The sequence below is a fragment of the Oncorhynchus nerka genome, linkage group LG18 (genome assembly GCF_034236695.1).
Source record: "Oncorhynchus nerka isolate Pitt River linkage group LG18, Oner_Uvic_2.0, whole genome shotgun sequence".
Lineage (NCBI taxonomy): Eukaryota > Metazoa > Chordata > Actinopteri > Salmoniformes > Salmonidae > Oncorhynchus > Oncorhynchus nerka.
In genome coordinates, this window is record NC_088413.1 from 68,936,326 (window position 1) to 69,080,504 (window position 144,179).

Here is a 144,179-nt window from a genome sequence, read left to right on the forward strand (position 1 = left end):
AGAGAGCGGAGGAGCGGGGTGACGTGAGAGAACTTGGGAAGGTTGAACACCAGACGGGCTGCGGCGTTCTGGATGAGTTGTAGGGTTTAATGGCACAGGCAGGGAGCCCAGCCAACAGCGAGTTGCAGTAATCCAGACGGGAGATGACAAGTGCCTGGATTAGGACCTGCGCTGCTTCCTGTGTGAGGCAGGGTCGTACTCTGCGGATGTTGTAGAGCATGAACCTACAAGAACGGGCCACCGCCTTTGATGTTAGTTGAGAACGACAGGGTGTTGTCCAGGATCACGCCAAGGTTCTTAGCGCTCTGGGAGGAGGACACAATGGAGTTGTCAACCGTGATGGCGAGATCATGGAATGGGCAGTCCTTCCCCGGGAGGAAGAGCAGCTCCGTCTTGCCGAGGTTCAGCTTGAGGTGGTGATCCGTCATCCACACTGATATGTCTGCCAGACATGCAGAGATGCGATTCGCCACCTGGTCATCAGAAGGGGGAAAGGAGAAGTTTAATTGTGTGTCGTCTGCATAGCAATGATAGGAAAGACCATGTGAGGTTATGACAGAGCCAAGTGACTTGGTGTATAGCGAGAATAGGAGAGGGCCTAGAACAGAGCCCTGGGGGACGCCAGTGGTGAGAGCGCGTGGTGAGGAGACAGATTCTCGCCACGCCACCTGGTAGGAGCGACCTGTCAGGTAGGACGCAATCCAAGCGTGAGCCGCGCCGGAGATGCCCAACTCGGAGAGGGTGGAGAGGAGGATCTGATGGTTCACAGTATCGAAGGCAGCCGATAGGTCTAGAAGGATGAGAGCAGAGTAATAATGTCATGTCAATTTGCAGGCAGCCCATGTTGTCAGCGCCCTCTGTGACACGCCCCGTGAGAGAAGGGTACCCCCTGCAGAAATGGGAGGCCTTTGACCTGTGAGGGGCGTGACGGTACTCACATACAGAGAGGTGAAGGATGGAGCCAAGGACGAGGTAACAGCTCAACACGTGTCCACTATTAAAGTGTACAGAAGACTACCACACCCACCACTCCAACTCCACATGTCCTCTGCTACGATGTCCCACACCGCCCATCACACTGCCCACTGGGCACACAGGTTGAATCAATGTTGTTTCCACCGTTAAACCAACGTGGAATAGACGTTGAATTGACGTCTGTGCCCATTGGGTGACCTCACACCCAGGTCCACCATTGAAAAGTCCAGGTTTTCCAAGGTTTTAAAAAGCATATCATATCAAGACAATAGTATTTGTCATACGGCAGATCGACATTGCTCGAGTGGACTAGTCTACTGACGTACAACAGTAATTTGGACCAATGATCAGTAGAGTTCACAGAGATCAGTAACCATTACAATCTAAATGTGCTGGACTTTGTTGTACTAGAGAGGACCTGTGAGTCTACTGCTGTTCAGTACGGTCCACTATCAGTTTGTCACAGAACACACCGGCTCAATTTGTCTGGACAACTAAGTGGCTAGAGTAGTACAGTCATTAGGTATTGAGTGCAACATACAGATTGTGTTTGCGTTGTCTGTGAGGGAAGTTAAAAGGTCAAGATTGTGTGTTTGTGACGGTGGTGGTGGTGGTGCTGAGAAGTGTGTGTGTGTATGTGTGTGTGTGTGTGTGGGTGGATGGGGTCTGGGGGTTCTGTGTGTGTGTGTGTGGTGGGTGGGGTCTGGGGTTCTGTGTGTGTGTGTGTGTGTGTGGGGGGGGTCTGGGGATTCTGTGTGTGTAGGGTGGGTGGGGTCTGGGGGTTCTGTGTGTGTGTGAGTGGGAGGGTGGGGTCTGGGGGAGGGGGTTCTGTGTGTGTGTGAGGGAGGGCGGGGGTCTGGGGGAGGGTGTTCTGTGTGTGTGTGTAAGGGGCGGGGTCTGGCGGACAGGGTTCTGTGTGCGTGTGTGTGTGTGAGGGGCGGGGAGTCTGGGGGGGTTCTGTGTGTGTGTGTGTGTGTGTGTGTGTGTGTGTGTGTGTGTGTGTGTGTGTGTGTGTGTGTGTGTGAGGGGGCGGGGGTCTGGGGGCTCTGTGTGCGTGTGTGTGTGAGAGGGAGGGCGGTCTCAGGGGGGGTTCTGTGTGTGTGTTAGAGGGGGTTGTTCTCATCCATACAAATATTTCTTAACGATGCAAAGTTAACCAACTGGGTTCAGACGTCAGTTCCATGTCTAGTTTTCATTTACATTTGTTTGCACCTTCAACTAACGTGAATTCAACGTGAAATCAACTAAACATTTCACCGTGTCATTGGATTTGGATTCAAAGTTGGGTGAAAAAAGACTAAATGCGTTTACAGTGATTACTTTTTATAAATCCAAGTAGTTTTCCACGTTGATTCAATGTCATCACATAGATTTTGGGGGTTGAAATCACATGGAAAAACATTGATTGAACTATTGTTTTCCCAGTGGGAAGTGACGTGACCAAACACGAACACATACAAACAGGAAAGCACAACCACTTTGATTGAATGGTCTTAATTAAAGCCTTAGGACTGTGAGACATACAGACATCTTTATCTGTGGCTCTGTTGACTGCAATGCTCTCTAAGGAACAACTCCTCTGAGTGTACAGAACATTAGGAACACCTTCCTAATATTGAGTTGCACATCCCTTAGCCCTCAGAACACCCTCAATTCATCTGGGCATGGACACTTCAAGATGTCGAAAGCATTCCACAGGGATGCTGGCCCATGTTGACTCCAATGCTTCCCACAGTTGTATCAAGTTGGCTGGTTGTCTTTTGGGTGGTGGACCATTCTTTATAGACATGGGAAACTGTTGAGGTGAAAAACCCAGCAACGGTGCAGTTCTTGACACAAACTGGTAGCCTGGCACCTACTACAATACCCCGTTCAAAGGTACTTAAATATTTGTTATTTCCATTCACTCTCTGAATGGCACACATACACATTCCATGTCTCAGGGCTTAAAAATCTTTCTTTCTCTTCCCCTTCATCTACACTGATTGTAGTGGATTTAACAGGTGACATCATTAAGGGATCATAGCTTTCACCTGGATTCACCTGGTCAGTCTGTGTCATGGAAACACTCAGTGTATATCCCAGTGAGAGGATCTGTTTGCGTCTAACGTACTTAAAGGGAAATTAGCACCACCCCCAACATCAATATATGTGAAAACGTCCCATTTCAAATCAAACCAAATCAAATGCATTTATATAGCCCTTCATACATCAGCTTATATCTCAAAGTGCTGTACAGAAACCCAGCCTAAAACCCCAAACAGCAAGCAATGCAGGCGTAGAAGCACAATGGCTAGGAAGAACTCCCTAGAAAGGCCAAAACCTAGGAAGAAACCTAGAGAGGAACCAGGCTATGAGGGGTGGCCAGTCCTCTTCTGGCTGTGCTGGGTGGAGATTATAACAGAACATGACCAAGATGTTCAAATGTTCATAAATGACCGGCATGGTCGAATAATAATAATCACAGTGAACATTTCTATGTTTTGTAGTAAAAAAAGATAGAGGAAGACAAGTGTTTCCAATGACATCTTCAACCAATTAGTGGACAATTAGGAGGCAATTAGTAGGCAATGCCTCGTCATAATTGGTTAAAATCACGTGTAGCACACCGATGATGTCAGTGGAAACCCTTATCTTCCTCTTTGTTTTTTACTACAAAACATAGAAATGCTCCCTTTTCACATACGTTGATGTTGGGGTAATGCTGGAGATGATGAAAATGAAGTTGACATTTAAAAAAAAAAATCCCTTTAAAGGTTGTGAATCATTTGGGTTGTATTTTTGTTCTTTGGCTAGTATGATGAACCAACGCTACATGTACGTCAGTAGCTGCACAGATAAAGATGAGCGATTCATGGACTGGATCACTGACTCGGACCAGGGTTTAGAGATAACACAATGAGAGGAAGAGAGAAGAAATTATTATGGCTTTGTCATCTCGAGAATAGACTCAATTAATATAATTATTAAAAGGTCAATTTTACCAAGATGATTTTATCTGGAAGTAGGAAAGCACAGAGGCTCGTAGGGGTCACAGGGTCGCCGGGTCACGTTCCCCCTCAGAGTTGTCCTTTTTAAAATATATATATGTATGTATTTATTTTAAAAATGTTTGTTGTTGTTGTTTCTCTATAATACTACTTGTGACCTAGCAGTTTTCAGAAGTTGTCTTTAGCCCAGATCGGTTCCCAACCTCATGACTAGCTACCAAGAGTCCATTTCAGTAGCTAGATTATTTAACTATTTTAGTTGCATGCCTGCTGGTAAGGTTGGTAGTCTTCAGAAAAGTAAGCAATAACTAAATGTACTGAATAACACACATTCCTTTCCATCGTTTACCCAGAGATGCAGAGAAGCTTATTTCATTGCTTTAAAAAGGAACCACCAGTCAGGAGGATAGAGACAGCTCAAGATCTATGCTTAGATAAGGAGAAAAATATACATATATGTTTTCTATAGAATGAGCATAATGATTATAGCTCTATAATGCAGGAAAAGACTGTTTCAGCTGTTTGAAAATGGCTAAATGTGTTGGGAGCTGAAGTAGGAGACCGCAGGTTATACATTGACAAACTAATGGAAGTCTGCCTGTCCATCATATGTAATAAGCCTTCCTTCCTTCCTTCCTTCCTTCCTTCCTTCCTTCCTTCCTTCCTTCCTTCCTTCCTTCCTTCCTTCCTTCCTTCCTTCCTTCCTTCCTTCCTTCCTTCCTTCCTTCCTTCCTTCCTTCCTTCCTTCCTTCCTTCCTTCCTTCCTTCCCCCCTCTCTCTCTCTCGCTCTCTCTCTCTCTCTCTCTCTGTCCCCCTTTCTCTCCCTCTCTCCATCTCTCCAAACCCCTCTCTTTCACTAGGTTTCTGTCTCTAAGTCTCCAACCCCTCTTTCTCTCACTAGCTCTCTGTTTCTAAGTCTCCAACCCCTCCCTCTCTCGTTCCACTCTCTCCATCCCCCTCCTCTCTGTGATGAAAGTGAAAGGGGGATGCAGGGGGCAGCACCAGAGGGAGGGGTGTGCCCCTCTATAAGAGGTCTGAGCAACAGCCTGTCTGTATAGATGAAATACACTGAGAAAGAAGACAGGACACTAACTAGAGCTGCTGCACTGTAGACCAAAATCACTTAAAGGACCTGCGCCCAAACTCCTCCATAGTACTCAGGTAAGACTGACCTTCGACCTTCAGGCTTGGTTTAAGGTGGGGGTGGAGGGGAGAAATCACCTGGCTTGATTTTTTGCTGGGATACTTCCCTGGCTGATACTGAATGAGTTTGGGTTCAGTTTTAAACCTGAGAAGTTGCCAAACAGCTTAGTGCAGTTTGGCTAATCTTCTGGTGGCTGGTTTATTTATAGGGTGGCAAGTGTTTTTAGGGTTAGTTAGTTATCAGTTTGAGCAATGTATAATTTCTCTCTGGGTTCTTGCTGAAGTATGGAGGAGTTCTTCCCACTGTCATTTACAGGTAAAGCATGTAGAATGCCACTGAAACAAATTAGTTAAAAAGGAAAATAAAAACCACACAGTAAGTGAGCAACAATTTGGTAGATTAGACTGATTTATTTGATGCAATATCAAGACATAAGGAGAGGACAATAAATTGCTAAGGAGAAGAAAATACTATTTCTTTGGATTTTATTAATCAAGTTAGAATGTAAAATAACATGGCAATATTTTAACTTGATAACGATTTATTTGTGTTGTATGGTATATTCTTCATGGAGTTTCATGATGTGTACAAGAATAACTGCTGGTACACAGTCACTGCTTAAACCGAGCACTCTCTCTTTTATTTGCTCTCTTTCTCTTTGTGTTCTCTCTCTCTCTTTCCGTGTTCTCTCTCTCTCTCTCTTTCTGTGCTCTCTCTCTCTCTCTCTCTCTCTCTCTCTTCTGTGTTCTCTCTCTCTCTTTCCGTGTTCTCTCTCTCTCTTTCTGTGCTCTCTCTCTCTCTCTCTTTCTGTGCTCTCTCTCTCTCTCTCTCTCTCTCTTCTGTGTTCTTTCTGTGCTCTCTTTCTGTGCTCTCTCGTTCTGTGCTCTCGTTCTGTGCTCTCTCTCTGTGCTCTCTCTTTTTCTGTGTTCTCTCTTTCTGTGCTCTCTCTCTTTCTGTGCTCTTTCTTTCTGTGCTCTCTCTTTCTGTGCTCTTTCTTTCTGTGCTCTCTCTTTCTGTGCTCTCTCTCTGTGCTCTCTTTCTCTTTCTGTCTTCTCTCTCTGTGCTCTCTCTTTCTGTGCTCTCTCTTTCTGTGCTCTCTCTCTGTGCTCTCTCTCTCTGTGCTCTTTCTCTCTCTTCTGTGCTCTCTCTCTTTCTGTGCTCTCTCTCTCTCTCTCTGTGTTCTCCCTCTTTCTGTGCTCTCTCTCGCTCTTTCTGTGCTCTCTTTCACTTTCTATGCTCTCTCTCTCTCTCTGTGCTCTCTCTCTTTCTGTGCTCTCTCTCTTTCTGTGCTCTCTCTCTTTCTGTGCTCTCTCTCTTTTCTGTGCTTACTCTCTCTTTCTGTGCTCACTCTCTCTGTCTGTGCTCTCTCTTTCTGTGCTCTCTCTCTTTCTGTGCTCTCTCTCTCTTTCTGTGCTTACTCTCTCTTTCTGTGCTCTCTCTCTCTTTCTGTGATCTCTCTTTCTGTGCTCTCTCTTTCTGAGCTCTCTCTTTCTGTGCTCTTTCTAGCTCTTCTGTGCTCTCTTTCTGTGCTCTCTCTCTCTTTCTGTACTCTTTCTCTTTCTGTGCTCTTTCTCTCTGTTCTCAGTGCTCGTGGCACAGTTAAAGTCCTGACCCTTGACAGGAGCATATTTCTCCCATCACTCTCATTATCCTCCCATTGATCCCCTGGTCTTTAAATCGATGCATCTCCACCGAGACGATGCAGGACTATTATTTTCCACAGTTAACACCCCAGGGAGAAGGTTAAATCTTTATGCTTTCGGTGCAAAATACTGTCTGCAAAGAAATGTCCTGTTGATGATCTGATGACGGCAGAGCACATAGCTGCCCAAGACTTAGGCTAAAGCCCGGGGGCAGTTTCTGTTGCTTTCCAGGACTCATTTAGTGTGTTCTGTCAATGGACCACCACCACCACTTAATGAGGGGCTATCTACAGCTGTAGTCCATAAATCCTTTGTTCACAGTTACTTACTACTTTTTTTCCATGGGGTTTCTTCCTTCACAGACTCAATGCAATTATGACCTATTTCAAAAAAGATTTGGTCAAATTATTAATTTTGTGTATGGTTTCCTAGAAACAAGGGTGACTCAACTTACCTCTTTGGCTCAATTTATCCCACTCTCCCATACTAGATTTATATTTACTGCCTAGAGCTATTCTGGTGCTGTGAATAAGAGGAAAGCCCCAGACAGTTAGCAGTGCAGTGGGTTACCATACAAGCCTTACTGCACCAACCCTAAATGAACAAATTCAATATCAAATCAAAATCAAATGTATTTATATAGCCCTTCGTACATCAGCTGATATCTCAAAGTGCTGTACAGAAACCCAACCTAAAACCCTAAACAGCAAGCAATGCAGGTGTTGAAGCACGTTGGCTAGGAAAAACTCCCTAGAAAGGCCGAAACCTAGGAAGAAACCTAGAGAGGAACCAGGCTATGAGGGGTGGCCAGTCCTCTTCTGGCTGTGCCAGGTGGAGATTATAACAGAACATGGCCAAGATGTTCAAATGTTCATAAATGACCAGCATGGTCAATTAATAGGTCTGGGACAGGTAGCACGTCCGGTGAACAGGTCAGGATTCCATAGCCGCAGGCAGAACAGTTGAAACTGAAGCAGCAGCACGGCCAGGTGGACTGAGGACAGCAAGGAGGGGGGGCAACCCACTAGAGTGCTAGTGAGGTGCTCAGGGTCCTATACAAATGTAGGATCTTAATGTGATCACCCTGTTGCAGGATATCATTCCTGCAATGCAGGAAATGTAAAACCTGTAGTGTATTTGAGGTTTAAAAACGGGTTCAAATTAAGATCCCACATCTGTAGTTTTTGTTTCTCTGTCATTCACTTGACATAGAATCAGAATTGTCTGCATTTTGATGTACATGGTTTCTTTTAGAAATTATACAATGTTCCTTACTAAAGCCAATATTGGGTTAATCGGGATCAGTTTAATTCCTGTCTTTTAATTTGCTTTGATTATAAACGTAATCTACACCTGGTTACCTAGATTATTTTAAAGGCTTATTCCATACCTGGTTGAACAGTGGTTTGACGGAGGTGTTTTTCTTTGAATATCAGTCAATATCAATTTGGGGTTGTTCAAAGGAGTCAATCAGGATTAGCTTTCAACTGATTATAGGTTTAAGCTGTACATGGCTAGCTGCCCAATGGGAGATAAAGGCTAATCTGGGGGTGAATATTGCGGATTCCAGAGAGAGGTGAAGGCACAGAGGGACCCAGGAGGTCAGGTTCAAAGCTACACATTGACTGGAGCTGCTATCGGTCAAACTTCATTATAGATAAAGGTTTCAGAGCACAATGGAAATCTACTCAATCAAATTAGCCTTTTAGTTTTCTCAGAAAATAATCCATATATACGCTGTGTTTCAAATTAGGCTTGCGTTAGCTCCCTAAGCAAATGCTTAGCCTTTAGCTCAGTGGGCTTTTACAGTTTTACGGTGCACAGACGACCCAGGGTGAAACCCAGTAGACAGATAATATCGTCTCAGGGAAAGGGTTTTCTCCACTTAGTCTGTGTCTTCTGATTAGACACAGAGAAAGAGTGTGTGTGTGTGTGTGTGTGTGTGTGTGTGTGTGTGTGCTTGCGTGCGTGCGTGCGTGCGTGCGTGCGTGCGTGTGTGTGCGTGTGCGTGTGTGAAAGAGAGAGAAAGAGAGAGGAGTGTGTAAATGGGATTTTAAAGGGATTTCAAGACAATTAGATGCGGCCTCCTCAGACCTGGGGGCAAAATAATTCAAAGCTCTCCCCATCCGGCACGACACAGATTCGAGGAAACTGTGAAATTAGCTCTTGATCAGCTCTCTGTTGTTCTTCTGTGCAATCGTTTGAACAGCTTCAGCATCAGATAAAGGACCAGGATACGTTCTACTCTGGAGTTATGTCAGTGACATGGTGCATGTTACACTAGTTTGTAACAGTTGTACAGTTGTTGGAAACCCTCCCGTATAGTTGTGGATCAGTTGTATAGTACTACTACCAGCAGCACAAGACAGCCACTCTGCTTGAGAAAAAAGAACCCATTAAGACTAAAGCGATCCCTGTTAGAAAGTCATCAAACTGCATTCCTAATATGGATGCCATACTGGATACGTTTTACAAATCTCGGATGAATTGAGGGAGAAATCAAATAAAAAATCATAATGTTTTGCATATGCCTATAGTACGCAGAGCTCCAATTGAGAAGCCATTCCAACAAGTTGTGTCCTGGGTCATGTGTTCAATAGGCACGAAATGGAAAAAAACGTTTTAAAACACTGAAATAGGCACATGCAACATTAACTCATCCAATAAGAACGCTCATTTTCATTACGTGGTGCCTAATGGAACATAACCCCGTTTACACAACCTACTGAGAAGAGTCCTGAATCTCCCTTGAAAAGCAGATAATCACAGACAGTTTTCTGAAGAAGAAAAACGTTGTTCTTCTTTTCTCCTAAGTGGCTCTTCCTTGTTGGATAAAACAGGAGCTGAACACACAACAAAATGTGTTTGGAGGGGAAACGGCGGTGGGTGAGGACTTTGTGTCGATTCCCACTCAATTCCTGACAGGGGTGTTCTTTATCTGCCACATCACGGGTGTCACATCACATCAACTCTGCAGCTGCCTTTCACAGCATCACTGCAGGTCTGAGTCAGGTGTGTTATGCTATTATTATTAAATACAGATGTAGGATCTTAATTTGAGCCAGTTTGCTACAGCAGGAAAATAATCCCACAACAACAGGAAATGTGAATTATTATGTGGATTATAATTAATGGACATTTTTGTAGGGGTTGAAGGGAAATTCAAGTCAGAAACCTCAAATACACTAGAAGTCTAATGCAGGAAAGTTTGCCTGCAACAGAGTGATCAAATTAAGATCCTACATCTGTATAAGACAGTGCATAATTATATAGCCTCTGACTAAGTCCAATCAAATCAAATTTATTTTCAAACCAAATCAAATCAAATTTATTTATATAGCCCTTCGTACATCAGCTGATATCTGAAAGTGCTGTACAGAAACCTAGCCTAAAACCCCAAACAGCAAGCAATGCAGGTGTAGAAGCACGGTGGCTAGGAAAAACTCCCTAGAAAGGCCAAAACCTAGGAAGAAACCTAGAGAGGAACCAGGCTATGTGGGATGGCCAGTCTCTCTCTTCTGGCTGTGCCGGGTGGAGATTATAACAGAACATGGCCAAGATGTTCAAATGTTCATAAATGACCAGCATGGTCGAATAATAATAAGGCAGAAGGTCGAATAATAGTAAGGCAGAACAGTTGAAACTGGAGCAGCAGCACGGTCAGGTGGACTGGGGACAGCAAGGAGTCATCATGTCAGGTAGTCCTGGGGCATGGTCCTAGGGCTCAGGTACTCCGAGAGAGAGAAAGAAAGAGAGAAGGAGAGAATTAGAGAACGCACACTTAGATTCACACAGGACACCGAATAGAACAGGAGAAGTACTCCAGATATAACAAACTGACCCTAGCCCCCCGACACATAAACTACTGCAGCATAAATACTGGAGGTTGAGACAGGAGGGGTCAGGAGACACTGTGGCCCCATCCGAGGACACCCCCGGACAGGGCCAAACAGGAAGGATATAACCCCACCCACTTTGCCAAAGCACAGCTCCCACACCACTAGAGGGATATCTTCAACCACCAACTTACCATCCTGAGACAAGGCTGAGTATAGCCCAGGCTGAGTATGGCACAACCCAAGAGGGGGCGCCAACCCAGACAGGATGACCACATCAGTGAATCAACCCACTCAGGTGACGCACCCCTTCCAGGGACGGCATGAGAGAGCCCCAGTAAGCCAGTGACTCAGCCCCTGTAATAGGGTTAGAGGCAGAGAATCCCAGTGGAAAGAGGGGAACCGGCCAGGCAGAGACAGCAAGGGCGGTTCGTTGCTCCAGAGCCTTTCCGTTCACCTTCCCACTCCTGGGCCAGACTACACTCAATCATATGACCCACTGAAGAGATAAGTCTTCAGTAAAGACTTAAAGGTTGAGACCGAGTTTGCGTCTCTGACATGGGTAGGCAGACCGTTCCATAAAAATGGAGCTCTATAGGAGAAAGCCCTGCCTCCAGCTGTTTGCTTAGAAATTCTAGGGACAATTAGGAGGCCTGCGTCTTGTGACCGTAGCGTACGTGTAGGTATGTACGGCAGGACCAAATCAGAGAGATAGGTAGGAGCAAGCCCATGTAATGGGATGTTCCAGATTTCAGGGGAGATCGAAAAAGAGCCTGCATCTACTCCTTCTCCACATTTACTGGATTGGTTAAACAGAGCAGAAGAGAACCTCCCCTGACAGTTTTTTTCCTTCTCCTAAAGACCAGTATGTAGGGGATCTAGTTTCAGGTGTTTCTTTTACACCTACTATGTTAGGTTAATACTTATATTATGGTTTATTGATAGATTTTACATCAGGTTCCCAATGTTCTCACCTTGGCAGGGTCATTTGGAGTCAGTGTGACTCAAATATAAAGGAGAATTTTCCATATTTGTCGGTCGGTTCAGATTGTGGGTTCATCTTCGTCGACTTTTAGTGATGGATGAAATGCGCCTGATGGCGTTAATGATAGTGGAATAATAACAGCTACTGTAAATTGGACAGTGCAGTGAGATTTACAAGAATTTAAGCTTTCTGCACATACAAGACATGTCTATGTAGAGCAGGTATTCCCAGGGGTACGCGCAATGCCATTGGGGGTACGCCAAATAAAAATGGGATTCACATTCTTTTCTTCACATTTTCAAACAGTCCATTTATATTTTCCAACGCGTTTTTCTTCTCGCCTGAGTAGCCTCATTTCACTGACAAAAATACATTTAAACCAACTTGTGTTCAGCGAAAAATACAACACAATATCAAATACAGGTAGCCTAGTCAAATAATTAACATCCAATCACATTAACTGTTACTCTCTTGCAGGAATTCCACTAACGGTCCATATGTAGCCAAACATAGCTGCTGCTCATGTTGGTATCTGTACTGATGGCACAAAAGCCATGACAGGGAGACATAGTGGAGAGGTAACGCGAGTGCAAGCAGTTGCTCCCGACGCCACTGGGGTACACTGCAGCATCCACCGAGAGGCTCTTGCTGACAAGGGAATGCCTGACAGCTTGAAAGACGTTTTGGACACTACAGTGAAAATGGTTAACTTTGTTAAAACAAGGCCCCTGAACTCTTGTGTATTTTCTGCACCATGCAATGATATGGGCAGCGACCACTTAACACTTTTGCAACATACAGAAGTTCGCTGGCTATCAAGGGGCAAAGTATTGACACATTTGTCTGACCACTTGCATGATGATGAATTTCTCATACGACTGGCCTATCTGGGTGATGTTTTTTCTCACCTGAATGATCTGAATCTAGGATGATAGGGAATGTCAGCAACTATATTCAATGTGTGGGACCAAATTGAGGCTGACTAAGAAGTTGGAGCTCTTCTCTGTCTTCATTAACAAGGGAAACACACAGGTCTTTCCATCATTGTAGGATTTTTTTTGTGCAAATGAACTCAAGCTTACGGACAATGTCAAATGTGATATAGCGAAGCACCTGAGTGAGTTGGGTGCGCAATCACGCAGGTGCTTTCCCAAAATGGATGACACAAACAACTGGATTCGTTATCCCTTTCATGCCCTGCTTCCAGTCCACTTATCGATATCTGAACAAGAGAGCCTCATCAAAATTGCAACAAGTTGTTCTGTGAAAATGTGATTTAATCAGAAGCCACTGCCAGATTTCTGGATTGGGCTGCTCTCAGATGATCATGCCTTGGCAAATTGCTCTGTTAAGATACCGATGCCCTTTGCAAACACGTATCTATGTGAGAGTGGATTCTCAGCCCTCACTAGCATGAAAACTAAATACAGGCACAGACTCTGTGTGGAAAATGATTTAAGACTGAGACTCTCTCCAATACAACCCAACATTGTAGAGTTATGTGCATCCTTTCAAGCACAACCTTCTCATTAACCGGTGGTGAGTTATTCACAAATTTCGATGAGTAAATAAGGTTTTATGTGTAATGGTTAAATAAAAAGCAAAATTATTGATTATTATTATATTATTATTTATGTCTTGGTCCTATAAGAGCTCTTGAGACAAAACGACACTCATTCTTATGTTTAAAAGACAGCTTTTCATCTATCCAGATATTTGTAAGCAGGAACACGATCTAAAGTACATATGCTTAAATCATCATTGTTATTTTTATGCGCTCTAAAGAACAACATATACTTAATTTTACCTGCATTCAACACTAATTTCAGGTCAATAAAGTTTTTCTGTAATACAATGAAGGCAGGCTGTAGTTCAGATAGAGCCTGGTAAACTTTGGGGGCAATAGCTTACACAACAGTATCATCGGCATACAAGTGCAGGTAAACAAAACTGTACAGACAAGTTGTTAATATAAACTGTAAAAAATACAGGACCCAGTATTGACCCCTGCGGGACACCTTTCGTAATATCCAGGAAACCTGATTTAACACCATCAGTACATACACATTGACTTATATCTATCAAGTAATTTTTAAACCAGTTACATGCAGCCAGGTCTAGGCTAATTGAGGAAAGCCTCTGAATTAGCAGTGAGTGATCAACAGTATCAAAAGCCTTTGACAGGTCAATGAAGAGTCAGCACAATGTTGCCTTTTGTCCATACAGTTAACCACATTATTTATAATTAAGGATGCAGCTGTCACGTTCTGACCATAGTTCTTTTGTGTTTTCCTTGTTTTAGTGTTGGTCAGGACGTGAGCTGAGTGGGCATTCTATGTTGTGTGTCTAGTTTGTCTATTTCTATGTTTGGCCTGATATGGTTCTCAATCAGAGGCAGGTGTTAGTCATTGTCTCTGATTGGGAACCATATTTAGGTAACCTGTTTTGTGTTGGGTTTTGTGGGTGGTTGTTTCCTGTCTCTGTGTTCTCTGCACCAGTTAGGACTGTTTTCGGGTTTTGCCACGTTTATTGTTTTGTAGTGTGTTCATGTTTGAGTTTCTCTTATTAAAAAACCATGGACACTTACCACGCTGTGCATTGGTCCTCCGATCCTTCTTGCCTCTCCTCTTCAGACGAAGAGGAGGAGAAAAACCTTTACAGAACCACCCACCACAACAGGACCAAGCAGCGTGGTAACAGGCAGCGGCAGCAGGAGCAGCACATGAAGGAGGAATGGACATGGGAGGACGAGTTGGACAGAAAAGGTCCCTGGGCAGAGCCAGGGGAATATCGCCGCCCCAAAGCAGAGCTGGAGGCAGCGAAAGCAGAGAGGCGGCATTATGAGGAGCTAGCACGGCAGAGCGGCTGGAAGCCCGGGAGGCAGCCACAAAAATGTGTTGCGGGTGGCACAGGGAGAGTGTGGCAGAGTCAGACCTGAGCCAACTCCCCCTGTTTACCGTGAGGAGCCAAGGATGGAACCAGAGCCGGTGTTGGATGTGAGCGAAGCAGACAGTGAAGGAGTTAATGGGGAAATTGGAGGAGAGAGTGATGAGGGAGGTGCTGTGTTTGTGCATGAGGCACGGCATTCGCCCGACGGAGCGTGTCGGGGATTTGATGGCACCTGGGTCAGCTCTCCATACTCGTCCTGAGGTGCGTGCTAGTCGCCTGGTGAAGACTGTGCCAGCCTCACGCACCAGGCCTCCTGTGCACCTTCCTAGCCCTGCACGCCCTGTGCCAGCTCAGAACTACAGTGCGTCAAGCCGTGCTAACCGTGGCGGGCGTTGTACTGGTCAGGCACCGTGTTATGCGGTGGAACGCACTGTGTCCCCAGTACGCGTGCTTAGCCCGGTGCACTACATCCCAGCTCCCCACATCTGCCGGGATAGGGTGAAGATCCAGCCAGGGCTGATGGTGCCAGCCCTGCTCTCAAGATCTCCAGTACGTCTTCACGGTCCGGTCCATCCAGTGCCACCTCCACGCACCAGCCCTCCGGTGGCAGCCCCCCGCACCAGGCTGTCTCTCCGTCCTTTGGCTACAGGTGCTCCCGCCTGTTCAGCGCTGCTAGCGCCTCCCGTCTCTCCAGAGCTGCTAGAGTCTCCCATCTGTCCAGAGCTGCTAGAGTCTCTTGTCTGTCCAGAGCTGCTAGAGTCTCCCGTCTGTCCAGAGCTGCTAGAGTCTCCCGTCTGTCCAGAGCTGCTAGAGTCTCCCGTCTGTCATGAGCCGCCAGAGCCGCCAGTCTGTCATGAGCCGCCAGAGCCGCCAGTCAGTATGTAGCCGCCAGAGCCGCCAGTCAGCATGGAGCCGCCAGAGCCGCCAGTCAGCATGGAGCCGCCAGAGCCGCCAGTCAGCCAGGATCTGCCAGAGCCGCCATTCAGCCAGGATCTGCCAGAGCCGCCATTCAGCCAGGATTTGCCAGAGTTGCCATTCAGCCAGGATCTGCCGGAGCCGCCATTCAGCCGGAGCCGCCAGTCAACCAGGCTGAGCTATCTCTCAGTCCTGAGCTACCCCTCAGTCCTGAGCTACCCCTCAGTCCTGAGCTACCTCTCAGTCATGAGCTAACTCTCAGTCCTGAGCTACCTCTCAGCCCTGAGCTACCCCTCAGTCCTGAGCTACCCCTCAGTCCTGAGCTACCCCTCAGTCCTGAGCTACCTCTCAGTCATGAGCTGCCCTCTCAGTCATGAGCTGCCCTCTCAGTCATGAGCTGCCCTTCAGTCCAGAGCTGTCCCTCAGTCCGGAGGCACCCCTCAGTCCAGAGGCGCTCCTCAGTCCAGTGGGGCCTTTTGTTAGGGTTCCTAGGCCAAGGTCGCCGGCGAGGGTCGCCACTCAAAGGACGCTAAGGAGGTGGACAAAGACAATGGTGGAGTGGGGTCCAAGTCCAGCACCAGAGCCGCCACCGCGGACAGATGCCCACCCAGACCCTCCCCTATAGGTTTAGGTTGTGCGGTCGGAGTCCGCACAAAGTTCTGACCATAGTTCTGACCATAGTTCTTTTGTGTTTTCCTTGTTTTAGTGTTGGTCAGGACGTGAGTTGAGTGGGCATTCTATGTTGTGTGTCTAGTTTGTCTATTTCTATGTTTGGCCTGATATGGTTCTCAATCAGAGGCAGGTGTTAGTCATTGTCTCTGATTGAGAACCATATTTAGGAAGCCTGTTTTGTGTTGGGTTTTGTGGGTGGTTGTTTCCTGTCTCTGTGTTCTCTGCACCAGATAGGGCTGTTTCGGGTTTTGCCACGTTTATTGTTTTGTAGTGTGTTCATGTTTGAGTTTCTCCATGGACACTTACACGCTGCGCATTGGTCCTCAGACGAAGAGGAGGAGGAAAACCTTTACAGCAGCAAAGATAGAGCTATGACTTGGTCTAAAACCTGACTGATGCACATTTAGAATACATTCAAAGATAAGAAAGATCTTAGCTGAAAATTAATCAAGGATTCTAATATTTTAGCTAGGCAAGAAGGTTTAGAAATAGGGCGGTAATTAATTAGATCACAGAGGTCACCACCTTTGTGAAGGGGGAGTACATGGCCCTTTTCCAAACCTTGGGGATAGTACCAGATATAATCGTCAGGTAAAACATGTGTTAAAGATTCAACAAACAGGGGGCCAGAGAGCTGCAGCAACAATGGTTCAAGCATATCAGCCCCAGTGGATTATTTTTATTTCAATCTTTAACAATGCATCTAGCACATCACAGATAATATTTTTTGTATTAATAATGGTGAAATTATGGCGTCAAGGATGGTGGCACGACGGTGTCAATGATGGTGGAATGATGGCGTCAACAATGGTGTCAATTATGGTGGAATGATGGTGACTGATGCTATCAATGATGTTGGAATGATGGTGTCAATGATGGTGAAATGATGGTGGAATGCTGTGTCAATGATGGTGAAATGATGGTGGAATGCTGTGTCAATGGTGGTGTCAATGAGGGTGGAATGGTGGTGTCAATGATGGTGAATGATGGTGAATGACGGTGTCAATGATGGTGGAATGGTGTGCCAATGATTGTGGCATGATGGTGTCAATGATGGTGTTAATGATGGTGGAATGATGTGCCAATGACGGTGGAATGATGGTGTCAAGGATGTTGGAATGACGGTAGAATGATGGTAGAATGATGGGTAGCCTAGTGGTTAGAGCGTTGGACTAGTAACCGAAAGGTTGCGAGTTCGAATCCCCGAGCTGACAAGGTACAAATCTGTCGTTCTGCCCCTGAACAGGCAGTTAACCCACTGTTCCTAGGCCGTCATTGAAAATAAGAATTTGTTCTTAACTGACTTGCCTAGTAAAATAAAGGTAAAATAAATAAAAAAAATAAAAGAATGATGAGTGGTTTGGTGATAGTGTGAACAGGGTGTGAGTTTATGATGTGGTGAGGTTTGTGATAGATCTGTGTTTCCCAAACCTGACCTCGAGCCCTTCCATTCCACCTACTGTAACTGTATCTGTGCTTGTGGATTAGTGAAACATTTGAATCAGGTGGGCTGCTAGTACTGAAAAGTATTGAAAATGTATTTGGTCTTCATATTGTGAAAAAGCTCAACGTAAAAAATGTCAAATGTACTTGCCAGTTGTAATGAATACATGGGAATTATTTGCCACAAGCTTTGACGACTGTGTGCTGTCTCTGACGACTGTGTTGGCCTGTGGCTTGGTGACAAAGTTATAATCACATGTCACATTTGATCCATCAACAATGGTAGGTGAATATACACCCTAATAAATACTATAATACACTCTGCCCACAGCCAGCTGGGTGACTGGGATGTGTACTGTATCAACATGGCTGTCAATCTGATCAAATGGCCTAGTCACTGTCTCATGACTGATGTGTGTGCGTGTGTGTGTGTGTGTGTGTGTGTGTGTGTGTGTGTGTGTGCTTGCATTCGTGTGTGTGTGAGCGGGCCTTGTGACCCTTAGTTTCCTCATCTGACACATGTAATAGAGTTACTCCTGATGGGTTGAAACACCCATTAATCGAGATGTATTCCTTGCTAGCCTTAACCAGCCATTGATTACGTGGATGGTGAAAGCATTGGAGGAGATCTCTAAATTTATATTAATCCATCTCTATATTGATCTGTGGTGCTGTGGGACCAATATTGACGTGGGTTTGCAGGGTGGAAGACATTAAGGGATAGACTGTTGATGGTGATAGAAGAGGAGTAAGATAGTGATGTATTTTATTGATAGAGTTAGAGGTGTATAGTATTGATGAGGAGGCTGATGTGTGGTATATCGCCTTGACTGACAGTCTCGGTTAAGGTTGAGGTTATTCATTTCCTCTCAGTACCATTCTATCCTACTATCTTTTCTTTATTTGACCATTGAAGTCATGAGGTTGAAATGTTTTAGACACAGACCACAGTCACCACCCTGGATATAAAGTTGATGCAATGTGTTTACAATCTACTATTATTTGAAATGGTCAACATTATTAGTGATTATAACTGATCGGTCTACTCCATCAAGGAATATACTGGTCCTATTACTATTCCAATGAGCACAAGATGTTAAAATACCAAAAAGACGTCTTTTCAACATCTTTTGCTCATAGGGATGAGTGTAGTGTAGGGGTGGGCAACTCCAGTCCTCAGGGGCCTGATTCGTGTCACACTTTTGACCCAGTCCCAGCTAACATACCTGACTCCAAGAATCATGATCTTCAGTTTAGAATGCAATTAATTTAATCAGATGTGTTTGTTAGGGATGCGGAAAAGGTGTGACCACTCTGGCCTCCGAGGACTGGTGTTGCACATCCCTGCTGTAATGGGTACAGACAGTCAGGAGAGACACAGACCCTGTGGAGGATTCCTAGGTTATTATTAGCAGGTCTAGCAGTCAGATTCACCAGAGGACTTTGATGAATCAAATCAAATTAAGAAAAAGTTGCTTACATGCGCCGAATACAACTGGTGTAAATTTGACCGTGAAATGCTTGCTTACGAGCCCTTGCCAACAATGCAGAGTTTGAACAATACAGAGTTCTAAAATAATAATAAAATAGTAGCATGAGCAATAAAATAAAATACACAAGAATATATATACAGTACCAGTCAAAAGTTTGGACACACCTACTCATTCCAGGGTTTTTCTTTATTTGTATTATTTTCTACATTGCAGAATAATAGTGAAGACATCAAAACTATCAAATAACACATATGGAATCATGTAGTAACCAAAAAAAGTATTAAACAAATCAAAATATATGTTATATTTGAAGTTGCCCCCTTTGCCTTGATGACAGCTTTTCACACTCTAGAAATTCTCTCAACCAGCTTCATGAGTTAGTCACCTGGAATGCAGACAGGTGTGTCTGTTAATTTCTTTCCTTCTTAATGCATTCGAGCCAATCAGTTGTGTTGTGACAAGGTAGGGGTGGTATAGAGAAGATATCCCTATTTGGTAAAATACCAAGTCCATATTAGTCCTGGGGCTCCTGGGTGGTGCAGCGGTCTGAGGCATTGCATCTCAGTGCTAGAGGCGTCACTACACACAACCGGCCGTGATTGGAAGTCCCATAGGGCGGCGCACAATTGGCCCAGCATCGTCGGGGTTTGGCCGGTGTAGGCCACCATTGTAAGTAATAATTTGTTCTTATTTGACTTGCCTAGTTAAATAAGGTTAAATATTTAAAAAATATTCACTACAATTCAAAAGTTTGGAGTCACTTACAACATACATGAAATGAATAGGAAATATAGTCAAGACGTTATAAATAATGATTTTCAATTTAAATAATAATTGTGTCCTACAAACTGCTTTCATCAAAGAATCCTCCATTTGCAGCAATTACAGCCTTGCAGACCTTTGGCCTTGTAGTTGTCAATTTGTTGAGGTAATCTGAAGAGATTTCACCCCATGCTTCCTGAAGCACCTCCCACAAGTTGGATTGGCTTGTTGGGCACTTTTTATGTAGCATACAGTCAAGCTGCTCCCACAACAGCTCAATATGGTTTGAGATCCGGTGACTGTGCTGGCCACTCCATTATAGACAGAATACCAGCTGACTGCTTCTTCCCTAAATAGTTATTGCATAGTTTGGAGCTGTTCTTTGGGTCATTGTCCTGTTAATAGAGGAAATTGATTCCAATTAAGTGCCATCCTCAGGGTATGGCATTGCGCTGCAAAACGGAGTGATAGCCTTCCTTCTTCAAGATCCCTTTTACCCTGTACAAATCTCCCACTTTACCACCACCAAAACACACTCAGACCATCACATTGCTTCCACCATGCTTGACAGATGGCTTCAACCACTCCTCCAGCATCTTTTCATTTTTTTCATTACATTGTACTGTACTTGTCCTCTTGCTCAGTTGTGCACCAGGGCCTCCCAATCCTCTTTCTATTCTGGTTAGAGACAGTTTGCGCTGTTCTGTGAAGGGAGTAGTACACAGCATTGTACAAGATCTTCAGTTTCTTGGCAATTTCTCACATGGAATAGCCTTCATTTCTCAGAACAAGAATAGACTGATGAGTTTCAGAAGAACGTTCTTTGTTTCTGGCCATTTTGAGCCTGTAATTGAACCCACAAATGCTGATGCTCCAGAAACTCAACTAGTCTAAAGAAGGCCAATGCTCTTTAATCAGGACAATAGTTTTCAGCTGTGCTAACATAATTGCAAAAGGGTTTTCTAATTATCAGTTAGCCTTTGAAAATTATAAACTTGGATTAGCTAACACAACGTGCCATTGGAACATAGGAGTGATGGTTGCTGATAATGGGCCTATGTAGATATTCCATAACAAATCAGCCGTTTCCAGCTACAATAGTCATACAATAATCCATGTCTACGCTGTATTTCTGATCAATTTGCCACAGGAAAAGAAGACCCAGAGGTACCTTTGCTGCAGAGGATAAGCTCATTGTAGTTAACTGCACCTCAGATTGCAGCCTAAAGAAATTCTTCAAAGAGTTCAAATAACAGACATCTCAACATCAAATGTTCAGAGGAGAATCAGGCCTTCATGGTCGAACTGCTGCAAAGAAACCACATCTAAAGGACACCAATCGGAAGAAGAGACTTGCTCGGGGCAAGAAACACGAGCAATGGACATTAGACCGGTGGAAATCGGTCCTTTGGTCTGATGAGTCCAAATTTGAGATTTTTGGTTCTAACCACCGTGTCTTTGTGAGACGCAGAGTAGGTGAACGGATGATCTCCACATGTGTCATTCCCACCGTGAAGCATTTAAAAAATATATATATTTCACCTTTATTTAATCAGGTAGGCCAGATGGAGGAGATGTGATGGTGCTTTGCTGGTGACACTGTCAGTGATTTATTTAGAATTCAAGGCACACTTAACCAGCATGGCCACCACAGTATTCTGCAGTGAAATGCCATCCCATCTGGGACTATCATTTGTTTTTCAACAGGACAATAACCCAGAACACACCTCCAGGCTGAGTAAGGGCAATTTGACCAAGAAGGAGAGTGATGGAGTGCTGCATCAGATGACCCGGCCTCCACAATCACCCGACCTCAACCAACTGATATGGTTTGGGATGAGTTGGACCGCAGAGTGAAGGAAAACCAGCCAACAAGTGCTAAGCATATGTGGGAACTCCTTCAAGACTGTTGGAAAAGCATTCCTTGTGAAGCATGTTGAGAGAATGCCAAGAGAGTGCAAAGCTGTCATCAAGGCAATGGGTGGCAACTAAGAATCTAAAATATAACATATATTTTGATTTGTTTAACACTTTTTTGGTTACTACATGATTCAATATGTATTATTTCATAGTTTTGATGTCTTCACTAGTTAAATTAAAGAAAAATCCTTGAATGAGTAGGTGTGTCCAAACTTTTGACTGGTACTGTATATGGTGTGTGTATATATCGTCTAGTGAGTGTGTATATGGTGTGTATATATAGTCTAGTGAGTGTGCATAGGGTCAGTGCAAGATAGAGTCAGTGCAGATTGTTTGGGTACCATAAATTGACTATTTAGCAGCCTGGCTATTTGGCAGTCTTATGGATTGACCCAATTACTGTGTTTAATTAAGTGACTTCCTCAGTAATAAGCCAGTTAATTAAACGATTACAGCTGGGTTATCGGGAGAGGGGGACCTGGAGAGGGGGATGTGGAGAGGAGGACCTGGAGAGGGGGTGTGGAGAGGAGGAGGACCTGGAGAGGGGGATGTGGAGAGGGGGATATGGAGAGGGGTTGTGGGGAGGGGGACCTGGAGAGGGGGATGTGGAGAGGAGGACCTGGAGATTGGGGTGTGGAGAGGAGGACCTGGAGAGGGGGATGTGGAGAGGGGGATATGGAGAGGGGGATGTGGAGAGGAGGACCTGGAGAGGGGGATGTGGAGAGGGGGATATGGAGAGGGGGATGTGGAGAGGGGGACCTAGAGAGGGGGACCTGAAGAGGGGCTGGAGGTGTGGAGGATAGAATGAGAGCTCCAGGACAAACTCTCCAGACACTGGGGAAAGAATAGACAATACAGTATTGTGCCTGGCAATATGCTGTCTGACTTTGGATGTCTAAGTAAAAAAATATCAAAAATAATGTCTCTATCTCAAAGATGTTGAATGGTATGCTGTTATGCACCAACATTGGCAAAACGCAAATCCCTCCTTCACTCTCTCTCTCTCTGGCTCTAGTATACCAACTTTAATTCTATTTCAGTTCTAGCTATGTGATTATGCTGTATGTTCTGGTCTTGAACGTTCACCATGTTAGACACACAATGCTTTTCCACAGAAGAATGTTCCGGACAAAGAATTTGAATTAGAATCCATTCTGATTCTGTGGTTCCGGTGACGTCATCAGTCTTCTATTTCTCTGTTGTTCTCTTAACACTTTTCTCATTACCGCAGTGTCCTCATCAAGGCTAGGAAATGTAAAACAAATTACTAATCTCGAGGAAAGTGTTAAATCCGGATGATTTACGCATGGCCATTTTTTTTGTCTGTCTAGGCCTCTCCCTCTACTTTAAAGGCTAATAAGTGCAATGATAACACAAAATGCTGGACTAATGTGCCAGTAATTCCTGTTGGTCTTTTATCATAGTTTTCCTATGCTTGTACAGGGCTTTTCTGACAGTTAGCCACAATAGCTGCAATTCCTCTAAATATTTGTCCTTATTCGTATATATAGTCTAGTGAGTGTGTATATGGTGTGTGTATATATAGTCTAGTGAGTGTGTATATGGTGTGTGTATATAGTCTAGTGAGTGTGTATATGGTGTGTATATATAGTTTAGTGAGTGTGTATATGGTGTGTGTGTATAGTCTAGTGAGTGTGTTTATAGAGTCTAGTGAGTGTGTATATGGTGTGTATATATAGTCTAGTGAGTGTGTATATGGTGTGTATATACAGTGCCTTGCGAAAGTATTCGGCCCCCTTGAACTTTGCAACCTTTTGCCACATTTCAGGCTTCAAACATAAAGATATAAAACTGTATTTTTTTGTGAAGAATCAACAACAAGTGGGACACAATCATGAAGCGGAACGACATTTATTGGATATTTCAAAAAAAAATTACAAATCAAAAACTGAAAAATTGGGCGTGCAAAATTATTCAGCCCCTTTACTTTCAGTGCAGCAAACTCTCTCCAGAAGTTCAGTGAGGATCTCTGAATGATCCAATGTTGACCTAAATGACTAATGATGATAAATACAATCCACCTGTGTGTAATCAAGTCTCCGTATAAATGCACCTGCACTGTGATAGTCTCAGATTTGTGGTATGTGGCCAATATACCAAGGCCAAGGGCTGTATTTAGGCACTCTGTGCTGAGTTATGCATAAGAACAGCCTTTAGCCGTGGTATATTGGCCATATACCACACCACCCCACACCTTATTGCTTAATTATTATCTTTCTACTCCATTTTCCTCCCCGATGATGCCTTCCTATCGATAGTGACATCGTCAGTCATTCTAAATGTCTGTTTCTCGGGGGAAAACCCCTTGTCCCACCATACCATCACACACACACACACACACACACACACACACACACACACACACACACACACACACACACACACACACACACACACACACACACACACACACACACACACACACACACACACACACACACACACAGGTGCTCAATGGAGTTTGAGAACCCAATGGTGCTTTCAGCACACGGCTCATTTGTCAATCCTATAAGTGGCTCAGATCCAATGGTATTTAACACTGGTACTGGTACTGGCATGGCTGCTTTTGTCTAGTAATGAACTCTCATCGAGGGAGTCTCGCTATTTCTTATCAGTAATGTATTTGGATGAGCTACCCTTGCAACGAGCATACAATAAACCGTTTTACTGACTAGGTAAGAGCACTTGTTGCCGAGTGAAGAGTGAAAATCTCCAAACCCCTAAAATTGGATGATTTTGTGCCTCTAAGGCATTTCAGACTGCAGATTGAGGACACGTTTCATGTAAAATGGGTTTGTTTTCTATGACTGTGTTTTGTATCTCTGTTGTGCTTTTCGTATTGTATTGATGTGTATATTTTATAGTTACAGGGCTCACCTGGAAAAGAGGCCTTGGTAAGACATGACTCCCTGTCAAAATAAAGGTTGAATAAATCAAGAGTACAGTATTAACTCCTTGGGCATCTCATATCTCATTTCAATCCCATGTCCCCTTTTCTCACATCCAGACCTTGGGTCTAGAAGTACTAGTGATTTTCAGCCTTTCTTTCCTTTTTCCAGTGCCTTCACTAGCGCCTTCGAGCCAGATAATCACGGACTGATTCAGACCGGAGACACCAGTTTAGTGGACTTTCTGGCCAACCAGTGACAACAATCAATAATTTATTACCTACCAGGTAGAAAAGATAACCAGCAGGGCACTCCAGACCTCCAGGCTGGGTTTTGATTACCCCTGCCATATACAGTCCATATACTGTATGGTCCTTGGTCTATCACACAGTCCATATACTGTATGGTCCTTGGTCTATCAAACAGTCCATATACTGTATGGTCCTTGGTCTATCAAACAGTCCATATACTGTATGGTCCTTGGTCTATCAAACAGTCCATATACTGTATGGTCCTTGGTCTATCAAACAGTCCATATACTGTATGGTCCTTGGTCTATCAAACAGTCCATATACTGTATGGTCCTTGGTCTATCAAACAGTCCATATCCTGTACGGTCCTTGGTCTATCAAACAATCCATATACTGTATGGTCTTTGGTCTATCAAACAGTCCATATACTGTATGGTCCTTGGTCTATCAAACAGTCCATATACTGTATGGTCCTTGGTCTTTCAAACAGTCCATATACTGTATGGTCTTTGGTCTATCAAACAGTCCATATACTGTATGGTCCTTGGTCTATCAAACAGTCCATATACTGTATGGTCCTTGGTCTATCAAACAGTCCATATACTGTATGGTCCTTGGTCTATCACGCAGTCCATATACTGTATGGTCCTTGGTCTATCAAACAGTCCATATACTGTATGGTCCTTGGTCTATCAAACAGTCCATATACTGTATGGTCCTTGGTCTATCAAACAGTCCATATACTGTATGGTCCTTGGTCTATCAAACAGTCCATATACTGTATGGTCCTTGGTCTATCAAACAGTCCATATACTGTATGGTCCTTGGTCTATCAAACAGTCCATATACTGTATGGTCCTTGGTCTATCAAACAGTCCATATACTGTAGTTACTCTATAAAACATCCACAGAGAACATTATGCTTCAGCCACAATCTTATTACCTTCCCTTCAACTTGTCTTCCTAAGTCTAGCCACGAGCCACAGGCCAAGCTAAAAATCAATAAGGTGGTTTTAAGAGCACCCCTCCTTTGTCCACCCTGCCAGATCCCTGCGTATAGTATTCTTAATTCACTCCCGTACTTTATAATCACTTGCCACTGCCAGACTTTCTTTAGCTGTTCTAGGGTTGGAGAGAACTGCTGTAGATTGTTAATGAAATACAGGCACTGTCTTGTACTGCACTCAATGGAATGACATAGAGTGACAACAATGGACAACACACTATACTTTTTCTTTGCAGCACTATTTCCCCTTGACGTCGCAGGTGAATGGTCTGTGCTTCCTGGATAGGTTATGTTCTTTTCTGTGTATATATCATGTCTCATACAGAAGAGACTATTGATTTGTTGTACACTTTTAGGTTGTATGAAACATGCCTGGGAACGTTTGTGATGCTGCATTGGGGCCTGCATTTCCCATTGGCACACAAACCCAATAAAGTTCTTGATAAGCTGAAAACACAGGGGAGAGATGTGTCAAGATAACTACTTTTCCCTTTCGTTAATCTGGGTTCATTCACACATGATATTCGACAATCACACTCATCCTTTAAGCTCCCCAGGAAAGGGCTGAAAATAGCCCATATTAATATATGTATCCTTATAAATAAGGTTCATGAAATCAATAACTTACTAACATCAGATAACATTCATATATTAGCCATTTCTGAGACTCACTTAAATAATTAATTTGATGATACAGCAGTAATAATACGAGGATATAATATCTATAGAAGAGACAGAAATGCTTATGGGGGAGGTGTTGCTGTATATATTCAGAGACATATCCCTGTAATGTTTAGAGAAGCTCTTATGTCAAGTGTTATTGAAGTGTTGTGGTTGCAGGTTCACTTGGCACATCTAAAGCCTTTTCTTTTGGGGTGTTACTATAGACCACCAAGTGCTAACAGTCAGTATCTAAATAATATGTGTGAAATGCTTGATAGTGTATGTGATGTGAACAGAGAGGTCTACTTTCTTGGGGAACTGAGTATTGACTGGTTTTCATCAAGCTGTCTGCTCAAGAGGAAGCTTCTCACTGTAACCAGTGCCTGTAATCTGGTTCAGGTTTTTAATCAACCTACCAGGGTGTTTACAAACACTACAGGAACAAGATCATCCACATGTATTGACCACATTTTTACTAACACTGTAGAACTTTGTTCTAAAGCTGTATCCGTACCCATTGGGTGCAGTGATCACAATATAGTGGCTATATCCAGGAAAGCTAAAGTTTCAACAGTTGGGCCTAAAATAGTGTATAAGAGATAATACAAAATATGTTAAATATGTTTGTTGGTCTGATGTGATTAATGAGGAGCATCCAGACACCATGTCATGAGTTACTAGGAGTAGAAGGTAGGAGTCAGACGCAGAGAGCAGAGGGTTCAATAACAGATGATTTATTTCTCCAGCACAAAAACGGTCACGCCAAACACAGGGCGCAGAAACACCGACCAGCCCAAACACACAGGGCAAAACCATCCGGAGAACAAAAATCCATCCACAACCGACAGCGAACACAAAATAATCCCGCACAACCCTAAGCGGGCCTAACAGGCTGACATAGACCAGAAATCAAGAAACACAAAAGAAACAGGAACAACTAATAAGACTAAACCAACGGAAAGGGGAAAAGGGCGCCGCCCGAACAGGCAGGGAAGCCACCCTCGGCGGGAGTCGTGACACACTGCACTTGATTCATTTATGAAATTGCTTCTTCCAATTATTGATGAACATGCACCTGTTAAGAAACTGACTGTTAGAACTGTTAAGGCTCCATGGATTGATGAGGAATTGAAAAACTGTATGGTTGAAAGAGATGGGGCAAAAGGAATGGCTAATAAGTCTGGCTGCACATCTGCCTGGCGGACTTACTGCAAATTGAGAAATTATGTAACTAAAGTCAGTAAAAAGAAGAAGAAACTGTATTATGAAGCCAAGATCAATGATATAAAGAACGATGGAAAAAAACTTTGGAGTGCTTTAAATGAAATTATGGGCAGAAAGTCCAATTCAACTCCATCTTTCATCGAATCAGATGGCTTATTCATCACAAAACCATTTGATGTTGCCAATTATTTTAATGATTATTTCATTGGCAAAGTGGGCTAAAACTTAGGCAGGAAATGCCAACAACGAACAGTGAGCAATTGTATTCATGCATAAAAAAACAAATAATGAAAGCAAAACATTGCAAGTTTGAATTTTGTAAAGTTAGTGTGGGAGAGATGGGAAAATTATTGTTATCGATCAATAATGACAAACCTCCTGGCATTGACAACTGTCATTGACTGGTAGTTGACTCTATAGCCACTCCTTTCTGTCATATTTTTAATCTGAGCCTAGAGGAAAGTCTTTGTCCTCAGGCATGGAGGGAAGGCAAAGTAATTTTGCTACGAAAGAGCGGTAAAGCAGCCTCTACTGGTTCTAACAGCAGACCTATAAGCTTGCTGCCAGCTCTTAGCAAACTATTGGAAAAAATGGTGTTTGACCAAATACAATGCTTTTCTCTGTATACAAATGAACAACAGACTTCCAGCATGCTTATAGAGAAGGGCACTCAACATGTACTGCACTGACACAAATTACTGATGATTGGTTGAAAGAAATTGATAATAAGAAGATTGTGGGAGCTGTACTGTACTTTCATTGCAGACTTTGATATTATTGACCATAACCTGTTGTTGAAAAAACGCATGTGTTATGGCTTTTCAACCTCTGCCATATTGTGGATTCAGAACTATCTATCGAATAGAAGAAGTTTTTCTTTAATGGAAGCTTCTCTAATGTCAAACATGTAAAGTGTGGTGTACCGCAGGGCAGCTCTCTAGGCCCTCTACTTTTTTATATTTTCACCAATGACCTGCCACTGGCATTAAACATAGCATGTGTGTCCATGTATGCTGATGATTCAACCATATACACATAAGCAACCACAGCTAATGAAGTCATTGAAATCCTTAACAAAGAGTTGCAGTCTTGTTTTAGAATGGGTGGCCAGTAATAAACTGGTTCTGAACATCTCTAAAACTAAGAGCATTGTATTTGGTACAAATCATTCCTTAAATTCTAGATAATGAATGGTGTGGCTGTTGAACAAGTTGAGGAGACTAAATTACTTGGCGTTGTTTTAGATTGTAAACTGTAATGGTCAAAACATATAGATTTAGTGGTTGTAAAGATGGGAAGAGGTCTGTCTGTAATAAAGAGACGCTCTGCTTTTTTGACACCACATTCCAAAAAGTAAGTTCTGCAGGCTCTAGTTTTGTCTAACCTTGATTATTGTCCATCCGTGTGGCCCAGTGCTACAAGGAAAGACCTAGTTAAGCTGCAACTGACCCAGAACAGAGCGGAACATTTTGCTCTTAATTGTAATCAGAGGGCTGATAAATACTATGCCTGACAGTCTCTCTTGGATAAGAGTTGAGGAAAGACTGACTGCACCACCTCTTGTTTTTATAAGAAACAATGTGTTGGAAATCTCAAATAGTTTGCATAGTCAATTTACACACAGCTCTGACGCACACACTTATCCCACCAGACATGCCACCAGGGGTCTTTTCACAGTCTCCAAATACAGAACAAATTCAAGAAAGTGTGTAGTATTATATAGAGCCCTAATTGCATGGAACTTCCGTCCATCTCATATTGCTGAAATAAACAATAAACCTGGTTTCAAAAAATAGATAAAGCAACACCTAGCGACACATAGCCTCTCCCCTATTTGACCTAGATAGTTTGTGTGTATGCATTGATATTGAGGCTATGTGTGCCTTTTTAAAATGTATGTAGTGATGTCTTTGAGCTGTTCTTGTCTAATGATGTTCTGTATTATGTCATTCTGTATTATGTCATGTTTTGTGTTGGACCCCAGGAAGTGTAGCTGCTGCTTTTGCAATGGCTAATTGGGACCCTAATAAAATACCAAAAATCCTTATCCAACTGCCGTTTTTCTATGATAAACTAGTTTAAATGAGTTTAGGTATGCTACTCTCAGGAAATGAGTGATAAAAGTGAATCATTGTTACCCCATCATTACGGTAAATTAATTACAACTTTCAGTATGATTCAAATGTTAATGCCAGGGCCTCCCGGGTGGTGCAGTGGTCTAAGGCACTGCATCGCAGTGCTAGTTGTGCCATCTGGGTTCGAGCCCAGGATCTGTTGCAGCCAGCCGTGACCGGGAGGCCCAGGGGGTGGCGCAGTGGTCTAAGGCACTGCATCGCAGTGCTAGTTGTGCCATCTGGGTTCAAGCCCAGGATCTGTCACAGCCAGCCACGACCGGGAGGCCCAGGGGGTGGCGCAGTGGTCTAAGGCACTGCATCGCAGTGCTAGTTGTGCCATCTGGGTTTGAGCCCAGGATCTGTCGCAGCCAGCCGCGACCGGGAGGCCCAGGGGGTGGCGCACAATTGCCCCAGCGTTGTCTGGGTTAGGGAGGGTTTGGCCAGCAGGGATATCCTTGTCTCATTGTGCACTAGTGACTCCTGTGGCGGGCTGGGCACAGTGCACGCTGACCAGGTTGCTAGGTGTACGGTGTTTCCTCTGACACATTGGTGCAGCTGGCTTCCGAGTTGGATGTGCATTGTGTCAAGAAGCAGCGCGGCTTGTTGGGTTGTGTTTCGGAGGACGCATGGCTCTTGATCTTTGCCTCTCCTGAGTCTGTACGGGAGTTGCAGTGATGAGACAATTACTTTGCAGTAACTACTACCAATTGGATACCACAAAACTGTGGTAAAAAGAATGTTCATGCCAAACATGTTTATGCTCTAATTATTTATATTCCATAATAGATACACACCTATTAATTGCAGTTTGGGGCATAATGCATATCTGTTTGAATCACTGAGATAAAGATGGTGTGCCCGCAAGATTTCATGCTTGTGTGTGTCTGTGTGCATGTACATTATTTCTTGTTCTCTATCTGTTACAAGTGCAACACAGCTTCAGATTCCTCTCTCTCTATGTCTCCACATCTCCCATCTCTTCCTGATGACTAATCCAGTAAAACAAAGAGTCCCTTGTAAATCACTGTGTTTCTTGTGGCTGTTGTGCTCCCTGCAAGAAGGACTAATTCAGACTTCAATTAAGGCGATGATGAGTCTGTTTAATGAGGTACAAACAGCTGTTGTTTTTCTTTCATCGCTGTTGTCAATACGGGGGAGTTCAGGGGGGGTTTAACGATACCACACCCAGACAAACAAAGGCATTAGTGTTTTTCACTTATCTTATCGGGCGGTCCTGTATGTATGTCTCTCTCTCTCTCGCTCCCTTTCTCTCCTCTTCTCTCTCTCCCTTTCTCTCTCTCTCTCTGTCTTTCCCTCCCCCTCCTCTATTTCAGTCTGGTTGTTCACAGTAAATTATGACTGAACAGAAGACAGTGAATTGACCTCTGATCTCTCTCCCCTATCCTGTCCCAGGCTGTCCCTATTGTCTCCATAGTTAGAATACTGAGGACCATGAAGACCCCTCTCTGGTCCCTGCTGCTGCTGTGTCTGTGTGTCCCGGGACACTGTAGTGAATGCCATGGGGACTGCCTGGCCTGTGGCCGCATCCTGCCGCAGGAGATCAACTTCAACACACTGGTGAGGGTCCATATTAAAGCCCTACTATCACTCCATCCCATTATCTCTATCCTTCTGTCTGTCCCTGCCTACCCCTGCCTCAGCCACATCCTGCCCTACCGAGATCAACTTCAACACACTGGTGAGGGTCCATATTAAAGCCCTACTATCACTCCATCCCATTATCTCTATCCTTCTGTCTGTCCCTGCCTACCCCTGCCTCAGCCACATCCTGCCCTACTGAGATCAACTTCAACACACTGCCTCCTGTCAACTCTCTCTCTCTCTCTCTCTCTCTCTCTGCCTCTGTCTCTGCCCCAGCCAACAGCCAGTTCTGGCCTATGCACCCCCTATCCCACAGTTTTTATCCCTCAATGTATTTATTCTCCATTCCCTTTCCTATCTCTGCCACAATCAGTTCCTGCCCACAGATATCAATGGCAGAACAATAAGATACTTTGACTCTATTGTGTCAACAGGGCCCTGACTCAATCACACAGTCCTTAAAAGCTTGATTATCTGTGGGGCAATAGAGCCATTTCACTCAGGAGATATTGTTTTGGCAGAGATCGAGTAAGTCGCAAAGAGGGTGCACTTCGTCGCCGGAGAGAGGGGGAGCAGAACCCCCCATACAGAAACAGGCATGCATGCACAGACGCATCTACCACAGCCCTTACTCTACGCACCCCTCCACCTCTCCTTCCTCCTCCACCTCTCCCACCCCATCCTTCTCCCCAACTACCCTTCCTTCCACAAACTACCCTTCCTTCCACAAACTGCCCTTCCTTCCACAAACTACCCTTCCTTCCAGAAACTACCCTTCCTTCCACAAACTGCCCTTCCTTCCACAAACTACCCTTCCTTCCACAAACTACCCTTCCTTCTACAAACTACCCTTCCTTCCACAAACTACCCTTCCTTCTCCCCAACTACCCTTCCTTCCACAAACTACCCTTCCTTCCACAAACTACCCTTCCTTCCACAAACTACCCTTCCTCCCACAAACTACCCTTCCTTCCACAAACTGCCCTTCCTTCCACAAACTACCCTTCCTTCCACAAACTACCCTTCCTTCCACAAACTACTCTTCCTTCCACAAACTACCCTTCCTTCCACAAACTGCCCTTTCTTCCACAAACTACCCTTCCTTTTCCACAAACTGCCCTTCCTTCCACAAACTACCCTTCCTTCCACAAACTACCCTTCCTTCTACAAACTACCCTTCCTTCCACAAACTACCCTTCCTTCTCCCCAACTACCCTTCCTTCCACAAACTACCCTTCCTTCCACAAACTACCCTTCCTTCCACAAACTGCCCTTCCTTCCACAAACTACCCTTCCTTCCACAAACTACCCTTCCTTCTCCCCAACTACCCTTCCTTCCACAAACTACCCTTCCTTCCACAAACTACCCTTCCTTCCACAAACTGCCCTTCCTTCCACAAACTACCCTTCCTTCCACAAACTACCCTTCCTTCTCCCCAACTACCCTTCCTTCCACAAACTACCCTTCCATCTCCCCAACTACCCTTCCTTCCACAAACTACCCTTCCTTCTCCCCAACTACCCTTCCTTCTACAAACTACCCTTCCTTCCACAAACTACCCTTCCTTCCACAAACGACCCTTCCTTCCACAAACTACCCTTCCTTCTCCCCAACTACCCTTCCTTCCACAAACTACCCTTCCTTCTCCCCAACTACCCTTCCTTCCACAAACTACCCTTCCTTCCACAAACTACCCTTCCTTCTCCCCAACTACCCTTCCTTCCACAAACTACCCTTCCTTCCACAAACTACCCTTCCTTCTCCCCAAATACCCTTCCTTCTACAAACTACCCTTCCTTCCACAAACTACCCTTCCTTCTCCCCAACTACCCTTCCTTCCACAAACTACCCTTCCTTCTCCCCAACTACCCTTCCTTCTACAAACTACCCTTCCTTCCACAAACTACCCTTCCTTCCACAAACTACCCTTCCTTCTCCCCAACTACCCTTCCTTCCACAAACTACCCTTCCTTCTCCCCAACTACCCTTCCTTCCACAAACTACCCTTCCTTCCACAAACTGCCCTTCCTTCCACAAACTACCCTTCCTTCCAGAAACTACCCTTCCTTCCACAAACTGCCCTTCCTTCCACAAACTACCCTTCCTTCCACAAACTACCCTTCCTTTTCCACAAACTGCCCTTCCTTCCACAAACTACCCTTCCTTCCACAAACTACCCTTCCTTCTACAAACTACCCTTCCTTCCACAAACTACCCTTCCTTCTCCCCAACTACCCTTCCTTCCACAAACTACCCTTCCTTCCACAAACTACCCTTCCTTCCACAAACTGCCCTTCCTTCCACAAACTACCCTTCCTTCCACAAACTACCCTTCCTTCCACAAACTACTCTTCCTTCCACAAACTACCCTTCCTTCCACAAACTGCCCTTTCTTCCACAAACTACCCTTCCTTTTCCACAAACTGCCCTTCCTTCCACAAACTACCCTTCCTTCCACAAACTACCCTTCCTTCTACAAACTACCCTTCCTTCCACAAACTACCCTTCCTTCTCCCCAACTACCCTTCCTTCCACAAACTACCCTTCCTTCCACAAACTACCCTTCCTTCCACAAACTGCCCTTCCTTCCACAAACTACCCTTCCTTCCACAAACTACCCTTCCTTCTACAAACTACCCTTCCTTCCACAAACTACCCTTCCTTCCACAAACTACCCTTCCTTCTCCCCAACTACCCTTCCTTCCACAAACTACCCTTCCTTCTCCCCAACTACCCTTCCTTCCACAAACTACCCTTCCTTCCACAAACTGCCCTTCCTTCCACAAACTACCCTTCCTTCCAGAAACTACCCTTCCTTCCACAAACTGCCCTTCCTTCCACAAACTACCCTTCCTTCCACAAACTACCCTTCCTTTTCCACAAACTGCCCTTCCTTCCACAAACTACCCTTCCTTCCACAAACTACCCTTCCTTCTACAAACTACCCTTCCTTCCACAAACTACCCTTCCTTCTCCCCAACTACCCTTCCTTCCACAAACTACCCTTCCTTCCACAAACTACCCTTCCTTCCACAAACTACCCTTCCTTCCACAAACTGCCCTTCCTTCCACAAACTACCCTTCCTTCCACAAACTACCCTTCCTTCCACAAACTACTCTTCCTTCCACAAACTACCCTTCCTTCCACAAACTGCCCTTTCTTCCACAAACTACCCTTCCTTTTCCACAAACTGCCCTTCCTTCCACAAACTACCCTTCCTTCCACAAACTACCCTTCCTTCTACAAACTACCCTTCCTTCCACAAACTACCCTTCCTTCCACAAACTGCCCTTCCTTCCACAAACTACCCTTCCTTCCACAAACTACCCTTCCTTCCACAAACTACTCTTCCTTCCACAAACTACCCTTCCTTCCACAAACTGCCCTTTCTTCCACAAACTACCCTTCCTTTTCCACAAACTGCCCTTCCTTCCACAAACTACCCTTCCTTCCACAAACTACCCTTCCTTCTACAAACTACCCTTCCTTCCACAAACTACCCTTCCTTCTCCCCAACTACCCTTCCTTCCACAAACTACCCTTCCTTCCACAAACTACCCTTCCTTCCACAAACTGCCCTTCCTTCCACAAACTACCCTTCCTTCCACAAACTACCCTTCCTTCTCCCCAACTACCCTTCCTTCCACAAACTACCCTTCCTTCCACAAACTACCCTTCCTTCCACAAACTGCCCTTCCTTCCACAAACTACCCTTCCTTCCACAAACTACCCTTCCTTCTCCCCAACTACCCTTCCTTCCACAAACTACCCTTCCATCTCCCCAACTACCCTTCCTTCCACAAACTACCCTTCCTTCTCCCCAACTACCCTTCCTTCTACAAACTACCCTTCCTTCCACAAACTACCCTTCCTTCCACAAACTACCCTTCCTTCCACAAACTACCCTTCCTTCTCCCCAACTACCCTTCCTTCCACAAACTACCCTTCCTTCTCCCCAACTACCCTTCCTTCCTCAAACTACCCTTCCTTCCACAAACTACCCTTCCTTCTCCCCAACTACCCTTCCTTCCACAAACTACCCTTCCTTCCACAAACTACCCTTCCTTCTCCCCAACTACCCTTCCTTCTACAAACTACCCTTCCTTCCACAAACTACCCTTCCTTCTCCCCAACTACCCTTCCTTCCACAAACTACCCTTCCTTCTCCCCAACTACCCTTCCTTCCACAAACTACCCTTCCTTCTCCCCAACTACCCTTCCTTCTACAAACTACCCTTCCTTCCACAAACTACCCTTCCTTCCACAAACTACCCTTCCTTCTCCCCAACTACCCTTCCTTCCACAAACTACCCTTCCTTCTCCCCAACTACCCTTCCTTCTACAAACTGCCCTTCCTTCCACAAACTACCCTTCCTTCCACAAACTACCCTTCCTTCTACAAACTGCCCTTCCTTCCACAAACTACCCTTCCTTCCACAAAATACCCTTCCTTCCACAAACTACCCTTCCTTCCACAAACTACCCTTCCTTCCACAAACTACCCTTCCTTCTCCCCAACTACCCTTCCTTCCACAAACTACCCTTCCTTCCACAAACTACCCTTCCTTCTCCCCAACTACCCTTCCTTCTACAAACTACCCTTCCTTCCACAAACTACCCTTCCTTCCACAAACTACCCTTCCTTCCACAAACTACCCTTCCTTCTCCCCAACTACCCTTCCTTCCACAAACTACCCTTCCTTCTCCCCAACTACCCTTCCTTCCACAAACTACCCTTCATTCTCCCCAACTACCCTTCCTTCTACAAACTACCCTTCCTTCCACAAACTACCCTTCCTTCCACAAACTACCCTTCCTTCTCCCCAACTACCCTTCCTTCCACAAACTACCCTTCCTTCTCCCCAACTACCCTTCCTTCTACAAACTGCCCTTCCTTCCACAAACTACCCTTCCTTCCACAAACTACCCTTCCTTCTACAAACTGCCCTTCCTTCCACAAACTACCCTTCCTTCCACAAAATACCCTTCCTTCCACAAACTACCCTTCCTTCCACAAACTACCCTTCCTTCCACAAACTACCCTTCCTTCTCCCCAACTACCCTTCCTTCCACAAACTACCCTTCCTTCCACAAACTACCCTTCCTTCTCCCCAACTACCCTTCCTTCTACAAACTACCCTTCCTTCCACAAACTACCCTTCCTTCCACAAACTACCCTTCCTTCTACAAACTACCCTTCCTTCCACAAACTACCCTTCCTTCCACAAACTGCCCCCACCCTCTTTCTATCTCCCTACATCGTCTCCTATACTGTCGATGATCTCTGACTCATAGTATTATGCCCTCCCAGCCTCCCGGCATCTGGCTTTTAATTTGCGTTGGCTAATTGATTCCTGAGGATAGACGTGAATGTTCTGCCCTCTCTCCAGTTTCTTCATCTCACTGCTTGTGGTTTAGAACTCCATCGACCCCCCTCTCTTTCTCTAGTGGCTTCAGTGTATTTTCCTATGTGCTGTGGGGTAAATATGTTCCCTCACTATGATCCAGTAAGTCAACTCTCCTGTTAAAGTCAAGAATTTCTGATTTTGTCCTTGAAGTAAAACAATAGCTTTCTTTGATAAGAAAAACTATGAATGTAATATCAAAACAATTAATATGATATCCAATTCTATAATTCCAGGATCCATCAATCCCTCTCTGTTTCCAATCATACCGGGCAGGGTATATTTGTCTCTTTCTCTCTAGAGAAGTCGTCTCTCTGCAGGGTATATCTGTCCCTTTCTTTCTAGAGAAGTCGTCTCTCTGCAGGGTATATTTGTCTCTTTCTCTCTAGAGAAGTCGTCTCTCTGCAAGGTATATTTGTCTCTTTCTCTCTAGAGAAGTCGTCTCTCTGCAGGGTATATTTGTCTCTTTCTCTCTAGAGAAGTCGTCTCTCTGCAGGGTATATTTGTCTCTTTCTCTCTAGAGAAGTCGTCTCTCTGCAGGGTATATTTGTCTCTTTCTCTCTAGAGAATTCATCTCTCTGCAGGGTATATTTCTATCTTTCTCTCTAGAGAAGTCGTCTCTCTGCAGGGTATATTTGTCCCTTTCTTTCTAGAGAAGTCGTCTCTCTGCAGGGTATATTTGTCCCTTTCTTTCTAGAGAAGTCGTCTCTCTGCAGGGTATATGTGTCTCTTTCTCTCTAGAGAAGTCGTCTCTCTGCAAGGTATATTTGTCTCTTTCTCTCTAGAGAAGTCGTCTCTCTGCAGGGTATATTTGTCTCTTTCTCTCTAGAGAAGTCGTCTCTCTGCAGGGTAAAGGGAAAGGGAGATACCTAGTAAGTTGTACATCTTGAATGCATTCAACTGAAATGTGTCTTCTGCATTTAACCCAACCCCTCTGAATCAGAGAGGTGCGGGGGACTGCCATAATCGACATTTGGTATACTGTACGCCTCTCGAACGGAAGGAATTCTGAGATGAGGATAATCTGTGTGTGTGTGTGAGTGTTGATATCAGGTTCAGCTCCGACTTGGGGCATCTCCACTGAGAGACTCCAAGACGAGACTGTGATGCATTTGGAGACGGATTGTAGATATACAAATTACATAGTAATGTCTTGCTCTGTTGGGACTGTGAGCCATATAGAAATGTCTATCTGTGCTGCTCTCTAAGGAATAACTACACGGAGAATACCAAACACTTGTAACACCTTCCTAATATTGAGTTGGAACCCCTTTTGTCCTCAGAACAGCCTGAATTTGTCGGGGCATGGACACTAAAAGGTGTCGAAAGCATTCCATAGGGAGGCTGGCCCATGTTGACTTCAACGCTTCCCACAGTTGTGCCAAGTTGGCTGGATGTCCTTGGGGTGGTGGACCCTTCTTGATACACACGGGAAACTGTTGAGCGTGAAAAACCCAGCAGCATTGCAGTTCTTGACACAAACTGGTGCACCTGGCACCTACTACCATTCCCCGTTCAAAGGCACTTAAATATTTTTGCCCATTTACCCTCTGAATGGCACACAGACACAATCCATGCTTCAATTGTCTCAAGGCTTAAAAATCCTGCTTTAAACTGTCTCCTCCCCTTCAAGGGATCATAGCTTTCACCTGGATTGACCTGGTCATTCTATGTCATGGAATGAACAGGTGTTCCTAATGTTTTATACACACACTAAGTGTATATTCACACAAAGACCATACAGACAGCATGGACGCCATGTTAATTCAGGGTGAAGCATTCTGTAAGACAAAAAAGGAGGACTCTATGTTCTGTCGAGAGAAGTACAGTATGGTCTCTTCATGCGTCATATGGCCATCATCATGCTTCACAATGGGACTCCCAGTGTTTGATGGTGTATCATCGTGTATCATCGTCTATCTCAATTCAATTCATAAAGCCGTTTTAACGTCAGCATTTGACTTACACAGGATACAAAAGGTATGAATCAGTTCTTACCATGAGAGCTCGTTCCCAACAATGCAGTGAGAATAATAATATATATAATAAAAATTCATAAAACATTAAAATAATAATTAAAAACACACTAGAAGTACAATACAGGTTGAAGACACACGAGTCTGTGAGTATATACAGACCAGTTCCAGTACCTTCTTCAATGTGCAGGGGTACTGGAGTGGTTTAGGTAGGTTTTACATAAAATGTTTGTATTTATTAGGATCCCCAAAAGCATCAGCTACTCTTACTGGGGTCCACATGAAACATAACATAATACATACTGTAGTACCGAACATTATTGGTCAAGGACTGAAACACATACATTTAAAATGTCACACAGCCTACATATCAGTACATACACACAATATCTTGGTCTAATGCATAGTAGAGTGCACATTACAATAAGATATATATAAAATGGCTGTCTCTTCACAGTCCCCTTTGTGCAGTAAGGTGTTATTTGATCTGGTTTTTTAAACTGGTTTTATTGCTGGCTTGAGTTACCTGGGGTGGAAAAGACCTCCATGTAGTCATGGCGATATTTAATACTGTGTGTTTCCCAGCCTCTGTTCTGGACCTGGGGATTGTGAAGGGACCTCTAGTTGCATGTCTTGTGTTGTACCGATGAGTGTCTGAACTGTGAAGAGACCTCTAGTTGCATGTCTTGTGTTGTACCGATGAGTGTCTGAACTGTGAAGAGACCTCTAGTTGCATGTCTTGTGTTGTAGCGATGAGTGTCTGAACTGTGAAGAGACCTCTAGTTGCATGTCTTGTGTTGTACCGATGAGTGTCTGAACTGTGAAGAGACCTCTAGTTGCATGTCTTGTGTTGTACCGATGAGTGTCTGAACTGTGAAGAGACCTCTAGTTGCATGTCTTGTGTTGTACCGATGAGTGTCTGAACTGTGAAGGGACCTCTAGTTGCATGTCTTGTGTTGTACCGATGAGTGTCTGAACTGTGAAGGGACCTCTAGTTGCATGTCTTGTGTTGTACCGATGAGTGTCTGAACTGTGAAGGGACCTCTAGTTGCATGTCTTGTGTTGTACCGATGAGTGTCTGAACTGTGAAGGGACCTCTAGTTGCATGTCTTGTGTTGTAGCGATGAGTGTCTGAACTGTGAAGAGACCTCTAGTTGCATGTCTTGTGTTGTAGCGATGAGTGTCTGAACTGTGAAGAGACCTCCAGTTGCATGTCTTGTGTTGTAGCGATGAGTGTCTGAACTGTGAAGAGACCTCTAGTTGCATGTCTTGTGTTGTAGCGATGAGTGTCTGAACTGTGAAGGGACCTCTAGTTGCATGTCTTGTGTTGTAGCGATGAGTGTCTGAACTGTGAAGAGACCTCTAGTTGCATGTCTTGTGTTGTAGCGATGAGTGTCTGAACTGTGAAGGGACCTCTAGTTGCATGTCTTGTGTTGTAGCGATGAGTGTCTGAACTGTGAAGAGACCTCCAGTTGCATGTCTTGTGTTGTAGCGATGAGTGTCTGAACTGTGAAGAGACCTCCAGTTGCATGTCTTGTGTTGTAGCGATGAGTGTCTGAACTGTGAAGAGACCTCTAGTTGCATGTCTTGTGTTGTAGCGATGAGTGTCTGAACTGTGAAGAGACCTCTAGTTGCATGTCTTGTGTTGTAGCGATGAGTGTCTGAACTGTGAAGAGACCTCCAGTTGCATGTCTTGTGTTGTAGCGATGAGTGTCTGAACTGTGAAGAGACCTCTAGTTGCATGTCTTGTGTTGTAGCGATGAGTGTCTGAACTGTGAAGGGACCTCTAGTTGCATGTCTTGTGTTGTAGCGATGAGTGTCTGAACTGTGAAGAGACCTCTAGTTGCATGTCTTGTGTTGTAGCGATGAGTGTCTGAACTGTGAAGAGACCTCTAGTTGCATGTCTTGTGTGATACCGATGACTGTCCAAACTGTGTGCCAACTGCTTGAACAGACAGTTCGGTACCTTCAACACATCAACACCTCGCACAAAGACCAATAGTGACGCAGTCAATCTCTCCTAAACTTTGAGCCAGGAGAGACTGGCATGCATGTTACTGACACTTGTCCTCTGTGTACATCTAAGTGCGATACGTGCCACTTTTTTTCTGGAACAACTGCAATTTACCTACAGTACCAGTCAAAAGTTTGGACACACCTACTCATTCAAGGGTTTTTCTTAATTTGTACTATATTCTACATTGTATAATAATAGTGAAGACATAAAAACAATGAAATAACACATGGAATCATGTAGCAACCAAAAAAGTGTTAAACAAATCAAAATACTCTACCGTTCAAACGTTTGGGGTCACTTAGAAATATCCTTGTTGTTGAAAGACAATTTAAAAAATTGTCCATTAAAATAACATGAAATTGATCTGAAATACAGTGTAGACATTGTTAATGTTGTAAATGACTATTGTAGCTAGAAATGGCAGATTTTTTATGGAATATCTACATAGGCGTAGAGAGGCCCCTTATCAGCAACCATCACTCCTGTGTTCCAATGGCACGTTGTGTTAGCTAATACAAGTTTATCATTTTAAAAGGCTAATTGATCATTAGAAAACCCTTTTGCAATTATGTTAGCACAGCTGAAAACTGTTGTTCTGATTAAAGAAGCAAATAAACTGTCCTTCTTTAGACACTGTATTTCTGATCAATGCACATCTAATTGATATGCATTCCAAACCTCATGAAGCTGGTTGAGAGAATGCCAAGATTGTGCAAAGCTGTCATCAAGGCAAACGATGGCTAGTTTGAAGAATCTCAAATATAACATTTATTTTGATTTGTTAAACACTTTTTTGGTTACTACATGATTCCATATGTGTTATTTCCTAGTTTTGATGTCTTCACTACTCTACAATGTAGAAAACAGTCCAAATAAATAAAAACCCTTGAGTAGGTGTGTCTAAACGTTTGACTGGTACTGTATGTTTTCCAGTCTGCTGTGTTGTCAGACTTATTTGCTCTTTGCCTCAACCCTCTCAGCCATAAAATGTTTCATCATCTGTCCTTGGGGATTTAGCAGTTCCAAAAGTCAGTTTCCTGATGGGTGCATGTCTATAAGTACTGGAAGAAGTAGTTTCATGAATGCTTCAAGCACAGCATTGGGATGTTCCTCATTACACACATCAGACCAACAAATATTTTCTTTACATTTTTACTTCAACATATAAATCATTGCAAAACCTATAGTATGATCATTTATACACAATTGTAGGTCCAGTCTTCGGAATGTTGTTTTTTCTAGACATGGCTATTATATTATGATCACTACATCTGGGTGTGGATACGGCTCTAGATCAGATTTCTGCAATGTTAGTAAAGATATGATCATTACACGTGGATGATTTAGTTCCTGTTCTGTTTGTAAATACCCTGGTAGGTTGACTGATGACTTGATCCAGATTGCAGGCACTGGTCACTGCTTGGAGCTTGTTTTTGATTGGGCAGCTTGACGACAACCAGTCAATATTTAAGTCACCCAGAAAATATACCTCTCTGTTGATATCGCATACATTATCCAACATTTCACACATATAGTCCAAATACAGACTTTTAGCACTTGGTGGTCTATAGCAACTTCCTACAAGAAAAGGCTTTATGTGAGGCAGAGGAACCTGTAGCCATTTTACTTCCACATCATCTGACATTCAATTCTATGCCCATATGATTATTGCAGACAATACCCTCGGAGCTAACAGTTAAAGGAACATATATTTGGTTATTTACATTTACTGCACTTCTATTTCTCTGGGATAGAATACGATTTCCTTGTCCTCTGTTACTTATTAGGACATGGAGGACTGGAGCACTAACAAAACCAGACCGCCAGTCTCTTAAGCAGTTCGCTATGTTGGAGATAATCCTGGAACCCCTGCGGTCAGGGTGGATTCCATCTCTTTAAAAGAGTGTTGGTTGCTCCCACAACAAGTCAAAATTGTCACAAAGGAGCCATTCCTGTCTTTGCAGAGTTTCTTCAGGAACTTCTTTAGGGCAGCAAGGCGGCTGTAACATTCCGAACCCCTTCTATAGCACGGCAGGGGGCCAGAGATGACTGTTCTCTTCCCTGGGAAAACAAGGGTTTTCAAGAGTATGTTGTAGCCCTTCTTCAGTTCCTCAGATTTCCGAAAGCGAATGTTGTTAAATCCAACGTGAGTGACAACAGTGTCAATATTAGAGTATTTAGCTAGAACTCTGGGCAGGAGGGAGTTGATGTCTTGGACACGGGCGCCTGTATGACAGTGGACCTTGGTCGGCCTACAGGATGAAATCTCTCACCATCGAGCTGCCCCCGACAAAGGTGGTCGTGATGGAATCCGATGGGTAAGGAAGAGGGGGAACAGAACAGCCTGCCTCGTGCAGGAGGAGGTGTGCTTTGACTCATGCCAGCCTGCCTCGTGCAGGAGGAGGTGTGCTTGGACTCATGCCAGCCTGCCTCGTGCAGGGGGAGGTGTGCTTTGACTCATGCCAGTCTGCCTCGTGCAGAGGGAGGTGTGCTTTGACTCATGCCAGCCTGCCTCGTGCAGAGGGAGGTGTGCTTTGACTCATGCCAGCCTGCCTCGTGCAGGGGGAGGTGTGCTTTGACTCATGCCAGTCTGCCTTGTGCAGGGGGAGGTGTGCTTTGACCCATGCCAGTCTGCCTCGTGCAGGAGGAGGTGTGCTTTGACTCATGCCAGTCTGCCTCGTGCAGGGGGAGGTGTGCTTTGACTCATGCCAGCCTGACTCGTGCAGGGGGAGGTGTGCTTTGACTCATGCCAGTCTGCCTCGTGCAGGGGGAGGTGTGCTTTGACTCATGCCAGTCTGCCTCGTGCAGGGGGAGGTGTGCTTTGACTCATGCCAGCCTGACTCGTGCAGGGGGAGGTGTGCTTTGACTCATGCCAGTCTGCCTCGTGCAGGTGGAGGTGTGCTTTGACTCATGCCATCCTGACTTGTGCAGGGGTAGGTGTGCTTTGACTCATGCCAGCCTGACTCGTGCAGGGGGAGGTGTGCTTTGACTCATGCCAGCCTGACTCGTGCAGGGGGAGGTGTGCTTTGACTCATGCCAGCCTGACTCGTGCAGGGGGAGGTGTGCTTTGACTCATGCCAGTCTGACTCGTGCAGGGGGAGGTGTGCTTTGACTCATGCCAGTCTGACTCGTGCAGGGGGAGGTGTGCTTTGACTCATGCCAGTCTGACTCGTGCAGGGGGAGGTGTGCTTTGATTCATGCCAGCCTGACTCACCGTACATACACCAGTAGCAGCGGATGGCGTCGGAATCCTCTGGAGCTGGAGGAGGGCCCAAGACCTTTTTTCCTTTGGTCAGCGACCGGCTGATCGCCATGGTGCCCCTGATGGCTGCTGGCTGTTGGTGTACTCCCAGAATCAGAGTTGACTCCCAGAGCTGGTATGTCTGCCTCCAGTGGGGCAAAGCTGTTTAATAGCTGGAACTGATCTTCTAGGATATATGGATGCCGGCTAGACTGCCTTCCACCCTACCTGCTTCGTCTTGCCAGTGTCCAGTCTCCCATTGGCCGCGGTGTTGAGCTTACCATCTGCCCATTGGATTGGATCAGGTCAGTACCGCCCAACTCATCGACCCCTTGGCTCTAGAAGGCATTCAGAACTGACATTCTGTGTAACTGGGCTGCATCCAAGTACTTAGAAAGCACATCTTGTTTTTCCCGCAGCTGAGCTAGCAGCCGGAGAATCTCCTGCCTAAGCTGCTTGATGATAATACATTTGAAACAGACAAATATTTTATGTTAATTTATCAGTTCCACCTTATTTTCCTCCTCTTGCGTAAATATCATCTCGCACCCAGCATATGTGAGCCCAGACGTAGACACAAATACCACTGGTGTTTTGAATCTAGCACCGTTATCTTGCTCTGTTAGCATGATGGCTAACCGCTAAGTATTGTTTTTTTTGTTTTTTGTGGGAATCCGGGACACAATCTTGCAGTCCCAGACAAAAAAGCTAAGCACGTCTCGGAATCATTAGCTATCAGAACTTCCAATGGTTAAAGATGTTGTTGTTGTTGACATTTTATTTTATTTATTTATTTCACCTTTATTTAACCAGGTAGGCAAGTTGAGAACAAGTTCTCATTTACAATTGCGACCTGGCCAAGATAAAGCAAAGCAGTTCGACAGATACAACGACACAGAGTTACACATGGAGTAAAACAAACATACAGTCAATAATACAGTATAAACAAGTCTATATACAATGTGAGCAAATGAGGTGAGAAGGGAGGTAAAGGCAAAAAAGGCCATGGTGGCAAAGTAAATACAATATAGCAAGTAAAACACTGGAATGGTAGTTTTGCAATGGAAGAATGTGCAAAGTAGAAATAAAAATAATGGGGTGCAAAGGAGCAAAATAAATAAATTAATTAAATACAGTTGGGAAAGAGGTAGTTGTTTGGGCTAAATTATAGGTGGGCTATGTACAGGTGCAGTAATCTGTAAGATGCTCTGACAGTTGGTGCTTTGTAGTTCGTTCCAGTCATTGGCAGCAGAGAACTGGAAGGAGAGGCGGCCAAAGAAAGAATTGGTTTTGGGGGTGACTAGAGAGATATACCTGCTGGAGCGTGTGCTACAGGTGGGAGATGCTATGGTGACCAGCGAGCTGAGATAAGGGGGGACTTTACCTAGCAGGGTCTTGTAGATGACATGGAGCCAGTGGGTTTGGCGACGAGTATGAAGCGAGGGCCAGCCAACGAGAGCGTACAGGTCGCAATGGTGGGTAGTATATGGGGCTTTGGTGACAAAACGGATTGCACTGTGATAGACGGCATCCAATTTGTTGAGTAGGGTATTGGAGGCTATTTTGTAAATGACATCGCCAAAGTCGAGGATTGGTAGGATGGTCAGTTTTACAAGGGTATGTTTGGCAGCATGAGTGAAGGATGCTTTGTTGCGAAATAGGAAGCCAATTCTAGATTTAACTTTGGATTGGAGATGTTTGATATGGGTCTGGAAAGAGAGTTTACAGTCTAACCAGACACCTAAGTATTTGTAGTTGTCCACGTATTCTAAGTCAGAGCCGTCCAGAGTAGTGATGTTGGACAGGCGGGTAGGTGCAGGTAGCGATCGGTTGAAGAGCATGCATTTAGTTTTACTTGTATTTAAGAGCAATTGGAGGCCACGGAAGGAGAGTTGTATGGCATTGAAGCTTGCCTGGAGGGTTGTTAACACAGTGTCCAAAGAAGGGCCAGAAGTATACAGAATGGTGTCGTCTGCGTAGAGGTGGATCAGAGACTCACCACATGATTTAAAAACTATTTAATGAAAAAGATTTCATAAAAACAACAGACCGAGTGTAGACAGTACACCGATCTGTTCCGCGCTCTAATGACCTCTGTTGAGATAAGAGAAAAAAGTGACTGGTAGTAGGATTAACACTCACGGACAGTTTGTTAGGTACACCTGTCTAGTACTGGGTTGGCCCTTTGCCTCAGAATTCTTTGGGGCATTCTACAAGGTGTCAGAAACGTTCCACAGGTGTCACGCACTGACCTTAGAGTGCCTTTTTATGTCTCTATTTGGTTTGGTCAGGGTGTGATTTGGGTGGGCATTCTATGTTTTGTTTTCTATGTTTCTTTATTTCTATGTTTTGGTCAGGTATGGTTCTCAATCAGTGACAGCTGTCTATCGTTGTCTCTGACTGGGAATCATACTTAGGTAGCCCTTTTTTCCCTCCTTTCAGTGTGGGTAGTTAACTTTGTTTGTGGCACTTAGCCCTGTAAAGGTCACGGTTGTTTCTTTCATTTGTTGGCGACATTTTAAAATAAAATAAAACGTACGCTCACCACCCTGCATCCTGGTCTCATTCCGATGACGGCCATGACAGCAGGGGTGTTATTCCATGTTGCTGCAGATTGGAAGGCGGTACATTCATGCTGCGAACAGCCCGTTCTATCTCATCCCAAAGATGCTCTATTGGGTTGAGGTCTGGGGAGTAAACTGAACTTGCTGTTATTTTCCAGGCAATGCTTTCCCACTGCTCAATTATCCAGTGTTGGTGATCACATGTCCACTAGATTAGTTTCTTCTTGTTTTTAACTGATAGGAGTGGAACCCAGGGTGGTCGTCTACTACAATAGCCCATCCCTGACAAGGATTTGAGGAGTTGTGCGTTTCTGAGATGCCGTTCTGCACACCACTATTGTACTGCACCGTTATTTGTCTGTTTGTGGCCTACCTGTTAGCTTGCACGGTTCTTACCATTCTCCTTCCACCTCTCTCATCAACGAGCTGTTTTCTCCCACAGGACAGCCGCTGACTGGATGTTATTTGTTTTTCGCGTCATTCTCTGTAAACCCTAGACACTGTCGTGTATGAAAAGCCCAGGAGGCTGTTTCTGAGATGCTGGATCCGGAGTGCCTAGCATCAATGATCATACCACGCTCAGTCACTTAGGTCACTGGTTTTGCCCATTCTAACATTCAATAGAACAGTAACTGAATGCCTCGATACCTGTCTGCCTGCTTTATATAACAAGCCACGGCCACGTGACTCACTGTCTGTAGGAGCGATCCATTTTCGTGAACGGGGTGGTGTACCTAAAAAACTGTCCGGTGAGTGTACACGTAAACAGGGCTAAAAACTGTCCGGTGAGTGTACACGTAAACAGGGCTAAAAACTGTCCGGTGAGTGTACACGTAAACAGGGCTAAAAACTGTCCGGTGAGTGTACATGTAAACAGGGCTAAAAACTGTCCGGTGAGTGTACACGTAAACAGGGCTAAAAACTGTCCGGTGAGTGTACATGTAAACAGGGCTAAAAACTGTCCGGTGAGTGTACATGTAAACAGGGCTAAAAACTGTCCGGTGAGTGTACATGTAAACAGGGCTAAAAACTGTCCGGTGAGTGTACATGTAAACAGGGCTAAAAACTGTCCGGTGAGTGTACATGTAAACAGGGCTAAAAACTGTCCGGTGAGTGTACATGTAAACAGGGCTAAAAACTGTCCGGTGAGTGTACACGTAAACAGGGCTAAAAACTGTCCGGTGAGTGTACACGTAAACAGGGCTAAAAACTGTCCGGTGAGTGTACATGTAAACAGGGCTAAAAACTGTCCGGTGAGTGTACACGTAAACAGGGCTAAAAAGTGACTGGTAGCAGGCATAAATAAATACTTATGGTAATATACTAATAATATGTAAACAGGAATAATAGTGACCAGTAGCAGGATAAAAAGATAGATACTAATGGAAATGGCAATCAATGAACAGTAGCATAACGATAGTAATAAATCAAACCAATAATCATTATAGCAGCAGCGTAGGTGTGAGGGTTGTCTGCGTGTGGGTATAAGTGTGTGGTGTGAGGAATGAGTGTGTGAGTGAGGTTTTTGCGTGTGAGTGAGTGACAGTGAAGGTGTTTGAGTGTCAGTGTGGATGGGCATAGAGTCAGTGTGGATGGGGATAGAGTCAGTGTGGATGGGCATAGAGTCAGTGTGGATGGGGATAGAGTCAGTGTGGATGGGCATAGAGTCAGTGTGGATGGGCATAGAGTCAGTGTGGATGGGCATAGAGTCAGTGTGGATGGGGATAGAGTCAGTGTGGATGGGCATAGAGTCAGTGTGGATGGGGATAGAGTCAGTGTGGATGGGCATAGAGTCAGTGTGGATGGGCATAGAGTCAGTGTGGATGGGCATAGAGTCAGTGTGGATGGGGATAGAGTCAGTGTGGATGGGCATAGAGTCAGTGTGGATGGGCATAGAGTCAGTGTGGATGGGCATAGAGTCAGTGTGGATGGGGATAGAGTCAGTGTGGATGGGCATAGAGTCAGTGTGGATGGGCATAGAGTCAGTGTGGATGGGCATAGAGTCAGTGTGGATGGGGATAGAGTCAGTGTGGATGGGCATAGAGTCAGTGTGGATGGGCATAGAGTCAGTGTGGATGGGCATAGAGTCAGTGTGGATGGGCATAGAGTCAGTGTGGATGGGCATAGAGTCAGTGTGGATGGGGATAGAGTCAGTGTGGATGGGCATAGAGTTAGTGTGGATGGGGATAGAGTCAGTGTGGATGGGCATAGAGTCAGTGTGGATGGGCATAGAGTCAGTGTGGATGGGGATAGAGTCAGTGTGGATGAGGATAGAGTCCGTGTGGATGGGGATAGAGTCAGTGTGGATGAGGATAGAGTCAGTGTGGATGGGCATAGAGTCAGTGTGGATGGGCATAGAGTCAGTGTGGATGGGCATAGAGTCAGTGTGGATGGGGATAGAGTCCGTGTGGATGGGCATAGAGTCAGTGTGGATGGGCATAGAGTCAGTGTGGATGAGGATAGAGTCAGTGTGGATGGGCATAAAGTCAGTGTGGATGGGGATAGAGTCAGTGTGGATGAGGATAGAGTCAGTGTGGATGGGGATAGAGTCAGTGTGGATGGGCATAGAGTCAGTGTGGATGGGCATAGAGTCAGTGTGGATGGGCATAGAGTCAGTGTGGATGGGCATAGAGTCAGTGTGGATGGGGATAGAGTCAGTGTGGATGGGCATAGAGTCAGTGTGGATAGTCTGTGGGAGAGCTGCTCTCTAATGGCCATGTGCTCTGTTTCCCTCCCCGTCTCAGGTGTGTCTGGTGGAGTGTGAGGGTAACGTGTCCCCTGCCTTCACTTGGGACATGTGCCGCAAGGCCTCAGCCTCCCCACAGTTACCCTCCCTGCCCATAGGGGGCGCTGCCATGCTGACCCGGGCCCAGAAGGAGGTGGAAGCCATGCTGCCAGAGGAAGAAGAGGAACAGGGGGAAGGGGGGCTGATGTACCCAGTAGCCCTGCAGAGGTTTGACCACGTGGTCCGTGCTCTGGGCATAGACGAGTTGGGCAGTGAGAGCCGGCTAACCGCTGATGTCTACAACTCCCAGCTGCCCCAGGAAATGCAGGAAAGGGACGAGGAAGAGGGGGACGAGGACGAGGGGGATAACGCGATGGAGAGAGAGCAGGACGGAGCGGCGGGGATAAGTCTGTCGAAGCGCTTCGGGGGTTTCCTGAAGGGAAGGCATGGCTACAGGAAGTTGATGGGCCCCGGGAGGCCCTTGCAGAAGCGCTACGGCGGGTTCATAGGCGTCCGGAAATCTGCCCGCAAGTGGAACAACCAGAAACGGTTCAGTGAGTTCCTGAAGCAATACCTGGGCATGAGCACCCGAGCTAGCAAGTCCTACAACAGCGTCTCCGCTGACATCACCCAACAGAACAAGGTGTAGCAACGCACACGGCAACTGTATCCCTGGCAATGACGCACATGTCGTAACCTAGCAACCCCCAACCCCGCCCTACATATTCAAATCCGTCACCAAGGTGATGATTAAACTTCTGTTCTGAACACAACCCCTCATGAAAATCCACACTGGAGCATTATAGATTCAGTCTTGTATGCTGCATTTCCTCATTGATAACAATAACATATTATGAATAAAAGCTAAGAAAATAGTATTAAAAAGACCATGTATATAGCTAAATGGTTTATCAGAGAATCACATTGGATTAATATTATAGACACACGAACACACTGTATTTGTTTTGCTGTCTATACTGCATCTGTAATGTAACTTTTCAAACCATGTTTGCCTTCATCAATTATGGCTATTATTATTACATAGGCTAATTCAGTGTAAACTTCATGAATTTAAATGACTTACTAGTGAATTTTCCATGGATTTCCTGAAGCAGTACAGTACGTGAGAGGGAGCTTGTTTGGTGACCGGGCAAGGCACTCTCTTTGTTAGGTTACCCTCTAGTGGCTAACACAAAAATGACTTTCAGATTTCCAATTGAAAATGCGCTAAAATATGTTCATGATTATCTTATATAATATAATATATATTATAACACAATCTCAGTATTAGGTTTGTGGATGGCTTGTAACCTATTCACATCTTCAGAACTATTCTCCAAACTTCAATTTCAACCCTGGCTACTATAATTTGGAGCAAAACATCACAATGAACTGTTACTACTGCGTAAAACTTAAATGATATATCCATGCTCATGTACCAATGATCTGTTGGCAAAACTAATGTTCTGACTTGAGAATGAACCTTGGCATGTGTTTTTTGAAGCGGACGCAGATGTAGCCAATCAGTTCACGTGTTAACCAGCGATAGCAGACATCTGCATAGTGCATGTTTTGACCGTGTTGGAGGTGGAACTGCGTCGGAGCTGTCAAATCTGTGAGCAACTGCTCTTGCCATCATTGTCACCAAGCCACACCCGCCCCACTAGTGTTAAAAGGTAAGAGAAAGTGTAGGCTATGCTTCCCCAACTGGCGGCCCAACAATTCAAATAAAATAATTTAACATAAAAGACAAAAAACAGCTGCAAATCAGCTCCAAGTGATTTAAATTGAGGAAATCTGTTCCAAACTACTCCCACACATAGATATGTGATCATATTTTTTTTTTTTTTTTTTTTCACCTTTATTTAACCAGGTAAGCTAGTTGAGAACAGGTTCTCATTTGCAACTGCGACCTGGCCAAGATAAAGCATAGCAGTGTGAACAGACAACACAGAGTTACACATGGAGTAAACAATTAACAAGTCAATAACACAGTAGAGAAAAAAGGGGAGTCTATATACAATGTGTGCAAAAGGCATGAGGAGGTAGGCGGATAATTACAATATTACAGATTAACACTGGAGTGATAAATGATCAGATGATCATGTACAGGTAGAGATATTGGTGTGCAAAGAGCAGAAAAGTAAATAAAAACTGTGGGGATGAGGTAGGTGAAAATGGGTGGGCTATTTACCAATAGATTATGTACAAATGTAAGAAACGTTATGTTTTAGTCAAACGTTATATCTGTTTGGGCTTCTTGCAGTCTTCAAATTATTTGTAATTATGTTCAGGCCCCCACACCACCTGCTCAAGAAAAAAAAGAAAGAAAAAAAATCAGCCCGCAACTGAATGTAGTTGATGGTCCCTGGTGTAGGCTATAAAGAAATAGTTACTCTTACATTCCAGTGTTCCAACTTGTAACCAAGGCTGCGTGGGATTTCTCTTAATGTACCTCCGTACAGCCAATGACAATGTCCGCTTTAGGATGAATGCCAGGAGCCGCTTGTGGAGTTGGCATCTCTGACGCAGTTCCACCTCCAACACCACCAAAACATTGAATAGAGACCCTACTGTATGTATGAACAGTGGTCTGAGTTATTACGTGAAACCATTTTGTTGTGCAGTATAAAACCTGTAAATAGCAGAAATTTTACATATCAATAAAGATAGTTTACGATTTGTTTTGTGGCTTGTTATGCAGCAAATGATTCAGTGTCTTGAGGTGTTTTGTTCCAGCGTTCTAGAATGTTCACGAGACAATGACATCTTGTATGAATCCCACAATGCTCCATTTATTAAACAAAAAATGTCCACACCAAATGTCTTGTATAATAACAATAAATGTCCTCTTGATCAAATAAAATATCTGTATAGATGCAGGCTCACAACTCAACATGGAAAGGTGTATAACTTTACATCTAACTTGAGGCCAAGATTTGAAAAAGGAGAATAAAAACAAGACTACTAGAGACAGGGTTAATCTTTATCAAGCATATTTCAACATCAAAAGGACCAAAACATTCCAGATTCCATATAAAAATAGTGCATCATAATAAAAAAATTACTTTATTCAGAGATAATTTCTTTCTCCAGGTACAGTACATACAGGTAACTGCCAGAATAAAGGAATGTCTGGAACTCGGAGGGTTGCGGCACCATTCCATCATTTGGTGTTTTGTTGACGGTAGTGGAAAACGCTGTCTCAGGCGATGCTCCATTATCTCCCATAATTATTCAATTGGGTTCAAATCTGGTGACTGACACGCTCTTTAAACCCTCTATGTGCCTTTAAGACCCCTCTTTCAAAGTCACGGAGAGCTCTTCTTCTAGCCATGGTAGCCAAAACAATGGGCAACTGGGCATTTTATACATGACCCTAAGCATGATGGGATGTTCATTGTTTAACTCAGGAACGACACCTTTGTGGAAGCATCTGATTTCAATATACCTTGTATCCCTCATTTACTCAAGTGTTTCCATTATTTTGGCAGTTAACTATACATAACACAATATATACTTTTTTTTTGCTTCTGTGGATACATTGGCTTACTGCAAGGAAACATGAGTTTCAATAAACAAGCATTCAAGCATTTTGGGTTTTAACATATGAAACATCGGTTTATGCAAGTTAATTTACAATAAGTGGCAGAGTGACAAGGGTTTAGGGCCACAATGCAGCATATCATTCTAGATAAACCCTTAGCCATGTAAATGTTTTCAGACTCAATCTTGGCACCATATTTTAGTTCTTATTATTGGCACCACGTGGCACATTCCACATCAAACCTGGAACCTCGATAACACAATTCAGTTAGTGTTTCAGCAGTACTGAGGCTGGTACTGGAGTGTTGGATATCCAAGCATATGGCTAATGTATGGAGATTGATTCCTGACAAAATATATTTATACAAATGGCTCATTTTATTACAACGATGTGAGTAAGAGACCAAAGCTGCCAATGACCTCCATGTTTTAAAGGGAACCAATACTTTCATGTCCTATTCTGTCATAGTGTCTCTTTAATTATAGACTAGTGCTCTGAAATGATATCCGTTAGCATGACCAAAGCCTGTTACGAGGCTATATTATAGACTATTTCTGGTGTAACTAAGAAGACTTTAAGGCATACCAGAAAGGATAGCTACCGTAGCTGCTAACAAGAAGGATGAGATACTGGGTCCTTCACTTTAACAGTTGGTTACATCATGCTCAGAGAAGTAAAAATCAATGTGTATGACATCTGATTGGTCTAAAGTATGTGAATTCATTCCTATATCCCACAACATGGTAATTCTTGGCGGAACATTGTATTTAACACACCTTAGAAAAACGACAAGTTGCAAAATATAGACAACATTGCTGGATAACATAACGAAACACAATACAAATTAACATATTCAACATCACCAAAAAACATGTTTTTGTTCCCTTAAAAAAGCCAAATACACTACAAAAAAGCTACATACACGTTTGCAGGAATAAATGGCTTATGACATCAGACAGGTTGGGCTAATGACTCCCAAATCTGCATTTTACTCCTCCAATCCATTCTCTATGTTTAGGACACAACTTCCTGGTTACCGACGCTTGGTAGATCATGAGCAGATGGAATCCTATAGGTCAAGGGGGATTCTCTCAACCAATCCGTGCACTATATGCAATTGACAAGAGCTGGTGTAAATGAAACTCAATACTTTTTAACAAATAAATGAGCAAGTTGACTGAAACTCTCTTCTCTGACATGGTAACAAGCATGCTATTTACAGGACCTAAGTATTTAGTGAGGCTTTATTTAGTATCACTTTACGTTCTTCTCCTCGTCATCATTCTCCACTGCATGCACAGACAGGAAGCCAAAGCCTGATGGATCGGTTAACCTTTGTATCATACGGATCTGTTCTTGCCCAGGCGTTTGGAAGTTAGGTTAATTTACAGATCAGATGTTCTGCTCAGCTCCTGTCTGGCTCAGGCCCACAATTAGCAACAGGCAGCAAAAGCCTTGTTTCCAAGCCAAGTTATGGACGGCATGATGTCATAGATCTATAGACATCCCCTATATAGCTGCTGGGTATAGAAGAGCTGCTGTTTATAAGTTATAGCCAAAGATTTGGAAGAGAGGATCACACGTTCCACTTCCTTTATAGCCCCTCCCTGGGCAGGAAGACAGGGGAACTGAGATGCAAAACTACGCTTCTGGTAAAGGTCATAGCTTACCAGTCATAGGTCATTTAGCTGCCTGCCCCACGCAGAGTTCACCATGAGCACCAACACACAAGAACCCGAAGTTGTCAAAGACATGAACAAAATACATAAAACTTTTAGTAAAGTGGTAAAAAGTACAAAAAAACGTTTTTTTGTAAAGAAAGAAATAAACATCAACGTACATGGTGCTCCACTGGTTGACCCCCCAGATCTTTCCTCAGTCTTCACTCGAAGAGGTGACAGCTCCGTCTTTCTTTCTCTTGCTCTTCATCCCCCTCTTCTGTGAGGGGTTCAGTCGAGGAAGCGCTGGCAGGCTTTCTTCCAGCGACAGGCGGTGCACCACTGGTCCCGGTGCTCGATGCCGTACACCTTACGGCACTTCTTCGCCTCGCCACGGATTCTCCTATAGAGAGAAAAGAGGGAGGGAAAGAGAGGGGGAGGGGAAGTCAATTTACAGTAAATGTAATGAACGGAAATGGAGAGAGAGTCATAAGTAACGAGATGCATAGATAAGAGTGAGGAAAAGACAGAAAATTCAGATCGGCGAGAAGGGAAATGACTGTAGACTCAGATCGACTGAGGCAGATATGAGGCATTAAAATGTTATCAATAGTGATACATTAGTAATAGTATAAATATCTCACCTTGCGGACCAGTGGCTGCGTTGGGGAGAAGTGCTGACAGGGTGTGGTCTGATGGGGGAACTCTGCTGCTGCAGCCACTGTTCTCCCACACTGACTGACCTCACACGGAACGACGCACCCTGGTGGACAGAGGGGGAAACAGGTGAGAAGCAGTGCATAGAAAAACAACAGAACATACATATTATGACTGCCTTTGTTATGGGTGATGAAGAGCATAATGTCCTTTCAAAAGGCTACTTTTCCACATCTCCTCTCCTTTACCTCCACTGAAGGGAAAGGAACTGCAGATGAGAAGAGACAAGGACAGCCACTATAAATAAGTGTAAACTCAGTTTTTGGTAATTGGTTAGAGACTACTAACTAATCTGTCTAATTGTATACAAATAACCCACAACTGAATTGAACATGTGTTGTGCTGAGAAATCTACAACCCTAAAGGAAAATATAACTAAAATCTGTAAATATCAACAATACTACAGATGGGAACTGAGCGGTGTAGATCAATCTGGTTCAATGCATTTGTTATGTACACTAATAAAATAAATGACAACATATTGCATTTGATGTTGCCATCTCTCACAATACTGCAAGGTCCAGCAAAACAACACTGGTGAAAGTAAGGAAAGTCTTCATCCACTATTTTAGCATTCATGCAATGCGTATTTAGATTACAGTAAACTGAACGATGCATGTTAACTGCTGAAACGGCATCAGCGTTGATTTCTCTTTGTGTGTACCGCTGCAGACTACTGCAGTGGCTTGATCACGCCAGTGTCCACGTGTTGTTACAAATAAATTACCAGCAGTTTCTACTACATATCGATAGGTGGCAGTGTTGTAGCACCATCTAACGAGAAACTATGGCCCAGTGGAGGCAAAGGCAGCCAGTTCAGCGATGGAAAGAAAATATGATCAAATCAACACAGGATTAGCTGGTAAATATCCATGACACTATTGGCAGTATAGAGCAGCTCTGGAGACAGGGCACTAAATCTATCCTAGAAAACAAATGCTATTTTTCCCTGATGGACTGAATTCAATTCTCCAAACACATACTGGCAAAGGCTCTGTATGGGAGATGTTTCTGCAAATATTCCACTTTTAAAAGCAAATATGTGATGAATTCAAAACGCTTGGATATATGGACAATTCTGTGTTTAAAGGGCAAAAATATGTTGAATTCTACCAGCGAAAATAGCATATACCTGGACATAGAGCATGAACAGCAGTTGTACAGTAGATTCTTAACTGAGTGTTTATAAATCAATTATCTACAGGGAATTTCCCTTGAGATTCTCCTATTGGATTCTGCAGTGACAGTTGAGTCCAAGAGCCCCAGGAGTCAGGGTTGTGTTGATTGTCATAGTCTGTTGTCCAGCTCCTTTACCAACACTTTTCTTTGATTTAGCTCAGCCGGGGTTTGCACATTTGAGACCATTCCTTCAGTCCTAAAGTGCAAACTCTACCCACCCAGTGCTTCAGGCAAGTTTACCTGTCTTGGGTGGAGGGTTGAGGTAGGTGTGGTACAATGGCAGGAGGAGACCGAGACAGGTGGAGCCACCACCTGGACTGGAACCTACAGAGATAAATAAAGTGATCAATGATTGCGATCAGGTAGGATCATTGATTGCGAAATATGAAACAATAGGCTATATAACCACATACAAAAACAGAGTTTACAATAGGTGCTCATAGCATGCTTGTTATATATTTAACTCAAGAAACACATTTGTTTTCCACTTTTCATTCCCGGTGTGCAGAACAGAGATAACTTAGACATGAATAGCAGGGAGGGCAGTTGTCCTAGTGCTTACCTGGTAGGAGTGCTCAGAGTGGACCTGCCAGAAGAAGTCTGGGGTGGAGGGGGCAGACTGGCTGAGCTGGGGGCTCACTTCTGTGGGGGAGTCTCCTCCAGCTCCTGGTCCTACGCCAGCGGGAGAGGGGCTGGAGGTGGAGGTGCAGGCCGGCCATGGGGTGCTGGGGGTGGAGACCCCTAGAGGTCGGGTGAGAGGCCGCGCCTCCCGCTGATGGATCTCTGTGTAGTAGAAGTCCTCCTCGCTGCAGGAGCAACGCTCATGCTCACTGACTTGGCTGAAAACACGTGGATATACAGTACATAGATTAATGCAACAGTTGTTTTCTTGTGCCACTATTACTGCTAGTAGAAGCGCTGTCACATCATCTGATAATAAAAGTTAAGACTTTATAATGTCAACGGCCGCCATTTTTGCACCAAAGATCAGTCTCATCCCTAGACACTTACCCCAAATGCAGGGTACGGATGTGACGTTTAATCCCAACGACAGACTTCAGAATCTTCCCACAGTTTGGCCACAGACACCTGTAGGCCAACTTCACTGAGTTCTGAGAGGAAACAAGTTCATAGGTAAGCAAGGCTGATGGAACATTAAATCAAGAACAAGTAGCTGATATGTGACAGAATTTACTGGCAAGCACATTGGTCAATTTTAGCAAGTCTGTCCCCGTGACTACCCAACTCACCCTGCGTTTCCGTGGTGCTGGCTCTTCAAACAGCACCTGCTCCATGTCCAATCCCTCATCAGGGGGCATGGACAGGCTGTGACCCTCTGTTTCTGTGATTGGTGGAGAGGGAGCCGGGCTTCCGTAGCCATGGTCACAGCTCCAGTAGCCACTACTTCCACTGTCTGAGAGTTCCCCGCCTCCACACTCCATACCAGCAGAACCTGCTGTACACACACACATTAGTAACTTATCCAGAAGTAACTTACAGTGCATATATTTTCGTACTGGACCCCTATGGGAATTGGACCTACAATCGTGGCGTTGCAAACAATATGCTCTACCAACTGAGACACACACACACACACACACACACCTTACTAGTGCTGCAATGGTTGACAAAAACTGGGAGAGAAAAAAATATAACCAAGAGCTTATCACTCAATCAATTATTCTGTCAATGAATTACCTGTGACTGTGTCTCTCTGAGGAGGGCTCGGGACCAGAGGGCTGCAGGACAGGCTGGTCAGAACCAGGGCTGCCATCATCTCATCCATAGTCTCCGCACTCCTGTAGCAGGGAGAACGATAAGGTATAGAGAGAGAGACACACACAATGACAGGGGAATGCATACCCTGCTCCAGTTAACACACAAATGACATCCACACTACACTAACCTCCTGGGCACGTCGATGCAGGAGGACATTTGGTGTGGTCTGCCTGTGCCTTGTGTCGTAGTAGAAGGTGGAGGCGGTACGGTGGGGCAGGTCCATACGTCCTCTAGTTTCCTCAGGACATGCTGTCCCAGGACAGGCAGTAGGACGGCCACCTCATTATCCACATGGTTGTGTTGCTCCACTATCCCTGTGCACTCATGCCCTCCACACAACACATACACCTAAAGAGAGAGGGAGAGGTTAGCGACAGAAGTGTAATTGAGGGAGGAAATAGGAGGGAGTGATATGGATGGAGAGAGAGAGAGTCCTAAACAGAGGAGTACACAGTGGCAGAATACCTGACCCCTGTGACTGACCCAAAATCCTTGACTATGTACAGACTCAGCGAGCATAGCCTTGCTATTGAGAGGTCGTTATAGGCAGACCTGGCTCTCAAGAGAAGACAGGATATGTGCCCATTGTCAACTAAATTGGTGGAAACTGAGCTGCACTTCCTAACCTGTATGACCACAGATACAGATTTCCCTCAGATCACACAGACCCACAAAGAATTTGAGAACTTGACAAGCGTTTCAAGGTTCATTGTCTTTACTTGCAAACTCCAAAATAAAGGTGTACAGCCATGTAGAAATGGTAGAAAACAGGAGTGATATACCCAACTCAACATGAGGCAGTGTCACATTAATAATGTACCGACTCTGGGTAAAGGTCACAGTCAACACATGTCCATAATAACAATGCTCCCATGAACAGTCATAATACTATACTGCAGTTAAGTACACCACATATTCAGTAGGAATGATTTGTATAGTGTCCGCACTATAACAAAATCCAACATTGATAAGCTCCCATATCTGTTTGGCAAAATACCACAATGTGCAATCATAGCAGCAAGTGGCCCGTTGCCATGAGAAGACGGCAATCATAGCAGCAAGTGGCCCGTTGCCATGAGAAGACGGCAATCATAGCAGCAAGTGGCCCGTTGCCATGAGAAGACGGCAATCATAGCAGCAAGTGGCCCGTTGCCATGAGAAGACGGCAATCATAGCAGCAAGTGGCCCGTTGCCATGAGAAGACGGCAATCATAGCAGCAAGTGGCCCGTTGCCATGAGAAGACGCCAATCAATGTTTACTGTTCATTTCTAATAGTTTTTTGTTGACGTTGTTAAATGATCCTCTCACTTTTGTTTATTTTACTTGCTTTGGCAATGTAAACATATTTCCCATGCCAATAAAGCCCCTTTGAATTGAGAGAGCAAGAGAGAGATGTACAACGATTGAGAGAGAGATGTACAATGACAAGTCAAAAAGAACAAGTCAGGGTTAGTGCAAAGATAGGGGGAGCATAAGAGAGACAGATATAAAAAGACAGACAGCAATACTTCGAGGAAAGAGAAAATTCATTAAAACAATCTGAATTTGAATTAGAGAGTGACAGACAGATTGTCAGTGTTCTCTCAAGCATGACATGTAACATAAGAATGTCTCCCTCACCTTCTGTCCTGGAAGTAGTTTGTTGTTGAACCTGCTGAGATGCTGGGGCCCTGGTGATCCCATGGTTGGGCCCCCCACACCTCCCTCGGGGTCCCCATGACCCCCTGTCTCCAGTGTGCTCTCCATGGAGGGGCAGGAGGTACACACCAACGCCCCTAATGGGGAACGCTTCCCCAGACGACTCTTAGGTAACATGGTTGGCAGTAACACTGTCTGTAGACTCAGAAGATCTATTGGGAACACAGACAGAGACAGACAGACGAAACAGGAGTAGAGTTTGGGTTTAGTTACTGTAGTAGGAGAATACTGATCCTGCCTCAGAAATCATGCTGTGTTGCATTCTGAGAAATGCACTCTGGTTGTCATTGGTATCCATTTTAAAAGATCTTAGAAGTGCGCATGTTACACTTAATCTCTTTTACAGTCAAATGCCATTGCAGGGGCAATGAGGATTGAGAAATTGACCATCTGCTTTCAACACATTACAGAGAAAAAAAAATCTGTGTGCTCACTTTACGATTGTCTTTCATGTTTTGAAGCTCTATAAAGTTAACTTTATTGACAGAGTCATAGCCATACAGGTGCATGTGTGGATGACAGCTCAGCCATTCTGCCATGAATGTTGATGGATTGATTAAGAGTGTGGGGAGGGCACTCCTGAAAGCTAATCAATTACATAATTGGTCTTCATCAGCACTTGAATGAACACCTGTCTTAGATCCAAATCTACCCCCTCCCCACCTAAACACTCTTGGTTGAAATTGCATCAGATGACCATATCCCCCAACCCTATCCTTGACTATTAGATAAAAACACATCTGACACCAAATCAGTGGGTAGGAGGTGACTTGTTTCTACACCATCCAACTATATACTATGGTGTGTGGTGGCTTGGGATCAGCTGGCTTCCTCAGATAGAGTTACAACACAACTATATACTATGGTGTGTGGTGGCTTGGGATCAGCTGGCTTCCTCAGATAGAGTTACAACACAACTATATACTATGGTGTGTGGTGGCTTGGGATCAGCTGGCTTCCTCAGATAGAGTTACAACACAACTATATACTATGGTGTGTGGTGGCTTGGGATCAGCTGGCTTCCTCAGATAGAGTTACAACACAACTATATACTATGGTGTGTGGTGGCTTGGGATCAGCTGGCTTCCTCAGATAGAGTTACAACACAAATATTTACCCATGACCTATTTTGGAGTCCTTCTCTATTTCGGACACTTGAGACATTTTACCAGATGCTCTTATCCAGAGCAACTTACAGTAGTGAGTGCATACATTTCAACTTATTCACACTTGTCCCCTGTGGGAATCAAACCCACAACCCTGGCATTGCAAGCGCCATGCTCTACCACCTGAGCTGAGCTCCATGCTCTACCACCTGAGCTGAGCTCCATGCTCTACCACCTGAGCTGAGCTCCATGCTCTACCACCTGAGCTGAGCTCCATGCTCTACCACCTGAGCTGAGCTCCATGCTCTACCACCTGAGCTGAGCTCCATGCTCTACCACCTGAGCTGAGCTCCATGCTCTACCACCTGAGGGCCATGCTCTACCACCTGAGGGCCATGCTCTACCACCTGAGCCACAAGGTTTGCCTTGACTTTTACAGAGAGCTCATTGCTGGTTAAACCTCCTACACACAGAGCTAAAGTTAGCTGACATTCAACATCCCAATGGAATGTGTAGGCCTACCTTAAAATACTATTACCATTACACAACAGTAGCCTGTGAATAGAATCTTCAAACCAGAAATATATTAATTCCAAAAGAGTGGCCTACTAATGACTCTTCATTTGTTAAAGTTGTTCCAAGTTACATGTTCAAAAAGAAACGATTATGACAAAATGCTTTGTATTTACCCTGCACAGGAAATGCGAGAGGCAGGGCTTCAATAATAGTCTCCAATAATTTGAGGTGTGGGATTCTCCAAAAACATTCTCCCAATAATAAATTAACTCTTCTCCTGCAAAGTGATTCTACCTCTAATCCCATGAACTCATTCTAGCATCAATCCCCCTGCCGTTCTCACGTCGTCAATAGAAACATTCCAATGGGCATCAGTATAGGTACGTCATCACGATAACTGATGCAATTCTGGAAACCAGAGAGCAAGACACAGTGAGTCACCCCTTCTAGAAAATATAGAAGAACAATTTACAGTTGGGAAAGATTTAGGGTGAACCAGATTTGCTCTGTTGAGTATTCACGGTCCATCATATCCTGAAATACCGATTAAAAACACATCAAAGAGAGAAGGGAAGTGTGTGTGTGTGTGCATAAGCAACAACAATGCCACCAGAGAAGCCAAAGGCTGAGTATGAAAGAGAGAAGGGGGAGGTAAGGTTCTCTCCATCCCCTCCTTGATTCCAGTAATGTTTGACTCACTGGTGTAATGATGAACCAACCTGATGGTAACAGAATTTCCTTTGATTTCACAACATTGGCCCTCTGTAACAGTAGCTCGCTGCTGTACGTAGAGGCATACAATAGTCACCAGCCACAGGTGGCACTGTAACTCTATACCAGGAATACAGGGGAAAATAACACGTCTTATAAGGGGAAAGTTTCACAACTGAATGCAATTCAGATGAACCATCAAACAGGAAAAACGTCAATACAGGACTAAGATTGAATCGTACTACACCGGCGCTGACGGATATGGTAGGGCTTGCAAACTATTACAGACTACAAAGAGAAACCCAGCCTCGAGCCTACCAGATGGGCTAAATTCCTTTAATGCTCGTGTCGAGGCAAGCAACACTGAAGCATGCATGAGAGCAAAAGCTGTTCTGGGTGACTGTGGGATCACACTCTCCGTAGCCGATGTGAGCAAGACCTTTAAAAACAGGTCAACATTCACAAGGCGGGGCCAGACGGATTATCAGGATGTTTACTCAAAGCATGCACGGAACAACTGGCAAGTGTCTTCACTGACATTTTCAACCTCTCCCCGGCCGAGTCTGTAATACCCACACGTTTCAAGCAGACCACCATAGTCCCTGTGCCCAAGAAAGCGAAGGTAACCTTCCTAAATGACTACTACCCAGTAGCACTCACATCTGTAGCTATGAAGTGCTTTAAAAGGCTGGTCTTGGCTCACATCAACACCATCATCCCAGAAACCCTAGACTCGCATACCGCCCCAACAGATGATGCAACCTCAATCGCACTCCATACCACCATTTCCCACCTGGACAAAAGGAACACCTATGTGAGAATGCTGTTCATTGACTACAGCTTAGTGTAACCCCATCCTGCCCACAAAGCTCATCACTAAGCTAAGGACCCTGGGACTAAACACCTCCCTCTGCAACTGGATCGCTCCACAACGATTTACAGGTCTCTGCAGATGTTTGATAGGGTTCAAGTTCGGGCTGGACCACTCAAGAACATTCAGAGATTTGTGCCAAAGCCACTCCTGCGTTGTCTTGGCTGTGTGCTTAGGGTCGTTGTCCTTTTGGAAGGTGAACCTTCGTCCCATTCTGAGGTCCTGAGTGCTCTGGAGCAGGTTCATCAAATATCTCCATACTTTGCTCTGTTCACCTTTTCTTCGATCCGACTAATCTCCCAGTCCCTGCCTCTGAAAAACATCCCCACAGCACGATGCCGATACCACCATGCTTCACCGTTGGGTTGGTGCCAAGTTTCCTCCAGATGTGAAGCTTGGCATTCAGGCCAAAGAGTTCACGCTTGGTTTCATCAGACCAGAGAATCTTGTTTCTCATGGTCAGAGTCCTTTAGGTGCCTTTTGGCAAACTCTAAGCGGGCTGTCATGTGCCTTTTACTGAGGAGTGGCTTCCGTCTGGCCACTCTACCATAAAGACCTGATTGGTGGGAGTGCTGCAGAGACTGTTGTCCTTCTGGAAGGTTCTCCATCTCCAGAGGAACTCTGAATCTGTCAGAGTGACAATTGGGTTCCTTGTCACCGCCCTGACAAAAGGCCCTTCTCCCCTGATTGCTCAGTTTGGCCAGGCGGCCAGCTCTAGGAAGAGTCTTGGTGGTTCAAACTTCCTCCATTTAAGACTGATGGAGGACGCTGTGTTCTTGGGGACCTTCAATCCTGCAGAATTTTTTGGGTACCCTTCCCCAGATCTGTGCCTCAGCATAATCCTGTCTCGGAGCTCTACGGACAATTCCTTCAACCTCATGGCTTAGTTTCTCTGACATGCACTGTCAACTGTGGGACCTCATATAGACACGTGTGTGCCTTTCCAAATCATGTCCAATCAATTGAATTTACCACAGGTGGACTCCAATGAAGTTGTATAAACATTGTGGATGACCAATGGAAACAGGATGCACTTGAGCTCAATTTTGAGTCTCATAACAAAGGGTCTGAATACTTATGTAAATAAGACGTATTGTTTTGTTGTTGACATTTCGAAATATCTATTTTGGGTTTGTCATTACAGGGTATTGTGTGTAGATGGATTAAAATAAATAAAAAGTTATTTTAGAATAAGGCTGTAACGTAACAAAATGTGGAAAAAGTCAAGGGGTCTGAATACTTCCGAATGCACTGTATTTTACACGCATGCCTTTTATTCTCCTCCAAAAGTAAAAGCAAGAAATGCATCACCTATGCCTCTTCTGCCATTCATTCCTATATAGCACCACAGTGGTGTCATAATACCCATAAAACCTGGTGGTCAAACAGGGAAGTGGTTCTAATCATTTTCCCACCATTATTTTTTCCCATAGGAGATTTTAGAAACACATAAAATAAGGACTGTATTTCGTATAGGCTCACCATGACGTGCTGGTTTGATAACCATGTAAATCTCTCTCGGACAAGGTGACAAATATTTGACTGCATCTACTCAGATTCAAAAATGCTAATTAGGTCAAAATAGACATCATGCAAAACTACAAATCCCTGCAAGCTCCTGCACCTCATCTCTAGCTGACACCTTTGCTAACAGGTATTGTGTCTATTTAAAACTTGCACAAGACTGTTCACAGAATTGGGGGGGGGGGTAAATATTGATCAAAATCACATTGTCCTAGAGATTTACACGGTTATCAAAACATCACGCAAGGGTAATTCTACACAAAACACAGCCCTTGTTTTAAGTGTTTCTAAAATCCACTATGGGAAATATGAATGGTGGGAAAACGATTGGAACCATATCCCTGTTTGACCACTAGGTTATGGGTATAATGACTCACTGTGGTACTCGAAGACTGGTTTGGATTTCTCCCTGACCAAAATAGCTGCCATTCTCAGAACATTCTAGAACTTGAGGGTCTATGACATAGCTGTCCACCCCCTTATCGGTAGAAAGTAGTATAACCACGCATGCCCGCACTAAAACTGTCAATTTCTCTTACCAAAAATAGACCATGAAAACACCATCATTGCAGTAAAATTATCACTACGACACTTAATGTAGATGATTTAGTGTAATGCATAATTCATTTTTAATTCGTTTGATTTTATAATTTTGTTTCTTATGTTTACTGGTTTCCCAATAATAGGATAAATGTTGGATGTTGTTTTAAACTAAATTAGTTCTATAAGGTTGTCACAAAGGATCTATGCACACAAGATATTTTAGGATGCAAAACATCACGTTTACAGCCTATATTCTGCAGCTCATGCTTTGTAAGAAAAATGTCATATAAGGCATTGATTGCTTCATTGAACAATTACTGATAGCCCACAAATAACAAGCGTCTGCATTGACTGGGTCCTAATATTATTTGCAACTTCACAGTTGATAAACATGGTCATATAAAACGTAGCCTCAATGCGTTTTGCAGCGATAAGAACATGTTTTTTTCCCCTTCATGTTTACAATACAAATATGCACTTAAAATCCAAACCTTATATACTGCATAAGGAATCGACTAACATGTTGAAAAGCATGCATCCAAAACAGCACTTTTCCTTGAGAAAACCCTCCCAAAGTTTCAATGGGTACAGTGCACTTACCTCTGCCAATATTCAACACACCAGCTTCCTTAAAGCTCGCTTTAACCGGCTGTAACTTGAAATGCTGTTTTCCCTGCCTGAAAAAGGGTTGAAATGCTGGTTATATCCAAACCCGGTATGGATTAAGGGGCAGGATTGGAATGGAGCTTTTCTTCTGCGAAAACATTATCAAGTAAATACCATACATACACGGTACTCGGACGTAAATAACCGTCTACTTTACATATTTGACTCAACTGAATAGATACATCAGTGGCAGTTAAACAGTTTTAGCGTGAAAATATAGCTGTAGGTGTCGAGTTTTGTTAAAAAGGAATGAAATACACGCCCGGGTTTTCTTTAATCTGTTTTCAGCGGGTTTTCAGGTCTTGTAGTAAACAAGATAACCATGTGGTAAGGATGTCAGCGTTCATTGGTCAAACCCTGTTTTTCTAGACACACGCCCCACAAAGCTCACTTGTTTACAGTAGCTTGGATTTGGGCTTGTTTGAGTGGAGCTCACAATGGACGTACAGTAACTCAACTAGGTTACATTGTTGTATGCATGCTGCAGAAAGCAAACAGCTACATTGAAAGTTGCAACGTTGCTCATCATTTCAGTGCAAGTTTAGAACTTTGTCACGTTGCTTCAGTGAAAGTTTGTCATAGGCTACAATAGGGAATTTGGTGAAGTTCTAAATTAATTATAATAAATGTTATATACTGTTATTTCTATTAGGCCTATTTTTGCCATTTCATACCCATCTGCAACATTAACAATATTGCTACTGTAATGTCACAGCTCCATTCTAATCTCACAATTAATCAGCGTTTGACTAAACCAGTCAGATGAGATTCGCTGTGTGACTTACACAGTAGCCTATGCAATCCACACTGCCTTTGTTTACACTAATTATAAGGTGTTGGCTCTCCTTTTCTTGAGGTGAAAAACAACAGGTATGTGGATGGCTTGTGTGGGCATGGTGTCCCCTATACAGCAGTTTACATCAGTGGTTCTCAAACATTTCCTCAGGGACCCCTTACATTTCACCTGGTTCATTTCATTAAGGGCTTGATGATTAGTTGACAAGTTGAATCAGGTGTGCTAGCTCTAGAATAGAATAGGTCAAATACATGGAACGGCTGAGGGTCCCCAAGGAGATGCTTGAGAACCACTGGTGTACATAAAATAGATCAGTGGTTTCTTAAACCTCTCCTCTGGGACCCAAAGCCATTCCCTGTATTTTATATCTTCCAGAACTTGCACACCTGATTCAACTTGCCAACTAATCATCAGCCCTAGGTGAATGACAAGCATTTCGATACACTCGCATTAACATCTGCTAACCATGTGTAGGTGACCAATAACATTTGATTTGAATCGGGTGAGCTAGTTGAAGGCTACTACAGAGAGGAAGAGGAAAAGCAAGAGGATTTACTCCCCCCAAAATCTGTGTGAGATAAGCCCCTTTTGTATTGATGTCTATGAGAATGTGTAGAGATAGGTGTGTCTTATTTGATCTAATACAAGTTTCTTCATATTACACATTTAGACTACTGATATAAGTGGAGGCACGTGGCATTCCCGCAATTGTGAGAATCATGACTTTGTTGTGCCTGCTGTTCAAACACCTATCTGCCCTCTCATTCAATAGAATGGTCCCGCCTGATATCGCCTCCTCTCGCTTGCCTTCCATTTTTGAGGACATGCATTTCTATTGTTAGAGCGGTCACTTGACTATCTTGTCAATTTAATCGAAAATCTTTGGCTACAACAAAATAGGTTTGAGAACCACATAGATATTGTGTAGCTATAAAGATGAAGGACCAGGGACGCTGTTTTAATCTAATTTGTTTTCACATTCCGTGAATATTGGCGAGAGGAGATGTGACGAAGTCCCCATGCAGTTACAGAATACCGATTTTAGCCTAACGGTCTGGCTCGAGAGATAGTAGTTCGTCATTTTATAGCTCTTACTGCATGGGGAGCTCGTGCTGTACGTGCGGGTGAGCGTCTGGTCGATCAGCCATATATATACACACGCGCGCACACACACACACACACACATTGAGAAGCTGCACGTAGAGAGCGTACAACACGTCGTCCTTGGTGTGTGGGGGTGGGTGAGTCAGTGGCGCTCTAAAGAATGTTGTTGCGAAATAGGCCTACACTCTGGTCCACTGACCCAGATACAGCCTAGTTAGTTTATAGTTAGTTACTCAGTTCATGGGCTCCCTTCTCAGCTTTCACACTTGCATATAAATGTATCCGACTGGCAACTAACTTACCCCGTCTTAATCCTGTGAAAATAAGGGCACCATTACATGTAAAAAAAAAAACACACACAAAAAACAGATACAAGCATAGGCTATTCCCTGCAGCAAATCAGTTTCATGTTATTGTATCTCTCTCCCGCTCTCAATTAAAGGTCTTAATTGGCATGGGAAACATATGTTTACATTGACAAAGCAAGTGAAATAGATCCTAGACAAAGGTAGAATAAAAAAATTAACAGTAAACATTACACTCACAAAAGTTTCTAAATTAAAGACACATTTCAAATGTCATTTTATGGCTACATACCGTAACGATGTGCAAATAGTTAAAGTACAAAGGGGAAAATAAATAAACACATCTTGCTGCTGTGATGGCACACTAATATTTCTCCCAATAGATATGGGAGATCAAAATTGATTTTGTTTTTGAATTCTTTGTAGGTCTGTGAAATACACTACCATTCAAAATTCTGTGGTCATTTCCATGTTGTTGAAAGAAAAACAACATTTTTGAACATTAAAATAACAACAAATTGCTCAGAAATACAGTGTAGACATTGTTAATGAAGTAAATGACTATTGTAGCTGGAAATGGCTGATTCTTTATGGAATATCTACATAGGCGTACAGAGGCCCATTATCAGCAACCATCACTCCTGTGTTCCAATGGCATGTTGTGTTAGCTAATACAAGTTTATCATTTTAAAAGGCTAATTGATTATTAGAAAACCCTTTTGCAATTTTGTTAGCACAGTTGAAAACTGTTGTCTGATAAAAGAAGCAATAAAACTGGCCTTCTTTAGACTAGTTGAGTATCTGGAGCATCAGCATTTGTGGGTTCAATTACAGGCTTAAAATGACCAGAAACAAAGAACTTTCTTCTGAAACTCGTCAGTCTATTCTTTTTCTGAGAAATGAAGGCTATTCCATGTGAGAAATTGCCAAGAAACTGAAGATCTTGTACAACGCTGTGTACTACTCCCTTCACAGAACAGCGCAAACTGGCCCTAACCAGAATAGAAAGAGGAGTGGGAGGCCCCGGTGCACAACTGAGCAAGAGGACAAGTACATTACAGTGTTTAGTTTGAGAAATAGAAGCATCACAAGTCCTCAACTGGCAGCTTAATTAAATAGTACCCGCAAAACACCAGTCTCAACGTCAACAGTGAAGAGGCGACTCCGGGATGCTGGCCATCTAGGCAGAGTCCCTCTATCTAGTGTTTGAGTTATTTTGCCCATCTTAATCTTTTATTTTTATTGGCCAGTCTGAGATATGGCTTTTTCTTTGCTACTCTGCCTAGAAGGCCAGCATCCCGGAGTCGCCTCTTCCCGTTTCCAGCTATACAATAGTAATTTACAACATTAACAATGTGAACACTGTATTTATGATAATTTTGATGTTATTTTAATGGACAGAAAATGTGCTTTTCTTTCAAAAACAAGGACATTTCTAAGTGACCCCAAACGTTTGAACGGTAGTGTATATTTGGCCGGAGGTTAGGAAGTGCAGCTCAGTTTCCACCTCATTTTGTGGGAAGTGTGGACATAGCCTGTCTTCTCTTGAGCTCCAGGTCTGTCTACTGTGGCCTCTCTCAATAGCAAGACTATGCTCACTGAGTCTGTACATAGTCAAAGCTTTCATTAATTTTGGGTCACCCACAGTGGTCAGGTATTCTGACACTGTGTACTCTTTGTTTAGGGCCAAATTGCGTTTTAGTTTGTTCAGTTTGTTTGTTAATTCTTTCCAATGTGTCAGTAATGATCTTTTTGTTTTCTCATGATTTGGTTGGGTCTAGTTGTGCTGCTGTCCTGGGGCTCTGTGGTGTCTGTTTGTATTTGTGAACAGAGCCCCAGGACCAACTTGCTTAGGGTACTCTTCTCCAGGTTCATCTCTCTGTAGGGGATGGCTTTGTTATGAAAGGTTTGGGAATCGCTTCCTTTTAGGTGGTTGTAGAATTTAACTGCTCTTTTCTGGGTTTTGATCATTAGCGGGTGTCGGCCTAATTCTGCTCTGCATGCATGATTTGGTGTTTTACATTGTACACTGAGGATATTTTTGCAGAATTCTGCATGTAGAGTCTAAATTTGGTCTTTGTCCCATTTTGTGAATTCTTGGATGGTGAGCGGACCCCAGACCTCACAACCATAAAGGTCAATGTGTTCTATAACTGATTCAAGTATTTTTAGCCAGGTCCTAATTGGTATATCAAGTTTTATGTTCCTTTTGATGGCATAGAATGCCCTTCTTGCCTTGTCTCTCAGATCGTTCACAGCTTTGTGGAAGTTACCCGAGGCACTGATGTTTAGGTTAGGGTATATATCGTTTTAGTGTGCTCTAGGTCAACAGTGTCCTGATGGAATTTATATTTGTGTTCACTCACTCACTCACTCACTCACTCACTCACTCACTCACTCACTCACTCACTCACTCACAAACGAACACATACACTCACTCTGCTCCTTCACACACTGCTGACAAGTCACAAGACAGAATCCCCTTCTCACCATGTAATGCTCTTGCCACTGATTGCAACAGATAATGGAACCGCACCCAGTGAATTTCAGAATGTCAAGACAGTGACCTCAATGCCAACAGGTGATAATGAGTCATGTTTTTTAAAGGCTGGGTCATGACGTTAGATTAGTGTAATACTGTGAATATCAGCATTTCAGGAAGTCATTCACATGTTTTTAGTCAGCAAAGAAATGAGAGGCCTGACTTTACCTCAGCCCTTAATACAAAGGCCTATGCCAGATGGCATGAATACTAATCATGACAACTAACAATGCCAACAATGTTAAAAATGTATAAATTCTGCAGTTACAAACGGACTTTGACTATCTCGTCAGGGCTTACCAAACATAAATACAGATAGAGACTAAGTGGCCATTGTGAGAGATTACATTAAGAAGATATATTCAGTGTTGTTGACTGTACTTTTCATGAACCCTTCAAAGTATACAAAAATGACTTAAGGCATTGACTAAATCTGAACCCCTTCTATGTGCATTAAACTATCAAATGTTATTTGAGACATAATGCAAAGGCCTTTGTCATCTCAATGCTTGGGGATATACCCTCTGTGAGCCCAGCCCAACACCCTATTCATAGAATGTAGCCTAATGTTTGTTCCAAAGTCAAGGCTACAGCTGCTGTATCTGCCTACCGGTATACAGTTGCACTTTGCTACAGGGTGGGCATATTAGCAGCTCAGGTTTAAGCCAAAGACACATTGAGAGGTGAAGCTAGAGTGCACATGGGTGATTTGAGATGCTGCTATCAGTATGGTTACAGCTCTATGAGTCCCGTTGGCAATCTGCGAGGCATCTTGAGTGGAGAGTTACCTATGAGGCGTCAAAACACACCTGTAAATTAATAATCACCTACAACAAACACATTTTATGGATACTTTGAACAAGTGATTTACAGATTTCTTTTTTTTTTCTTTCTGTTTTTGCTTTTGATCTACTTGCCCCAATAGAGACAAGAAGGTTGTAGAATGTTGTACACAACATTGATGGTGTGTGTGTGTGTGTGTGTGCGTGCGCTTGTGGGAAAGACCGAAAGACACACACACATAGAAAAAGAAAGACCGAGAGATACAGAGAGAGAGAGAGATACACACACAGAGACATCCACAGAGAAAGATACAGATAGAGAGAGAGATAGACACACACACACACAGAAATACAGAGAGAGAGAGAGAAAGGGAGAGATACGCACAGAGAGAGAGAGAGAGATATATATATATAGAGAGAGAGATACACAGGGAGAGATGCACACGCAGAGAGAGATGCCGAAAGAGAGAGATACACAGAGAGAGAGATATACAGAATCAGAGAGAGAGAGAGAGACAGAAAGAGAGATACAGAGAAAGACACACACACACGCAAAGAGAGAGATACAGCGAGAGAGAGCGATACAGAGAGAGAGAGATACACACAGATATACACACAGAGAGAGAGAGATACAGAGAGAGAGAGAGAGAGAGAGATACACAGAAAGAGATACAGAGAGAGAGATATATAGAGAGAGAGATACAGAGAGAGAGATACAGAGAGAGTTTCGGTTCGTTTTTATTGTTTTATTTTTCTACTTGTCACAATAGATGTATGTTAAAGATACAAATATATATACACTACAGTTCAAAAGTTTGGGGTCACTTAGAAATGTCCTTGTTTTTGAAAGAAAAGCACATATTTTGTCCATTAAAATAACATCAAATTGATCCGAAATACAGTGTAGACATTGTTAATGTTGTAAATGACTATTGTAGCTGGAAACGGCTGATTCTTTATGGAATATCTACATAGGCGTACAGAGTCCCATTATCAGCAACCATCACTCCTGTGTTCCAATGGCACGTTGTGTTAGCTAATACAAGTTTATCATTTTAAAAGGCTAATTGATTATTAGAAAACCCTTTTGCAATTATGTTAGCACAGCTGAAAACTGTTGTCTGATTAAAGAAGCAATAAAACTGGCCTTCTTTAGACTAGTTGAGTATGTGTAGCATCAGCATTTGTGGGTTCGATTACAGGCTCAAAATGGCCAGAAACAAAGAACTTTCTTCTGAAACTTGTCAGTCTATTCTTGTTCTGAGAAATGAAGGCTATTCCATGCGAGAAATTGCCAAGAAACTGAAGATCTCGTACAATGCTGTGTACTACTCTCTTCACAGAACAGTGCAAACTGGCTCTAACCAGAATAGAAAGAGGAGTGGGTGGACAACTGAGCAAGAGGACAAGTACATTACAGTGTCTAGTTTGAGAAACAGACGCACAAGTCCTCAACTGGCAGCTTCATTAAATAGTGCCCGCAAAACACCAGTCTCAACGTCAACAGTGAAGAGGCGACTCCGGGATGCTGGCCTTCTAGGCAGAGTTCCTCTGTCCAGTGTCTGTGTTATTTTGCCCATCTTAATCTTTTATTTTTATTGGCCAGTCTGAGATATGGCTTTTTCTTTGCAACTCTGCCTAGAAGGCCAGCCTCCTGGAGTTGCAAACTTTTGAACGGCAGTGTACATCAGTACCAGTCAAAAGTTTGGACACAACTACACATTCGAGGGTTTTTTCTTAATTTTTGTACTATTTTCTACATCATAGAATAATAGTAAAGACATCAAAACTATGAAATAACACATATGGAATCATGTTGTAACCAAAACAAGTGTAGCCACCCTTTTCCTTGATGACACTCTTGGCATTCTCTCAACCAGCTTCATGGGGTAGTCGCCTGGAATGCATTTCAATTAACAGGTGTGCCTTGTTAAAAGTTAATTTGTGGAATTTCTTTCCTTCTTAATGCGTTTGAACCAATCAGTTGTGTTGTGACAAGGTAGGGGGGGTATACAGAAGATATCCCTATTTGGAAAAAGACCAAGTCCATATTATGGCAAGAACAGCTCAAATAAGCAAAGAGAAATGACAGTCCATCAAAACTATAAGACATGAAGGTCAGTCAATGCGGAAAATTTCAAGAACTGTGCAGCCGAAAAACTATCAAGCGCTATGATGAAACAGGCTCTCATGATCGCCACAGGAAAGGAAGACCCAGAGTTACCTCTGCTGCAGAGGATAAGTTCATTAAAGTTAACTGCACCTCAGATTGCAGGCCAGATAAATGCTTCACAGAGTTCAAGTAACAGACACATCTCAACATCAACTGTTCAGAGTAGACTGCATGAATCAGGCCTTCATGGTCGAATTGCTGCAAAGAAACCACTACTAAAGGACACCAATAATAAGAAGAGACTTGCTTGGGCCAATAAATATGAGCAATGTACATTAGAATGGTGGAAATGTGTCCTTTGGTCGGATGAGTCCAAATTTGAGATGTTTGGTTCCAACCGCCATTTCTTTGTGAGACTTAGAGTAGGTGAACGAATGATCTCCACATGTGTCGTTCCCACCGTGAAGCATGGAGGAGGAGGTGTGGTGGTGTGGAGGTGCTTTGCTGGTTACACTGTCTGTGATTTATTGAAAATTCAAGGCACACTTAACCAGCATGGCTACCACAGCATTCTGCAGTGATACGCCATCCCATCTAGTTTGCGCTTAGTGGGACTATCATTGTTTTTCAACAGGACAATGACCCAACACACCTCCAGGCTGTGTAAGGGCTATTTGAAGGAGAGTGATGGAGTACTGCATCAGATGACCTGGCCTCCACAAATCACCCAACCTCAACCCAATTGAGATGGTTTGGGATTAGTTGGACCGCAGTGTAAAGGAAAAGCAGCCAACAAGTGCTCAGCATATGTGGGAACTCCTTCAAGACTGTTGGAAAAGCATTCCAGTTGAAGCTGGTTGAGAGAATGCCAAGAGTGTTCAAAGCTGTCATCAAGGCAGTCGAAAAACTATCAAGCTCTATAGCTATACTTTGAAGAATCGCAAATATAAAATATATTTAGATTTGTTGAACACTTTTTTGGTTACTACTTAATTCCATGTGTGTTATTTAATAGTTTTGATGTCTTCACTATTATTCTACAATGTAGAAAATTAAAAATAAAGAAAAAACATTGAATGAGTAGGTGTTCTAAAACTTTTGACTGATACTGTATGTATAGATAGATAGAAATAGTGACACGACAAATACATATACAGTGTATAACAAATCAAAATAAAGAGTAATATTAACATGGCTATATACAGGAAGTACCAGTACAGAGTCGATGTGCAAGGTAATTGAGGTAGCTATCTACATATAGGTAGGGGTAAAGTGACAAGGCAACAGGATAGATAGAAGCAGGTAGCATTTGATTAGCTATTTCGCTGTATTGTTTAACAGTCTTATGGCACGGGGCTGTTCAGGGTCCTGTTGGTTCTAGACTTGGTGCGTTAGTTCCGCTTGTCATACGGTAGCAAAGAGAACAGTCTATGACTTGGGTGGCTGGAGTCCTTTATAATTTTTTGGGGCCTTCCTCTGACACCACCTGATATAAAGGTCCTGGATGGCAGTGATGTACTGGGCCGTACTCACCCCCCTCTGAAGCGCCTTGGGGTCGGGTGCCTTGCAGTTGTCGTACCAAGCAGGTGATGCAGCCAGTCAAGTTGCTCTCAATGGTGCAGCTGTATAACTTTTTGAGGATCTTATGGTGAAGTCAGTGAAGACACTTGTCAGCTGGTCAGCAAATGCTCTGAGTACGTGTTTTGGTATTCCGTCTCGCTCCGCGGCCTTGAAAATGTTAACCTGTTTAAAGGTCTTACTCGCATTGGCTACGTAGACATTATGTACAGGAGACATTTGTACAAAAAAGTTACGATCAGCGTAAAAAAAAAACACACAAAGTAACATAATTGGTCAGGAGCCCGTAAGACGGCTGCTTATCCCATGTAGATCTCAGAGCTGTTCAGCAGTTCAACCTATTCTATTTCAGTAATACACAAACCAGTTCAACCTATTCTGTGTCAGTAATACACAAACCAGTTCAACCTATTCTATTTCAGTAATACACAAACCAGTTCAACCTATTCTATTTCAGTAATACACAAACCAGTTCAACCTATTCTATTTCAGTAATACACAAACCAGTTCAACCTATTCTATTTCAGTAATACACAAACCAGTTCAACCTATTCTGTTTCAGTAATACACAAACCAGTTCAACCTATTCTATTTCAGTAATACACAAACCAGTTCAACCTATTCTGTTTCAGTAATACACAAACCAGTTCACCCTATTCTATTTCAGTAATACACAAACCAGTTCAACCTATTCTGTTTCAGTAATACACAAACCAGTTCAACCTATTCTGTTTCAGTAATACACAAACCGCAATGCAAGATCACTAGCAAATGTATAGCCACAACAGTGTCAACAGTATAAACCGGGGTGGCCAACCAATGCAGGTTTTTGCTCCAGACCTGCTCCAACACACAATAGGCCTGGGCTAAATACAGCAAAACTCATAACAACCCAGTGTTTATCTTTGTGATTGTAATAGACAAGTCTGATTCTATCATATGAACCCATTGTTGATCAACCAACACAACTGATTTTCCATTCTGATAATGCAGCAAACAGGTCACACTTGGCCAGTATGTGTCTGCCATCTGCTGGTAAAACTGCATCTGATTAACGTATTTATTCACAATGTCACATCACAGATTCATAGTTCAAACCCACATCAAATCAAGTAGTCTATTATTATATTATCTTCACCCATAGAAGTAGTTGAAACGGCAATTGATAACCAATACTATACTTTAACTTTACAATGAAATGGTTAAAAACACGGGTCATTATTAGACTGTATTGAATTCCATGTAGTTCTATTGCCTTTGATAAGCCGACACACACAGCAAGGTAGGCTATTCTTTCTCTCACCCAGGACAGGTGGATGTTTTGAGTAGATTATCTGATAGATTTACTCGTTGTATATTGACCCACTTATGAAGTGGAGTGTGAGTTCATAACGTGGAGTGATGTGAAAGTGGGTAATGCCTCATACCAAACGAATTCCCAGGGCTGCCAAAACCGACCGTTCTGTCTATGTGTCTGAGTGTTTGTGTGTGTGTTTTGGGTTTTTGATAAGTTTTGGATAAACAGTATTTTGATAAACAGTTTATGGATATAATATTGTGTTACTGAATAAATGTATAGACATAAATGATTTATGAATGCACCACCATTGCCTCACCTTATAGTGTTCTTTGTATAATTATGTCGGCCATGTTGGATGAATCCAAATGAAAGAAACCAGTAACATAACTCAGTTTATGAGCTAGCTTATCATTTTACCATGTCATTCTTTTGTACAACCAAGCAGCATAATCAATGTAAATGTTAATACACAAGGTTCCACTTCTTACATCTTTAAAACGGCAGATGTCTGCTGATCTATCTATGCATTACACCAATAAATAATCAACAGGAGATTTTTTGTAGGTAGAATACCATATCTCTATCGATCCCAATAACAAATTAATAACAAATTAATACCAGATCAGGATAAATGCATCTTTCTAGAGCTCCGACTTTCCGACCTGAACATCACCGATGTCCTGATTTGATCTCATTTTTTCCCATAGTTCCCAGTTGTCTTGAAAGCACAGAAATAATCAACAAGCATGGCATAGCACAATTATACAAAGACCACAGCTTGTGAACAAAGTTACCTTCACAATCATTTAAACGTTTCTTTGCCGTCTCTGTCTGCTGAAGAGAGTCTAGAAAAGTTCAATGGAATTTTGGAGATGGTTCCTCAATGCGGAAAAAAGTGAAAAGCTCCCGAGTGGCACAGCGGTCTAAAGGCACTGCATCTTAGTGCTAGAGGCGTCACTACAGACCCTGGTTTGATTCCAGGCTGTATCACAACCGGCTGTGATTAGGAGTCCCGGCGCACAATTAGCCCAGGGTCGTCTGGGTTCAAATCAAATCAAAATCAAATCAAATGTATTTATATAGCCCTTCGTACATCAGCTGATATCTCAAAGTGCTGTACAGAAACCCAGCCTAAAACCCCAAACAGCAAGCAATGCAGGTGTAGAAGCACAGTGGCTAGGAAAAACTCCCTAGAAAGGCCAAAACCTAGGAAGAAACCTAGAGAGGAACCAGGCTATGAGGGGTGGCCAGTCCTCTTCTGGGTATGCCGGGTGGAGATTATAACAGAACATGGCCAAGATGTTCAAATGTTCATAAATGACCAGCATGGTCAAATAATAATAATCACAGTAGTTGTCGAGGGTGCAGCAAGTCAGCACCTCAGGAGTAAATGTCAGTTGGCTTTTCATAGCCGATCATTAAGAGTATCTCTACCACTCCTGCTGTCTCTAGAGAGTTGAAAACAGCAGGTCTGGGACAGGTAGCACGTCCGGTGAACAGGTCAGGATTCCATAGTCGCAGGCAGAACAGTTGAAACTAGGGCAGCAGTACGGCCAGGTGAACTGGGAACAGCAAGGAGTCATCATGCCAGGTAGTCCTGAGGCATGGTCCTAGGGCTCAGGTCCTCAGAGAGAAAGAGAGAATTAGAGAGAGCATACTTAAATTCCCACAGGACACCGGATAAGACAGGAGAAGTACTCCAGATATAACAAATTGACCCTAGCCCCCCCACACATAAACTACTGCAGCATAAATACTGGGGGCTGAGACAGGAGGGGTCAGGAGACACTGTGGCCCCATCCGATGATACCGCCTGACAAGGGCCAAACAGGAGGGATATAACCCCACCCACTTTGCCAAAGCACAGCCCCCACACCACTAGAGGGATATCTTCAACCACCAACTTACCATCCTGAGACAAGGCCGAGTATAGCCCACAAAGATCTCTGCCACGGCACAACCCAAGGGGGGGTGCCAACCCAGACAGGAAGATCACATCAGTGACCCAACCCACTCAAGTGACGCACTCCTCCTAGGGACGGCATGAAAGAGCACCAGTAAGCCAGTGACTCAGCCCCTATAATAGGGTTAGAGGCAGAGAATCCCAGTGGAGAGAGGGCAACCGGCCAGGCAGAGACAGCAAGGGCGGTTCGTTGCTCCAGAGCCTTTCCGTTCACCTTCACACTCCTGGGCCAGACTACACTCAATCATATGACCCACTGAAGAGATGAGTCTTCAGTAAAGACTTAAAGGTTGAGACAGAGTCTGCGTCTCTCACTTGGGTAAGCAGACCATTCCATAAAAATGGAGCTCTATAGGAGAAAGCCCTGCCTCCAGCTGTTTGCTTAGAAATTCTAGGGAAGTGTAGGTATGTACGGCAGGACCAAATCAGAAAGATTGGTAGGAGCAAGCCCATGTAATGCTTTGTAGGTTAGCAGTAAAACCTTGAAATCAGCCCTTGCCTTAACAGGAAGCCAGTGTAGGGAGGCTAGCACTGGAGTAATATGATCACATTTTTTGGTTCTAGTCAGGATTCTAGCAGCCGTATTTAGCACTAACTGAAGTTTATTTAGTGCTTTATCCGGGTAGCAGGAAAGTAGAGCATTGCAGTAGTCTAACCTAGAAGTAACATGGATGAATTTTTCTGCATCATTTTTGGACAGAAAGTTTCTGATTTTTGCAATGTTATGTAGATGGAAAAAAGCTGTCCTTGAAACAGTCTTGATATGTTCATCAAAAGAGAGATCAGGGTCCAGAGTAACGCCGAGGTCCTTCACAGTTTTATTTGAGACGACTGTACAACCATCAAGATTAATTTTGTCACGCCCTGGCCTTAGTATTCTGTGTTTTCTTTATTATTGTGGTTAGGCCAGGCTGTGACATGGGTGATTTATGTGTTTTGTCTTATCTAGGGGTTTTGTAGATGAATGGGGTTGTGTTCAGTTTAGTGTTCTAGGTAAGTCTATGGTTGCCTGGAGTGGTTCTCAATCAGAGGCAGGTGTTAATCGTTGTCTCTGATTGGGAACCATATTTAGGCAGCCATATTCTTTGGGTATGTTGTGGGTGATTGTTTCCTGTCTTTGTGTTCTCTGCACCAGTTAGGACTGTTTCGCCACATTTTCTTATTTTGTATTTGTATAGTGTTTACGTTTTCGTCTTTATTAAAGATGCTTAACAATAGCCACGCTGCATTTTGGTCCTCCTCTCCTTCCCAGGAAGAAAACCGTTACAAATTTGGGTTAGGGTTTGGCTGGGGTAGGCCGTCATTGTAAATCAGAATTTGGTCTTAACTGACTCGCCTAGTTAAATAAAAATTCAATCGGACGTTGGAGTTGCTACCAAATAGGTAGAACAACAGTCCATGTGGATGGTTGGACTAGCTGTGTGCATAGGAGTTGTTCTCCTCTGTTTTTGAGGAATATGTTTATTTTAGGCTGACTGTCATTTCATATAAATCTTTTTTTTTTAAACCAAATGTTTCACTGTGTAAATTCATTGGGTAGGCCTGTAGTATTATTCCTAATAAATCCTCTTTAGCTCGTGGAGTCCCATGAAAAAACTAGACTTACAGTAGCTTATTGTTCACTTATTTCATTTTTTAAAATGTACTACTACAGTCTGCTCTTGCCTGCTGAATGTAAAATGCAGAAACCAAAGGAAACCCTATTTACATTTCGCTGATTCTGTTGAAAAATATTTCTTAAACGGAACGAAACCGGAAGAGAGAGCGCGCATAAAATCCCCCATATGAGTAGCCTGATAATGTACCCTTCTGGACCTTGTATGCAAACAGTTGAGAATAGCCATAAGTGATCGAAATGGTTGCATAATCAGGCTGTATGGTACTCCTTGTATATAGCTCCATTCTTGTGTATGTTACCATTTTATTGTAATTATTAATTTTAAACTGCATCGTTGGGAATGGCTCATAATCCAGGTTAAATCTACACCAGTTGTATTCAGGGCATAAGACAAATTCAATTTAATTATATTTTATGCAGTTATTTCGACATGAAGCATTCAAAACGGTACGTTTGAGCGGTCTTGCTCTTTCTTCACTATTATCAGAGGGCTATTATCAATCTGTACAAGACATACCAGTCTATTTTGGCTAAAAGTAAAGGAGAGACTGACTGCATCACTTCTTGTTTTTAGAAGAAGCATGTGTTGAATATTCCAAATTGTTTACATAGTAAATTTACACACAAGCACTGACACACACACTTAACCCCACCAAATGAGTGACGTTTAGAATGTATGTAGTTCTGTCCTTAAGCTGTTCTTGTCTATTAATGTTCCGTATTATGTCATGTATCGTGTATTGTTTGTACCACAGGAAGAGTAGCTGCTGCAATCACCCCAGCTAATGGGGATCCCAAAAAATATATGTCTAATTAGCCTACATCCCTACAGTTTACAGCTATAGCCAATAATTGTATATTCACTTCATAACAATACTACATTCCTCATTGTACTGTGTTGTTGTAGCCTAGGTAGAATTGTTATTTTCTTATAATGTAGGCCTAATCAATAGCGGAGCTTTGCGTGACCGACTCTGGTTTGCGTGACCGACTCTGGAGGAACGCACAGATCGGACATTTCATCATATATACACTTTTTTTTCTTGCCCTTTGACAGGTGAATATATTTATAGCCCAAATATTTAGTTAATGAGGATCCTAATATCTATCTTATTATTTAGCTTACTCGGCTACACAACTCCGTACTCTCTCTTTCCAGCTATTCCCGTGCGCAGTAGGCTGTAGGCTACCGACGCAAACCTCAGATATTCCTGTTTTCATGAAATCCCAGGAAAAACTGTAGTCTACAAAAACTACAGGAGATTTAGATCAGCATCATCTAACCGGGAAAATAAATTACAGTGCAGCTTTTGTCCACAAGGTGGCACTTGTGAAGTCAGATAATGTTTCTTTATGTCCACAAGGTGTCACTGTTAGAGAAAGTGTGAGATAGTATAAACCCATTCAACCCATAGAGGCAGTATGGTGTAAATCGATCCGTAAGGCAAAGGGGCGGGTATTCAAGGACCCAGTCTATTGGTCGCACCTCCCGGCAGTTCAGTTCTCACAATCTGATTGGAGGACGGTTGTTACCGGGTATGGAACCGCAGTGGCGGCAAGAGGGTTTCCACTAGTTACCAGTCACAAAGTCAACATTTGTGATAAAAATACGTTTTTCGATGTTCTTTTAAGGTTAGGAATACGGTTAAGGTTAGATTCCAATTATAAGAATATATATTCTGAAAATAGGCGGGATTTAGCCATTATTATGACTTTGTGGCTATGGAAGCTATGTGATGGCCAAAGAGAGACAAAATAGTTACTTGATGGGTGTTTATGTAATACTGAATGTTTAACCTACAAGGATGACTACTGGTTACACCTTTATTAGGTTTTATATAATAATCTGTATTATTAAAGCAATTCAGAGACTGAGTTATAAATTGACACAAACAATAATGTAACACTACTTCATAACGATACTTGTGAGGTTTCTTACCTGTATCACAGGGCATACACCAGTCGGCCAGGCTTATAAGTACAGAGGCAAGGATATGAGTGCCTATACATAGCATAGTTTGGATTAGAGCTGCTGAATGGGACAAAAAGTCCTTTGGCCTGTTCCACTAAACCAACAGGATGTGGTCCAGTCCAGAGCTGTGATCAGTCAGCATATTGAACAGGAAGTGTTTCAGCTGACTGACTCACATAGGATGTGGCAAGACACCACTCTATTCCTCTACCATATAACTGGGGGAGTGACTGGAAAGGAATGCTGACTAACTAGAGGGCTGTTCTGATTTCTTCTAAAAGGACCATCTAAGGTCAAATGAACATTTGCTAAAAACACACCAGTTAATAATATGTCTTTATTACAAATGTGTATTAAATAATATGAAAAGTCAGTAAGTAATTATCACAGTATAGATTACTATCCACATAGATTTTTTTACACAATTAAGTCATTTTCCCAAATTAACAAATGTAGTTTGAAATACAACACAATCACATAGATATTATGTACAAATATACATACAAAGAAGACAGGTGAAATGTAAAAGACAAACTTCATTACAAAGGCTTTGGCAAAAGAGTGCATACATACATACAATTGTGTAAAATATCTGAAAAGTAAACAAAACAATGCCTTCTGCAAAACAAAAATGTACAAATGAGCAGTAAAAGAAAAAAAATACAGAGTCCAGTGCATGTCTTCAGACATTCTCCATGAGTAAAATGGCAGCCTTGTGTGCTTGGCTGCCCCCCCTATCCATGTCATGGTTTTTTTGGGTAAGAAGTCACTAGTGGGTAGTGTTGGGCAGAGTCTAGTTTAAGGCAGGTACCAGCATACTGAGGGAGAGTGAGGCAGGGTTTGACGGCAGAGGCTTGGGAGAGGACATTTTGTTGGGGCTGCGCACCTCAGCCTGCCAGGAGGGGGTCTTCTTGCTGGTCATATGACGGCGGGCATGTTTGGTCAGGTGGTCGCTACGCATAAAGCGCCGTTCGCACACGGGACACACAAACTTCTTCTCGCCCGTGTGGGTCCGCCGATGACGCGAGAGCTCGTCGGAGCGCGCAAACTTCTTGTCGCAGCCCTCCCAACTGCAACTGAAGGGCTTCTCACCTGAGAGAGAAAATTAGAAATAGAGAGTGTAAATGAGCAAGTCATTATCATTTAGTCACCAACAAACCCCAACATGCTTTGAGTCAAATAAATGACCTTATAATCTTCAGTTTACATCGTGATACACAAATGAAGATCTTATCCCATAAATGTCAAGTTCTCTCTCACTTCCACTCATCCATGAGAAGCACTGAACTCTCACTTACCTGTGTGTGTTCGGAGGTGTGCCTTGAGGTGGGAGCTCTTGAAGTAAGTCTTCCTGCAGCCGGGGAAGTTGCACACGTAGTTCCTCCGGCGGGAGAAGTCCATCTTCGTGGCGCTGCAGGGTCCGGCGGGCACGTAGACCGGGGCGGGGGCCAGAGGTAGCAGCTTGGTGTGGCCCAGGGTCATGACAGTCTGTGGGGAGCAGTGGGGTGCCTGAGACATGTGGGACTGGGGGAGAACCAGCATCACCGTGCCCTGGGGCATAGCTTGGCCCATGAGGAAGGGCTGCTGGAGGGCCCCTAGAGGGCCAGACTGGGGCAGGATGGATGTGGGGGTCCTGGATGTCTGCATCGGGCCCTGGATGAACGCTGAGATCATCCCTGATTGGCTGGTCACCGGGAACATCTGGCAGATGATTGGAGGAATGGAGGTGGGGGGCGGGGAGAGGCGTGTGGGCAGGCTGTTTTGTGATTGGGTGTTAGCGGGAGGAGGGGAGGGGCTCTCCTTACAGTGGATAGCCTTTGGCTCTTCCTTCTCAGTCTTGACTGGCTGTTCCCTACAGGAAGAGATGAGGGCGAGGTTGGGTGTGAAGGGAGGTTTGCTGCTCTGTTCAGTCTTTACTGTGTGCTGTTGATGGACCACCAGCTCTGAGATCCTCTGTTGCTCGGTGGGGTGTGCTGGAATTTGCTCGCAGGGCTGTGTGTCTGCGGTGTGGCGGATGACGCTGGTTACCATTGCTCGGCAGGGTGCCGGTGGTGGGGTCTTTCCAGTGGTTGGGGACTCTGCAATAGAGGCCATGGGCGGTCGTGGGACCCCACAGACCCTTACAGAAAGGCTGGAGCTGGGCCGGCTCAGAGGAGAGGTGCTTGTGTGGATGGCAGCGCTGGTGGGGGTTTCAGCAAAGCTGGGGCTGTGAGGAGGTGTCATACACTGGAAATCAGAGAGAAAAAGGCAAGACAGAATCAGTGTATGTACGCACCATACTAGGAAGCTTTTTCAAACAGAAATTTGAATCCTGCAGCACTAATTCCAAAAAGTTTTGGGACACTGGTAAGTCCATGGAGAATAACAGTACCTCCTCCCAGCTGCCCACTGCACTGAGGCTAGGAAACACGGTCACCACCGATGAATCTACGATAATCTAGAATTTCAATAAGCATTTGTCTACGGCTGGCCACGCTTTCCACCTAGCTACCCCAATCCCAACCAACAGCTCTGCAACCTCGCAGCAACTGACCCAAGCCCCCCCAGCTTCTCCTTCACCCAAATCCAGACAGCTGATGTCCTGAAAAAGCTGCAAAACCTGGACCCTTACAAATCAGCTGGGCTAGACAATTTGGACCCTCTTCCGAAAATTATCCATTGTCGCAACCCCTATTACTAATCTGTTCAACCTCTTTCGTATCGTCTGAGATTCCTAAAGCTTGGAAAGCGGCCACGGTCATCCCCCTTTTCAAAGGGGGAAGACACTCAAGACCCAAACTGTTACAGACCTATATCCATCCTGCCCTGCCTTTCTAAAGTCTTCGAAAGCCAAGTGAACAAACAGATCACCGACCATCTCGAAACCCACAGTACCTTCTCCGCTATGCAATCTGGTTTCCGAGCTGGTCACGGGTGCACCTCAGCCACACAAGGTTCTAAACGATATCATAATGCCCATCAATAAAACAAAAACAGTACTGTGCAGCAGTCTTCATTAGACCTGGCCAAGGCTTTCGACTCTGTCAATCAAAGTACGCTAATGACTGCCTTGCCTGGTTCACAAACTACTTCTCAGACAGAGTTCAGTGTGTCAAATTGGAGGGCCTGTTGTCCGGACCCCTGGCAGTCTCTGGGGGTGCCACAGGGTTCAATTCTCGGGCCGACTCTTTTCTCTGTATATATATATATATATATATCAATGATGTCGCTCTTTCTTTGATCCACCTCTACGCAGACGACACCATTCTGTATACCTCTGGCCCTTCTTTGGACACTGTGTTAACAAACCTCCAAACAAACTTCAATGCCATACGACACTCCTTCTGTGGCCTCCAACTGCTCTTAAACACTAGTAAAACTAAATGCATGCTCTTCAACCGATCGCTGCCCGTACCCACCCGCCGCCAAGCATCACTACTCTGGACGGTTCCGACTTAAAATATGTGGACAACTATAAATACCTAGGAGTCTGGCTAGACTGTAAACTCTCCTTCCAGACTCATTAAGCATCTCCAATGCAAAGTTAAATCTAGAATTGCCTTCCTATTTCACAACAAAGCCTCCTTCACTCATGCTGCCAAACATACCCTCGTAAAACTGACTATCCTACCAATCCTTGACTTCGGCGATGTAATTTACAAAATAGCCTCCAACACCACTCTGCAAATTGGATGCAGTCTATCACAGTGCCATCTGTTGTGTCACCAAAGCCCCATATACTACCCACCATTGCGACCTGTATGCTCTCGTTGGCTGGTCCTCGCCAAACCATCTATAAGTCGTGGCTAGGTAAAGCTCCGCCTTATCTAAGCCCACTAGTCACCATAGCAACACCCACCCATAGCACACGCTCCAGCAGGTACAGATGAGTCTGAAGTTTACATACACCTTAGCCAAATACATTTAAACTCAGTTTTTCACAATTCCTGACATTTAATCCTAGTAAAAATTCCCCGTCATAGGTCAGTTAGGATCACCACTTTGATTTAAGAATGTGAACCCCCATAAGCTACAGGACTGAGGTCAGGGCTTTGTGATGGCCACTCCAATACGTTGACTTTGTTGTCCTTAAGGCATTTTGCCACAACTTTGGAAGTATGCTTGGGGTCATTGTCCATTTGGAAGACCCATTTGCGACCAAGCTTTAACTTGCTGACTGATGTCTTGAGATGTTGCTTCAATATATCCACATAATTTTCCTACCTCATGATACCATCTATTTTGTGAAGTGCACCAGTCCCCCCTGCAGCAAAACACCCCCACAACATGATGCTGCCACCCCCGTGCTTCACGGTTGGGATGGTGTTCTTCGGCTTGCAAGCCTCCTCTTTTCCTCCAAACATAACGATGGTCATTATGACCAGAGGACATTTCTACAAAAAATACGATCTTTGTCCCCATGTGCAGTTGCAAACCATAGTCTGGCTTTTTTTAATGGCGGTTTTGGAGCATTGGCTTCTTCCTTGCTGAGCGGCCTTTCAGGTTATGTCGATATAGGACTCGTTTTACTGTGGCTATAGATACATTTGTACCCATTTCCTCCAGCATCTTCACAAGGTCCTTTGCTGTTGTTCTGGGATTGATTTGCACTTTTCGCACCAAAGTACATTCATCTGTAGGAGACAGAACGCGTCTCCTTCCCGAGTGGTATGACCGCTGCGTGGCCCCATGGTGTTTATACTTGGTACTATTGTTTGTACAGATGGACGTGGTACCTTCAGGCATTTGGAAATTGCTTCCAAGGATGAACCAGACTTGTGGAGGTCTACAATTGTGGCTAATTTCTTTTGATTTTCCCATGATGTCAAACAAAGAGGCACCGAGTTTGAAGGTAGGCCTTGAAATACATCCACAGGTACACCTCCAATCGACTCAAATGATGTCAATTAGCCTAACAGAAGCTTCTAAAGCCACAACATCATTTTCTGGAATTTTCAAAGCTGTTTAAACGCACAGTCAATTTAGCATATGTAAACTTCTGACCCACTGGAATTGTTATACAGTGAATTATAAGTGAAATAATCTCTGTAAACAGTTGTTGGAAACATTGTGTCATGAACAAAGTAGATGTCCTAACTGACTTGGCAAAACCAATATTTGTTAACAAGAAATTAGTGGACTGGTTGAAAAACGAGTTTTAATGACTCCAACCTAAGTGTATGTAAACTTCCGAATTCAACTGTATATTTCACTGGTCATCCCCCAAAGCCAACACCTACTTTGGCTGCCTTTCCTTACAGTTCTCTGCTGCCAATGACTGGAACAAATTACAACAACAAAAAAAAAAAATCACTGAAGTTGGTGACTTATCTCTCCCTCACTAACTTCAAGCATCGGCTGTCAGAGCAGCTTACCGATCGCTGCAGCTGTACACAGCCCATCTGTAAATAGCCCATCCATCCAACCAACCAACTACCTACCTCATCTCCATATTAAGTTTTTTTAATGCTCTTTTGCACACCAGTGTTTCTACTTGCACATCCTCATATGCACATCTATCACTCCAGTGTTCATTGCTAAATTGTAATTACTTCGCCACTATGGCCCATTTATTGCCTTACCTCCTTACTTCATTTGCACACACTGTATACATATTTTCTATCGTGTTATTGACTGTATGTTTATTTATCCCATGTGTAACACTGTTGTTGTTTTTGTTGCACTGCTTTGCTTTATCTTGGCCATGTCACAATTGTTAATGAGAACTTGTTTTGTAGAACAAAGAACCACTGGTGTTCTAGTACAGCCACTGTGGTGTTCTAGTACAGCCACTGTGGTGTTCTAGTACAGCCACTGTGGTGTTCTAGTACAGCCACTGTGGTGTTCTAGTACAGCCACTGTGGTGTTCTAGTACAGCCACTGTGGTGTTCTAGTACAGCCACTGTGGTGTTCTAGTACAGCCACTGTGGTGTTCTAGTACAGCCACTGTGGTGTTCTAGTACAGCCACTGTGGTGTTCTAGTACAGCCACTGTGGTGTTCTAGTACAGAAGTCCTAGGTTGGGTGTGTTCTGTTTCAAATTGGAGGTTTAATGTAGCTGTTAGGAGAGATACGTGACCACAGTAGGCACATGCACACTACACTAATGACTAGTTCGAGATGGGTGGCTGTAAAACAGTGATTTTTACAACCAGCAGCTGAGAGAGATGAGCACTGGGTGAAGTTGAAACAGACTCTCTTTATCTCTTTCCTGACACCTGTGCAACAACCTCCCTAACCCCTCCAACCCCTATAAGCCATGCAAAGTTTTTAGCAAACACACCAACCTGAGATAAAGACACTGTCTCAAAGCTGGTTTACACAGTAAGTCAAAGCTAGGACTCACAGATGTTTATGTGTGATGGTTGTTTTGGGATGTGTGGTGTTTATGGTTGTCCATAGAGAATACACTCTTACCAGGGAGGAGAGCGAGACAAAGTCTTTGGGGGTCTCCGGTGGGTCCGGAGGCAAAAGGGAGTCGCAGGAGTCCGAGGCGGGGGTAAGGGGTCTGGGTTTGCAGGGGTTGGGGCGGTGTTGGCCCCAAGAGCTCATGCAGACCAGAGCCTCTGCAGCCTCCAGGTCTGTGTACTCTAGACTGCAGCCTAGGGAGGACTGCTCACTGTAGTGCCTCTTCCTCTTCAGATAGGAGCCGCAATAGTCCATCACCATCCCATTCATCTGGAGGAAAGAAAGTTTTTCTGATGATGGTATAATAGAAGACTTGTGAGTCACAATAGGGACTAATCACAACGATAACTGGGAAATGAGACCCAATCAAAACCATACAGCTAGATGTATTCATTTGCATCCAAATGACCTCAAATGTGAAATGTTTCTATTCTTACCAGTCATTAGCTTAATGTCAAGTGCCAGTTGCTGCGAGGTTGTCACAGTGTGGCCGTTAAGAGTGCTGAAGGAGCAGACTTTTGAGATTACATCCCATCTGCCCTAAACCTACGAGCCAAGTAACCTCCCATTGCCAAATATAGACCAACTAGTAATGTATCCCTACCACTTGCCACGTGAGACCGAAACCCTCATGCACAGGGGATGTTACCCAGTGTGAACGCTGCATCAGGAAGTGCTTTGTCTGCAATGACACTATCAGTGATCGTATGGCCACTCCCAACAGTAAATAATGTGACCAGTTTCACATAGTGAAAGCGTAGCCCGCCTAGGCAAAAACAATACCACTCTACTGGGCTACCTGGTTATCATAGGGTGACGTTGGGTAACATTAACACAGGTCAATAAAACAAATGCTACACTATTGCACAATTCTGTCAACTGGGCACTGTTGAATTAAAGATATTGGACCAACAGTCAATCATTGCGAAGTCATTGGATAATATGATTGGATGGTATAAATGTAAATAAGTCTCAATTAATCTTGTTTTTTTCTCAATAATATTGAACTAACATGACTCAATTACCAACTGAATAATATTATAAAGTAAAAAGTCCAAAGTGAAATTAACAAACTGGAGTGACAAACAAATACAGTATCCTATCGACCCATTATTCAAACGTTTGTCATGAAATAATACGCATGTTGACTTGAAATAATAATATTAAGAAAATAAAAAATATTCTTACCCCATACGAGACTTCAATTTCTGAACATTTTTGTAAAGGCATTGTTTAGGTATATTTGAATTAAGTTTAGCATCAACCGGATATGGAACAAAAGAAGCGGTGTCACTCCGCCCGATCAGTAGAGACTGGCTGTTCAATTCGTTTTCACTACGTCCTCTCTCAGCTGTGTAAAACATCAGGATAAAAAAAGGAAAACAAAATTCACAACACACAGGCGGATGGCAACATGCCACCAATGAAAAACAAATGTGTGTGAGATCTTAGCCAATAGCAGGTGAGACGACGCGTGATCAGTGCATGGTGGCCGGACGATTGGAGGAAATAGGGTGCGTGGCTGTTGGTGGGCGTACAAAGGGGTCATCCGTGTCAGAAAGAACCCGATGAACTGCAAGTCTGAAAACTAGGTGAAAGGTCTTATGCCGCGTTCATTACAACGGGGAGCTCGGAAATCTCTGACTTCAATGCGTTTAAAACAATTGGGAACTCGGAAAAAACTAGCCTCGACTGGGAATAATCGATTTGAACGGTCAGAATTCCAACTCGGGACTCTTTCTAGAGCTCCAATTTTCCGACATGAAGATCACTGACGTCATGATTCGACCTCGTATTTTCCGAGTTCCAAGATGTTTTGAACGCGGAACTAGTGCCGAATGAGGGGACTCCTGAGTTTCTCCCATATGTTTTTGACATACTTTTATGTTTATTATTTTTTACAGGATATCTAAAGCTTTTAGAGTTTGCCAATGAATACTCGTTTTTTGTCAGTTAGTAGTTTGTCAGCTATTAAAATCACAATGCTTTTCAAATTCAGTAAAAAGTCATGCTCTATTTTACCACCTTAATGATGTGCATTTCAAGCTACACCATTGTCACATCGTATCTACCTAACAAAGCAGGCGTAACATGAACATTGTATCAGACCTTAGTGACGTTCATATTATATCTGTTACAAAACGTCTCTACTTATTGCTACTTCTAGTAGATATATTACTATGTAGCTAATGTTGGATTTATTTTTGACACTTCTGTTTTCAAATACTGCATGAGACCATTGTGAACTTCAGAGGCCTCAGGTTGCCTAATGCGTAAAATATATAACAAATGTAAATCCAAAATCACATTGTAAATTCAACACCCCACAGTAATATAAACATTGTTGGGTCATATTTGAGTTACATATTGTTTTTAGACCCACCCCTCTCAACCCCATATGGTTTATATGGGCTCATAAAAAAACATCTTTAGAGGAATTCTAGGGTGGAGCTTGTGAACAACCTAGCCTCTCTGTTTTTGTCCATAGAGCCCAACATTTTGCTCCGGGCCCCATTGTTATGGTACGGAAAAACAGAGTACCTGTATGTAGAATATATCATGTCAAAATCACAGGATGTTGTGTAGGCCTAATACATAATGAAATATGTCATGAACTTATAACAAAGACAATGCATCATATGGCTTCAGAGAAGGCTTACTGTAGCCCTGGACTCAACATTTCATTGCACCAAGAACATAGCTGTGTTTTAACCATGGGCAACACATTTAATGTAATATCGAAACGGTATTAAATATCCAAATATAATTCTGTTTTTGCAGTTATTGTACATGTCTCTACATTACAGGCGGCTGGTGGCACCTTAAATGGGGAGGACAGGCTTTATAGCTGGAATGGAATAAATAGAAAGGTATCGAACGCCCGGTTTCCATGTATTTGATACCATTTCATTCACACCATTCTAACCATTATTATGAGCCATCCTCCCCTCAGCAGCCTCCTGTGCCTCTATATGTATGGTTTCTCAGCATTGCATGTCACAAATTCAAATGAGTGCTGACCTACATCTCCGAAACGTTGCGTCATCAAAATTGTTTACATGATGGAAGAAACTATAGTGTATGTCAAAAACTCTGCAACTGCAGTTGCAATGTAATTAGATTACAATCTAAGATATCTGACACACACTTAACAAAACAAAAAAAAAGACTGTTTAAATGTTTTCTACATTCCCAATTCTCTGAACCTCTGAAAAGATTCAAATGAAACCGGTCATCTTCATTCTCTCTGTAGTTCAATCAACCAGTTTTCCCACCCAAACACCCCGGTATGTCAGGAGCGACCAGGGAGCGACCAGGGAGGCCATGCTCCACTTCCAGTCACATAAGAATGACCTCAGGCAGCAGGGCTGAGTAGGGCTTGGTTGTACAATGCAACCCAGTGCCAGCAGCACAGCATAAGCAGTGAGAGGTGCAGAGGGAGGAGCAGGGCTAGAGATAGAGGCTGCAGCAGCAACAGAAACTGTTTGTGATATAAGTGGGGTAGAACCGTATGAACTCGGCCAACAAGAAAACTGGAGGAAAGGTTAACGCTGGTCAAATCTAGGCTCACACCTCCCCTCGCCTGATAACTCCTCCTCTCAGGAACTTCCATGAGGGGACACAGAAAGGAGGAGTTGAAGGCTATCGCCCTGTGAGAGTTAGATATACCACCCCAGAGGCTATAACTCACTCCCACCCCCAAGCCCTGAAATGCGGACACTTCGGACAGGGGAGCAGAGTCAAGTAGAGAAATAGTAATTCTCACAGAAGTGCACCTCTCAGATATCAGCCTGGTCTCATAGACTAGACGTAACATAGTACATGAATATCCAGGACATTCAAATTCATATGATATGTTACGTTTGGCATGGTTACATAAGACAGAATGTTACTTAAGGCCAAAACAAAAGGAGGGTCAGGGTGTAGCAACCCAATGATTGCGTATTCTAATCTCATCACGGACAAGTTTAGCATTTTAGCTAATTAGCAACTTTTCAAATACTTACTACTTTTTCGCTACTTTGCAACTACTTAGCATGTTAGCTAACCCTTCCTCTAAGCCTAACCCTAACCTTAACCCTTTTAGCTAACCCTTCCCCTAACCCTAACCTTAACCCTTTAACCTAACTTCTAACCTTAACCCCTAGCCCTAATGTTAGCCAGCTAGCTAACATTAGTATTAGCCAGATAGCTAACGTTAGCCACAACAAATTGGAATTTGTAACGAATCATATGTTTTGCAAAATCTTGTAACATAGTGTAACATATTGTACGTTTTGCTAACTCGGGAACGTATCATTCGAAATTGAATTTGTAACATATCATACGGAATGGATGATGGACATCCACAAATTAATACATACCATATGAAACGTAACATATCATACTAAAGGAGTTTCCCAGATTTACATACAGAATAATACCAAATGCTCTGGGACCAGGTTGCTACCATGCATTATTGCACACTTGTGCTGACTATACACCAAATAGTGTATTAATGATATCAAACCTGTTTGGATTTGTCAAGAGAGGGTTTGATATAATCAGCTGGTGTGATGGCACAATGGACAGGAATTTTGTTTTGGCAGTAACATGAGGATAATGATTAAATGCCTCAACTGAACAAACAGACAAGGGGCCTCAAAATGATTGATCAGGGTATCAACATTGTGCATGACAGCATTATAACAAACTACCATTGGGCAAATTTGATCCCACAGGCACAAATGACATGTATTGCATTGAGTTCTAATTTGAACCAATACCCTAAAGTTGGTTAATAAATAATAGTTGTTTGATGGTATGACCATCTGGAGATGATCTATATGGGACTATCCAAATAAATTGTGACCATAAATGCAAAGTCCTTATTATGACTAATTGCTGTGTACTATAAAAAAGGAAATACTTGTTCATAGTAAACTAAATGTGTGTTCCTCTAAAATGATGTCCTGTTCAGATGTTATCAACATCTAGTTAAATGGTGAGAACTCTGGGTATGACTCTGGGTTCCAGAACTTCATTATGGCCTCCAGGAAACATACAGCAGCAGCACCTGTATCTACATCAGTGGAGGGGAAGGCGGCTCATAATAATGGCCATAATGACCATGTGTTTGATGTATTTGATATCATTCCACCTATTCCGCTCCAGGCATTACCACGAGCCTGTCCTCCCCAATTAAGGTTCCACCAACCTCCTGTGGTCTACAGACAGGTGTGTCTTCTGCTCTGTCAATTCAGACAGGCAGCCACGAGAAACATTGAACCCATGCCCTAGTGTGTGTTTGTTTGTGTGTCTGAGGAATGCTGAACCCATCCCCTAGTGGAAGCTTCACTGGGCATGGGACCATGAGGTTCCGAGGAGGGCCTGCCTAAAATACCTCGGAGAGATGACATTTCACGCTGACAGTCGGTCATGACAGTCATCGAAGCCACAAGGGGATTGGCATCTGGGTGAAAGGACAACAGCAAGCGAGACCGTCTACCTACCGTGTCACCGAGTGGCACATGTCCCAATGGTCCTATGACCTGTCACTGTGCCTGTTGGCATACAGAATTCAACCTGCCCTGTGGGGCACAGCCACTGTGCCATGCCATGCCATGCCTGGTAGGGGGTTAGTTGTACTACTTCCTTTTACATTGCTGACAAGTTGTTAGCCTTTGCTCTATTTTGATGTCAATCAGTGTGTTAGCCTATCTATTTTCGAAAAAGGTTTTGGCTTATGCTATGCCGTTTTCCATGGTGCTCACAGAAGAACAGGTTGTCTCTTTGTGTGTGTGTGTATTGTTGTTGTTAAGTGTTACCCTTATCAATACTGACTGATTTGACTCCAAGCTTCTTTGTCCCTCTAAATTGACTATATATTTTACATGGATTGATTAATATAAGATCAAGACTCATCAAAATAAGCACAATTGACAGCAAATAAATATGCAAACAAATGCTAATAAGCAGTTCTCATCAGATTTAAATGTGAAATGCTGGTTAAGCAGCAATCTCTGTTTTCAGATGAACCATATTCCATACTTGGCTATCTGTTCAAGTTGGCCATTTTCCTTTTGTGGGAGTAATGTCTATCAATCATCTGAGAACAGGACACACCCCCCAAAGACATAGCAGTGCAATTCCTAACAGGACTCACTCAGGATTGGTGCGAATTGGATGCCAAAACCGATCTGTTACTATGACACATGAACACATTAGCTGCTAAATTTGCCGGCTGTTGTCTAGGTAACTGCGAGTGGCGAGGCAGGTTTGAAGGCTTGGCGGTTCCCTAGTGGAGCTCCTTTGAGACGGTCTGGGCATGTATTGTACCTCTGAAATTCGAGAGAATTGGAGTAATTTGTGTTTGTACAAGGTATTGGGACCAGTGCCTGTTTTATTGTTTGTGGCCTTTGAAAATAGGGGATTCTGGCACCAGGATCAATACAACAAGATAGTAGTGTCTACCATCCATCTGTGCTGCTTATGTCTCCCTATAAACACTCAAGCTTTATCTGCAGTTGCAAAAAAGTAACTGAACCGTCAGTGGAAGGTTGAAGAGATGTTGATATCTACGGTACCTTCGGAAGTATTCAGACCCCTTGACTTTTCCCACATTTTGTTACATTTCAGCCTTATTCTAAAATTGATTAAATAAAGCATTTCCCTCATCAATCTACACACAATAACCCATAATGATGAAGCGAAAACAGATTTTTCGAATTTCTTAAAACGTTTAAAATTATATATATATATATATTTTTTACATAAGTATTCAGACCCTTTGCTATGAGACTCAAAATTAGTCTCAGGTGCATCCTGTTTCCATTGATCCTCCTCGAGATGTTTCTACATCTTGATTGAGTCCATCTGTGGTAAATTCAATTGATTGGACATGATTTGGAAAGGCACACACCTGTCCATATAAGGTCCCACGGTTGACAGTGCAAGTCAGGGCAAAAACCAAGCCTTGAGGTCGAAAGAATTGTCCGAAGAGCTCCGAGACATGATTGTGTCGAGGCACAGATCTGGAGAAGGGTACCAAAACATTTCTGCAGAATTGACGGTCCCCAAGAACACAGTGGCCTCCATCATTTTGAAAAGGAAGTGGTTTGGAACCACCAAGACTCTTCCTAAAGCTGGCTGCCTTGCCAAACTGAGCAATCGTGGGAGAATGGCCTTGGTCAGGGAGAATGGCCTTGGTCAGGGAGAATGGCCTTGGTCAGGGAGAAGGGCCTTGGTCAGGGAGAATGGCCTTGGTCAGGGAGAAGGGCCTTGGTCAGGGAGAATGGCCTTGGTCAGGGAGAAGGGCCTTGGTCAGGGAGAAGGGCCTTGGTCAGGGAGAAGGGCCTTGGCCAAGAACCCAATGGTCACTCTGATGGTCACTCTGATGGTCACTCTCCAGAGTTGATGAACGGAGCAAAGTACAGAGAGATCCTTGATGAAAACTTGCTCCAGAGCGCTCAGGACATCAGACTGGGGCAACGGGACAACGACCCTAAGCACACAGCCAAGACAACACAGGTGTGGCTTTAGGAGAAATGTCTCTGAATGTCCTTAAGTGACCCAGCCAGAGCCTGGACTTCAACCCGATCGAACATCTCTGGAGAGACTTGAAAATAGCTGTGCAGCGACGCTCCCCATCCAATCTGACAGAGCTTGAGAGGATCTGCAGAGAAGAATGGGAGAAACTCCCCAAATACAGGTGTGCCAAGCTTGTAGCGTCATACCCAAGAAGACTCGAGCCTGTAATCGCTGCCAACGGTGCTTCAACAAAGTACTGAGTAAAGGGTCTGAATACTGAATGTAAATGTGATATTTCAGTTGTTTATTTTTAATCATTTTAATCCATTTTAGAATAAGGCTGTAACATAACAAAACGTGGAAAAAGTCAAGGGGTCTGAATACTTTCTGAATGCACTGCACTCTACTTGGTCCTACAATCTCAATAACAACTGGAAAAGATGGGTGCTATGCAGCAAAGGGAATCTAATTGTGCACTCTAATAATCCATCCATGTTATAGTCCAACTGTGACCACTAAGCAAATTTACATGGATGCCTTTTCCAGATCCCACTCTGTGAAGTTCCCTCTTTGGCCAAGTGCACTTTCACTTAAGTCCAATAATGCCTCCCCTCAGTGCATAATTTGAGCCGGACCGGAACAGGATCCAGCACCTCTCAAATTTGGACTGTTTTGTTCAGGAACCTATTTGACCGGATCCAGTACCTCTCGTGGTATGAATTTGTTCCTTAAAATTTATAATAAAAGTGATCAAAGTTCATTTGAGTTGCCTCTTCGTTAATTCTCCTGCCCCCCAAAGAAAACGTAATGTGAAAAAGTAGTTTTTGGTTATGGTTTATGGTTTATGGTTTATGGTTTGCGCAACATTGTAAACTATGTTTGAGACCAACGTGTGGCTGTGTGAGAAGTCCGCCTGTATCTCTCACAGAACTAGAATGAAATGTACTTTCTTTTCTGATCTCTCTACTCTGATAGACACAAGCCTGTAACTCTCATCTCTCTACTCTGATAGACACGAGCCTGTAACTCTCATCTCTCTACTCTGATAGACACGAGCCTGTAACTCTCATCTCTCTACGCACACCCAGAAAAAATAGTTTGTGTGGAGCTGCTGACTAACGGCGAATAAACTATCAATTATCAAAATAAAGAAAGTCGCACACTCCAAATATAAACTGCCAGCAATTTAATGGGTATTTACCAACATTTCGGCATCACTGTGCCTTCGTCAGGGTAAAGTCATGAATACTTTAACCAGGTTATGTAGACAAACAGTGCAATTAGTGCAACCAATGACAATAGTGAGGGGTTTGTCATAATGATTCAGTTAATTAAAATTAATTTGTTAAAAAAACAATAGTTTAAGGCATATTAAATATATTATGCTATTGTTATCATATAGAAACATAATTGAATATTATACATTATACACATTATTGTTTAATTCAATTTCACATAATTGTGTCGTATTTCATTTCATATTTGTTACCTGTAATCTTTTGGTTCAACCTCAATGTATAATGAGCATCATCAACAGGGGGAACATATTAGGTGTATGCTAATAAGCTGTAGAAAGAATATATCAATTTATAAGACTTGTTCACAAATTATAAAAGATTCTGCCAAAGTCTCCAGTCATGTAAAATGACGTAGAATTGCATGAAATGCATTTATAAAAGGCTAAATTCTCACACTCAGCTTTTATCACGGCACCTCCTGGTTTACAAATGAAGCACTGCCCTCACTGTGTTGTGTATGGACACATATGGGTCTTTGTGATAGGCTCAGAGATTCTTGGGAATATGGGTCAGGTGGAGGGCCAAGTAAGCCTCAGAGGTTCAGACACAGCCTCAAGAAGCAAAGTGTCACTGGCCACATCATCGTGATGACGCAAAATGAATCACATGATGATGTGGCCGGTGAGACTTTGCTTCTTGTAAGTCCCAAAACTTCCAAACGGAACTGCTGAACTGCAAAACATTTTGGAACTGTATCAACAATCGACTAATGAAAAATACCAAAATACCCTCAAGGAAACATGCAAACAGCGAGTGGGGAAAGCTGGGGCTTTCCCATGACAAACAGGTTTGGAATGTATCTCAAATGAGGTTTGTTTGACGATTCTGTGTAAATGTTTTTTTGTGTAGGTCAAATGACCAGCAACAAAATAATCATTATACATATGTGGGAAACATTTCATGGTACTCAAGGGGAGGGTGAGTTGGCCTCATAAGTGGGGTGAGGTACTCACTCATGCAATCTATCAAGACCATGCTGAATCATAAGGACTTGTTGAAATGCGGGGGGCTGATCTATATCTCGAAGTATGGGTACAGTCAGTGGTGACCCGTCATTCAGGGAAGGTGGGGCAGAGTTTGCAAACAATGTACATAAAAAAGGTATATTATTCCCCTCTTAATTTAGCCTACTGTTCTGACTTGGTGGTGCACATGTGGTCTGTAGCCTGTTTTAGAGAAATGTAATCATTGAATATTGTAAGAGCTTTCATTGTCTGCTTATATGCCCCCTGCATTTATCTTACGGTTCTGACTTGAGGTACAGGGAGAACATTGTAAGAATGGCCCATGTTCTGAATTCTGTCACTGCACATTTCAAAAGTGCTGAACAAATAGTTATATTGACTACGTCAGTCCTAGCTCGCTCATTAATTTCTTAATAGAAATTACAGATTGCCTCTTATCCGCTTGTCGTCCCCTTATGCCATAGTTTTTACATCTCAATTGTCAGTAGAAACCACATTTGTTTAAGAAAGTCAGCCATATCAGCAAATGTTTTTTAGAGGCAGCAAATGAGGCTGAATGAACTGTTTCGCTGCCAGACAAGGTTCTGCTGATAGCCAGGTGTAGCAGTGGTAAGGTGTTGGGATTCTGCTGTTGGGACTACTGTTGGGACAGCTTTATGTAGGTCCTAACAGTTTGTGGGCACCGTCTGTCACCGTTATAGTGCAATTAATGTGTTGTTTAGTGTTGTGTTCTGTGGTGGCTTTGCTGGCGAGCATAAAACTTTTTATTTTTGCCACAGCAAGATTTACATGTATTTGTACTGCTCTAATTACATTGCTAACCAGTTTATAATAACAATAAGGCTCCTCAGGGGTTTATGGAAGATTGCCAATATACCACGGCTAAGGGCTGTATCCAGGCATTCTGTGTTGCGTCGTGCGTAAGAACAGCCCTTAGCCGTGGTATATTGGCCACATACCTCATCCCCTCAGATCTTATTGCTTAATTGTATACTGTATAGACTCAGGAGAAATAAAGAGAGCACCTTGCGTCTCTAGCAATAATACCATTCTTTCCAGATTACTTTATTAGTGACCCAGAAGTATTTCAACAAGTGTTGTTAATCATGACTTGTGATTGGGAATGTTCTCCTACTATGATGCTATTTTGAGAGTTCTGAACAAACGCCTAAGAACCATCCAATCATTAATGAAGGCCTGTCACAGAGTCAATAGTCCTCAATATGAGTCAACACATTAGGATAGACTGAACAGCAATATATAACTGATGCGGGATGTTTACTTCAATGGACTCCCTATAAATATCCCGATCAATTTTGCACAAACACGCAGACTAAAACAGAACCATCACTGATGAAAATAGAGGTGTTGGCCTGCATTTGAGGTCTCACTGTCTTGACCAAACAAAGAAACATTAGACAGTCATGCTTTCACTTGGTATTCCCACAGTAGATCGGTCCAGGGTTACAAACCCCTGGTAGCAAAACAAACACATGTTCCTGAAGGTATGTTCCAAAGAGCTGATATTAAAACACAAACTCAAGATATTAATAAAATGACTGACAGGGTTACACAGGATGTAATTATTAATAACTAAAATACTGTACATACGGTATTGTTCAAACTGAACCTGAATGTGTTTTTTTAGCAAATAATGACTTGCCATGGAAATAGTGGCTCAAAACAAACCCGTGAGCGCAACAGGTGAGACAAAAGAGTCTCAGGACATTCTGAGAAAAATGCAACCGAGTTGCTGAGCAACCATGTCTTCCCCACCCCACCAGTCTACAGCAGCAGGCCCAGTCAGTCTCTGGCACTACTTCCCTCAAGCTATTCAAGTCTGTTTTTCACTCTCTAAGGGCAGTCTATGGACCCCAGCCAAGAAAGACTTTACGTTGCCTCTCTTATCGGGCGTTCCTCCTCTACCCAGTCCTGTGCCAGACAAGAAAAAGGGAGGATGAGTGGAAGAGAGCAGATGGCCTAGTGCTCATGGGTAGCACTCTAGGCTCCGCTGGGTGTATAAAGTTTAACTAAATCTGTCCGCCTCGCCTCACGCCTCTTATCTTCATACCCAGAAATCTCAGTTAGTGGCTCAGTCATGGTTGTATAGCTCCGCCCTGTCCACCCACCCACCCACTCAGCCCCAGATTTAGATTTATTTCACAGTATCCTGCTTTGGTTACAGCAGGCCAGGCCCATTCACATCCACAGCCATATAAGTCTCTCTGTCAGTCTGTCTTGTTGTCTAGGATATAATGATCCACTTCATAGGGCCAGGTGCTGTTTGTGATTATGCAATAGGTGACATGGAAGTACAGTATCCAGTCTGCTAAAGTCTGTGAGGATTCTACATTGCATTGAGCTGGAAAAAGCCCCTCTCTTTACTTCTAATACACATATCAGTTTAGGAGCATTACACCTGTTACATTTTCACCTTTATTTAACCAGGTAGGCAAGTTGAGAACAAGTTCTCATTTACAATTGCGACCTGGCCAAGATAAAGCAAAGCAGTTCGACACATACAACAACACAGAGTTACACATGGAGTAAAACAAACATACAGTCAATAATACAGTAGAAAAATACGTCTATATACAATGTGAGCAAATGAGGTGAGATAAGGGAGGTAAAGGCAAAAAAAGGCCATGGTGGCGAAGTAAATACAATATAGCAAGTAAAACACTGGAATGGTAGATTTGCAGTGGAAGAATGTACAAGGTAGAGATAGAAATAATGGGGTGCAAAGGAGCAAAATAAATAAATAAATAAATACAGTAGGGGGAGAGGTAGTTGTTTGGGCTAAATTATAGATGGGCTATGTACAGGTGCAGTAATCTGTGAGCTGCTCTGACAGCTGGTGCTTAAAGCTAGTGAGGGAGAAAAGGGTTTTCAGTTTCAGAGATTTTTGTAGTTTGTTCCAGTCATTGGCAGCAGAGAACTGGAAGGAGAGGCGGCTAAAGGAAGAATTGGTTTTGGGGGTGACCAGAGAGATATACCTGCTGGAGCGCGTGCTACAGGTGGGTGCTGTTGTGGTGACCTGCGAGCTGAGATAAGGGGGGACTTTCCCTAGCAGGGTCTTGTAGATGACCTGGAGCCAGTGGGTTTGGCGACGAGTATGAAGCGAGGGCCAGCCAAAGAGAGCGTACAGGTCACAGTGGTGGGTAGTATATGGGGCTTTGGTGACAAAACGGATGGCACTGTGATAGACTGCATCCAATTTATTGAGTAGGGTATTGGAGGCTATTTTGTAAATGACATTGCCGAAGTCGAGGATAGGTAAGATGGTCAGTTTTACAAGGGTATGTTTGGCAGCATGAGTGAAGGATGCTTTGTGGCGAAATAGGAAGCCAATTCTAGATTTAACTTGGAGATGTTTTATGTGAGTCTGGAAGGAGAGTTTACAGTCTAACCAGACACCTAGGTATTTGTAGTTGTCCACATATTCTAAGTCAGAGCCGTCCAGAGTAGTGATGTTAGACAGGCAGGCAGGTGCAGGTAGCGATCGGTTGAAGAGCATGCATTTAGTTTTACTTATGTTTAAGAGCAGTTGGAGTCCACGGAAGGAGAGTTGTATGGCATTGAAGCTCGTCTGGAGGATTGTTAACACAGTGTCCAAAGAAGGGCCAGAAGTATATGGAATGGTGTCATCTGCGTAGAGGTGGATCAGAGACTCACCAGCAGCAAGAGCGACATCATTGATGTATACAGAAAAGAGAGTTGGTCCAAGAATTGAACCCTGTGGCACCCTCATAGAGACTGCCAGGGGATCAAATAGATTATTAGGGATGGTATGAGATCATGTGATTGTCTCTCCAATGACACTGAAGTTTACGTTTGTCATTGTGAGAAGTCTTCACAACATGATTAGCCTTCCTTCCTTGTGAATATCTGTCTTTGTCTCACAACAAATAACCTTTTATATTCCAATATTGGTGTTTACAAAGTAATTGAAGTTGATTTGTAGGCTGATTTGTAGGGGCCCGGACAACAGGCCCCCTGATTTGACACACTGAACTCTATCAGAGAAGTAGTTGGTGAACCAGGCGAGGCAATCATTTGAGAAACCAAGGCTATCGAGTCTGCCGATGAGGATGTGGTGATTGACAGTGTCGAAAGCCTTGGCCAGGTCAATGAATACGGCTGCACAGTATTGTTTCTTATCGATGGCGCTTAAGATATCGTTTAGTACCTTGAGCGTGGCTGAGGTGCACCCATGACCAGCTCTGAAACCAGATTGCATAGCGGAGAAGGTATGGTGGGATTCGAAATGGTCAGTAATCTGTTTGTTGACTTGGCTTTCGAAGACCTTAGAAAGGCAGGGTAGGATAGATATAGGTCTGTAGCAGTTTGGGTCAAGAGTGTCTCCCCCTTTGAAGAGGGGGATGACCGCAGCTGCTTTCCAATCTTTGGCAATCTCAGACGACACGAAAGAGAGGTTGAACAGGCTAGTAATAGGGGTTGCAACATTTTCGGCAGATAATTTTAGAAAGAAAGGGTCCAGATTGTCTAGCCTGGCTGATTTGTAGGGGTCCAGATTTTGCAGCTCTTTCAGAACATCCGCTGACTGGATTTGGGAGAAGGAGAAATGGGGAAGGCTTGGGCGAGTTGCTGTGGGGGGTGCAGCGCTGTTGAACTTAGCCAGGTGGAAAGCCAGGTGGAAAGCATGGCCAGCCATAGAAAAATGCTTACTGAAATTCTCAATTATTGTGGATTTATCGGTGGTGACAGTGTTTCCTGTCCTCGGTGCAGTGGGCAGCTGGGAGGAGGTGTTCTTATTCTCCGTGGACTTTACAGTGTCCCAGAACATTTTTGAGTTTGTCTTGCAGGAAGCAAATTTCTGCTTGAAAAAGCTAGCCTTGAGCGTTGACAGTGATGAGTGGAGGTCGTTTGACCGCTGACCTATTGCGGATGCATGCAATGAGGCAGTGATCGCTGAGATCTTGGTTGAAAACAGCAGAGGTGTATTTAGGGGGCAAGTTGGTTAGGATGATATCTATGAGCGTGCCCGTGTTTACGGTTTTGGGGTGGTACCTGGTAGGTTCATTGATCATTTGTATGAGATTGAGGGCATCAAGCTTAGATTGTAGGATGGCTGGGGTGTTAAGCATGTTCCAGTTTAGGTCGCCTAGCAGCACGAGCTCTGAAGATAGATGGGGGGTAATCAGTTAGCATATGGTGTCCAGAGCACAGCTGGGGGCAGAGGGTGGTCTATAGCAGGCAGCAACAGTGAGAGACTTGTTGGATTTTTAAAATTAGAAGTTCAAATTGTTTGTGTACAGACCTGGATAGTAGGACAGAACTCTGCAGGCTATCTTTGCAGTAGATTGCAACACCGCCCCCTTTGGCCGTTCTATCTTGTCTGAAAATGTTGTAGTTAGGGATGTTAAGATTTCAGAATTGTTGGTGTTCTTCCTAAGCCAGGATTCCGACACGGCTAGAACATCTGGGTTGGCAGAGTGAATAAAACAAACTTAGGGAGGAGGCTTCTAATGTTAACATGCATGAAACCAAGGCTATTACGGTTACAGAAGCCATCAAATGAGAGCGCCTGGGGAATAGGAGTGGAGCTAGGCACTGCAGGGCCTGGATTCACTTCTACATCACCAGAGGAACAGAGGAGGAGTAGAACAAGGGTACGGCTAAAAGCTATGAGAATTGGTCGTCTAGAACATCCGGAACAGAGAGTAAAAGGAGGTTTCTGGGGGCGATAAAATAGCTTCAAGGTATAATGTACAGACAAAGGTATGGTAGGATGTGAATACAGTGGAGGTAAACCTAGGTATTGAGTGATGATGAGAGAGATATTGTCTCTAGAAACATAATTGAAACCAGGTGATGTCATCGCATGTGTGGGTGGTGGAACTGAAAGGTTGGATAAGGTATAATGAGCAGGGCTAGAGGCTCTACAGTGAAATAAGCCAATAAACACTAACCAGAACGGCAATGGACAAGGCATATTGACATTAAGGAGAGGCATGCTTAGTCGAGTGATCATATGGGTCCAGTGAGTAGTGAGGTTGGTTGGGGTCACGGCGATTCAGACAGCTAGTCAGGCCATCGGTAGCAAGCTAGCATAGGATGGAGGTCTGTTTTTAGCCACCTCGTACGTTTCCATCGGTAGATTAGTGGGGTTCCGTGTGGTAGAGGGGATCAATCCAATTGGCAAAATAGATATAGTGACCCAAGAAAAATTGTCCGATAGACCCATTCAGATAGTAGCAGCCGATAAGACAGCTGACGATTAGTGGGCCGCAGATGGGCGTTCAGGTAACGTCACGATGGAGGGGCCAGTTGGATAACTCCCTCGGGCAGATAACGTCGGTAGTCCAATCGTGAAGGCCCGGTGGGTCACCGCATCGGCAGTAAAACGGGACCGGATAGGTGATTGTATCCCAGGAGTGGCTGATGGAACTCTTCAGCTGGCTAGCTCTGGAATAATTGATGTTTGCTCCGGGATCGACGTAAGCCAATAGTCACACGGATAGCAGCTAGCTAGCTGCGAGATCCAGGTATAAATGTCCAGAGCTTGCGGTTGAAATCCGGGGATATGGAGAGAAAAATAGGTCCGGTATGTTCTGGTCTGAGTCACGTTGTACACAAAGGCAACTATCACTGTCACCACTCAACAATACCAACCGACATTGGCCTGCTCATTTAAGGGGAACCCCTGTACTGAATAATTAATATCTACAGTAATGCTAATGTGACAGTGATAGTTGCCTTTGTGTGCCTATTTGTCTGCTGCACTTTCTCTAGCCTATCATGTCTGAAAATAGTACCAAATATAAACCAGTCTGGTTGGTCTGGATGCACTATATCAAACAATACCTTACCACTATATATTTTGTGTGGACAGGCAGAGAGAGAAGCTAGGATGGCGAGTCCATTTGAGGGCATCGGTGTGTTTTCGGAGTTTGGCCGGGCGGCCACCTCTAGGAAGAGTCTTGGTGGTTCCAAACTTCTTCCATTTAAGAATGATGGAAGCCATTGTGTTCTTGGGGACCTTCAATAATGCAGAAATGTTTTGGTACTATTCCCCAGACCTGTGCCTCAACACAATCTGTCTCGGAGCTCTGCTGACAATTTCTTCGACCTCATGGCTTGGTTTTTGCTCTGACATGCGCTGTCAACTGTGGGACGTTATAAAGACAGATGTGTACCTTTCCAAATCATGTCCAATCAATTGAATTGACCACAGGTGGACTCCAATTCAGTTGTAGAAACATCTCGAGGATGATCATTGTAAACAGGATGCACCTGAACTCAATTTCAAGTCTTATAGCAAAGAATCTGAATACTTATGCAAATAAGTTATTTAAGTTTTTTTGCAAGAATTTCTAAAAACCTGTTTTTACGTTGTCATTATGTGGTATTGTGTGTAGATTGATGAAGATTTTTAAAATTTTATATGATCCTTCTAAGAATAGGGCTGTAACATAACAAAAGGTGGAAAAAATCAAGGGGTCTTAATACTTTCCGAAGGCATTATATAGGTACACTACCAGTCAAAGGTTTGGACACACCTACTCATTCAAGGGTTTTTCTTTATTTGACTATTTTCTACATTGTATAATTATAGTGAAGACATCAAAACTACGAAATAACACATATGGAATCATGTAGTAACCAAAAAAGTGTTAAACAAATCAAAATATATTTTACATTTGAGATTCTTCAAAGTAGCCACCCTTTGCCTTGACGACAGCGTTGCACACGCTTCGGATTCTCTCAACCAGCTTCATGAGATAGTCACCTGGAATTCATTTCAATTAACAGGTGTGCCTTTTAGAAAGTACATTTGTGGAATTTCTTCCCTTCTTAATGCATTTTAGCCAATCAGTTGCATTGTGACAAGGTAGGCTTGGTATACAGAAGATATCCCTATTTGGTAAAAGGCCAAGTCCATATTATGGCAAGAACAGCTGAAATAAGCAAGAGAAATGAAAGTCCATCATTACTTTAAGACATGAAGGTCAGTCAATACGGAACATTTCAAGAACTTTGAAAGTTTCTCCAAGTGCAGTAGCAAAAACCATCAAGCGTTATGATGAAACTGGCTCTCATGAGGACCGCCACTGGAAAGGAAGACCCAGATTTACCTCTGCTGCAGAAGATAAGTTGATTAGAGTTAACTGCACATCAGAGTGCAGCCCAAATAAATGCTTCACAGAGTTTAAGTAATAGACACATCTCAACATCAACTGTTCAGAGTAGACTGCGTGAATCAGGCCTTCATGGTAGAATTGCTGCAAAGAAAGCACTACTAAAGGGTCACCAATAATATGAAGAGACTTACTTGGGCCAAGAAACACAAATAATGGACATTAGACCGGTGGAAATCTGTCCTTTGGTCTGATGATTCCAAATTTGAGATTTTTGGTTCCAACCGCTGTGTCTTTGTGAGAAGCAGAGTAGTTAAAAGTACGATCTCCGCATGTGTGGTTCCCACCGTGAAGCATGGAGAAGGTGTGATAGTGTCACCAGCAGAGCACTCCAACACCATCTGTGATTTATTTTGAATTGAGGGCACACTTAACTAGCATGGCTACCTCAACATTCTGCAGTGATACACCATCCCATCTGGTTTGTGCTTAGTGGGACTATCATTTGTTTTTCAACAGGAAAATGACCCAAAACACACATCCAGGCTATGTAAGGGCTATTTGACCAAGAAGGAGAGTGATGGAGTGCTGCATCAGATGACCTGGCCTCCACAATCACCCGATTTGGGATGAGTTGGACCACAAAGGGAAGGAAAAGCAGCCAACAATTGGTCAGCATATGTGGGAACTCCTTCAAGACTGTTGGAAAACATTCCAGGTGACTACCACATGAATCTGGTTGAGAGGATGCCAAGAGTTTGCCAAGCTGTCATCAAGGCAAAGGGTGGCTACTTTGAAGAATCTAAAATATTACATATATTTTGACATCTTTAACACTTTTTTGGTTACTACATGATTCCATATGTGTTATTTCATAGTTTTGATGTCTTCACTGTTATTCTACAATGTAGAAAATAGTCTAATAAAGAAAAACCCTTGAATGAGTAGGTGTATCCAAACTTTTGACTGGTACTATATATATATATATATATATATATATATATATATATACATACGCACACACACACACACACACACACATACACACACACACACACACATGCTGAGTGTACAGAATATTAAGAACACCTTCCTGATATTGCGTTATGCCCCCCCTCCTTTAGGCATGGACTCTACAAGGTGTCAAAAGCGTTTCTCAGGCATGTTGGCCCATGTTGACTTCAATGCTTCCGACGGTTGTGTGAAGTTGGCTGGATGTCCTTTGGGTGGTGGACCATTCTTGATACACACAGGAAACGGTTGCACTTCTTGGCACAAATCGGTGCGCCTGGCACCTATTACCATACCCCGTTCAAAGGCACTAATCTTTTGCCTTGCCCATTTAACCCTCTGAATGGCACACACACAACCCATGTCTCAATTGTCTCAAGGCTTAAAAATCCTTCTTTAACCTGTCTATTCCCCTTCATCTACACTGATTGAAGTGGATCATAGCTTTCACCTGGATTCACCTGGTTAGTCTGTCATGGAACGAGCAGGTGTTCATAATGTTTTGTACACTCAATGTATACAGTATATATACCGAACAAAAATATAAATGCAACAGGCAACAATTTAAAAGATTTTACTGAGTTACAGTTCATATAAGGAAATCACTCAATTGGAAAATTCATTACTCCCTAATCTATGGACTGGGAATACAGATATGACTGGGAATACAGATATGCATCTATTGGTCACAGATACATAAAAATAGGTAGGGGTGTGGATCAGAAAACCAATCAGTATCTGGTGTGACCACCATTTGCCCCATGCAGCGCGACACATCTCCTTCGCACAGAGTTGATCAGGCTGTTGATTGTAGCCTGTGGAGTGGCTGGGCTAAGTTGCTGGATAGTGGCGGGAACTGGAACACGCTGTCGTACATGACGATCCTGAGCATCCCAAACATGCTCAATGGGTGACATGTCTGGTAAGTATGCAGGCCATGGAATAACTGGGACATTTTCAGCTTCCAGGAATTGTGTACTGATCCTTGTGACATGGGGCCGTACATTATCATGCTGAAAAATGACGTCATGACGGCGGATGAATGGTACAACAACGGGCCTCAGGATCTTGGTACAGTATCTCTGTGCATTCAAATTGCCATTGATAAATGCATATGTGTTTGTTATCCATAGCTTATACCTGCCCGTACCATAACCCCACCATGGGGCACTCTGTTCACAACGTTGACATTAGCAAACCGCTCGCCCACACGAAGCCATACACATGGTCTGCGGTTGTGAGGCCTGATTGGTGTCCTGCCAAATTCTCTAGAAATACGTTGGAGGCGGCTTATGGTAGAGAAATGAACATTCAATTATCTGGCAACAGCTCTGGTGGACATTCTTGCAGTCAGCATGCCAATTGCACGCTCCCTCAAAACTTGAGACATCTGTGGCATTTTATTGTGTGATAAAACTGCACATTTTAGAGTGGTCTTTAATTGTCCCCAGCACAAGATGCACCTGTGTAATGATCATGCTGTTTAATCAGCTCCTTGATATGCCACACCTGTCAGGTGGATGGATTATCTTGGCAAAAGAGAAATGCTCACTCACAGGGATGTAAACAAATTTGTGCAAAACATTTTAGAGGAATAAGCTTTTTGTGCATATGGAAAATATCTGGGATCTTTTATTTCAGCTCATGAAAACCAACACGCATGTTGCATTTATATTTTTGTTCAGTGTATATGGTAAAAAATACCCCTTTTCCCACTCTCATAATAAATATATAGACATTAAAGATACAATCCGGGATATTAACCATTTAACATATCATACGAATAAAACATTTTAAAGCATTTTGTTATTGTTGCAGGGCGTAACTTATCATGCGAAATGGATAACATAGTGGACAATATCCGGGAACAGGTTTTGGCTGGTGAGCACTACTTTTAAAACTACTGGCTGAAATTATAAATAAGCGCTGGGGCATCACTTTGTTTCTCTGGTGCAACGAGGAGCTGTGAAGGTACACAAGGAAAACAATGTCCCCCACATTTTTCAAATGGACACAAATGTCATGTTATCACACTATTACTGTGTCTGATATGTGTATGAAAAGAAAGGGAAAATCTGTCCATCTGAATGTGTTTGAGCTTCAATCACTGCCTTATTGCACTTCCCTTGTACTAATAGACTAATAGTCAATCACAGGAGGTTGGTGGCACCTTAACTGGGGAGAACAAGCTTGTGGTATTGACTGGAGTGGAATCAGTGGAATGGTATCAAATACATTAAACGTGGTTTCCAGTTGTTTGATGTCATTCCATTTGCTCTGTTCTGGCCATTATTATGAGCCGTCCTCCCCTCAGCAGCCTCCTGTGGTCTGAATCCTATTCACACCATAGCTGAGTGACAGAAGGGTTGATACATTTTTATCTTATTATAATTTTTTGACATGTAATACTTATGAAGAGGCCATATGCTAAAGCAGTATGAGGGAAAATGTCTGCTCTCCATTCTATCCAGAATCCATATGACACACACATACGTTACATGCTTATTCTCAAAACACACATACAGTAGCAACAAACACAGATTATATCATACTAACTGCCAGACTGTGGTAGTGTGTACATTACATACATACTAAATACTGCCAGGATGTGTAGTATCAATACAGTGAGTAAGCCAACCAGGCCAATCCATCCTCTCTATTTACAATACGCGTTTGCACTCACCTTGTGTGCGAAATATCCTAATAGATATCCTAATAGATATCCTAATTTAATAGATTAAGATCTGTCTTTAGTACTATGGCATTTCGAGGTTCGTCACTGGTTACCACAGCCACATAGTCATAGTTATGGCTAAACCCAGGCTATTTCTACAATTTCTCTTCTTTAAAATCTGACTTTAAACCTTACCCGAACCGTAACCTTAACTCTAACTACACTGCTAACTTTATTCCTAACCCTAACCACACAGCTAAACTTATTCCTAACCCTAACCTTAAATTAAGACCAAAAAGCTGCATTTTAGTTTTCATTCATTTGACAATATAGCCAATTTGGACTTTGTGGCGGTGGTAACTAGTGACAACCCTTTCCAAGGGGTCAGATACAATGCAGCCTGAGGCATAAGGATAGTTGTGTTTTCACTGTCTTGCCTTGTCTGGCTTGACAATCCCTACATGAATTGGCAAGACAGACCAAACAGATCGAGGACCAGGCTAAATGATTGCATACATCTCCAGATCACTATGACGCTAATGCCAAAAGCAATGCACTATTAGACTGATGCTTTCACTTATACCATATACAACACAAAGATACTGAGAGACACGCTACACAAATAAACAAAGATTCTCAAATGGCCTCAGCATACCTATAAGACATAGCTAAGAGGGCTTCTTGTCAGACTCAATTCTTATATACAAAAGTATCAAAAAAGTAGGAAAAGTCTACATCAAGCCATCAACACAATGTCATCATGGCATAAGAGCAGTGGCTTTGTAACTTGGATTAGTGACATCACAAATAAAGAAGAACACAGACTCTCAGACAGGTGGACAGTTTAAACCTGGTCCCAGATCTGTCTATGCTGTCTCGAAACAATGCAATGATCATTGGCAAGCCTACCAACAGATCTGGGACCAGGCTAGTGGACTGTAGATATGGCTAATGTCTGAGACATTCTGTCCATTTTTGGTGCCTGGGTCAATGCCATGTGTATCTGTAAACTAAGAGTCTTTACATTTACAACAACTTTACAAGCTGCCCTATCGCAGATAGTGTCAATCACTCCCCACCCCTCCCTTTGGGCCAATCAGATTTCAGTCAGGGTGAGTTTATAAATGCCCCCTAGCTCCTCCATAGAGATCTGGAAGGTGTCTTCGTTGGAATAGTGTTTGATGATGTTGTCATCCATGTTGACTAGAATCCTAACAGAGGGACAGATAGAAATGTCAGTATCACAGTAATAAAATCGAATCATTACATTTCTATGGTCAGAGTCTTATGTTGTGTAAAATACATAAAAGGCCTGATTCTTCACAAATATAACTTTTACTTGTTGTAGAATTCTTAAATCATGGTAAATAGATTTACCGTTGATGAGAACAACTTACCCTTTCTTGCATTTCTTGTAGACTTTCCCCACTTTCTGGAGCGGCACGTTGTATTTCTCAGATATCTAGAAGAAGCGGAGCAACAAAGGCTTGTAATACAGTAGTCTCTCTTTCGAAAGAAGAGAATGGAAATGAAATATACAATACACCACTCTAACAATTACTCAGGTTGAATGGCAGACATTAAACACAATCTGAATTCGACCCGGAAAGAAAAGAGAGGTGTGTGGTATCTTTGCCCACATTTTCTCCCCAGCTGTTCACACTTCCCTCCCAGAGAAACTAAGAGGCCAGGTCCAGTCCTGTCACCACTCATTTGGCCTGTTGAGAGGCCAGGTCCAGTCCTGTCACGACTCATTTGGCCTGTTGAGAGGCCAGGTCCAGTCCTGTCACGACTCATTTGGCCTGTTGAGAGGCCAGGTCCAGTCCTGTCATGACTCATTTGGCCTGTTGAGAGGCCAGGTCCAGTCCTGTCACAACTCATTTGGCCTGTTGAGAGGCCAGGTCCAGTCCTGTCACAACTCATTTGGCCTGTTGAGAGGCCAGGTCCAGTCCTGTCACGACTCATCTGGCCTGTTGAGAGGCCAGGTCCAGTCCTGTCATGACTCATTTGGCCTGTTGAGAGGCCAGGTCCAGTCCTGTCATGACTCATTTGGCCTGTTGAGAGGCCAGGTCCAGTCCTTTCATGACTCATTTGGCCTGTTGAGAGGCCAGGTCCAGTCCTGTCATGACTCATTTGGCCTGTTGAGAGGCCAGGTCCAGTCCTGTCACGACTCATTTGGCCTGTTGAGAGGCCAGGTCCAGTCCTGTCACGACTCATCTGGCCTGTTGAGAGGCCAGGTCCAGTCCTGTCACGACTCATTTGAGAGGCCAGGTCCAGTCCTGTCATGACTCATTTGGCCTGTTGAGAGGCCAGGTCCAGTCCTGTCATGACTCATTTGGCCTGTTGAGAGGCCAGGTCCAGTCCTGTCACGACTCATTTGGCCTGTTGAGAGGCCAGGTCCAGTCCTGTCATGACTCATTTGGCCTGTTGAGAGGCCAGGTCCAGTCCTGTCACAACTCATTTGGCCTGTTGAGAGGCCAGGTCCAGTCCTGTCACGACTCATTTGGCCTGTTGAGAGGCCAGGTCCAGTCCTGTCACGACTCATTGGGCCTGTTGAGAGGCCAGGTCCAGTCCTGTCACGACTCATTTGGCCTGTTGAGAGGCCAGGTCCAGTCCTGTCACGACTCATTTGGCCTGTTGAGAGGCCAGGTCCAGTCCTGTCATGACTCATTTGGCCTGTTGAGAGGCCAGGTCCAGTCCTGTCACAACTCACTGTTGCGGAGGCGGTTGGAGACCCATGTCTAGTTTCCCCACAGCCCCTGTTGTCCCCTGCTGAGGGATGTCCTCTGTCCCCTTTGTCTTAAAGCACTAAGCCAGACAGACAGACCCCCCTGATCAGAACCACAGCACCCCCACGTGAGGGGAAGGCTGAATGACTATACGGAGAAGCGGAGACCCTACACATGGTAATGCCTCTGTCCTCCTTTCTCATTCTCTTTCACTCTCTCAGTCTGTCCCTCTACTTCATTTAGAGGAAAGAGTTGAGGTCATAGCTCTCCCTCTCTCTCATGCTGAGTTGAATTAGCATCAAGCTGAGAGAGAAAGATAGTGGACATGGGTAATTGCAGGATAGATGAGTCTGTGTGGCAGAGTGGGCCGTGTCACAAACAGTGCCACCCACCGTGTCACTGGAGGGATGCAATGGGACCAGCCTCCCATAACAGACACCATATGTCTGGCAGTGTTAATTTCCTGTTCATATTGAGTAAGAACTTACTGCTTCCACCAGCCCGTTCATTGTTGGGTTCTTCAGCATGACCGCATCAAACACCTCCTCTGTCTCCCTACGCACATACAGCAGAACTACACAGGAGAGAGGAGGCATGCAGTGAGACATGTTGATCACACTCTCACACACGCACGCACGCACGCACGCACGCACGCACGCACGCACGCACGCACACACACACACACACACACACACACACACACACACACACACGCAACACATTAACTTGGCAATGTCAGATATATTTTCTGCTGAAACTAACAGTGGTGAAGCCCTTGATGTGGGTTTGGACATCTGAGCATCTCACTATGTCCCAGTCTCATGTGGCCAATACCTCACACAGCATAGTGACACACACATGCACACTGCTGCAATATAAACGCAAAATTCAACCATTTTAGCAGACGCTCTTATCCAGAGCAACTTACAGGAGCAATTAGGGTTTAGTGCCTTGCTCAAAGGTACATGGTCAGTTAAATGCACGACTTGTAAGACACTTTGCATGAAGTTGAGGTGGCTTATGGTAGAGAAAACAACATCAAATTCTCTGGCAACTGCTCTGGTAGACAATCTTGAAGTCAGCATGCCAGTTGCATGCTCCCTCAAAACAGAGACATCTGTGGCATTGTGTTGTGTGACAAAACTGCACATTTTAGAATGGCCTTTTATTGTCCCCTGTACAACGTGCACCTGTGTAATGATCATGCTGTTTAATCAGTTTCTTGATATGCCACAAATGTCAGATGGATGGATTATCTTGGCAAAGGAGAAATGCTCATTAACAGAGATGTAAACAAATTTGTGCATATGGAACATTTCTGGGATATTTTATTTCAGCTCAGAACACATGGGATCAACACTTTACATGTTGCGTTTATATTTTTCTCCAGTATACATCTACATACTACCTCAATTAGCTCAACTACCTGGTGCCCACATTGACTTGGTACCGGTACTCCTTGTATATAGTCTCGTTGTTATTTTTATCACTATTTCTTTTTTTATTTTTAGCAGAAAAAGGGCTAGTAAGTCAGCATTGCATGGTAAAGCACATGTGACAAATAGAATTTGATTTGATTTGGTTCCTTGGGATAGTATGTTGTTGGTTTAACATTGGTTGTGGGAACGAAGCCATACGTTTCCTGACCAGTAAAACTTAACGTTTTTTAAATGTTCTGAAAACAGAAGTGAAAATGTTGCCTGTTCTAGGAACCTTTATCTTTAGTTTGCAGAGAGGTTCTGAGAGCGTTTTACTCTGGTTCCTTGAAAGTTTTCCTGAGAGGTTTCAATAATGCTTTGAGAACGGAAGTTATAGGTCATTTATGACAAAATACTCTGAAACACAACCAAAACAAACAGCAAATGCATCCAACAAAGTTTGTTAAGTTACAAGCTTGATGTAATCATTGCGTGTTATGAATATGGGACTAAATACTACACTTTTGACTACTTTAATACACATCAGTGAATTTGTCCCAATACTTTTGGTCCTCTAAAATGGGGGGATTATGTACAAAAAGTGATGTAATTTCTAAACGGTTCACCTGATATGGATGAAAATGCCCTCAAATTAAAGATGATAGTCTGCACTTTAACTTCATAATCATTGCATGATTTCAAATCCAAAGTGCTGGAGTACTGAGCCAAAACAAAAATAAATTGCTCATTGTCTCAATACTTTTGGAGATCACTGTATGTGAAATTTTCAGGGCCACTTTTGACATGAGGGTGCTACTTTCAGAACTACTGGCTAAATTGTATAAAGAAATCAAAAAATGTGGCAATTGGCAATTAACCCCCTGAACAACAACATTCTCAGTAAGGGTTACAGAAATGTTTTACTTGCTCTGACTATGTGTTTTTTCATCTACCCTAGTTAAATGCACTACTTGTAAGTCACTTTGCATAAGAGCGTCTCTAAATGAACAAAATGTAAATGATCAACTGCAAAGCACACTGGGTTTTTTATTGGCCTAGTTTTGGGGTCGGAGTGCTTTAGAATAATACTCAGCATGCTTTGCAAGTGTTCATTTTGACATTTACCTTTAGGTCATTTAACAGAGTCTCTTATAACACTATAGTGCAATCAGACTTCTGACAACAATACAGGCTAAAAGGGGGCTGCAAAATTGTGAACCACCATAAAAAAATGGTATAGAAAAGTATTTTGAAAACAAAAAATTACAACTCTCGAAAGTGTCTTGTTACATGGATTGTAACAGGCAAATTAAATACAAATTACAAAACAGTCAAAGGTAGTTGAAATACGTATTTCTAATGAATTTAACAGAAATACTGCCCAGCTCTCTGTGTGTGTGTGTTTTCCATGTGTGTTTGCATGTGTGTTCATATGCTGAAGAAGGATGAAGAACGTGTCCTTGTGTGTGAATTGTGAGAGAGGTGAGAATGAACATTGATATTGTGTTGTTCACGGTGGGAAGGGGGATACTGCTGTTGTGTTTTCAGGGGCTGGGTAAATAAGGAATCACGTGCCTCACATCTATGGGTAAGGTGTGTGTGGAGCAACGAACCGCCCTTGCTGTCTCTGCCTGGCCGGTTCCACTCTTTCCACTGGGATTCTCTGCCTCTAACCCTATTACAGGGGGCTGAGTCACTGGCTTACTGGTGCTCTTTCATGCCGTCCCTAGGAGGGGTGCGTCATTTGAGTGGGTTGAGTCACTGATGTGATCTTCCTGTCTGGGTTGGCGCCCCCCCTTGGGTTGTGCCGTGGCAGAGATCTTTGTGGGCTATACTCAGCCTTATCTCAGGATGGTAAGTTGGAGATATCCCTCTAGTGGTGTGGGGGCTGTGCATTGGCAAAGTGAGTGGGGTTATATCCTTCCTGTTTGGGCCTGTCCGGGGGTATTATCGGATGGGGCCACAGTGTCTCCTGACCCCTCCTGTCTCAGCCTCCAGTATTTATGCTGCAGTATTTTATGTGTCGGGGGGCTAGGGTCAGTTTGTTATATCTGGAGTACTTCTCCTGTCTTATCAGGTGTCCTGTGTGACTTTAAGTGTGCTCTCTCTAATTCTCTCTTTCTCTCTTTCTTTCTCTCTCTCTCTCGGAGGACCTGAGCCCTAGGACCATGCCTCAGGACTACCTGGCATGGTGACTCCTTGCTGTCCCCAGTCCACCTGGCCGTACTGCTACTCCAGTATCAACTGTTCTGCCTGCGGCTATGGAATCCTGACCTGTTCACCGGACGTGCTACCTGTCCCAGACCTATTATTTGACCATGCTGGTCATTTATGAACATTTGAACATCTTGGCCATGTTCTGTTGTAATCTCCACCTGGCACAGCCAGAAGAGGACTGGCCACCCCTCATAGCCTGGTTCCTCTCTAGGTTTCTTCCTAGGTTTTGGCCTTTCTAGGGAGTTTTTCCTAGCTTCTACACCTGCATTGCTTGCTGTTTGGGGTTTTAGGCTGGGTTTCTGTACAGCACTTTGAGATATCAGCTGATGTACGAAGGGCTATATAAATAGATTTGATTTGATTTGTGTGTGATGGGGTGTTGGTGGCCTTCAAGGCAAGCCATAACACACACACTCCTCCCTCTCCATACCTAGCCCTCTCTCTGGTTTCGAGTTGGACAGTGACCTTATCAGTAGTGTATACACAGCGCATGGGCGGGGCGGGCACACACACACGTCATACCTTTCTTGGGCTTGTCCATTCTGGCCAGCTTATTGGAAGGTGAACCAAACTCATCCTCGGCGTAGAGCGATCTCTTCATGCCCGAACTGCAATGGACACACACGACAGGTTGGTTTAGAGCGCTTATGCACTCACACAGACACTCACGTATACACACACACACACACACACACACACACACACACACACACACACACACACACACACTCCAGTTAAGCCTGTGAGGCCCTCTCCCAGAGAAATAGCAGGAAGGCCCTAACAACCCTAACAACCAACCTAACAACCCTAACAACCACTCTAACAACCCTAACAACTACGTAATAGACCATGACACAAACAGCTCTCAGGGTCTTTCTTAGAAGTAACTGGTGTAGCTAAAGGTTGAAACTGGAAGACCTAAAGGTGGAAACTGGAAGAGCTAAAGATTGAAACTGGAAGAGCTAAATGTTGAAACTGGAAGAGATAAAGGTGGAAACTGGACAAGCTAAAGGTGGAAACTGGAAGAGCTAAATGTTGAAACTGGAAGAGATAAAGGTGGAAACTGGAAGAGCTAAAAATTGAAACTGGAAGAGCTAAAGGTGGAAACTGGAAGAACTAAAGGTGGAAACTGGAAGAGCTAAAGATTGAAACTGGAAGAGCTAAAGGTGGAAACTGAAAGAGCTAAAGGTGGAAACTGGAAGAGCTAAAGATTGAAACTGGAAGAGCTAAATGTTGAAACTGGAAGAGATAAAGGTTGAAACTGGAAGAGCTAAAGGTGGAAACTGAAAGAGCTAAAGGTGGAAACTGAAAGAGCTAAAGGTTGAAACTGGAAGAGCTAAAGGTGGAAACTGGGAGAGCTAAAGGTGGAAACTGAAAGAGCTAAAGGTGGAAACTGGAAGAGCTAAAGATTGAAACTGGGAGAGCTAAAGGTGGAAACTGGGAGAGCTAAAGGTGGAAACTGGAGGAGCTAAATGTTGAAACTGGAAGAGCTAAAGGTTGAAACTGGAAGAGCTAAAGGTGGAAACTGGAAGAGCTAAAGGTGGAAACTGGAAGAGCTGAAGGTGGAAACTGGAAGAGCTAAAGGTGGAAACTGGAAGAGCTAAAGGTGGAAACTGGAAGAGCTAAAGGTGGAAACTGGAAGAGCTAAAGGTGGAAACTGAAAGAGCTAAAGGTGGAAACTGAAAGAGCTAAATGTTGAAACTGGAAGAGATAAAGGTTGAAACTGGAAGAGCTAAATGTGGAAACTGAAAGAGCTAAAGGTGGAAACTGGAAGAGCTAAAGATTGAAACTGGGAGAGCTAAAGGTGGAAACTGGGAGAGCTAAAGGTGGAAACTGGATGAGCTAAAGGTTGACACTGGAAGAGCTAAAGATTGAAACTGGAAGAGCTAAAGGTTGAAACTGGAAGAGCTAATGGTGGAAACTGGAAGAGCTAAAGGTGGAAACTGGAAGAGCTGAAGGTGGAAACTGGAAGAGCTAAAGGTGGAAACTGGAAGAGCTAAAGGTTGACACTGGGAGAGCTGAAGGTGGAAACTGGAAGAGCTAAAGGTTGTCTCGGTCGAACAGCTACCATATGAGTGGCCATACTTTATTTACTCCAGCCCTTTTCCATCTACTTGTCCAATAAAACTAATTAGCGTGAAGTCAATGTTTCCAGGAACTCACCTTTCCTCTCCATCTTCTTGTGAGAAGGGCTGCATAGAGAAAGAGAGAGAATGGAGGGAGAACCAGAGAGAAGAGGGAGAAAGAGGGTGAAGAGGGAGAAAGAAAACAGAGAATGAGGGGAGGGAATGATATGGGTCAAGGGTGAAAAACACAGTCATACATATGAAATAGGTCATTTGATCTAATATGGAACAGGTCTATTGAACTTTGTGGGCCGTGTCAACAATCCTAGGGGACCTCTTAAATCAAAACTGATGACATTTACATTTACATTTACATTTAAGTCATTTAGCAGACGCTCTTATCCAGAGCGACTTACAAATTGGTGCGTTCACCTTAAGACATCCAGTGGAACAGCCACTTTACAATAGTGCATCTAAATCTTTTAAGGGGGGAGGGGGTGAGAAGGATTACTTTATCCTATCCTAGGTATTCCTGAAAGAGGTGGGGTTTCAGGTGTCTCCGGAAGGTGGTGATTGACTCCGCTGTCCTGGCGTCGTGAGGGAGTTTGTTCCACCATTGGGGGGCCAGAGCAGCGAACAGTTTTGACTGGGCTGCGCGGGAACTGTACTTCCTCAGTGGTAGGGAGGCGAGCAGGCCAGAGGTGGATGAACGCAGTGCCCTTGTTTGGGTGTAGGGCCTGATCAGAGCCTGGAGGTACTGAGGTGCCGTTCCCCTCACAGCTCCGTAGGCAAGCACCATGGTCTTGTAGCGGATGCGAGCTTCAACTGGAAGCCAGTGGAGAGAGCGGAGGAGCGGGGTGACGTGAGAGAACTTGGGAAGGTTGAACACCAGACGGGCTGTGGCGTTCTGGATGAGTTGTAGGGGTTTAATGGCACAGGCAGGGAGCCCAGCCAACAGCGAGTTGCAGTAATCCAGACGGGAGATGACAAGTGCCTGGATTAGGACCTGCGCTGCTTCCTGTGTGAGGCAGGGTCGTACTCTGCGGATGTTGTAGAGCATGAACCTACAAGAACGGGCCACCGCCTTGATGTTAGTTGAGAACGACAGGGTGTTGTCCAGGATCACGCCAAGGTTCTTAGCGCTCTGGGAACATTGTTTTGGATATGATTTAAATATTTTCCCCTCAACATGAGAGCATGCTTTAATTTATTACTGTAATAAGCAGTTCAGATTATTTTGAGTAACACTTTCGATTCATAAATCCTAATTCATAAAGGCCATTCTTGCAGCACAAGATAAGTGCAACCTGGTTAGAAGGATACATTTAATTGGCCCACTCGCCCTCTGACCTGGTTAGAAGGATACATTTAATTGGCCCACTCGCCCTCTGACCTGGTTAGAAGGATACATTTAATTGGCCCACTCGCCCTCTGACCTGGTTAGAAGGATACATTTAATTGGCCCACTCGCCCTCTGACCTGGTTAGAAGGATACATTTAATTGGCCCACTCGCCCTCTGACCTGGTTAGAAGGATACATTTAATTGGCCCACTCGCCCTCTGACCTGGTTAGAAGGATACATTTAATTGGCCCACTCGCCCTCTGACCTGGTTAGAAGGATACATTTAATTGGCCCACTCGCCCTCTGACCTGGTTAGAAGGATACATTTAATTGGCCCACTTGCCTTCCAACCTGGTTTCCATACCTTCATTGATTGTCTTATCAATACTAAACACATTCACAGGTAACAGAGTGCAGTCGTGTGTTGTAACTAAGCAGTGTCCATATTTTAGGAGGAATTGTGGAATGTATAATCAATATTAGTTCTGGTCCAGGTTGTTAGTGTGTACTACTCCACTATGTAGTTAAGGAGCATGTACTAAACACCTGAACCAGGCCAAATCAATAGTCTATTCTCAGAGGAAGCCAAGTCCCCCTGCTAATCACTAACTGATAGGAGGGCTAGAGATTTACTGGGTTGCCATTTTATGCCAATCGTGTGTCAAAATAAACGTTTTCCTTCCAGGCTGGATCAGAATGGTAAACAGTAAAGGTTTATTTTCAGCTCAGTCCACCCTGCATGTCAGCAACGCCATGTGGCCCAGAAACCAGAGAACTCAGTCAGCTCAGCTGGGTCATGTTCATTATGCACCAAATGGACTGAAACAGGGAGGGACTACCTGGACTTGTCCAATGTGAAACACTCATGTTCGTTTTCAGTAGCAATAATATTTTCAAATACGCAAACCTCATGAACGGACCCTGGTGCCACTGTGGCCAACAGGGAGCAGTCAAAGTTCACTTTCTACAGAGCCACAGGGATGAATTAAAACAACTGTCTGCCCATCTTCCAGGTCTAGGGAAAATGTTTCACTCTAGGCTTCCAGCAACCACCCTGAGGGCCATGTGATATCACACTGCTAAGCCAAGGAGGGTTCAGAGTCCAGGCGTGGCTAGGAGCACTGCTAGTGCCAGGAAGAGGTGTGTTGTTGGGGAATGGAGAGAGAGACCTGACATACCACACGTAGACAGACGTGTGCTATACTCCCCTCTGTCTCATGTCCCCTTCGCATCAAGCCAAGTCACAAGTGCAACAGGTGCAGTCTACTCTAGACATACTGCATTAGGTGCCGTATTAAGAAACCACTGGGCTTCCATAATCAATGATATTGAAATTATGAGATATTCACGCATATGAGAGTGATTCCAAACATGTTTGGATTCGTTGAAGCACTGTGTAAGATAATTTGACTCACACACCTAGAAACCTTTGGATCTATCCCAAGGCCATCTCCACCTATCAGATGGCACTGGAACCTCCTAGGTTATATAACCAACACCCAATCCCATGATATTACATGATTACAGTATCCTGGCCAATTGGCAGGTCTACACTGTATGTTTTAGTCACCTTGACCTGCACCTTGTCCTGAGTAGGAGTTGAAACTGTTTACCAGCCAGGAACCATATAAGGTGTGACCAAGGCAGCCCGGTGGTTAGAGTGTTGGACTAGTAACCGAAAGGTTGCAAGATCAAATCCCAGAGCTGACATGGTAAAAATCTGTTGTTCTGACCCTGAACAGGCAGTTAACCCACTGTTCCTAGGCTGTCGTTGAAAATAAGAATTTGTTCTTAACTGACTTGCCTGGTTAAACAAAGGTAAAAACAAATTATATGGTTGTGTCTGAAATGGCTCCCTATATAGTGCACTACTTTTTGGCCCTTGTCAAAAGTAGTGCACTATATATGAAATAGATGCACTACTTTTGACTGAGGCCCATAGGGCTATGGTCAACAGTAGTGTACTGCACTACATAGTAAATAGGGTGCCATTTGGGACAAACCCTCTGATCTCATAGTGACAAAGTTACACTGATATTGGCCAGGCACCAGTCGACTAGTCCGTTGTTTCTAATAGGTCTTGAAAACAGAAAGAGCTGCTTGTCCATGGTGATTATATACATCCCAGAGAACACCACTCTGCAGGTGGCGACTGACAGAGTGTGGGGGACTGGGACCAGTCACCTGGCCCAACCAGCTGGAGAGGAATGACCTGTCACCTGGCCCAACCAGCTGGAGATGAATGACCCGTCACCTGGCCCAACCAGCTTTAGAGGAATGACCCGTCACCTGGCCCAACCAGCTGGAGAGGAATGACCCGTCACCTGGCCCAACCAGCTGGAGAGGAATGACTGTCATGAGGAGTGCTGGACGGGCTATACAAGGTCATAACATGGCATAGACATAGCACATCCCTCTTGGGCGGCAGGGTAGCCTAGTGGTTAGAGCGTTGGACTAGTAACTGAAAGGTTGCAAGTTCAAATCCTCGAGTTGACAAGGTACCAATCTGTCGTTCTGCCCCTGAACAGGCAGTTAACCCACTGTTCCTAGGCTGTCATTGAAAATAAGAATTTGTTCTTAACTGACTTGCCTAGTTAAATAAAGGTAAAAAAAAAATGTAGAGTTCCAAAATAAACTATTCTGTCAATTCAACTAGGATTTCTGGAATTTTTGGGAACATTTCTGAAATGTCTTAACTCTGATCCCTCATAACGCACTGGACATCAATGGTGTTCAGGGCTTAGACTTCAAACACTAGGGTCTCTAATTCATCTATTAACAATAGGCAAAAGCCCCTCCACCCTAAAGGAAGATTGCCTTAAGGGATATCCACTATCTAAAGAACTCCGGGTATTTAGTGAAGGACTGCCAGAATGAGTGGCTCTTTAGAAGTCTGAAAGAGACACGGAGAGGGTGGACTGGACTCTTTGGTAGTCAGAGGCTGGTTGAAGTTGCATTCAAATGCCCTTTGATAAGGTTTTTATGATTGAATCAGCACCAAGTACGGTATATTATCTTAATAGATATAACTACTATGTAATCTAAATGTATGGCTGTTGTTAACCACTTGTGCAAATATACACTACTGTTCAAAAGTTTGGGGTCACTTAGAAATGTCCTTGTTTAAAAATATAAAAAAATGTTGTCCATTAAAATAGCATCACATTGATCAGAAATACAGTGTAGACATTGTTGATGTTGTAAATGACTATTGTAGCTGGCAACGGCAGATTTTATTTTTAATTTTTTATAGAATATCTACATAGGCGTACAGGGGCCCATTATCAGCAACCATCACTCCTGTGTTCCAATGGCAGATTCTGCTGTTCTGCGAAGGGAGTAGTACACAGCGTTGTACGAGATCTTCAGTTTCTTGGCAATTTCTCACATGGAATAGCCTTCATTCCTCAGAACAAGAATAGACTGACAAGTTTCAGAAGAAAGTTCTTTGTTTCTGGCCATTCTGAGCCTATAATCGAACCCACAAATGCTGATGCTCCAGATACTCAAATAGTCTAAAGAAGGCCAATTTTATTGCTTCTTTAATCAGACAACAGTTTTCAGCTGCACTAACATAATTGAAAAAGGGTTTTCTAATGATCAGTTAGCCTTTTAAAATGATATTAGCTAACACAATGTGCCATTGGAACACAGGAGTGATGGTTGCTGATAATGGGTCTCTGTACGCCTATGTAGACATTCCATAAAAAATCTGCCATTTCCAGCTACAATAGTCATTTACGACATTAACAATGTCTACACTGTATTTCTGATCAATTTTATGTTATTTTTAATGGACAATGTGCTTTTCTTTCAAAAACAAGGACATTTCTAAGTGACCCCAAACTTTTGAAAGGTAGCGTACATAGATAAAAACAAAAGATTTTTTAATTTTTTAAAATGTTTTTGTGGAATGCATTCAAAAAAGGGTTGGGGTTTATCATTTTGTTCCAATGAATCTGATAACAGCCTTATCACCACAACTACACTATACTAGGAAAACCAAACTGTGTTTTTATATCAGTTTGAATGTCACAGGTACCGTTGATTAACATGATTTATGTGGTAGCTATACTCTGCATAACCCTGTCTTCCGTGACCTGGCCCAGAATGCTGACCCTTAGACACAGATCTAGGATCAGCTTACCCTCCCCAAGTCCTAACCATAACCTTTAGAGGGTCAAATAAAAAACTGACCACATGTCAGTGTTTAGGGGCTAGGTACTCACATGGCGCTGGAAGATGGAGAAGTGGATGTCAGGGATAAAGAGAACCGGCTGGGTCTCAAAGTCAGACATCATCTTAAAGGTTGTGACATCATTACGCTTCTGAAGGAAAGGGACTTTAACGTCCACATCTATGGAGGGGCAAAAATGACAAATAATGAGATTAGTTGATGTGCATCATTGCAAGATAGACGTGTGTGTGTGATCACAAAAAATATAGCACCAAATGTGCGTGTATACACATGCTTTGACTGTGTGCGTGTGTGTGTGTGTGTGTGTGTGTGTGTGTGTGTGTGTGTGTGTGTGTCTGTACTCAGTGGGAACTCACATGATCCCAGACTGGTGTTGAGGTCGGTGCTCTTGCCCTTCCTACGGGACTGCTTCTTCTCCTCGTCTCTGATCTTCCTCTCAGCTCCCTTGTCACAGAACACCTTGATCTGGCAGAAGGCCCGGTGGATGGGCTTGTTGCTGCGGTTGTTGTAGCTGTAGGTGTCTATCTGCAGGTTCAGGGGCAGGCCTTTCACACCCTTCTGGGAAGAGAAGTCTGTGCTCAGACAGTTGACCGAGATGAAGATCTGAGGAGGAGGAAGAGGAGAAGGAAAATGAGGAAGAGGATGATGAAGGCGGAAGTGGAGGAGCAAGATTTATGACTTTGTTTTTCAAATTTTGTTTGTGGAGTAATTCAGGTACATTAAAACTGTGCATAGCAACACATAACAAGAAAATTGGAATTACATTGAATTACATAGGAGGTGGTTCCTGACTGGCTCATAGGAGGATGGGGCGGACAGAAGGGAGGAGGAGGAGGAGGAGGAGTTTGATACATTAACAAAAGAGATGTGTTCCATTGCCTCTATATTAAACATTATAGTGATTGTGCACAGTGTATGGTATCTTACACTTAAGGCATATACCGTGTTTATATATTTTGGATACAGAATATAGGCACTGCATCTCAATGTAAGAGGTGTCACTACAGTCCCTGGTTCGTATCCAGGCTGTATCACATCCGGCCGTGATCGGGAGTCCCATAGGGTGGCGCACAATTGGCCCAGCATCGTCCGGGTTTGGCTGGGGTAGGTCGTCGTTGTAAATAATAATTTGTTCTTAACTGACTTGCCTAGTTAAATGAAGGTTAGATTTAAAAAACAAATAGATTTTTGAAATAAAATAATAATAATAATGCAAATGGGTAAAATGTTAATTACATTCTTTGTCATTAACTGATGTTCCATACATAGTAAATTAGATCATAGTTATTCAAGAGCATTCCCACTGAATTCTCAGGCGCAAAGGATCTCTGTTTGATTCCTTGTTATATACATGCTGTCTTCACTGAACTGGTGTGTGTCTCCCTCTTTTGGCAGAGAGTGGTAATTACATGTTGACTCAGTTCTACTGCCAACCATTAAAACAAGATTGCGGAAAGCTATTTCAATAGATCGCTTTCTAGATAAATAACTATTTCAATATGCTTACTTAACATATAACCACTATACTGAAAAACCTTTACTGCAAGTTGCACAGATTTGATGTAGTTAGACTGAACTGTTACATTTTTGGAATAGCCACCTAGTAACTATTTAGTAACTAGTTTTTGCAGTTCATTTTAAGCAGAATGTAACTAGTTTTCTAAATTAGATCCTTGGTTTAATCCAATAGCCTGCTGGTTACCCAATGTGGCAAGAAACTATGTTGCTAACTTCATGTAAAGTCATGTATGGTGCAACATAGTTTCACGAGCTACGTATGTAAGTATGTTGCATTTCAACGTTTTTGCAATTGCTCATCTTCCGTAAAGATGATCTCATCGTATAATGCTCTATTCTCATGATCATTGCAGAGTGTTTTGTCAAGAAGCCCAAAGCGTGTCAACATTTGAGAAAGGCTGCTCCTACTCTGCCTTGTTTCATTTCCTTGCTTCATTTCCTCCTTCTGAGTAAACTGTGCGTGCCTAAGTTATTAAATCATCAGGGGACACAGCGAGGGAAGGTAAAGCATCTTGCACTTGCACACACGCACGCACGCACACACACACACACACACACACACACACACACACACACACACACACACACACACACACACACACACACACACACACATACACAAAACCATCCTTGTGACACCTTACACCTGACTCATCTGTGGTTCTAACAAACATACACAGTACAAAGACAAGGATGGAAGTCCTCGGTCCTATGGACACAGGCCTCAGGTCATGAGATGAGAAGATCCACACTCTGGTTATATGTATGCATGTGTGTGTGTGTGTGTGTGTGTGTGTGTGTGTGTGTGTGACCCTCAGTGAAAACCAAAGAGCATGGAGATGGAAGGGATAGATGAACTGTCTAGCTGTTAGTCTGTTTGTGCATCCCAGGCTAACAGTACAACAGTCAACAGTAGCAGTGTCATAGCACCCCATGAACATAAAGCGCAAGCTAAAGCGGTTGTGAGATTGTCTGTTGACGCCATCCCTCACAACCCAACAAACTGGTCAGGGACGGTGGATTATGTCTGTCACCTCGTACCCGGTCGGACGGGATTCCATCGCTAGCTGTCAAATTCAGTTCTGCCCCCCTGCCGCGTTTCCTCATTCCAACTCCCATTGTTAGGCAGTAGGCAAGTCCTAGATCCTTAGGCCTCCCTTGTACGTGCATCACTTTAACTCAGCAATTGGTGTGACGTAGAACGAGTTTAGAATGGGGCCTCGACGGCAGACAAACACCCACACATGTACCTATTCACTATGGTCTCTAAGCAACCAAAGGACCCAAAACACTGGGAAAACTCCCCTTACTCCCCAAGGGCCAATAAATGTCCCCAAGGACCACTTTCCATAATAGGCATTTAGAAGAAAACAAAGGACAAAGCGTGTGACGATCGCTTGCTGACGAATTGGTTTGCATCACCTGACACCTTTTCTGTGATGGCCAAAACACATCCTAACCTTCAGAGCAAGGGAAGGCAGTCTATTTTCGGAAGAATCTTCAGCCACATTTACACAGAATGTTGATGAGGAAGTTGTGATCAGATGACCCGAATCCTCCAGAAACACTTGTCATCACGTGTTCTAGGGATAAACAACTAGGCTTACAACTATCTTTCCATCTCTCTTCACCTTTTCTCTCTGATTCCTCATACCAAAAGGTATGTTTCCTATACCTCACCTTGGCCTCCTCATTGATGTCCCAGGTGAAGGAGATGGCGTTGTAGGAGATCTCCTCAATGTTGCTGATTGTGTTGAAGCTCTCTTTGTAGTCAGCTGGGAACCATGGAACACATAATGGACTGTTAGTACAGTTTGCATTGACATAAGACATTCAATGAAGAGAGGGTGCTAAGATAAGGGCGGCGGTGGCTACGTTATGAAACTAAGTATGGAGAGGTGGAAGGCTATTTTATTAGTATTATTAGTATCATTATTGGGACTGGGCTGAATTAAAGGCCTTGCATAAGAATGACGTGAAGGTCAGTAGCTTGTATCAGATACAACCATTGAGAATGTGCTCCCACCCTGGTGAGGTCTCATCCCACATCTTAGATGTTTGATAAACAAACAAGCTTTTTGTCCTCAAAAGGTGCGGCTTAAAAAGCTTGCTCCGTGTTATTGGTCTCGTAGTCTTGCGTTGTTGTACTATGAGTCTAATCCTTCAGAAAACGTTTTCACTATGCCATTTTCCTGAAATTGAGGCACTTGCCTCCAAACTTTAGGTTCTGACCAATCCCATCAAAGTCCCTTATTAGGCCTATACCCCTATGCCAGAAACCACACTGTTTTAGTAGGGCACCTCTACGTTGCTGACTGACTACTTTAATGGAAAGCAAGCAGGTTGTCTCAATGGTCACCTTTCGCCCACAGTCCTTCCATCAAAGTCAGACTTCAAGTGAGACAATACACTTTCCTCTGTGAAGCAGAACTAAGTTCTCCTTTCACAGTGTGTGCGTGCAGAGTAAGATTGATCAGTCTACCTCCAGAGAATTAGGCTGCTGTATTGTCCCGACAGGGAGCCACCATAGAGCTCAGTTGACACAGGTATCATTAACAAATAGGCAGTGGTGGAAAAAGTACCCAATTGTCATACTTAAGTGAAAGTATAGATACCTTAAGTTAATAGAAAACGATTCAAGCAAAAGTCACCCAGTAAAATACTACTTGAGTAAAAGTATAAAAGTATTTGGTTTTAAAAATACTTAAGTTTCAAATGTAAATGTAATTGCTAAAATATACTTAAATATCAAAAGTATAAATCATTTCAAATTCTTTATACTAAACAAACCAGACAGCACATTTTACGGATAGTCAGGGGCACACTCCAACACTCACACATCATTTACAAACTAAGCATTTGTGTTTAGAGAGTCTGCCAGATCAGAGGCAGTAGGGATGACTAGGGATGTTTTCTTGATAAGTGTGTGAATTTGACAATTGTTCTGTGTGCTAAGCATTCCTAATGTAACGAGTACTTTTGGGTGTCAGGGAAAATGTATGGAGTAAAACATACATTCATTCATTTAGGAATGTGGTGAAGTAAATGTAAATAGGAGGACAACTGGCCTTGTCTCATATCCACTCAAATTATCACCCTCCTTCATCCAATCATGTGTATTGTTCTAAAGAGGTTTGTTAAGGTTCAACCAATCAGATCCAGGATAATTTTTCCCTTTTAGAATAAGAGTATATGGACAAGAGGGACGTGATCATCCTAGATCTCCTACTAAGTTATTTATTTAAGGTGGCATAGAGGTTTTGGCTCATTGGGTGGGTCTGTCTGCCTGGCTCCTTGGCTAGCTGGCTGCTTCTCCTTCTAGGTCATGAGAGTTGAGCTGAGACAGAGACAGCATGTGACACGGGGGAGGAGATGGAGGGTGACTGTTGCACAACAACTCAGGGACCAACAGTGACTCGTGACAGTGCAGGGTGGTATGGTAAGTAGAGTGTCAGGTAAATATGATGAAATGTATTCGGAACCATTCAGGCAGAACTTCTGGTGACTTTATGTGACATAAAAACTATGGCCTGATTTAATAAGCGTTTGTAATGTGACGTTTGCACCTGTTATTTCCCCAGAGGTAATAAAACATTTAAGCTTCATGAAGAATCTTAAAGGGTAAATCAACTCATGTTTTAGCCAGTTTTTTGTCTTTCCTCGCTTTAGATAATAACAGTTGAAAACTTGTACTAACTTGTGCTTTGCACCGTAAACTAAGCTTCATGTCTTGGTGTAGCATCTTCAAGAGTTTGTGAGGACTAGTGTTCCATGTAGGTTTCAGTAGCATAGGCTCTTACCAATATCAAGACACCTCTGTTTGGCTGTGTGCTGTCTGGAGTGCCAGTACTTCCAGTGCTTCAGCTGGTCGTCTCTGCACTTCTCCTCTCCGAACACCACCATCACCACACTCTGAAATGGTGCACACAACCCCAGGGCCATCAATCATGCTAGCTTAACTGACACATTCCACTTAACAAGTTGCTACTTGTTAGTACATTAGCTACTATTAGCATAATAGCTACCAACTAGCCTAAGATTTCTCTGTTTATTCTGTCAAAAAATGTATCTTTAACATGACAGACCTAGCCAAATTATCTGCACATATTTAGTTACAGACAAGGACCAATCTAAAAGTTTTCTGTTATTGACCATGAACTACTGTAGAACAACTAACTAGCTTGGTGGTGTGGTCTTACCCTGACTTTGCTGATGGGGTGCCGCAGCTTGCTGTTGTCAATCTCCCTGAGGCTAATGGGGTAGAACTGGCCCTTGTTCAGGTACGTCATGGTACCGTCACCTGTCTTCTGACGCAGCGACTTGGAAGCATCCAGGGTATACTCAAAATGATTCCTAATCAGGAAATAAATATTAGTGACAAAACCACAGTAGGCTACATTTGTATTTTACTTTAGGGAAAGAGTAGCCTGAAATCCAGACCTGCTTTGTGCTGACATTCCACTCCTTGTACTCCGTGTCATATGTTTGGCACAAAACAGGCCTGGATTTCAGGCTAGAGAAAGAGAAGGCCTAGAGATGGAAAAAGTGATGTATCTAGTATTCAGCTGATGTTTATCTGGTATCTATCTTTATTCTAAACAATCTAGATGTGTTTTCAGTATTTATGAAAATACCGTATGCAAATATTGATTATCTATATTTTCCACATCTGAAATACATTGCAAATGTCACCCCTTGAATAAGACCACCCTCATCAGTCCCTTCCCATTGGTTAGATTGTGACCCCGAATCCTCGTAGTGTCACTGAGCCCCTGATAACATTATGTTTGGCATTGTAGCTTTTAAACTGAGGGAATCTGCTGACTGAATGAGGTTATTCTCCTATCAGGGGCTGAATGGCGGGGTGCTAGCGACAGCGGGCAGGCGCCGGGCTGGAGGGCTTACCCCGGCACGGTGTCAAACACGCTGTATTCCTCTGTCGAGATGGAGGCCATGCGTAACTGGAGATCCCCTGGGAAGGAGAACACCTGTGGCACACAAAGAGGACAGAGAAGTGGGGAGAGAGCGTCTGGATTTAGACAAGCATCCATGACAAGGGTTGTAGCTAGCTCTCTCAGGGGTTACAGGGAGTATAGGGAGCCCTCTCTCTCTCTCTCTCTCTCTCTCTCTCTCTCTCTCTCTCTCTTCTTAATGTTTCTTTCTTTCTTACACTGTCTCGCTGCATCTCTACCATTATTTTTCTCTGTTACACTCTCTCTCTCTCTCTCTCTCTCTAGCTCTCTCTCACTGATGTGGAAACAAACCACTTCCCATCCTACCCTCCCTCTCTCCTTCCCTCACTCCTTCCTCTTCTCCCCGTGTGAAGGGGGTTGTGTTGGGTTATCCCTTTCCAAGGTAATCCCCCTCCAGGTTAAATGGAGAGAGAGGAGAGATAAAGGCCTGGGCTATTGAAGGGGGGAAATAGTACAGCACTTTATTGTGTGGGCCAGACAATGGCATAATAACACACTGGTCTGCTATTTTGGAATGTTCAAATAAAAACAGGGAGGGCTGAGACCCACTGTTGTAAGCTCCAGAGGCTCAGGTGAAAGGGTTATTGTCTGACTGGAGAGAGAGATCTGAGAGGGGGGGTGTGGAGGAGGGTGGTGAGGGTTTTAGACTAGAGAAGAGGCTATTGGATTCCTGTTGTTGTGTCCACACCTCTTGGGAACCATCCTTGTAGGTCTCTGGGAAGGTGGAGTCAGGGGTACGGGGCTGGGTGCTAGGGCTGAACTGGCTGTGTGTGAGCTGCCTGGCGAACTCTGCCGTGTGGCTGTCTGACTCGGCACAGTGGAAGCTGTGGGAGGGCACCTCCATCTTGACGTTGGGGTAGTTGGGGGCGATGGAGACTGTGACAGTGGTGTCCGGGGAGGGGAAAAGGACCCCTCTCTTGTTGTCCTGGCCAGTTAGCTGGTTGGGCAGCAGGATGTTGATGGGGCCCTTCAGGAACTGGATCCTGCTCTCCACTGACGCCACGGAAGCTTCCTGCAGGGGGGCCATCAAGTGCCTGAAGAAAAACAAAAAACACGGCAGGTAAAATGTGAGGTGAGGTGAGGTGAGGTGAGGTGAGGTGTGGTGTGGCAAGGTGAGGTGTAGTGAGGTGTGGTGAGGTGTGGTGTGGTGTGGCAAGGTGAGGTAAGGTGTAGTGAGGTGAGATGTGGTGTGGCAAGGTGAGGTAAGGTAAGGTGTAGCGAGGTGTGGTGAGGTGTGTGAAGGACCTGTATTCCTCTCACTTCTAAATTCCTAGTAGTTCCTATAAATGCACACATGCGCACACAGCACATTTGCCCTCCCCAGTGGTTTGTAAAGGGATGTTCTACCTACATGGACCTTTTGTTGGGATCCACATCAGAGCCCATTGACTCTGTCTTGGTCTGGGATATTGTTCTCTTCTCTCTGGGCACCTGCATGGGAAGGTAAACACAGCCGCTGTGAGTCTGACCACATCCAATAGAAGCATGTCTACATAGGCAACACTACTAGTTTTTGCTGTTTCACAGATGCAAGAAGTAAAGCTACTTCATTCAATTAGTTTCTCCAACGCTGTCAATCTATATGGCTCGGATTGTTGTGGAACAGTGTCGCAACACCTGTGGGTGAACATGGCTCCTGTATCAGTAATAACTGTGGGTGAACATGGCTCCTGTATCAGTAATAACTGTGGGTGAACATGGCTCCTGTATCAGTAATAACTGTGGGTGAACATGGCTCCTGTATCAGTAATAACTGTGGGTGAACATGGCTCCTGTATCAGTAATAACTGTGGGTGAACATGGCTCCTGTATCAGTAATAACTGTGGGTGAACATGGCTCCTGTATCAGTAATAACTGTGGGTGAACATGGCTCCTGTATCAGTAATAACTGTGGGTGAACATGGCTCCTGTATCAGTAATAACTGTGGGTGAACATGGCTCCTGTATCAGTAATAACTGTGGGTGAACATGGCTCCTGTATCAGTAATAACTGTGGGTGAACATGGCTCCTGTATCAGTACTAACTGTGGGTGAACATGGCTCCTGTATCAGTAATAACTGTGGGTGAACATGGCTCCTGTATCAGTAATAACTGTGGGTGAACATGGCTCCTGTATCAGTAATAACTCATCCGATTCTTGTTTTTTTAGGCCACCTTGTAATAGTCATACCAGCCTGTAGTCAACCAGCCTGGGTCCTGTACACGTACCAGCCTGTATTCGACCAGCCTGGGTCCTGTGTTACCTTGTAGCAGGCATACCAGCCTGTAGTCGACCAGCCTGGGTCCTGTGTTACCTTGTAGCAGGCATACCAGCCTGTAGTCGACCAGTCTGGGTCCTGTGTTACCTTGTAGCAGGCATACCAGCCTGTAGTCGACCAGCCTGGGTCCTGTGTTACCTTGTAGCAGGCATACCAGCCTGTAGTCGACCAGTCTGGGTCCTGTGTTACCTTGTAGCAGGCATACCAGCCTATAGTCGACCAGTCTGGGTCCTGTGTTACCTTGTAGCAGGCATACCAGCCTGTAGTCGACCAGCCTGGGTCCTGTGTTACCTTGTAGCAGGCATACCAGCCTGTAGTCGACCAGCCTGGGTCCTGTGTTACCTTGTAGCAGGCATACCAGCCTGTAGTCGACCAGCCTGGGTCCTGTGTTACCTTGTAGCAGGCATACCAGCCTGTAGTCGACCAGCCTGGGTCCTGTGTTACCTTGCAGCAGGCATACCAGCCTGTAGTCGACCAGCCTGGGTCCTGTGTTACCTTGTAGCAGGCATACCAGCCTGTAGTCGACCAGTCTGTGTCCTGTTTTACCTTGTAGTAGTCGTAGAGCACGCCCAGGGCAGCGGCGCTGTCCTCGTCCCCGTTGATGCTCATCATTGCCTTGGTGGCGGCCGTCAGGGGGTTCTCCAGGAACGACTTCCACGCCTCGTCTTCGTTGGTGTAGGGCCGACGCTGACCGTAGTTGGGGTCATTCTGCAACAACAGGACCGGCCTCTTACTGGGGAGGGGGAGAAAGAGAAGGGAGAAAAAAGAGAGAGAGAGAGAGAAAGAGAGAGAGAAAGAGAGAGAGACATGTTAGCAGGAGTGCAGTGACACATTTCTTGAAGGAAAGTAACATGTGCTAGCTAGATAAAGTGTATGTCAAAACCAGGAGCTGCATAATTATAAGCTACACACAAAAGACGGACTGAGTTATAAATATTTAGTTAATATGGTCCTGTTTCTCTAACTGGTTCACTTCAGATTCAGACAGGGAGTCACTCACATCAGATGGATAGGCCAGACTGACAGCACGTAAATCAACAGACAGTCAGAGCAACAATCACTGCATTGTTCACAACCGACGAACAGGTTGGAGATATCAACAACGTCACTCTTTATCTTCCTGACCTGTTGTACAAGAAAGTCGATTGTGCAACAAATCTCAGCTACCTGTGAGAGAAAAGATGCTCTACTGCTCTACCTGTCTGCTGTTAAGTGTTTCCTATTGGTTACCTGTCTGCTGTTAACTGTTTCCTATTGGTTACCTGTCTGCTGTTAAGTGTTTCCTATTGGTTACCTGTCTGCTGTTAAGTGTTTCCTATTGGTTACCTGTCTGCTGTTAAGTGTTTCCTATTGGTTACCTGTCTGCTGTTAAGTGTTTCCTATTGGTTACCTGTCTGCTGTTAAGTGTTTCCTATTGGTTACCTGTCTGCTGTTAAGTGTTTCCTATTGGTTATCTGTCTGCTGTTAAGTGTTTCCTATTGGTTACCTGTCTGCTGTTAAGTGTTTCCTATTGGTTACCTGTCTGCTGTTAAGTGTTTCCTATTGGTTACCTGTCTGCTGTTAAGTGTTTCCTATTGGTTACCTGTCTGCTGTTAAGTGTTTCCTATTGGTTACCTGTCTGCTGTTAAGCGTTTCCTATTAGTTACCTGTCTGCTGTTAAGTGTTTCCTATTGGTTACCTGTCTGCTGTTAAGTGTTTCCTATTGGTTACCTGTCTGCTGTTAAGCGTTTCCTATTGGTTACCTGTCTGCTGTTAAGTGTTTCCTATTGGTTACTTGTCTACTGTTAAGTGTTTCCTATTGGTTACCTGTCTTCAGTTAAGTGTTTCCTATTGGCTACCTATTGGTTACCTGTCTGCTGTTAAGCGTTTCCTATTGGCTACCTATTGGTTACCTGTCTGCTGTTAAGCGTTTCCTATTGGTTACCTGTATGCTGTTAAGTGTTTCCTATGGCTACCTGTCTACTGTTAAGCGTTTCCTATTGGTTACCTGTATGCTGTAAAGTGTTTCCTATTGGTTACTTGTCTACTGTTAAGTGTTTCCTATTGGTTACCTGTCTGTTGTCTCCAGGGAGGGATCTAGTACAACATTCCAGAGTTTATATGACTGGGTTGTTGTTTTATTTTTAAAGAACCTGTTTGGAACAATCATCGTCATCATCATAATCATAGGCCCTTAAATGACTCAATGCCGAAGAGAATCAGTCATCCTCTCTGTACTATATCAGACAGTCAGTCAGTCATGGTCGATTACGTACAAGTGAGCATACAGGATTGGTGATTCTACGTATTAGAGAAAGGGTCCATTATTACAATAACAACATTTTTGGTACCTATAATTAATTTTTACCAAGATTTATTGCATAGAATGTGAGAGGGTGTTACATAGCCCACAAGCCCTACATGATTGAACAATTAGATTGTATTATTTCAGTGATTTGAATGTAGGCTAACATGCATGATGTAATTCTATGTTATATACATGTGTATGATGATCACACAAATATTGTTTTAATAAATAGTTTGCCTTTGTTTTTAACTGAATCACAAACAGAACCTTTGAGGTTTAATTTTTAGCACAATATTTAAAGTGCAAACAATGATGACATAACGACACGCCTTATTTGTTTAATTCCTTAAATCTACTCTCTTAAATGAACAAACAAAATGCTATAGAGGCTAGTGTGTGATACGAGACATATACATTTTCTGTCCTCAATTCACACAAAAGCGTCCCCAGAGTGGCACAAACAGAATGTAAGGATGGTTTCCAAGCTATAGTTGCTACAGCAGATTATTTTTTTCGGTATGGTCAAGGCAAACGTATTATTAGTAATCCAATATCTAATTGTTTCATTCACAAAATGTCGAATTGGGGCGTTAGGGATTTGCAACCCGATAGATCCGTTATTCACCGCATTCCCCCACCCCCCAAGAAAAATTGGATGATATGTAATCCACTGTAAAACAAAAGAGGATAGCTAAAAGTTTTCAATGTGGAAAAAATCATTAAATTGGATACTGAACAAAAACAGCCTAAATTGTTTTTCCTGTAAGGTTGAAGCGAGAGAAACCCATGTGCCTCACACCGTATTTTGATATCACGTGAAACAGGCTGGCCTATGCAGTAAGGCCTACATTAAACGTTTTAAAATGATGAGATTAAGAAAAGAAAACGAAAAAGCCCGTCTTTATCATTGTATCATTTTTCTTTAACAAGGGCCTATTTGTGAATATTATAATCCATTTTCTTAATACAACATTTTCGTATTGACTATCTCAATCAATTAAATAATTATGTCAACATGAATTATTCGTCCAGTGACTGTGTCTACAATACAACGGAGAAAATCTTGCTTACATTGTTCCTCTGACTAAAGGGGCCAACGCCTAAAAGGTGTACGATTTCACTGGAGTCAACAGTCTCCTTGTCATTGCCCTCAAAAACGGACAAAATACATTCACACATTATCACTCTGGAGCAAAGATAAAAATCCTACAAAAAAGTATGATATTCTTTCGATTCAAGTACCATGTTCGATTAAATATGCCATTACAACCATGGATTAGGGCATCAGATAACACATTTCAAACCTCAACTAGGAAAATAATATGGGTGGGGGGTTAAGACGAATATCTTCGACAAACAAAATAAAGTCTAACCACATAACTGTGAGCCAAATCAAATAATGAACCGCCCATCAATAACACACGGGTTGGCAGAACGTTACTCGGAACAGGCGCCTGAACTAGCACGACAGGTGGCGAGATATACACCTGTGCTGTGCAGGCTGGAACCCGACCAGAGAAACAGCGCTTGTAGCTATGAACCCCAAACGGCGCTCACACGGATCCTAAACACGATAAATAGAGATTGAATCACTAAGCACAATAAATAAGGAGATTGAATCATACTCGTTTTGCCTGGCAGGAAAAAAGTTAACTTTCCCACAGTCCAGGAAACTCCGTTAGAATCCACCTGCGCGGGTAAACCACCTAAAAAAATATCCATTGGTCATTTTGCACCAACGTTCAATAAACTGTTAGAGCTCAACACGTTGGTTCTGCTGGATTTGCAGTGGTGACTAAAAACACTTACTTGTCATGATCCTGTGACATCTCGGTTGGTGGAACTGGACTTTCTAGTTGGTACTGTAAATCCGATCGATCTACTTTCACCAGAAAAACTCAAGCACGATGAGGGCCACGGCAAAGGTGTCTCTGAACGAACGGGTTTTGTCGGCTTTTCTCGCTTTTGGAGTGTAGAGTGAGAATATGTGGCCGGTTTTACCTGTGACAGGGCATGGGATTGGATTAGGCTACAACGAGGTAAGGGGCGGAGCCCAATAGTCAATAACATGTGTTGGTACTTTGTGTTGGTCTACCTGTGGGCTTGGTTAGGAGCCAGAGCATGAGCCAATGAGGATGACAGTGACATGGGACTGTGACAGAATGAAGGGTAACCTAATGTAGCAGGCGTAAATAATCGTCTCACACTCAGTGGCGACTTTTGTATGTAAATCTTGGTGGGGCAAACAAAACAAAACGTTTTTAAATGGTTTATTATATTTCAAAGTAAGTAAATGTTTAGTAATTGTGTAGTTCTAGACAGTGGCGATTTTAGCATGTAAACCTTGGTGGGGCAAAAAAAGAAAGAAAGTGGGACGCATGCCAGCAAAGCCACTACACAACACAACACTAAACAATACATAACATGCACTATATCACTGCTACACCTGGCTATCAGCGGAGCCATGTCTGGCAGCGAAACAATTCATTCAGCCTCGATTACTGCCTTTTAAAAACACATAGCTGATATGGCTGACTTTCTTATACAAATGTGATTTCTACTGACAATTGAGATGTACAAACTATGGCATAAGGGAATGATGAGCGGATAAGAGGCATTCTGTAAATTCGGTAACGACATTAATGAGCGAGCTAAAACAGACGTAGTCAATATAACTAAATGTACAGCGACAGAATGCAGAACATGGGCTGCTCTAAAAGTATTTCCCTGTACACCAAGTCAGAACCGTTAGATAAATAAAGGAGGCATATAAGCAGAAAATGAAAGCTCTTACAATATTAGATTATGACATTTCTCAAAAACAGGTTATTGACTCCACGTGCACCACCAAATCAGAACAGCAACATTAGGCTAAATTACGAGGTGAAAATAGACCAAATTATTAGGGTGAGGCACATGGGCTACTAACTGCTTACTACATACAACATACACTTAGTATGACTTTCTTAGCTACTTTATACATGTCTCCCTGGCATATTGCATAGTTTATGTAGCAGCATATAAGACATTTTTGGGCTCACCTTTTTGTGATGTGCTCACTTGAACAGGAAGTTGGCGCAGCGGTCCTTCGTGGGCAAATTTTGTCATCAAAGAAAGAGAAAGGATTTACAATTCCAAGTTGGATGACCGTTCAAAATGTATTTTGAGCTCATTTATTCCCGATTTCCCAGTTGCAAATGCTTGCAGTTAGCCACTGTCACCGATTCTATCCAAACCACTCATTGTTGAATTTGCGATTTCCAACTTGTTGTGTAATGTTTATGACCAATGGCCGATGTGCACCGATAGGGTTTATCGATCATTTCTCTTCATTATTTCTCTTCACATGACAAGGATTAAAAATGATTTCCCAGTATATTGTTCACTTGATTCATGATGATGACTGATCAGTCCTTTCAATGCTACTTTGCACATAATGGGATTTGAGTCATTTTATCTGTGGCCAATGACCTTGAGACTTCTTGGAAGGGCACTTGTAGTATAACTCTATGCAGGACCCAAATGGCTGAAATTTTGGATGTCTACCCTTACTAAGGACTTAAACAAGGCGATGACGTAGTGTCCCCATGAGTGACAGAACACTGCATAATCACGGTCCTATTTTCTGCTGTCTTGCCCCACAACCACAGAAAGCACTGAGCTAGGCTGAAACACCTGCCTTGAGCAAGGCTCTTATCTCCTGTAACTCGCTCTGGATAAGACTGTCTGTTAAATAACAAAAATGTCAAATATAAGACAAGCAACATGATTGCCAGCAATTCTAATTTGTATGTGCTTTGCATAAACTAGAATCAATTAGTTGCTACATCGCTGAAATTTTGGGATTTATAAATTAATAATATGCACTCATTTATTCTTGAAGAATATAACTTAGGCCTACTATGGGCGGTAAATCATTGGATCTGATTAATTTGATTCAATGCAATACCATCTTTGAGGACTTCAACCATAGAAATACAATGTATTTTTGCCTAGTAAAAGCCATTGCCAACTATGGTTATCTATGGTTATTTTGCTCACTGTCACACTATAGGCTTATTATTGATTTCATACACAAACATTTTTTTTGCAAATGCAACTGGGGCCATGAAATAATTATTAGTGTACTCATTTTGAATACACCTGTTGCACTTTGTGTGACCATACAAGTCTGTGTGCGACCAGGCACAGTAAAAATATTTGTTTGCAAATGCAAAATGTAAATAATAATTAGGCTACTCATTTTGAATACACCTGTTGCACTTTGTGTGACCATAAAAGTCTGTGTGTGACCAGGCACAGTAAAATAATTTGGTTGCAAAAATGACTGGCTTGTCCTAGACCTTAGAAGGCCCTTCACCATAGACATAAATATAACAACTATTGTGATGCATAATTACCATGGTCATTTGGAAGGTTCAGTCAATTGGTTATGGTAGCAGTCATTCTACAGATTCAAAATGGGCCTATATACGTTTGCATTAAGACAGCTGAATCTGCCACAGTAAACGTGCCATTCCAAAAACAAAAACGGGGAAAATGAACAAATATACAAAACACAGCAGAATATAAAGTGGGCAGCGGCATGTAAGAGGGCGACGCCCTTCTTTTGATTCTAAAACTCATCACTGCGTTCTCTAGCAGAAAGTTAGTTGGCCCTCTTTCATGTTACTAGGTTGCTACATTGCCATATGTTTTCATTTATAAAGCCTTTTTTACAAAAAGTCCCATTGTACCTAAAAGACATACGAGTTACCACACCCGGTCTCATGGAAAATTTCTCTACGGAGTTAGGTAAATCAGTTTTTAGTTTTCCTGCACCTTATTTGTGGAACAATCTCCAAAATGTTCTTAAACGTTAAATGTGATGTTTTGGTGCTTCTAGGTCAATTCAGACAGCTGACTGAGGACCTTACTACTGATGAATGTGATGTTTTGGTGCTTCCAGGTCAATTCAGACAGCTGACTGAGGACCTTACTACTGATGAATGTGATGTTTTGGTGCTTCCAGGTCAATTCAGACAGCTGACTGAGGACCTTACTACTGATGAATGTGATGTTTTGGTGCTTCCAGGTCAATTCAGACAGCTGACTGAGGACCTTACTACTGATGAATGTGATGTTTTGGTGCTTCCAGGTCAATTCAGACAGCTGACTGAGGACCTTACTACTGATGAATGTGATGTTTTGGTGCTTCCAGGTCAATTCAGACAGCTGACTGAGGACCTTACTACTGATGAATGTGATGTTTTGGTGCTTCTAGGTCAATTCAGACAGCTGACTGAGGACCTTACTACTGATGAATGTGATGTTTTGGTGCTTCCAAGTCAATTCAGACAGCTGACTGAGGACCTTACTACTGATGAATGTGATGTTTTGGTGCTTCCAGGTCAATTCAGACAGCTGACTGAGGACCTTACTACTGATGAATGTGATGTTTTGGTGCTTCTAGGTCAATTCAGACAGCTGACTGAGGACCTTACTACTGATGAATGTGATGTTTTGGTGCTTCCAGGTCAATTCAGACAGCTGACTGAGGACCTTACTACTGATGAATGTGATGTTTTGGTGCTTCTAGGTCAATTCAGACAGCTGACTGAGGACCTTACTACTGATGAATGTGATGTTTTGGTGCTTCCAGGTCAATTCACACAGCTGACTGAGGACCTTACTACTGATGAATGTGATGTTTTGGTGCTTCCAGGTCAATTCAGACAGCTGACTGAGGACCTTACTACTGATGAATGTGATGTTTTGGTGCTTCTAGGTCAATTCAGACAGCTGACTGAGGACCTTACTACTGATGAATGTGATGTTTTGGTGCTTCCAGGTCAATTCAGACAGCTGACTGAGGACCTTACTACTGATGAATGTGATGTTTTGGTGCTTCCAGGTCAATTCAGACAGCTGACTGAGGACCTTACTACTGATGAATGTGTTTGCTTTTTCTGACCTAGTTTTTCCTTTGTGTTTATATTGATGTCTGTATTTCCTGTAAGTATGTAATTTAGGCCTCATCTGTAACAGCAGCTGAGAGCCTCACTGTATTACAATATAGATGATTTACTATTTATAATCGTTGGATCTTGAAATGATCCTCTATCAACTAATAGCCTATTTAATTTATATTCCCGTGTCTGTTAATGTTGTGCAATATTATAGCTATAGTGATTTGCCTATAATGGTTGGACCAAGAATTTTTTATTTCACCTTTATTTAACTAGGCAAGTCAGTTGAGAACAAATTCTTATTTTCAATGACAGCCTAGGAACAGTGGGTTAACTGCCTGTTCAGGGGCAGAACAACAGTTGTGTACCTTGTCAACTCTGGGATTTGAACATGCAACCTTCCAGTTACTAGTCCAATGCTCTAACCACCCTGCCGCCCCAAATGATGGACTTATACTGTAAATGAGCGCAAACTAAATCATTATGGTGCAATCCATCTGACTTGACTGTTGATGATTGAATGTGTCAATGTTTTAAATATAAAATTGTTTTAATGTATTTATTTATTTGTAAGGAATAGATAGGCATACAATTATTCATTATTTAAAATGGTATATGTATGTCCCTAACCGATTAGGCTATTATCTACTTATTTATTATTAACTCAACTGCCTAAAACTCTTATAAAACATCTAATAATAAAAAGTCAAAGTCATAACAGTTTTAGTTGAAAGCCCATCTTTTATTTAAGCAGACTTTAACACTAACAGGGGTCTGGAGAACCGAAACTGGGCAGTTAGGTCAGGTATGTTACCCGGCCAGTCTAACCCCTCCTGCGGACTATGAATAACTTTTAGAAGCGTCCCTTTCATATGGCTGGAGGGGTGCGGGAGTGACGTCATCACGGGATAAATTATGACACAATAATGAAAGAATTGTTTAAACTATTGTCTTCATTGAGGTCATAGTAGCGTTGGCAGGATGATATTTTTGATTTAGCAAATGTAAATAGCATTCCGTTTCTTAGGCCTATTCAATGAAACCTGGTAGAAGTAATCACTCAGGGCTTTATTTAATAATACTTTGGAGTGTCAAGTCAATGAGCATTATGGGTACAAAAGACAAAACAGTGGAATATAAAGTGGCCAGTCTGATGTAAGAGAATGATACACTTCTTTTGAGCCTAAAATTAAGAAAATCTGCACAAAGTTGTAGGAGGAGATACTCCCACAACTCAGAATGCTTAGCATATTATAATAGGCTATGGATAAATGCCACAGGAGCTTAGTTCAATTGTTGTACCCCATCAGAACCCAAAATATAAGCTGATATTAGTCCAATGTTTGTAAAAAATGTAAATGTCATTATAAACTGGGTGGTTTGAGCGCTGAATGCTGATTGTCTGAAAGTCGTGGTATATCAGACTGTATACCATGGGTATGACAAAAAAATGTCTTTACTGCTCTAATTACGTTGGTAACCAGTGTATAATAGCGATTAGGTACCTTGGGAGTTTGTGATATATGGCCAATATCACGGCTAAGGGCTGTGTCCTAGCACTCCGCATTGTGTTGTGCGTAAGAACAGCCCTTGCCGTGGTATATTGGCCATATACCACACCTCCTCTGACTTTATTGCTTAAACATACAGTACCAGTCAAAAGTTTGGACACCTACTCATTCAAGAGTGTTTATTTATTTTTTACTACATTGTAGAATAATAGTGAGGACATGAAAACCATGAAATACCACATATGGAATCATGTAGTAACCAAAAAAGTGTTAAACAAATCAAAATATTTTTTAGATTTTAGATTCTTCTAAGTAGCACCCTTTGCCTTGATGACAGCTTTGCATACTCTTGGCATTCTCTCAACCAGCATTATGAGGTAGTCACCTGGAATGCATTTCAATTAACAGGTGGGCCTTGTTAAAAGTTAATTTGTGGAATTTATTTCATTTTTAATGCGTTTGAGCCAGTCAGTTGCATTGTGACAAGGTAGGGTTGGTATACAGAGGAGAGCCCTATTTGGTAAAAGACCAAGTCCATGCAGTTGGCTCCATGCAGTATGGCATTTACATGGACCACTAATCTTTAATACCCGGCTTTAACGCAGATCAAATTAAAAAGAAACACACAGGGGGAAAATAAACAGCAGTTCTGAGTCTGAGGAGCTTTGGAGATGCTATCAGCAAGATGCAAAGTTTATCGAAACATGCTGATAGAGGCAACCCCCCCCCCCTCCCCCACACACACACACACATGCACACACACACACACCCACACACCAACACCCACAAGCACACACACGTCCTGTTTTATTGTTGATCTATCCCGTTGGAAGGGCACCTGGCCTGCTTCTACTGAGAGACGTGTTTTTGTTTGCACTCGGGACATGCAGAGCCAGAGGGTAGGGATACAGGCAGGGAGGGAGTTGGGAGTACTCGCCATGCAGCCAGTTCTGGAGATTAGGCCGGAAATACACTGGGTGTTGACTAAATAGTATAGCATGTAGACTAGACTGGAAGTACGTATGCAGCAAATAGGCAGGACAAACCCATGGGATCAACCTATAGGACTCTTCAAGAGAGTATGGTTACCTATAAGGTGATCTTACCTTGCGACATTATATTTGAAATATAGAATCCGACTATTACCCTACTGTTTCCAACACCAATGAAGAATGATTTCGATGACATATCTTAGCCTAAATTCCGTTGAGCATCAGACACAATGCTTTCATTAGAACTTGGGCCCTGAGTTTTCCCCAAAATGACATGACTGTGGTGAGGAACAACTCACGTCTCCCTGAATATTGCTTAGTATATAGTACTACTAGTTACTAGGCTATAACCAGGAAGTGACAGAGAGCGTTCAACTGGTTGGCTCTTTCTTTTCAAGACTTTCAAATAGTTTCCAAGGACTAAGTCTTGGCATGCTTTGAACAAAACAACTGAACCATCAGGATCTATGATGCCATCTTGTTTGGTGAAGAGAGACACGTGGTGAGCTACAAGGCTCTTTTTCTGTTTCCTATGATTACAATACATAATGTATGTTGAACATACAGACCAAATCAAAATCACCAGATCTGTGGCTGATTGCTTGTTTTATGACCACTACCAAATCAACCTGATATTAATTTCTGTATTATATTACCATGCATTCTAAAAGAGCTCTAAATACTGAGGATAACTTACAATCCATTCAAAGCTTCAACTAGGAACATATCGTTTTGTTTAAAACATAAAGCATTGACATAGATTATAAGCTTTCAGTGTCTCATTGGGAATTGTCTGGACTTGAGTCTGTCTAAGCAACA

At 43.4% G+C, this 144,179-nt stretch overlaps 4 protein-coding genes across 6 annotated transcripts; 1 reads left to right on the plus strand and 3 right to left on the minus strand.

Annotated features, from left to right (window-relative positions):
* The first annotated feature begins 5,039 nt into the window (after nucleotides 1–5,039).
* On the plus strand, nucleotides 5,040–52,551 carry LOC115146667 (proenkephalin-A-like). Its single transcript, XM_029688734.2, has 3 exons — nucleotides 5,040–5,126; nucleotides 31,248–31,412; nucleotides 49,386–52,551. The coding sequence occupies exons 2-3, from the start codon at nucleotides 31,287–31,289 to the stop codon at nucleotides 50,013–50,015; spliced, it is 756 nt and encodes a 251-aa protein (XP_029544594.1). The 5' UTR covers nucleotides 5,040–5,126; nucleotides 31,248–31,286; the 3' UTR covers nucleotides 50,016–52,551.
* Nucleotides 52,339–66,182, minus strand: LOC115146383 (zinc finger protein 395-like). 2 transcript variants are annotated; one of them, XM_029688425.2, is made up of 10 exons: nucleotides 65,817–66,182; nucleotides 59,868–60,097; nucleotides 58,374–58,594; nucleotides 58,166–58,266; nucleotides 57,718–57,920; nucleotides 57,479–57,579; nucleotides 57,030–57,306; nucleotides 56,708–56,791; nucleotides 55,216–55,334; nucleotides 52,339–54,974 (listed from the first exon to the last, which is right to left on the minus strand). In XM_029688425.2, the coding sequence occupies exons 2-10, from the start codon at nucleotides 60,060–60,062 to the stop codon at nucleotides 54,863–54,865; spliced, it is 1,413 nt and encodes a 470-aa protein (XP_029544285.1). In that variant the 5' UTR covers nucleotides 60,063–60,097; nucleotides 65,817–66,182; the 3' UTR covers nucleotides 52,339–54,862. The 2 variants fall into 2 exon arrangements, with proteins under 2 accessions (XP_029544285.1, XP_029544282.1); XM_029688422.2 differs by having other exon boundaries at nucleotides 57,718–57,923.
* Nucleotides 66,183–76,781: 10,599 nt separating this feature from the next.
* On the minus strand, nucleotides 76,782–89,717 carry LOC115146384 (Krueppel-like factor 11). Its single transcript, XM_029688426.2, has 5 exons — nucleotides 89,530–89,717; nucleotides 88,351–88,611; nucleotides 83,254–84,181; nucleotides 81,923–83,047; nucleotides 76,782–78,026 (listed from the first exon to the last, which is right to left on the minus strand). The coding sequence occupies exons 1-4, from the start codon at nucleotides 89,569–89,571 to the stop codon at nucleotides 82,749–82,751; spliced, it is 1,530 nt and encodes a 509-aa protein (XP_029544286.2). The 5' UTR covers nucleotides 89,572–89,717; the 3' UTR covers nucleotides 76,782–78,026; nucleotides 81,923–82,748.
* Nucleotides 89,718–108,836: 19,119 nt separating this feature from the next.
* Nucleotides 108,837–136,915, minus strand: LOC115146385 (grainyhead-like protein 1 homolog). Of its 2 annotated transcripts, none has more exons than XM_029688428.2 (15): nucleotides 136,719–136,915; nucleotides 133,169–133,355; nucleotides 131,714–131,793; nucleotides 131,051–131,396; nucleotides 130,295–130,377; nucleotides 129,589–129,742; nucleotides 129,190–129,301; nucleotides 127,070–127,164; nucleotides 124,228–124,474; nucleotides 123,903–124,030; nucleotides 118,428–118,456; nucleotides 116,787–116,872; nucleotides 113,118–113,203; nucleotides 111,298–111,362; nucleotides 108,837–111,111 (listed from the first exon to the last, which is right to left on the minus strand). In XM_029688428.2, the coding sequence occupies exons 1-15, from the start codon at nucleotides 136,736–136,738 to the stop codon at nucleotides 110,997–110,999; spliced, it is 1,833 nt and encodes a 610-aa protein (XP_029544288.1). In that variant the 5' UTR covers nucleotides 136,739–136,915; the 3' UTR covers nucleotides 108,837–110,996. The 2 variants fall into 2 exon arrangements, with proteins under 2 accessions (XP_029544288.1, XP_029544289.1); XM_029688429.2 differs by lacking the exon at nucleotides 136,719–136,915 and adding an exon at nucleotides 136,535–136,669.
* Between the last annotated feature and the right edge of the window lie 7,264 nt (nucleotides 136,916–144,179).

What these genes read in the sequence shown, in the direction of transcription:
- LOC115146383 (XM_029688422.2), bottom strand. Translation starts at nt 60,062, where the DNA reads ATGTTACCTAAGAGTCGTCTGGGGAAGCGTTCCCCATTAGGGGCGTTG. An exon ending in ACTCTGAGCACTCCTACCAG is followed by an intron (nt 56,792 to 57,029) that starts GTAAGCACTAGG and finishes TTATCTCTGTAG; the next exon opens with GTTCCAGTCCAGGTGGTGGC. An exon ending in CAACCCTCCACCCAAGACAG is followed by an intron (nt 55,335 to 56,707) that starts GTAAACTTGCCT and finishes TCTGTCCACCAG; the next exon opens with GGTGCGTCGTTCCGTGTGAG.
- LOC115146384 (XM_029688426.2), bottom strand. Translation starts at nt 89,571, where the DNA reads ATGCCTTTACAAAAATGTTCAGAAATTGAAGTCTCGTATGGG. An exon ending in TTGTCTCGCTCTCCTCCCTG is followed by an intron (nt 84,182 to 88,350) that starts GTAAGAGTGTAT and finishes TCTGATTTCCAG; the next exon opens with TGTATGACACCTCCTCACAG. An exon ending in ACACCTCCGAACACACACAG is followed by an intron (nt 83,048 to 83,253) that starts GTAAGTGAGAGT and finishes TTTCTCTCTCAG; the next exon opens with GTGAGAAGCCCTTCAGTTGC.
- LOC115146667 (XM_029688734.2), top strand. Translation starts at nt 31,287, where the DNA reads ATGAAGACCCCTCTCTGGTCCCTGCTGCTGCTGTGTCTGTGTGTCCCG. An exon ending in AGATCAACTTCAACACACTG is followed by an intron (nt 31,413 to 49,385) that starts GTGAGGGTCCAT and finishes TCCCCGTCTCAG; the next exon opens with GTGTGTCTGGTGGAGTGTGA.
- LOC115146385 (XM_029688428.2), bottom strand. Translation starts at nt 136,738, where the DNA reads ATGTCACAGGATCATGACAA. An exon ending in ATGTCACAGGATCATGACAA is followed by an intron (nt 133,356 to 136,718) that starts GTAAGTGTTTTT and finishes CCCCCTCCCCAG; the next exon opens with TAAGAGGCCGGTCCTGTTGT. An exon ending in CAAGAAGATGGAGAGGAAAG is followed by an intron (nt 116,873 to 118,427) that starts GTGAGTTCCTGG and finishes TGTCCATTGCAG; the next exon opens with TTCGGGCATGAAGAGATCGC.